This window comes from Ammospiza caudacuta, chromosome 14, assembly GCF_027887145.1.
Source record: "Ammospiza caudacuta isolate bAmmCau1 chromosome 14, bAmmCau1.pri, whole genome shotgun sequence".
Lineage (NCBI taxonomy): Eukaryota > Metazoa > Chordata > Aves > Passeriformes > Passerellidae > Ammospiza > Ammospiza caudacuta.
The window spans coordinates 1516096-1654846 of NC_080606.1; the positions used below are offsets into that span (position 1 = coordinate 1516096).

A 138751-nucleotide genomic window follows, 5' to 3' on the forward strand; every position below is an offset into this window, starting at 1 on the left:
TTACCTCCAGCTTGGAATACTCAGGGCCTGGCTGGACACTTCAGCTGCTCCTACCACACGTCCCAAGCCACAGCTTTAACTGTCCCCACAGGTGCTCATTTTAAGAGCTCCTGGCACGGAGGCTGTGTGAACACTCTGCCCACCTGGAGCAAAATGCAGCTTTTAAAAGCCAGGCTCAGCTTCTGAGAGCTTCTTCCATGGCTGTGACCAGCTGGAATAGACTTCTCCAGGCTCCTGAAGGAGAAATCCAGGACCTGGAGTCTCTCACTGCCTAAAAGCGTCTCCTGAGTTGTTATTCTGAGATAACAACCCAGAGCCAGCCCTGTGTCACAATGTTTTTGCAGGGAAATCTTGCGTTTTATTGGAGTTGAAGACACAACTTGAACTCCTGGAACTGAGGGCACCAAGTGCCTTGCAGCAATGGCAACCGAATGCAAACTGGGGTGATTGGTGAATTAACTTTTTCCATGGAGGAATATCAGTAAGCCTGATGTCACTGACTCTCCTGAAAGAAGGAATTCCACCAGAGAAAGCAATCTGAAATTCCCTGGGAACACCCCTTAAGCCAGGAACCATCCTGTGCTTTACCTGCCAGGCGCAGCCAGGTCCAGGCTGCCCAGAAGGCAGCGTAGCAGAAGGGGAGCACGGACCCAAACCTCTTCCCACCCTGCACCTGGATCCGGCACACGAACAGCTGCCCCAGGGCTCCTGGGATGAGCACGGAGGGGATGGAGAGCTGCTGCCTGCCGAGGGCACCCATGCTGCCCTGCACGGCGGCGACCGCGGCCAGGCCGTTGCAGATGTAGAACAGCGAGTCTGGCACGGCAGCGCTGGTGCCGCTGGGGATGTCCTTGGAGCTCGAGAGCCAGCTCTGCACAGCCCCCAGCATGGCCTGGAGAGCTGAGCTGGGCACGGCCTGGGTGCCCACGGGAATCAGAGCCTTCTCCCCGATGGAGTTGATGAGGCTGGCGAAGGTGGCATACAGGGAGAGCGCGGTGCAGAGGCTGCAGGCAGCCCCCAGGAAGGGCCGGGCGCCGGGCAGCGGGATCTGGTGGATGAAGGCCAAGGTGAGGAGGATGAAGGAGGCATTCTGCAGCATCTCCAGGGTGTCTTTGTGGATCGACATCAGAAACAGCAGGCAGGCAGTGGCCAGGAAGAACCACGCCCCAAACATTCCCAGCCTGCTGTCCTGAGCTGCAGGCAGCCCGAGGAAGGTGGTGAGCACAAACTCCTCCCAGGACATCACCAGCCAGAGCAGGCTGTGGACACCAAACTTGGTGGTGTGGTAGCTGTCCCCTCTGAGGTAGCTGTAGAAGCTGGAGAGCAGCTGGCAGCTGGAGATGATGGAAATCCACGCTGCCCCCACACAGAATGTCTTCATGTACCCAAAGAAGTAAAAGGCAAATATAAAGGGTGACACGGTGTCGCAGATGTTCCCCAGGGCCATCGGCTCCGCGTACTTGGTGTTCTTCTTCTTTTCTTCCCCAAGGGCCTTGGAGGAGCTTTTCTGTGCCGATCCCAGCAGCAGGACATTGAAGAGGGGGTGCCCAAAGCCGGGCAGGACGTACCTCTGGGTGATGCCCTTCAGGAGCAGAGCCACAGCCCCATACAGCCCACACAGGACGATGCCCAGCTCCAGGACCCCGGACACCACCAGGGCCCAATCCCCAAAGAGCGCGACCGCCTCGAAGCCCAAGGCCAGCGCGATGGCCCCGAAGATGAAGGGCATGATGTAGTTGACGGTGGCCGAGCAGAAGGACAGGATGAAGGAGATGGCAATGTAGGCCACCAGCCCAGCCACAGAGCTCTGGCTGGCTGAGAGCAGGGCCGTGCCGGCAGCTGGGAGCTGGCTGGCGTTCCCAGAGGGGAGCGTTGTGTTCTCTGGGGAGGGATACGCAGCAGACAGGACCTTCGTGGCCCCATAGCTGCTCCACAGAGCAGAGAAGGTGAGGAAGGCCGCGCCTCCAAGGTGATCATATTTGCGGAAGGCGAGAAATCCGGCCAGGAGCTGGACAAAGCCTCCAATCAGGATGAGGTGGACACCTGAGGGATGCAGGAAGGGGTCAGGTGTGAAGCCAAGCACAAAAAGGCTAGAGCTGTAGGAGGTTCTAGAGCACACCCCACAGCAGGTCCCATGGCCTTCCTGTGAGCAGCCCTGTGGCCTCTGCCTGCCCCTCTTCCCACCTTTATGGGAAATTTCTCTGCATGGCCCCTAAGCTCCTTGGCTCAATGTGCTGAGCAGGCCCCAAAACCAGTTTGAATCTAGCAGGGAATGACACCTGGAATACTTGGCCCAGTGGCTGGGGAAGGAAGAGCAGCCATCCCCAGGAGCAGACCAACCTGCACAATGGAGACAGCCCACATTTCCCACCAGTGGTGCCCACTGGCCCATGGGGATGACCCTCAAAGAGCTCAGGGGACACTCACACCCACCCACCCCACCCTGAGCAGCAGCACCCACCTGCCAGGATCTGCTCTGCTGCGCGAGGCCCGAGGCCGGTGGCAGCCATGGTGAAGTTCTGCAGGCACAGGAGGAAGGCACTGACCACATTGCCGAGCAGCCCCAGCACCCCTGGCTCGCTGTAGAAGACGGCAGCGAAGCCCTCAGTGCTCGCCATGGCCCTTGCAGAAAAAACAGCAGAGTTTGCCCTTGCAGACAAAACAGCAGAGTTGGACCTTACCCCCACAGCCTCCCCAGCCAGGCCCTCTGCACCAGGCCCAGGCACCTGTCCTGGGCTGACTATATGATGCTTTTATCCCCAATTTTCTTGTTGTGTTTATGCTGAATAATAAGTTTTGTGCCTTTGAGACTTGTTGCAGAGAGTGAAGGGGGGAGAGAAGAAGCAGCAGTTTGTTTTCAGACACTGCACTCACTCCTCCACATTCCTGCTCCTGGACTGTGTTGTCTGTGGATGGACAGACAGCAGGACAGAATTCTCCTTTATTTTAGTTAATTTAGCTAGCTGAGGCAAAGAAGTTCTCTGGACTGTGTTTTTTTCCCTTTTCTTTGGACCTGTTTAAACCTGCTCTGGACTGAACATCCAGCAGAGCACCAGTAGCTGCACCTGTGGCCCACTGGGCCGGGCCTGGCCTGCGACATTTCCAGCACCAGAGGGACTGATCAGAGACTGAGTGAGCTGAGCTGCAACCCAGGGAGGGACTTTCTCAGTTTGTCATCTCTTTTGGAGCAGCAAGGGGTTTTATTGTTTAATATTGTTTAGGTTTTATTGTTTAATAAACAGGTTTTTTCCACTTTTTTCCAAGGAGCTATTTTCTCCCAGACCAGTTGCGGGGAGGGACCAATTGAATCTGCTTTCCTAGAGGAGCCCTTTGGGGTTTCTCTCCAAAATTTGCTCTGAACCAGGACAGCACCCGGCCAGCCTGCAGAGCCGTGCCCCTGCCACGAGCAGGGACAGGCTGGTGACAGGCTCAGGTGTTTCCATGTTCCTCCCCGCTCCTCGCTGCAGACAAAGGCTCCATTCAAAGCACCACTTGAGGTGCCTACTTTCCGCAGCCCCATCCAGAAAAAACACACACAACCTATTTAGGCGACCAGGATTCCTGGCAAAAACATGTTTAGGTGCCCCAAAGCGCTGCAGGTGGTGGTGATGGTTGCTGTCCCCTCTTCTCCAGGCTGCTGGAGATGGAGAGGCATGAATAGCCCAACACAAACCAACAAACATCCAGACAAAACCCACAAGGTATTTTTGAGCCGTTCCAGGATGTTTCTTATCCACTGTTGCAGACAAACAGGACAGGCATGGTGCACACACACACACAGTCTCCCTTCCAGCTGGAATTTTCCAGCTCCATCCCTTTCTTAAAACCCCAGTGACTAAATAGGCTATTTTCAAACCCTTCATATTTCTCCCATGAACTCGTCTGTTTGCAGGCAGCCCCCACGTTTCCACTCCTCAGCACTCCTGGGTACCAGGAGCCGAAGTTTTCTCTCTGGAGGGTTTTGTTGGGAAACAAAGATGAAAATAAAACAGCAATGTTCTTGTTATTTGGGTATTTTTAGAATATTTGGTGAGCTAAAAAAGCTGGAAAGGGAGAAGGTGATGTATTCTGTCCTCAGCCATTCCAAAGAACCCTTTGGAAAGGGAGGAAAGCTCCACTATTGTTAGGGGAAATGAGGAGGAGGGAAGGAGCACCACCCAAAGAAAAATAATATAGGAGTAATAACAAACCTAAATCCCAGGATCACACAAATTGTCAGCCCAAATTTACATTTTGCAAACGTCGGTACCCTCTGGACTCTCTTGTTCTGCTAAAACCCCTGTGTTTTCCTCTTTCCATTTGTTCTAAAGGATGTCACTTCCCCAAAGGAAGAAGGATGAAGGATAAATCGACTCCAACAGCTCCAAACTGCTTTGGCAACATCAGTTCTCATCAAATAAGGAAGAGCTAAACACCTCCAAGCAAAGCTTAGGGAGCAATGAATTATTCAATTACTTTGTTATGCTAAAGGCTGGGATTTTGGGTTCAGAGAGGGAGATGCACCAAATCCCAGTTCCCAGAGAGGAATTCTCCCTTTTCCCATCAAGGCACTGCCTTTCAGGAGGTCCCAAGGAATGCTGTGCCCTTGGGCAGAGCTGAGCCTGCGGATTCCATGATTTAGTCTCTATAATTGTTTTAAATGACACTTCTATATAAAGAAGCAGTTTGGTTTAAATGGTTGTACTTGGAAATGAGCCACAAAATTAAGCTTCTCCAGTTGTTTTGCCCTGAAACAGCCCAGGCAGTGGCTCAAAAGCACACTCAGAGCCCCTGCTTGGAGTGGGTCCCACGAAGAGGGAGGGAGCTGGGCTGGCAAGGTGACTCCTTGGCTCCCACCAGTGGATTTTAATTTGCCAAAGTTCATTTTGTTGGTGTTTTCTGCATAACAGACCTGCAACAAAGAGCTGAGGTTGGGGAGGGAGGGAGAGACACAACTCACAGGGATGTTTTCCTCTTCTTCCAGTGCAGACATGGGGGAAGGAAGACAAGCACCAGAATATGCTGTCAGGCTAAGGAGGTGTAAAAGGGAAGGATGTGAGAGGATCCAGCCCAAAATGTGGAAAAGGAGAAACCCACTGCTCGCACCCACGCCTCACACACCAACCCAGACTCGTGGTCCCTGCCCTGAGACATTGGGCACGATGTCCCTGGGCATTGTCCCTGCCTCAGGTTCCCGCAAGGTCAGGATACATCAAACCAGGAAAATCCTCCTGGTGCTGTCTCAGGAGCAGCAGCACCAGGACGCTGAGGGCTGCACTGAGCTGGAAAAACAAGGCCCAGCAGGGGAACCCCCAGGGAGGTTTTCTGATCAAATATGCCCAGGTTTGGCCCTGGGATAGCCCCACCCATGGGTGCTGTCACTGTCCTTAATGCTGTCATTTCTCCACACACACCACAGAACCCTGGTGGTGAGACAGGATAACGTGAGGCTGTGCAGGAGGCAGATGGAAAATCCCTCTGTGCCAGGTGGGATTAGAGGCTGTCTGCACACCCAGGGCACCAGCAGCACAGCCACTGTCCAGGGAACCACGGGATGGAGATGTCCCCGTGCTGAGGAGGCAGCTGGACACCTGGGGTGCTGCCTGAGAGCTGCATCTCCCAGAGGGATGGGGCAGCCCTGGACGATCCTTCCCTTGCCCAAATCCCTTGTGCAGCGAGGGCAAAGCCAAAGCCACACCCTCCCTCCTCCTGCCCCCTCCACCCTCTTTCCTCTCCCTGCTTGCCCCGACATCCCTCACCCTGGGGGCTGCAGGAATGCTCTGTGATGTCCTCCCTCCCTCCTGGCTCCTGTCCCTGCTGACCTCGGAGCTGCGTGGGACAGGCTCTGGACACCACTTCCTTCACTCCCTGCTGTCCTCACAGCAACCTCACCCCCCTGCCAGGAAAGGTCATTCCCATCTCATCCCAATTCCATGGGGCTGTCAGGTTTGCAGGAATCTCTCTGTGCATCTCACAGACGCTGCTGCTTCTCCATGACCAGTATTAACAAAAATATTCCAGGGCACAGGAATATTCCATCCCCAGGAAGCTGGAGTAAGGCTCCCCATGCCATGGGACACATCTGCAAGCACCAGACCATTCCATTTTCACTCATCCCCAGGGGCACCTTGCCATTAGTTTTCCATCCCACCTTGTTAGTGATAACAAACATTTACAGAGCTCTGAGGAAATGCTGCTTCTCTCCAGATAAACATGGAAAGAGAACAAAATTCATTTTGGATAAACACACAGCAAGATGAACAGTGCACAGCCACAACACACAGCTGGATTTCACATCACAACCCTGCCTCTCCTCTGGTGCAAACCACAACGGAATTGCCAGGGATGCATTGCTACAACAAAGGTCTGCATGGGGGTTAGTAAAAAATCCAATTTTAAGTAAAGGTATGTCCCTCCAGGCTGTTACTCTGCCCAAAATAATAAATGTCCCCAGGTTCCACTGCTGAACAAAGCAAAGAGCTGTGGCACTCCCCCAAAATCCAAACATTGCTTTGGGAATGAAGGCTCCCGGTGTTGCCTGGAAGCTCCAGGGTGCACTCCCAGTTCAGTGACCCAGCAGAGCTGGAGATGAAGAAGAAGGAGAGCTGAGAAACACTCAGCCAAACACCCAAACACTGAAGGTATTCAAGAAAAGCATCCAAGAAAACCACCACTGCCTCACTTCTGCCTCTGCAGCTGGGATTTACCTGCTTTGGTGACACTTCAGCTCAATGGGAGGATGCTCTTGTCCCTCTCATTTCCTGGTGAATCTCACTTTTATAGTCCTCCTTGGGAGGAGGAGCCTGGAGCCAGTTGCTTCACCCATTGGCACCTGTGGCACTTTGGAGACAGGAGTTTCCTTGAACCTTGTCAGTTATTGTCTGAAATCTTTATTTATTTCCTGAAACCGGGGGTGTGTGTGTGGGGAGGAGGGTTTCCCTTCTGTCCAGCAGGGACAAACCACCCCTCCTCATGGATTCCCCCCCACCCTCTGGCTCCCCAGGGACTGATGTCATCCCCCTGGAAATTCAGTTGCACAAAACAGAAAGCAAATTGCCTTTTGGACGCAGATATAAACCCTGCCACCAGCACCTTCAGCCACACACCTCTGCCATCCCTCGCGCCGAGCACACCGAGCCGGGAAGGACACTGGAAAAAGCAGCCACCAGCATGGTCTACTCCACCTTCCAGGTAAAACTCCTCCATGCAAACCCTCCCCATCCCTGAGCTCGCCTTTTGCACTTTAAGGAGGAAATGTCGCTTTCCGGGCGGTTCCTCAGCTGGTCCAGCTGATCGTGGCACTAAACGGGAGCCTGCCCCAAAATTAACAAATTCCAATGGTTTTCACAGTCACTTAATTCAGCTACTGACCTTTTCCTGCCATCCTGCTCCTTTCATGAGTCCCAGACATCCCCTGGACTGTGCCACCTGGGCGTTGTTGTTGTTGAGATGTGGTCCGTGGGTTCTGCTCCCTGTGCCCGCTCCGAGCTGGTCCCACTCGCTGCAGGATCTCATGGCAGGGCTGCACAGGCTCTGCTGCCCCTTCAGCTCTGTGGCTTTATTTCCCTGGATGTTCTTGGCATCCCTGCTGGACGCAGCTCCGGAAAATATTTTTTTCCCTCCTTTAAATATGTCGCTACTTTTATGTGCTCGTTTGATCTGTGAGTGTCTCACGATGAGAGGCACAACCAGGAAAACTACTCCAAAAATCATTCCAGCAGCTCCAGTGACAAACTCCCTCTCTGTGTCTCTCCTCTAGAAATCCCAGAAGTTCTTGGCAAGCTCTCGGCAAGTCCACAAAACTGCTACCCATGGTTTGTACCTCTCAACATTCCCCATCCTTTCCTAGCGGGCATCCCTAAATAATTGCTGGAAAAGAAGGTGCTGGGTTGAGCACACCCAGAGAAATCCTCAAATTCTTGGAAGGAAAAGCTTCCAAATGTTTGGGGGTCCTGTGGTTCTTCTTGCCCTCGGGGATAAAGGACCAGGAGAAAAGCAGCAAGGAGTAAACATGTGGATTGTTAGTCCTGTGCTAAACCAGATCTTTAACTGGTTTAGAACCAGACTTTCCAAATACTTTGACCACAGCAGTAAGGTGTTCAAAGGGTGGCTCAGATCCTTAACTCCTCCACTTGTCACTGCTCCCTACTTACACCTGATCCTGCTCTGGGCATTGCCTGCAGACATTCCTGGCTCTCCTTCTGTGGCTCCAGCACTGCCCACCTTTGATAAATTAACCACAACTTGGCCATGTAGACACTTGGTCTGTTTTATCTCTTAACTTGATCTAAGATTGGCTATCAGTTAATAACTGATCTTAAAATATGTTTTTGATCTATTATGTTTATTAACTTCTTTCTAAAATTTTCTTGGTTTAGTATAAGTTTATTACCTTTTTTTTAAAAGGGGCTCTTGGTTAATTGTAAGTTTTATTCTAGGTTTATTAACTCATTTAAAAATATATTCTTAGTCTATTGTCTCAATTTATTTTAAAATGAGTTATTAATACAATAAATGCAAGGAATGTTGCTTAATGAAACCTGAGGACAAAAGAAATAATAATCCACAGAGATTTATTTGATCTTGTATCAAATTTAATTTTTTTATTAAGTCCTGCCATACCAGAAGGAAAATCCCCGAGTCATGGAGTGCTTTTAGCTGAAGGGTTAAAACACCCCCGCTGCCTGCTGAGGTGACAAAGAGCATTTGATGCCGGGGAGGAACCAATCCAGCTTTTCTGGGTGCTGGGTGATGGGAGCAGATTTTCCTGCAGCCTCTCCAAGCCCTGACATCACCGCTCCCGGTTCGGGAGGGTGCGGGGGGACCCGGGGATGCTCCGGGGGGACCCGGGCTGGGCTGGATCCGGGGTGCTGAGTGCCGGGATTCCTATAGGAACGCCGGGATTCCTATGGGAACGCGGTGCCGGGAGGGGGATGTTCTTTCTCCCGGTGAGTCAGGCGGTGATGGCATTCCCAGCTGTGTTTACAGGAGCCTCAGACTGGGCTCGAGGTGAGCCCGAGCATGAGCCAGCGCTCCGTGAGTCACTGATGTGACATTTCGGGATGGATCCAAACAAGCGATACTGGGGAATGGTCATTTCATTAATTGCCATGTTTGCTGCTCCAACACCAAAGCCTCCTGTGTACCTGCCGATCTGGATGAGCTTGGCTTTTTTTCTCACCTGTGATTCAGTAAATTTAGGCATTAATTCATCTTTTATCTCCATCAATGTGTGCGCCCCCTCATCCACCCATGAGTAAATTTATGGATTTGCCATCCTGCAAATGTTGTCCAGGTGGAATTTTATTTTTCCTGCTCTCCTGTGCACTCTCAAATTAACAGTATAAATTGTAATGGGCCATATCAATTTTAATTCTATGAGTTATAAATATAATTATATTAATAATATTCTGTATTCTTATTATAGAATTATGAATATTTTTATAAATTATAAATTAATATTTAGATTATTAATATATATAAACAATATAAAATAATGAGATATATATATATAATCTAAACAAGGCAATTTGTCACTGAAATTAAAATATACAATAGACACAAACGGGGTATTTTCCATAGACTTTTAACTTACTTTTAATGATTAGCATCCTTTGGAGTACATAGGGCTTAAGAGCTTTGGTGGCTGAGTCGAGACACTTCTGTGTCTTTTAGGATTAAACACCTGGATAAATCCAGGCTTTGGGTCTAGTCCTGCTTTCCAAAAAATTATGGAAGTGTTGGATTGCTGTGGTACATTTGTGTTAGGCTTTCCTCTGGATAAAGCGATCATTTGTGTTGATCCCTCCCAAAAAGTGGTTGCTGGAACTCCAAGGTGAGGAGATGGGGCTGAGCTCTGAAGTTTCTTCACCTGAACCTTCTGGAAGCCACCCCATCTGTGGAATATGTTATGTATAGAACCCATGGAATCAGAGAATACGCCAAGTGAGAAGGGAGCCATGGGGATGATGAATTCCAGCTCCCTGCCCTTGCAGGCTCCCCAGATTGACCCACCTGCCTTGGGCAGGTGCAGCTCCCTGGCCTGGTGACACCAGTGCAGGGCTCACGGCTGTCCTTGTCCTCTCCTGGTGTCGTGGCACTGCAGTGGCGGCCAGGAGCGCTCCCGAGGACACGGTGACCAGCAGCTTCGCCTCGTTCATCCGCGCGGCGCGGCCCGAGCACCTGTCCCCGACCGTGCGGCAGCGGAGCAAGAGGATGATCCTGGACAGCATCGGCGTGGGGCTCGTGGGCAGCACCACACGCGTCTTCGACATCGCCCTGCGCTACTGCCGGGTAGGGACAGCCCCGCAAATGCCATTGCCAATCCCACCGCCATTGCCACTGCCAGTGCCACTGCCACTGCCATTGCCACTGCCAGTGCCACTGCCACTGCCACCACCCTCACCACCACCACTGCTGCCTCTGGGGCTGATCCCGGTGGCTGCTGTGGCCAGCACCATCCCCACTCCCTCTGATGCCTTGTGAAGGCTGCCCTAGAACAGAGATTAGATGGAGCTAAAGAATAAAGTAGGAATTTATTAAAAGGCCTCAATGGATCCACCTTGGGCAGCACAAGAGCCCAGCCAGGGCTGCACCCAAGTGAACACAAAATGGTCACAAAAATCCCAGCCAGTCACAGGAGTCCCACACCTCTCTAAGCCTTGGTCCACCAGCACACTGGAGTCAATTGCCCAACTACAGCCCCAGCCTATGAAGTCCCACCTTTCCTGCTTTTCTCTCTTCAGTCTACCATTGTCCATGCTCTTGGGCCTGAAATTTGGATCATTTGTCCTTGGTCCCCAGCTAGAGCAGGAATTGTTTTGTCTCCCTGCTCTGTGCACAGAGCTCCCCATCCCCTAGTATGAAGCCCAGACCCGCACACTAAAGCAGCACAGAATCTGAAAAATACAAAAGCTAAAACCAGAGGCATCACCTCCAGGGCTCTCCTGACATTCCCTCCTTCCCACAGGAGCTGTACTCCTCCGTGGCCGTGAGCTCAGTCTATGGAAAGCCAGGAGTGAAGCTGTCCCCGACGCTGGCTGCCTTCACCAACGGCGTGGCGGTGAGGCTGGATCTTCCCAGGGGATTTGTGCTCCTGGATTTTCCAAGGGGGATCTGTGCTCCTGACTTTTCCAAGGGGGGTTTGTGTTCCTGGATCTTCCAAGGGGAATTTGTGCTCCTGGATCTTCCAAGGGGGATTTGTGCACCTGGCTTTTCCAAGGGGGATTTGTGTTCCAGGTCCTTCCAGGGGAATCTGTGCTCCCAGCCCTTCCTGGGGAATCTGTTCTCCTGCTTTTTCCAGGGGGAATCTGTGTTCCTGGCTCTCCCAGGGGAATCTGTGGTGCCAGGAATTAGCATTCCAGGAAACAGAGTGGTCACTGATGGGGGACAAAAGCTGGGAATCTCCTGGCTCTTAGACGAGCTGAACAACCCCATGGGGACACTGAGTGGAGGCTTTGGCAGAATTTCCTCAGGAATATCAACAGGGAGCCCTCATTCCCTCAGCATCCAGCCAGCACATTCCCATCTCTGTTTCTCTGGCAGACTCATTCCATGGATTTTGATGACACCTGGCACCCTGCCACTCACCCCTCCGGGGCCATCCTGCCAGCACTCCTGGCAGCTTCCCAGATGCTCCCTCCCAACACCAAACCCAATGGCCTGGATTTCCTGCTGGCCTTCAACGTAGGCCTGGAAGTGCAAGGGAGGCTCATGCACTTCTCCACTGAGGCTCATGACATTCCCAAAAGGTAAAGCTCCTGCTCTTTGCCAAGGATGAAGAGGGTTGGTAAGTCTGGGTTTTAAAATGCTCATTTAGGTTAAGCCAAGTTTAAGTCCAGTTTGATATTGCTTTACCCCAGGGTGAAGCCTTACTGAGGGCCAAATGCCAAAGGTGATTGCACCATGCACTTACTTGGTGATTTCTAGGGATTTTGCCTCAAAAATAACCCTCAGGAGGACTCACAGGGAGTCTGCAGTGCCATCATCTGACTCAGCCAGGGCAGGATCCCAGATGGTTGTGGTGGTGGGTACAGCCCCATGGCGAACTTCTGTTTCCAGCAGTGCCCTGGTGTGATCCAAGCAATGGAATAAACCAGGAACTGTTCCCTTGGGTGTAGTTGAGGCTGAATTATTTATCTGAGGGATAGAAAGTTTGGCTGTGTGGACACAAACCATGGCACCTCCTGGGGAAAGTTCAAATTGCTCTTTGGAGATGCTGAGCTCACCCTGGTGTTTCTGAGGAGGTTTCAAGGAGAAATTCCATTTTTAGACTAAATTTATGTCCATTAACTCTAAATTTCGAGTTAAACTAAAATACAGTAAAACACTGATTTTAAAGATAATTTATTAACTAAAATTTATGGTTAAATTCTGAGTCAGGTGAATCCCACCCACACCAAAGCCATGAGGGAGTTCTGCTGGCTGATGGGCTGCTCACTTCCCATTAATTTTTCTGTGGGAAGGCTCCTGTGGTGTTCCCTGTGCCAGGCAGCCAGGGCTGCTCATTCCTGCCGTCCCCCTGCAGGTTCCACCCTCCCTCGGTGGTGGGCACGCTGGGCAGTGCCGCGGCCACGGCCAAGCTGCTGTCCCTGAGCTCGGCGCAGTGCTGCCACGCCCTGGGCATCGCCGCCTCGCTGGCCGGGGCGCCCATGGCCAACGCCGCCACCCAGGCCAAGCCTCTGCACGTGGGCAACGCCACCCGCCTGGGCCTGGAGGCCGCTCTGCTGGCGGGCCGAGGCATGGAGGCCAACCCCCTGATCCTGGATGACATCCCAGGCTGCTCGGGCTTCAGCGCCTTCTACAGCGTCTACCAGCCCAAGCCGCTGTCCGCGCCCGGCGAGCACCACGAGTTCCTGCTGGAGAAGCAGGACATTGCCTTCAAGCGATTCCCAGCCCACCTGGGCATGCACTGGGTGGTGGATGCTGCCTTGTCCGTCCGGAACCTCTTCATCAACTACGCGGGCTCCTTCTCGCCATCCCTGATCCGCACCATTTTGCTGAAGATCCCGGTGTCCAAGTACATCAACCGGCCTTTTCCCAGCTCGGAGCACCAGGCCAGGCACTCCTTCCAGTTCAATGCCTGTGCTGCCCTTCTGGACGGTGAGGTGGGCCTGGGCTCCTTCTCTGAGAGCAGCATCCACCGTCAGGAGCTCAGGGAGCTGCTGGACAAGGTGGTGGTGGAGCACCCTGAAGACAACGTGGCCAACTTTGACAAGATGTACGGAGAGGTGGCCCTGCTCCTGCACAGCGGGGACATCCTGACGGGCAAATGTGACACTTTCTATGGGCACTGGAGGAAGCCCCTGAGCAAAGAGTCACTCCTGAAGAAGTTTCGATCCAATGCCTCCCACGTGCTTCCAGAAGAAAAAATAGAAGCCATCATCACTCTGGTGGACAACCTGGAGAACCTGTCAGACAGCTCCCAGCTGGCCTGCAGCCTGTGAGGGGACAGCATGGGGGCTTGGTGAGGGGCTTGTCCTGGGGAAGCTGCAATTCCTTTCTTCATTGGTGCTTTCCTACTGATTCCCAAGGACAGGCAAGTTCCCACCCCTTCTACTAGATAATTCCAAAGGAACCCATGAGGCAGGAGGTGTCTGGGTTAACACATGAAGTAAACTTCAACTCCTCGTTGGTGCTGGCTGAGGAGCTGAAAAGCCACCATAAGTATAAAAATATTCCCATGGAAATCTCTGAGAATCCTGGGGTATCATCCAGTTCTCCAGAAGGAATGGTGCCTGTGCATTTCTTACAGCTGGATTCTGAACTTTTCCTGTGCAGAATGCCTGACTGCCCAGGCTGGGAAGAGGAGGAAGTTCAGCTGCAGAGCCCCTGTGCTTTTCTCAATGCTCCTCTGGGCACTTTTGGGATCAGGGTCAGGCAGTCCCACAGGCACAGGAGAAATCCATCATTGCTGCAAACAGCCCTGCCTGCAGAACTCTCCAGCAGAGCAGGATTCTTTTCCTTCCCAGTGAAAGGCTCCCATTTCTCCAGCCCATGGGCAATGTTTGCCACTTCTTTGTGTACAAAGGATGGTTTGAGGACCATTGAGACCTGGGTGTCTTTTCTGAAGGGGAGAGAGGTGAGGAGTCCTACATCAGTTCTACACCATGAGGGTGATCCCTGCCCATCCCAGGGCTGTCCCACACCATCCCTCCTGGCTTTCCCAGGCACCTGTTCTGAGCTGGCCCACCAGGTGGCCCATGGGCTTCTCTGGGAAGTGACTTGGGCACATGCACTGTGACTCCCATTGGGAAACTCCCGTTTCCCTCCTGTGAGAGGAGGGGAAGCTCCTTGAGATTTGGCTCTTAACTCATCTTTCCATGAAAATGGATGAAATCTGGAATCAGTGCTCCTAAACAGAAAGCCCTGAAAGGCTCCTTACCCCGCGCCCTCCCTGAGTAGAGAGATGGAGAACTCAACACTTCTCCACATTAAACACTGGGATTGCTGATCCAAAGAGCTCCTTTCCAATGTGATTGTGATAAAATTGTGGAATCTACTGTGGGAATCAGTATTCAAGAGGGATGAGCTGGGAGCAGACAAGAAGGAAGATTATTTTCTCTTGCTGGTCGTGGTTTGTGCAGGGAATGAACCATCCAGAAGAAAACTGTTTTCCCACCTCTGTTCACCCACTCTCTCCCACTGTCCAATATTCACAATGAATCTTGCTGAATAAAGAATGGAATTAAATTTTCTCCATAAAGATTTAATGCTGTGTTGTGTAAACCATCAGTTTGATTTGGAAGACTCACAATACAGAGGCTTTTCCAATAGATGGAGAGCCCAGCAGAGGTGGGGACAGGGACAACTGCAATGCTGGCCTGTGGCCAGTGATTCCTCCAGGGAAAAACCTTGAGCCCCACAGGTTCTTTCTCCCAGAGATAACCACAACCATCAGCCAGCAAAGCCTCTGGTGCTCCAACACCATCACTCCAAGAGAAGTTCCTCCATCAGCAGCACATTCCAAATACTTGATATATTTCCATTACAAGTTTTGAGTTTCCCATGGTTTGGGTCAGGTGTGAGATGCCCAAAAGTGTCATTCCATGTTTCACCCTGCGGTGAACGGGAAAGCCCCGAAACCAGGCAGGTCCTCCAGGCCTTAAAGGGATTGATGTGTGGGACAGAACCAAGATGGGCTCTAGTGGAGGGAACAAAATTCTCTCCCATGGGCTTTGACCCTCTCCTATGGGTTTTGACTCATCCCATGGGCTTTGACTCTCTCCCATGGGCTTTGACCCTCTCCCATGGGCTTTGGCTCCCTCCAATAGGCTTTGACCCTCTTCCATGGGCTTTGACCCCCTCCCATGAGCTTGGATCCCCTCCCATGGGCTTTTACCCTCTCCCATGGCCTTTCACCCTCTCCTGCGGGAACCAACCCTGTTCCATGGGGATTAACCCCTTCCCATGGCTTTGACCCTGTCCTGCGGAGATTAACCCTCTCCCATGGCCTTTGACCTCTCCTGTAGGGATTGACCTTTTTCCGTGGGAATCAATCCTGTCCCACGGGTACCGACCCTCCCCCATGGGCTCTGACCCTCTCCCGTGGGCAGGACGCCCCGAGGGGTCCCTCCGTATCCGGACAGGATACATCAGCACCCTGGAGAGCACCGCCGGAGGCTCCGCGGGCGCCGGGGGCACTCCGCTCCGGGAATCCTTCCCTGGGATCCTTCCCTGGGATCCCTTCCCAGATCTCCATCCGAGGAGATGCCCGTGGCTTTCTCTCATGGCATTCCTGTCTTTACTTCCCACAAAGGACCCAATGGAAACCAGCTCATCCCTGCTGATCATCCAAAGCACTGAATATTTTGTGACCTTGCCTTTTTTCGCACCATGAAGAATTTTGGATTTCCCACGAAATTCCAGCAAAGGAAAAATGAGTACGATTCAGAGATTGTTTCAATTTTATAGAGGATTTGCACTGTAGAGGTCAGAAGAGTCCTCGCTCCTTTCCAGCGTTGTTCCCGTGAGGATACCGATGCTACCTCAGTGTGGCCAGCCTCGGAACTGCTCTGCTTGAGAATCCCCAGGTCCTTCATGGTTTTATACTTTTTAGATAACTTTGAAATGGCTTTTTAAATAATTAAAGGAAGAAGAAAACTCAGGACAGTCCCACAAGTAACCAGGAGCCATCAGAGTCAGACTCCTCTGCATCAGACCATCCTCAATCTCTGCATAAATCCAGGTGAACTCCTGGACTTCTGACACTTTGTCCTTCATGTAGGCTCCTCATCCCTGCTTTTTCCATTCCTGAATGACAGAAACCCCACAATTATTGATACAGAGCTGAGGATGAAACTTGGATCTTCAGTTTCAGGAGTGTTTGAGTGTCACACCGAGGCCAAATTCCCAAACCCCAGGAGAGGAATGTGTTTGGACAGCCACAGCTGGATTTAAACCTCTGGCATGGTGGGAGAGCCACCAGCACCAGGCAGCGTGAGATAAGAAGCAGGAGGATGAGAGGAAGGGAGACAGAAATTTCCAACTGTGGAAAAGTGACTCTGGAGAGGAGAGGAGTGACAGGTGGGCAGTGTAGCAAAAGGGAAAGCAGGAATTAGGGAAGATGTCCCAGCAATTGCAGTGCAGCAGCAGCAGGACAGATCTTCCCAGAAGGCCATGAAATCTCCATGATGGAGATGTATAAAAGCAGGATTCACACCCAGAGCAGGGCAGAGCAGAGCAGGCTGCCTTGGGAAATCTCCCAAAGTAGGTCCTTGCAGCCCTACTTTGCGGGTATGATTTGAGGCTTGTCCAAGATTTACACAAAGCTTGGACCTTTAAATGGGCCAGCCAAACATGGCCTCTGTCCCCCATCTCCTGCTGGGACCCAGGCAGAGCATGGGCCGTGGTCAGGGCTGCCCCTCAGTGCCTGCAGCCACATCCGTGCAGTACCTGGATACCTCAACCAGGTTCTCGTCGGGGTCTCGGAAGTAGATGGAGGTTATTGGACCCACAGCACCAGTTCTGGCCACGGGACCTTCTTCAATGGCCACCCCACAGGCCTGGAGGACACAGGAGAGCAGGGGTTTGATGGTCATATCATCACTGTGCCCTCCTCCCCCAGCCTTGACAACATGAACTGTTGGATGAGACAACCCCAACATTCCCAGAAAAGGGTCACTTAGAGTCCCTGGATGTGTGTCTCCTGGGTGACACTGCCCTGGGGACACTCTGGGCCTGCCTCACCTGCAGATGCTCCAGCAGCCGCTCCAGGGGCTCTGCTGTGATCAGGCAGAAATCCGCAGAGCCGGGCACGGGGCACCGAGCCTTGGGCTCAAACTCCTGCCCAGCCTGGTGCAGGCTGAACTTCTGCTGGCCAAAGCGCAAAGCTTTGCGATTGCCCTGCTCCCAGAGGAAAAGGCAGAGTCAGGGAGACCTCCTGGGCTGGATTCCTTCAGCATCCATTGTGAAACCCTGACCTGAGTTAGCAGGACCCCACCAGGCCTCCCACCATTGCACCCTTTGTGAAAGCAATACTATTAATGCCCAAGATGTGTGTCTAGACACTGAACAGAGTATTTGCCACTGCGAAGTTCATCCAGACACTGACCAGAAAACTGTGCTCGTATATACTGGAAAAGGGTGTGTGTGCCTGACAACTGCCTGTGCTGCTGTAAAAATTTATAGCAATGATGTTATTTTGTCTAGTAGAAATAATTCTAATTTTTGTATTTGTAATTTTGTTAACATTATCAAGCGTGATTTTTCGTACTTGGCCCCATTGACATCCCACCAGTTGATAAAACCAATTATACAATATATATCACGTACCCCTACACCCTCAGCACCCATTTCACCCTGGGGGCCTGGTGGGGTCCTGCTAACTCAGGTCAGGGTTACCTTGAAAGTCACCACCTCCATGCCCAGGACTTTGGAATAAAAGGCCACAGTGTCCTCGATGCTCTTCACAGTCAGCACAAGGTGGTCCAGGCGCTGGATGAAACACGAGGGTGGGCTTGTGCCCCCTTCCTTCCAAGCCATGCTCTCAGGGCTGGGAACTGGCACGGGAAACCAGAGAATATGGAAGTTAGGAGCACCCAGCTGTGCAGGGAAATGGAAAATGGTCCAGGGAGCTGAGGGCTGAGAGGGATCGCCCAGGTTCTCCTCTGTCCTGCAGGTGGCAGAAGTACAGAAGCAATAAATCCTCCTCCCTGCAAGAGCCTCGGACTCTGGTCTGCATCTGGTGGCACCCGAGGCTCAGAGCCCCTGGCTGGCCCCGGTGTGGGGACCAGCAGGGTGACATCGCCGAGGGCTGATGTCACCGAGATGCCAAGCTCCAACACACAAACCCCGTGTGCACCAAGGATGGGACTGTGTGTGTGATCCTTCCTCCAGCCCCCTCTGGGGTCCTCCCAGGTGTGGACACTCATCCAGGTGGAGCCAAGCCAGACACTGGAGACAAACTGGGGCCTGGCACAGCAGCAGGAAACATCTGGGAACGCTTCTTGTCCTTTGTCTTTGAGCTGCCAGATGTCACCACCAGGCAGAGGGTGAGGCCAGGGGCTCAGGGTGACACAGCACCAGAGTGTGGGGACTCACCAGACTGGGGTCACAGGTTCCTGGGGCTTAGGTTGGGTTCAGACCCTCTGGAACTGCCCTTGGCTTTTAGGGGCATGGGTTAGGGTGTTGGCAGGCCAGGGGGAATGGCTGGACTCAATGAGCTCAGAGGGCTCTTCCAGCCTAAATGATTCCATGATTCTGCATGGGAAGTGGTTGGTGAGGGGAGATCCTCCAGCCCCACTGCCACGGGAGCAGGGTCAGTGTAAAGCCAGGTGCAGTTTCACTGGGATTTCAGAGGACCCTGTTTGGAGCAAGATCCCATTATCCCCTTCCATGGCTGTGCCCAGTGACTGCACTGGTTATGGGGGAGCCACCACCAGAGCCAGAGGGATCCCTGCCCCTCCTGGCTGTGTTTGGGGCTCAGCAACCTCGGAGCCATTTGGCTCAACCCCTCTGTGAATCCCTTCACCCCGGGTGTCCTCTCAGGTGCTCCCAAATTGCAGCACCTCCATCTCCCAGCCTACAGCCCCCACTCCTGCCCTCCCCTCCCAGGGGAGCCCCCTGAGGCAGAACCTGGAAGGAAACGGGGCTGCAAAATTCCTGTTACCTGCAGAGGGACGAGGAGCTGGGAAGGCAGCGCTGAATGGTTTCCTGTGACCGTCCTCTTCCTGCTGGGAGCAGCCACATCATGGGACAAAGGGAGGGAAGGATGAGGTTGGAAACAGGAGCTCTAAACATTGCTCCCTGCAGAGGTGGACCTTCACCCAAAGGCCAACTGCTTGAAAAACCCCAGAAAAATTATCTAGATTTTTCCCTTTACAAGTGAAAGTTGGGTTTATGTGCTGGCTTAAAGCTCCCACTGAAGAGTCCAGGATATCCCTGGAGAAGAGGGGCTGTCCAAGCAGCCACAGCAGCCTCCCACCTCTCTGGCAATGCACAGGGAATCTTGCCTCCAAGATCATTTTCTAACATGCAAAATAAATAAAATAATCTTTGCCCTGTGGGGCAAATATCAAGGAGTTCAAACTCTTCAGTTGTTTAGGAAGAAGGTTGTGACACACAACATGTGAGTCCCATGATCACCCCACGAAACAGAGACAACATTTACAGAATGACAATATATTGGTGAGTTGCTGTAGGAAAATTCCTACAAAAACGGGTTAAAAGCAGGCAATTCCCTGCAGGATCAGTTTGGATCTCTAGAACTGCACATTTCTCCACTCCACTTAAGATGTGAGTAAATCTGAGCTAAAAGCAATAAATCCATTAATATTTACAGCTCTGGACTTTCATCTGCTGGGTGACTTTCAGTGCAGAGCCGAGGAGCAGCGCTGCCTGTTGGGATACCTGGATGTGGGAACACCTCTCACTCACAGTGTTTCCATGTGGTTTGACCTCTGGTTTAGCTCAGGCTCACTGAAATTCGAGCACAGAAAAGGAGAAAGTCCCTGGAGAGAAGACACTTTTCCATTGTGAACATTTTGCTGAGGATTTGTGGCACTAGTGCTCACTTAGGGGGAAATCTGAGGCTTGGAGTGTCATTTTCTGGTGGCAAAATGGTTTCCTGGAGCAGGGAAGTTGTAGTTTGGGTCTGACACCTCCACTTCCCCATGAGAGATTTAGTCTAGGACCAACAGGTTGGAAATTGGGATTAAGTTCTGAGTAGAAACCCAAATATCCAACTTGGGAATGGTTTTGTGTTCATCTCCTCGCAGTTGTGGCTGCAGACAAGGGTTCCTGAGCTGCTCCTGACATCCAGAGAGGGATTTCTCTACATGTTGGCCATGGTGATGGAGTTGAAGTAGCTCAGCAAGTCCTCCATGGTGAAATCCAGGGCAATTCCTGCTCCTGCATAGCAGCGTTGGATGAGCTCCTCAAACTCTTGGTACTGCCGGATGAATCCCTGCTCCATGGCCTGCCACACCATCTGGAAAAGCAAAAACCTGCTCCATGGCCTGCCACATCACCTGGAAAAGCAAAACCCCTGCTCCTTGGCCTGCCATACCACCTGGAAAAGCAAAACCCCTGCTCCTTGGCCTGCCATACCACCTGGAAAAGCAAACCTCAGCTCCTTCCCCTGCCCCTGCAGCCACCCAACCTGAATCCCAACCATCCCAGTGTCACACCCATCCCACTCCAGTTACCGGCAGCAGATTTCCCTCAGGGGACAGATGTTTGTGCATTGTCCTGTAGAGGCTCTCCAGGGCCCTTTTGACTTCCTTGCCAGGATATTTTTCGATGACTTTCCGCAGTTCCTGCTTGCTATAGGCCAGCTGGAAACTGAGCTCCTCTTCCTTCACCCCCTGAGCCAGGCGGGCCTTGACACCCTCGAAGAAATGCTGGGAAGGGAAAGGAAGGTTTGGGAAGGGAAGGTTTGGAAAGGGGAAGGGGAAGGGAACATGGACATCCCATGAGGAGCCATCCCGAGGTGGATTCCTGCACCAGGGCTGACACCTGAGCGCTGCCCTCAGTTCCCATGTCTAATTCAGTTGAAATGAAGAATTTAAGGATGTTTAATGGAGTGCTGGAGATTTTTATCCTCCAGGAAAGCAGAACATTGGGAATTTCACGGTTCTCTCCTCTCCCTGCTCAACAAGGGTTGCAGGCCCATGGAGCAATGGGACTGCTGGAAAATCCCTCCGGTTCCTTGGTTCTCTCCCCAGTTTTCTCCCCACAGAGGGTCTGGAGCCAGAGGTGGGGAAAGGGGATCCCAGAACCTGCAGAGGTGTAAAGCAAAACCTGAATTTTCTCAGTTCTCCTGACATCTCTGCCAGAGCTGGACAGGAAACTCCACATCTGCTGTGAAACAAGGGAATAATCCCTTCCTTCATCCTCCTGCCTCTTCATACACCCAAAGAATCTGTTTGGCTATTCCTGCTGCAATTTGGCTGTGAAGAAATACCCTAAATCCCAAGGACTTTGAGTTCCCAAATGTAAGAATTGTTTCCAAGAACCAGGAATTTGCCTCTATATTACTTACATTGTCACAGACATCTTTTATGAAAAATCCTTTCCTTAGGATTTTTCCTCCTGAGTAGCTGAGAGGCCTCAGGGACAAAATGCAAACAATGGTTATCTGCTGCTGTGGAATGCAACAGGTGCATCTGTGATTGGTCTCGTGTGGTTGTTTCTAATTAATCACAGTCAGCTGGCTCGGACTCTGTCCCAGCCACAAGCTTTTGTTATAATTTAATTCTTTTTCTATTCTCAGCTAGCCTTGTGATGAAATCCTTTCTTCTATTCTTTCAGTATAGTTTTAATATAATATATATCATAAAATAATAAATCAGCCTTCTGAAACATGGTGTCAGATCCTCATCTCTTCCCTCATCCTAAGACCCCTGTGAACACGGTCACACTTACACCTCTTTGCACCTCCTCTTGCTGAAGAGAAACTGGGAGAGCTGGAGAAGGCCATGCCAGGATTTTCAAGTGCTGTCATACCCCTTTGTTGTGAGCAATGAAATTATCTTTTCCCTTGGAAAAGGGAGGATTTGAAGCCATAGCAGAGCTCAGGTAGCACAAGACACAGAACTGATTTTCCAGCCAAGCCAACAAATGTTTGACAGCAAGGACTGGAAACAAATTGGAAGTAACAGGTCCCATAAATAATTCCAGCTGAGCTCCATCTGCGAGACATTTTCGGGAGAGGAAGGAGCGGAAGAGCTGCAGCCTCGGGAAGGGGGGAATGTCTGTTTGAGTTAGCAGAGCCAGATGCTCTTAGCTCAGTTAACAAAGCAGCCACTGGGGAAGGCTTGGATGGATCAGCCCAGGCAGCTGTGAAAAAAGAGCTGGGATCTGCCAGATGCAGGCACGCAACCGGAGTGGGGATGGGAGCAAACTGGGAGCAAACTGGGAACAAACTGGGAGCAAGCTGGGAGAAAACTGGGAGCAAACTGGGAACAAAGTGCAAACAAACTGGGACCAAACTGGGAACAAACTGGGAGCAAACTTGGAAAAACCTGGGAACAAACTGGGAGCAAACAGGGAACAAAGTGGGAGCAAATTGGGAGCAAACTGGGAACAAACTGGGAGCAAACTGGGAACAAACTGGGAGCAAACTGGGAGAAAACTGGGAGCAAACCGGGAGCAAACTGGGAGCAAACTGGGAGCAAACTGGGAGCAAACCGGGAGCAAACTGGGAGCAAACCGGGAGCAAACAGAGCAAACTGGGAAAAACCTGGGAGCAAACTGGGAACAAACCTGGGAGCAAATTGGGAGCAAACTGGGACCAAGCTCCCCAGCAATGCTTTGGAATTCTGCCCCCCGTGTCTTGGTTCACCATTTGGAAATGGGCACAAGGACAAGGCAGCGGGAGAAGGAAAAACCCACACATGGTTTGGATTGTCAGAAGAGGGACTGGGAAAGACTTCCCTGGAGGAAAGGAGGGCTGAGCACATTGTCTGGATATCAGGAACTTTTTCCAGTGAGAACAGGCTGGGATGGCAAATCAAACCTGCCCAGGGATGTGATAGAGTCCCAGCACTGGACAGGGAGCTACAGAGTCTCATCCAAGCAGTGAAGTTTGCCCTGGGTGATCCTTGGGGATCCCTTCCAGCCTGGGATTCTGTGGTGCTGCTGAGGTGGGACTGCACAGCCAGACCCAGCAGTGGTCAGGGAAGGGAGCACTGGAGAGGACATTCCACATCTGCTGTGAAACAAGGGAATAATCCCTTCCTTCATCCTCCTGTCCCTTCATACAGCCCAAGAATCTGTTTGGCTATTTCTGCTGCAATTTGGCTGTGGAAAAATACCCTAAATCCTAAGGATTTAGAGTTCCTAAATGTACAGACTGTTTCCAAGGAACAGGAATGGACTCCTGCACTATTCACACCCCTTTGTGTCTGTGCTCAGACTGGCAGAGCTAGAGGAGGCAATGCCAGGATTTTGGGAACCCCTGAGCAGAATGAAATTCAGGGGCTCTCATATCCTGTGACAACAAAATAATATAATCCCAGACTGGATTCAGGGCAGGGAGATTTGCACACCAGTTAATGCAGAGCTTTGGGAAGAGCCCTTGGGGTCCTGTGCTCACCTTGAGCCTCTCTAGGGGCTGGCCCACGTACGTGGAGATGTATTTCTCCATGTGCTCCCTGCACCTTTGCTTGGCCTCTCTCTTCTTGCCCTCCAGGCAGGGGATGTTCCTTTGGCACAGGAAGTTGTGGATGTGGTGGAAGTTTTCCATCATCACCATATCCGTGTTCACCTTCAGGTTGGCTGAGGAGAGGCTGCTGACTGGGAAGGAAGGAGGGAGTCAGGGGTGGAGAGAAGCCCCTGCAAGGCTCTCAGGAGGGATGTGCCCTTGGGATGGCTCATTTGAACCCTCTGACTTCAGAGGGAGTCATCATAACACAAATCCACGATTCCCTGCCTGACCTGCTCCCCTGCCAACATTCCTGAACCCTGGCATGGTCCATGGATTGTTGTCCACCTCCATGGATTTATCAGTGGGTCACCCCAGGCTCACCCACAGGTGGGAGCTGCCCCTCTGCACCACCTCCTGATCTGTGGTCAGAGCTGGGAATTCTGCAGCCCCTCAGATCCTCTCCAGGCAGGAAAACAGGATATTTCCACTGACAGGAAGCTGAGGGCTCCAGCTGGGACAACACAGGGATGTACTGGAAGCTCCCCACCCCACTCTCCCAACCCCTCTCTCCCTACCAACACCCCTTGGTAGTTTTGGGGGAATTTTGGAATTTTTCTGGCTCCCAAGACCTTGTAAGATGAGATTGATCCATGAGGAGCTCTCCCTCCACAGCGGGGCAGGAGATGTTGGAACTGGATCCAAAGCTGAGCCCTGTCACCCTGGGGCCATCCCCCTGTGACAGAGCACCCAGAATGTGCCTAGTGCTCCAGGACCTTGCTCAGGGAAAGGGGTTTGAGGAGCAGGCTCAGGGGACAGGCAGCTCCCACCCTGCCACACCTGGGATGTGCAGAGAGATTTCAGTGCCAGGGACAGGCAGCTCTCCCACCCTGCCCTGGTGGCCCAGCTGGTCACTCCTGCAGCTGCAGGGGGACATTTCCTGCCCAGCACACCCAGCCCTGGCACTCACTGCTGCTGAGGACGCTGCTGGCCAGCCTGAGCTGGGCCCTGTCGAGCTCCCCCCGGCGCTGGCACGTCTGGAACATCTCCTCAGAGAGGGCCACCAGCTCCTGGAAGCGGCTGACACAGGGCAGGATCCCCCCTCTGGTCCTGCTGGCAGGCTTGGCCTCCTCCATCTCCTTGCACAAGGTCCCCTGAGAATGACACAGAGGTGGCACCCTCAGATCTGGCCTTGTTTGGAGGAGCACAGGCCAGGAAACAAGGCAAGGAACTTGGGAGGGCTTTGCCATTTACAATGCCCTCTGCAACCCCAAGGGGTGTGACGCTCCCTGTTTGAGGCTGACACGGAGCTGTGCCATTGCCCAGGGAGCTTTGGGGTCCCCATCCCTGCAAGGTGTCCAAGGAACACCTGCATGGGCACTCAGAGCTCCGGCTGGGGACAAGCTGGGCATCAGGCACAGCTTGGACTCGGTGATTGGGGAGGTCTTCTCCAGCCTCCATGGCTGTGTTTGGAAGGTTCTGGAAGAGTCAAACACCCCTCAGGTGTGTTGGGCTCCCTCCCACCACGGACACTCACGATGCATTTGTTGAGGTTGCCCTTGGCCAGGAGCAGCACGTTGCCCAGGAGGGAGTGCAGGAAGGACGAGGAGGGAGATGAGGAAAGGCCCCGGGTGCCCAGCACGGAGTCACTCAGGGCCACCAGGACCTGCAGGCAGCCCAGGGGCTGAGCCTTGCCGCAGACATCCAGAAATGCCCTCAGCTCCGGCTCCAGGCAGCTGAAGATGTCGCTCAGCATTTGAGTTGTGGCTTCTTCTGCCCTTAAAAACCAAACCAAACCATGGGAAAGGTCAGGAATTAGCTGGGAGGGGACACTCCAGCCTGTGTCCTGTCTGTATCCCATCCCTCACGTACTGGCTCTGGCTCTTGGAGCAAGGAGGGTCCTCTGGAGCTGCTGTGGGCTCTCCTGCCTTGGTGGCAGATCCCTGAAAAAAGATTAGAGTGGAAATCATCAAAGGATCCCAGAGTGGTTTGGGATGGGCCCCAAACTCCTGGGCAGGGACACCTCCCACTGTCCCAGGTGCTCCAAGCTCTGTCCAACCTGGTCTGGGACACTTCCAGGGATGGAGCAGCCACAGCTGCTCTGGGAATTCTATCCCAGCACCTCCCCCCTCACAGGGAGGAATTCCTCCCCAATATCCCAGCTAAACCCACCAAATGATGATTTATCTGCTCTCCCTCAGCCAGGAAAATGAGCTGCGGATTTATTTCTGCTGCCTCTTGTTCAATGCTTGCAGAGCCCTGATTTTCCTGGAGCTGTGAATTAAATTCCATTTCGTCCTCCTCTGAAGCTTCCCCACGGCTGGTTCCTGGAGGATGGGAGCCCAGGAGAGCCCAGGTACCCCATGGAGAATGGAGAATGGAGAATGGAGAATGGAGAATGGAGAATGGAGAATGGAGAATGGAGAATGGAGAATGGAGAATGGGCCTGGAGAGAGCACGGTGCTCACCCTCACCTCCAGCTCCACGGAGCCACAGCCGAGGCAGAAGAATTCCTGCAGGAATTGCTGCTCTGAGGTGCAGAGGGACTGCAACTGGCTCAGCACCTGCTCCAACACCTGCTGAGAAACCACCTTTGGTCTGGGAGCCCTCTGGGACTCACTGGGGACACCAGAGCACCCCTGTGCCCACCTGAGGGGATGTGGGGAGCACAGGGAGCCCCTCAGCCCTGCCCAGGGAGGGACAGGAGCCCCTGAGGAGCCCCTGAGGAGCCCTGAGCCCCTTACCCTGCTCATGCTCCCCCTGGCCAGGGCGTCCTCCTGGCTGTCGCTGCTCCTGGGGAGTCTCCACCACGGCTGCCTGCTCCCTGCTGGCTTCTGCCACGTCTCCTGCAGACCTGCACAGGGTGTGGGATGTCACAAACCTCCTCCCTCTGGCATTCTCCAGCGCCTGAACTCCTGGAGAGTCAAACTCTTAAATGCCTCTTTTTATGTCTGACCTCATAAATTGGTCTTTTCCTGTTGCGTTCAGATAAATGGGGAATTCAGAAAAAAATCCCTTTTTTTTTTCCCTGCCTCCTCACTTGTTTCTCCCTCCTTTTCATTGTTTTTGTTTCATTAAACTGCCTTTTGATTTCACTGACTGGGGTGTTTATCCCTTTGCTGCCTTGTGCTCACTCCTGACAGCTGGGTTGTGGAAAATCCCAGGGGATAAGAGAAGAGATCAACACAAAAACCGGCAAAAGCCTCAGGAAAATTGTTTGGTGCTTAATTTCGATTGTAAATTGCCATAAAAAAATATCCAGAGGAGGTGGGAATGGCTTTTTTCTCAAAAAATTCCCTTTTAAAATAAAAATATTTCACCTGGAAATAAATACATTTCTCCAACACTGGCAGTTTTAGCACTGGGGGCTTGCCCTGAGTGGAAAAGTTGAAAAAAATCCTTTGAAAGATGTGTTTAAAAACATTCTTCTACTCTCTGAAAGGAATCAGTGGGGAAACATCCAGATTATTTCCTAATTATTTCCAGAAATGGGAATCATTCCCTTATTCCAAAGGTTCTGGGGCAGTCAGGTCACCTCTCCATCAATCATAGTATCTCAAATATCTTTATTTGAGCCACTCTTGAAGGGTTTTCCCTTTGGGAAGGATTTGTGAGCTCCGTGCTCAGCAGGGATGAGGGATGAGCCAGCCCTGCTCACGACCTCAGCCTTGCTAAAACCAGGACTAAATTAAGGAGCTGCTGTCTGGCCTTTTTCTCACCATTTCATTATAATTTCACCAGCTGGGAAGTGGCAAAACCGGGAAAAAATAAATCTTCCAACAGCAAATGGGAAAGAATTTAACAAGCCTACAGAAAATGGAATGGCAAAATGAGAAAGGACTTAATTACTGGCCCCTAATTAATTATAAACAGCTCGAGGTTGCCTTCTAAACTCACTCTCCCATCACATAAGGCAAGAAATCAGCAGGTGGTGCCATAAATAGAATCCTTTATGGGGGCAGGGAATCAACCCAAAAAATTTACTGGGATAATCAGGAGAAAGGAAATGGCCTGGAGACCTGGACTGGAATATTATCCAGCAGGGATGAGGGGTGTTTGACAGCAGGGTGAGGGATATTTTCCAGCAGGGATGAGAGAAGTTTTGGGGCAGGGATGAGGGAAGTTTGACAGCAGGGATGAGGGATGCTTTGGGGCAGGCATGTGGCATGTTTTGGGGCAGGGATAAGGGATTTTTGACAGCAGGATGAGCGATTTTTTCCAGCAGGGATGAGGGATGTTTTGGGGCAGGGATGAGGGATTTTTGATGGCAGGGATAGGGGATATTTTCCAGCAGGGATAAAGGGTGTTTTGGGGCAGGGATAAGAGATTTTTTTTCCAGCAGGGATGAGGGGTGTTTGACATCAGGGATGAGGGATGTTTTGAGGCAGGGATAAGGGATTTTTGACAGCAGGATGAGGAAAGTTTTGGGGCAAGGATGAGCGAAGTTTTGGGGCAGGGATAAGGGATATTTTCCAGCAGGATGAGGGGTGTTTTCCAGCAGGGATGAGGGGTGTTTTGGGGCAGGGATGAATGAAGTTTGACAGCAGGATGAGGGATATTTTCCAGCAAGAATGAGGGATGTTTTGGGGCCGGGATGGGGAATCTTTCCATCAGGGATGAGGGGTGTTTTGGGGTAGGGATGAAGGGTGTTTTGGGGCAGGGATGAGAATGTTTTGGGGCAAGGATGAGGGATGTTTTGGGGCAGGGATAAGGGAGTTTTGACAGCAGGATGAGGGATATTTTCCATCAGGGATGAGGGGTGTTTTGGGGCAGGGATAAGGGATATTTTCCATCAGGGATGAGGGGTGTTTTGGGGCAGGGATGAGGGATGTTTTGGGGCAGGATTCCTCCCAGCCCAGGCTCCATCCATGAGCAGGAAGGCCCTTGGCTGAGGTTCCTGCAGAAGTTCAGCAGAGCCATTCCTGCCCTGCCAACCATCCCCGGTGGCTCAGCCATCTCTGCAGGAATGCTGCTGCAGCAGGAGGATCTGGGAGCAGGGACAGCCCTGGGACAGCGTGAGCAGCACCCTTAGAGCCAGAACAGGAATTCTGGCCTGTCCTGGGGCTGGGCAGGGTCACCTTCCCCTGCTGTCCCCCTGCTCTGCTGCAGCGATAGCACTGAGAGACAACGCCTGCCCCAGGGAAGGTGCCGCTGCCTCTGTGGCACAAACTGCTAAAAACTCCCCCTTTTCTCACGAACTGTGAGGTTGTTCCAACGCTCTGCTCGCATCAAGGATGGGCTGAACAGCCCCTGGGGCTTCCTGCCTGTCCCAGACCTGTCCTCACCCTCTGGAGCAGAGCAGGGACATCCCAGGACAACAGAATTCACCCTGTCCTGCCCGTGGAGCAGCCCCAGCGCTGGGCAGACACTTTGGGATGATTTCTACTGGAGCAGGAACTCCTTGTAGCCTTCCAAGGGTTTTCTCCTGGGGTTTAATCCCTCCTGGGGTTTATAGATTCGTGTAGGATTTAAAGATTGGTAAAATACTGTTTTACAGTTTAATGTTCATGTAAGGGGCTGGAAGTGCTGACTCTGATGGACAAAACAAACCAGCCTGACCTTCAAACTGGGCCAAACTGGCCTGGAAATTTCCATTACAGCCCTTTGTTTTGCTGAGGGAAAATGTGACTTGTGGGCCATAAAATATTTCCAGAGGAGACAGATCAGTTTCTCTTTTTATCTTCAGAAACACCTGACTGGAATATTTTGAGTCAGACCCAGCGATTTGGGTGGAAATGAGCATCTTGGGACAGCAGGGCCTGGCAGTCAGCTCGCTGTGAAATCACTCCATAAATATTGCTGTGAATTCCCTCTGTCTCCTGGGACAGGCTTCCCTGTGCAGGGGAAAGTGTCTGGGGAATCCTGCATGAAAGATGGACCAGGCTTTAGAGAATCCTGAAATCCAGGAATGCTTTGGGCTGGGGGTAACCAGAAAATCACCTCATGCTATCTGTGCTATGGGCAGGAACACCTTCCACTCACTATCCCAGGTTGCTCCAAGCCTGTCTGACATGGTCTGGAACATTTCCAGGGATGGGGGAATTACAGGGTGTTCCTGGAGCCTCCTCCAGGCTGAACAACCCCAGACCCCTCAGGTCCTCATGGGAGAGGAGCTCCAGCCCTTGGAGCAGGGGCAGGCAAGGGAAGAGAAAACGTGGTGGGGTTTTTTCAGGAGATAATGGTGAAATGGGAATCTTTGAGAGCCTGGGTTTTGTTTTTCAGGCTTTTCTACATCCCTTCTCTCTCCCGTGGCTGCTTGGAACAGGATCCCAGCCACCACTGTGTCATTCCTGAGCCCTGCACAGGGAAGGACAGAAAAGCTCCAGCTCTGAGGAGCAGCCAAACAAAAGTGGGGAGTTCATGGAGCTGAGGCTCTCCCCAGCACTGCCTGGAGTGGAGCAGAGCTGGATTTTCCCACTGCCACCTGCAGAGCCAGGACACAAAATGCTGGAGCACACCTGGGGATGACACCTGTGCTGGAGGGGACTGTCCCCATCCCTGGGTGCCCAACCCTGCCCAGCAGCACCGAGGGCACATTTTGAACCACTCACTTCCTTTTCTTCTTCCTGACAGGGAGATCTTGGCCTGCTCGAAAAGGGCTCTGATTTCCCGCTCGTAGAGCCTGCCAAAGTTCTGGGAGTACACCTGGAATGGGCAGGAAAGGCCAGGTAAGAGCAAAAAGTGAAGATTTGGGCATTTCAGATCATTCACTTCAGCACTATCCTGGCACCCCTCTGTTGCAGAAATCTTTTATGGAAAACCTTTTCCTTAGGATTTTTTCTCCTGAGAAGATGAGGCCTCAGGAACAAAATGTAACCAATGGTTATCTGCTGCTGTGGAATGCAACAGGTGCATCTGGGATTGGCCCATGTTGGTTGTTTCTATTTAATGGCAATCACAGCCCAGCTGGCTCGGACAGAGAGCTGAGCCACAAACCTTTGTTATCATTCTTTGCTATTCTATTCTTAGCCAGCCTTCTGATGAAATCCTTTCTTTTATTCTTTTAGTATAGTTTTAATGTAATATATATAATAAAACAATAAATCAAGCCTTCTGAAACATGGAGTCAGATCCTCATCTCTTCCCTCACCCTCAGACCCCTGTGCACACCATCACACCCCCAGGTTCCTGTTGGGCACAGAGCCCCAGGCTGGCCAGACATCCCCAGAAGCTCTGGAATCTCAGGTGTCTCACGGCTCAGGTCCCACCAGGAGCTCCCCACTGGACCTGCTGCTCCCGGGGAAGGTCTGCAGTGCCTGCTGAGGGTCTCAGCCCTACCTTGGGGAGGTCCCAGAACAGAGCAGGGTTGGAGCTCCTCAGCCAGGCCATCAGGGGGGTGAAGGGCAGCAGCTCCTCGTGGTGGGGTCTGTGCCCTGGGGCAGCCACGGTGCCACCAAGAGCAGGGACCTGGGAATTGCCCTGAAGGGAGAGAAATGAGAGAATAAATTCACATCAAACAGCCTGGAAAACCTGCTGGGACACTGCACCCGCAGGGTTGTGCAGGTGGGGTGGGAGTGGGGCAGGTTCAGAGCAGATCCAGATGGAAAAGTTGGCTCAGGGATGTGCCCAGCCAAGGCCTGCAAATCTCCAAGGATGGAAACCCCACAGCTCCTTCCCAGCTCCCTTCTCAGAACCACTGCCTGAAACCAAACACCAAGGATTTGAGGAAGTAAGGATTTGGGAATTGCTCCTTTCCACAGAAGGAAATCTCTGGAATTCCTGCCCACAGGGATCTTGTCCATCAAATCTTTCAAACTGCCACATCAGCGCTGGAAGATGTTAATCAAAGGATCACAGGGTTGGGGTTTACCTTGGGATTTTAGGTTACAAACAGATCAACATGCCTGAGAATAAAATAAGAAAAGCCAACAAAAAATCCCCAGGCCTGAGGATTTAAGGAATGTCACCAGAGGGATTTTGGGAACATGGATTGCTCATACATCCCTGGAAAATTAATCTGAGGACTGAGGGACAATGGCAAGGAGAAGGTATGTGGGGAGATCTCTTTGGAGAGACAATTTGGGACAATCCTGTCACAGCAGCATCTCCTGCACCACTGGCCCCACCTCCCCAGAATATTCCAATTTCCCAGGATTTTAGGGAAGAGTGGAGCCCACCTGCAGCTCGAAGATGTTGGTGATGTGGCTGATGAAGGAGCTCTCGAAGTTCTGCTTGAGGGTTTCAAACAGGATCAGCTGCTCAGCCACTGCCTGCAGCTTCCGGTAACCTCGGGGGAAAAAAGGATATTTTGGGGTTTGGGGGGATCTGGGGGAGCTGCAGACCCACACCCTTCAGAAAACTGGGAACTCAGATAGAAGTCTTGAGATAAATCCACCCGAAAGCTGATGAAGGAGCAAAAGCTTTCCTGTGGTACCAAGTGTGACAATGTTCACAAGGGTTTTCAGATAAGGGAAGAGATGAGAATGTTGACTCCATATTTCAGAAGGCTTGATTTATTATTTTATAATATATATTACATTAAAACTATACTAAAAGAATAGAAGAAAAAGTTCTCATCAGAAGGCTGGCTAAGAATAGAAAAGAATGAATAGCAAAGGTTTGTGGCTTGGACAGAGAGATAGCCAGCTGTGCTGTGATTGGCCATTAATCAGAAACACCCACATGAGACCAATCCCAGATGCACCTGTTGCATTCCACAGCAGCAGATAATCAATGTTTGCATTTTGTTCCTGAGGCCTCACAGCTTCTCAGGAGGAAAAATCCTAAGGAAGGTTTTTTAATGAAAATATGTCTGCGACACCCAAGGAAATACAGACAAGGAGTGGAAAATAAAATTAAAAAAATAAAAATCATCCATGAGTCCAGCCTCAGCCAAGGAGACACACCCAGTCTCACCACAAGGAAAACCTGGGATTTCCTGCCAGGATCAAGTCCCTGCACACTTCCAGGGATCCAAACCTCCCCCATCCTGCCACAATGAGCTGCTGTTTTCCACAGACAGCCCTGACCAGGATTTCCAGCCACGGCTTCCCCAGCTCCTTCCCCAGCTCCAGGAGGTGCCCACCCCTGTCAGGGGATCCCGTGGGAGGAATCCCAGCTCCTACTCACAGGGCTGGATGGGGAGCTCCATGCAGGAGGACAGAGCCTGGGCTGCGGCCGTGCAGGCCTCAATGGCCGCAGGGCTGGACAGGTCTGCCCTGCTCAGGGCAGCACAGTGCTCCCTGCTCAGCTGCAGCTGGGTCTGAAACACAGCCAAACACACATAGACACAGCCAGAGCACGGCTAAACACAGCTAAACACAGCCAGAGCATGGCTAAACACAGCCAGAGCACAGCTAAACACAGCCAGAGCATGGCTAAACACAGCCAAACACAGCCAGAGCACAGCCAAACACAGCTAAACACAGCCAGAGCATGGCTAAACACAGCTAAATACAGAGCACAACTCACTGCCAGAGAGCACTGCTAAACACAGCTAAACACAACTAAACACAGCCAAACATAGCCAAACACAGCCAGACATGGCTAAACACAGCCAGAGCATGGCTAAACACAGCCAAACACAGCCAGAGCATGGCTAAACACAACCAGAGCATGGCTAAACACAGATAAACACAGCTAAACACAGCCAAACACAGCTAAACACAGCCAGAGCACAGATAAACACAGCTAGAGCACAGCTCACACACAGCCAGAGCACAGCTAAACACAGCCAGAGCACAGATAAACACAGCTAAATACAGAGCACAACTCATATACTGCCAGAGAGCACTGCTAAACACAGCTAAACACAACTAAACACAGCCAAACACAGCCAAACACAGCCAGAGCATGGCTAAACACAGCTAAACACAGCCAAACACAGCTAAACACAGCCAAACACAGCCAGAGCACAGCTAAACACAGCCAGCCCCTCATCCCTGCCATTGCATCCCCTCCCATCCCTTCTCATCCCTTCCCCTCCCATCCCATCCCATCCCATCCCATCCCATCCCATCCCATCCCATCCCATCCCACTGGGAATGCTGCTGGCTGGAACAGCCCAGTGCTGCCCTCAGCAGCAGCTCCTGTGTCCATCAGGAAATCCATGGAAGTCCCCCATGAAAACCAATGTTCTGCTCAGGAACAGCTGCAGTGGTGGCCGAGGAAGGCCTGGTGTTGCAAGCTCTGCTTCTAATTAATTAATTAGTTTGTTAATTGTTGGGTTTGTATTCCCAGGTCAGGATTATTTATTCAGCTTTGTCATTCCAATCCTGCCCTGGAAAAGGCCTTTCAGAGCCCCCTCTGGGCCATGGTGAGGGTCCTGCTCATCCCAGCCTTTCTCTGGGCTTGCAGCACCATCCCCATTTCCCAGTGCCCTTGCAGACAATCAGAGCTCTCAGTGTTTAAAATTCCCTGGAAGTGTTTCCCAGCCGATTCACCGGCTGAAGATTAATGTCCCTGCGAGCCCACGCACCGTGAGGAGCAGGATCTCATCCATCAGCCTGCTCCTGTTGGAGGCCAGGCGCTGCAGCAGGGAGCTCTCCTGGTGGATGTGGTCCATCCTGTGCCTCACAGCGCCCAGCAGCTCCTCACACACCTGCAGGCTCTGCTCCAGCCTGCCCACCTCGGCCAGGGCCTCGTCCAGGGCGCCCATCAGCTGCGCCAGCTGCTGCTCCGAGGAGAGGATGGCCTGCAGGTTGGCCTGTGGGAAATGGGAGCACAGGGATTCAGAGCTGGGCAGGGATGTGTCACCATGCTGGGGTCAATTGTTCTGTCTCTCACCCTCCTGAGGCACAGCAGGGATGGTGTCGCTGTAACCTGCAGGGTGTTGGTGGGAGTGCCACTGTCCCACCCTGGCCAAATGCCACCTGCGTGTCCCCAGGGCACACAGAGCCCTGCCCTGGGCAAGGTGTCCCCTCAGGGCACCTCCAGCTGCCCCAGCAAGCAAATTCCTGGGCAGTGTCCAGGAAAATCTGGCCATGAGCACAAAAATCTCCATGGTTCTGGAGAGGCCGCCAAGCCCTGCTGGATGTGTGTCCTGGGAGTGTTACTGAGGGAGTGTCCAACCCTCCCCTCCACGAGTGGTGGAGTGTCCTGAGGACCTGAGTGTCCATCCCATGAGATTTCAGAGAATCCCAGTCTGGTTTAGGCTGGGAAGGGACCTTAAAGCTCTTCCCATTCAACCCCATTCTTAATTTCAAATTGCCCAAATGACGGAGCTGTCAGTTCAGCTAATCGGTCCTGGAAAGACAAGCCTCTCTGTGATCCAGTGACAATCTCCAATGTCTGGCATCTCTTCACTGAGCGGAGCAGATACTGTCCCTTATTAATGCCAGGAGACTGGCACCTGGGTTCACTTTCACAGAGAAAATTTTTGTAAGTAAATGGAATGCCAAGGAAATTGCTAATGTGGCTGTCCCATGGCAGGGACACCTCCCACTGTCCCAGGGTGTCCCAGTGTCCAGCCTGGCCTTGGGCACTGCCAGGGATCCAGGGTGGGCACCTGTGCCAGGGCCTGCCCACCCTGCCAGGGAACAATTCCCAATTCCCAATATCCCATCCATCCCTGCCCTGTGTCAGTGGGAGCCATTCCCTGTGTCCTGTCCCTCCATCCTTGTCCCCAGTCCCTCTCCAGCTCTGCTGGAGCCCTTTCAGGCCCTGGCAGGGCTCTGAGCTCTCCTCTCCAGGTGGACACTCCCAGCTCTCCCAGCCTCTCTAACCCTGGACACTCATCTCCAAAAGCAGCAGCTCCACATTCTGCTTCCCTGCCACACGCAGGGACCCCATCGCATCCCATCCCATCCCATCCCATCCCATCCCATCCCATCCCATCCCATCCCATCCCATCCCATCAGCTCTGCCCAGAGCTTCCCATTTATTAATTGCTCTTTAATTAGAGCCAGAAGCCTCCCCCACGCCTGTCCCTGCCACTCCTTCAGGCTGTCACCCCGAGGAGCATCCCTGGTGACATTGATGGGACAGGGCTGTGGGAAGGGGCTCTCCAGAGGCTCCAGGAACAGGAATAACATCCAGCCCCAGCACAGAGCTGCTGGGAGCTGCCTGCAGCTCCACATGTGCTGGGATCCTGGAATTCTGCAGGAATATCAATGTCCAAATCAGAGCCTTTGGCCTCCCGGTGTCCCAGCCATGCCGTCCTTCCCTTTGCAGAAATCAGCTTTTCCTTGCTGCCAGTGCAGGGATTTCTGTGACTCCCAGAACAGCTGGGTGAGAGGAGGGTGATTAATATGGGAGAGAAAGCCCAAGGTGCTATCACTGGGATGTGGGGAAAATATTGAAATAGATGCATGTGCTGGTCCAACTTGCTGGGATTAATAACATTTAATATTGGAGATTAAGGCTCGGAAATGGAAATGCTCATTAATTAATTTGTATTAGAGGGAAGTCACATTTATTCATTAGAAGGCATTAAAATAATGTATTCAACGGTGCCTTTCATCTCAAAAAAACTTAATAAAGATGTATTTGTTGCTCTCCCAGGGTGTTTTACAGCTGGGAACAGTCACAAAGTGCCTAAATTCCTTGCCAGGAGCTGGCAGGAACAAACCTCAGGAGTTTGGGCTTCCAGATTAACTTCCAAGTGTAATAAATCATATATGGGAATACAGCAGACTCTGCAGCTAAAGGAGGTTCGATTTAGGGTTTGTGGTTTCTTGTATGACTTAAGATATTTCCTTTGGCTTATTTTCCCCCTGTTTTTCCTTGGCTACCAACCATAAAATCCCAGATATTTTAGCAGAAGATAAGTGCTCAAAGCAGCTTTCATAGTTTTTTTGTTCCAGCACTTAAAGGAGAAATTTCCTCTGCAGAAATGCAATAAATGACAGCAACCCCAATGGAGTCAGTAAAGCTCAGTAGTCAAAAGCCATGGAATGGTTGGGGTTGGAAAGGACCTTAAAGCCCATCCAGTTCCAGCCACCCAGGGATGGGAGCCAGGGATACTGAAGGATCCTTTTCCAGGGGACTCTTGAGCTCCTTGGTTTCATTTCCTCCCTTTCCCTTCCAAATCCATGGAAAACCACAGAATCCTGGAACGGTTTGGGATGGAAGGAACCTTAAAGCCCATTTTGTCCCAACACCTTCCACCATCCCAGGCTGCCCCAAGCCCCATCCAGCCTGGCCTTGGACATTTCCAGGGATCCAGGGGCAGCCCAGCTTCTCTGGGCACCTGTGCCAGGGCCTGCCCACCCTCACAAGAAATTCTGGAAATATCCTGTGCCTTTTCCACTGGCCCTTCCTGCTGGTTTATATTTTCCTTTTCAATCCCCTTCCAGCTCTGTTTTATTTTTCTCCCCTTTTCACTCTCCCTGGATCCTGCTGTTCCTTCTGTAGGGACCTCTTTTGTCCTTTCCCTTCCTCAGGCAGCCCCAGAGCACCCCACAGTCAGACCCTTCCCTTCCCTTCCCTTCCCTTCCCTTCCCTTCCCTTCCCTTCCCTTCCCTTCCCTTCCCTTCCCTTCCCTTCCCAAACCTTCCCAAACCTTCCCAAACCTTCCCAAACCTTCCCTTCCCAAACCTTCCCTTCCCAAACCTTCCCTTCCCAAACCTTCCCAAACCTTCCCTTCCCAAACCTTCCCTTCCCTTCCCAAACCTTCCCAAACCTTCCCAAACCTTCCCACACCTTCCCTTCCCACACCTTTCCAAACCTTCCTTTCCCAAACCTTCCCAGAATGTTCCTGGAACCTTCCCTTCCCGGAAGCTTCCTTTCCCTGAACCTTCCCTTCTCTGAACTTCCCTGAACTTCCCTTCTCTAAACCTTCCCAAACCTTCCTTTCTGTAACCTTCCCAGAACATTCCTGGAACCTTCCCTTCCTGGAACCTTCCTTTCCCGGAACCTTCCTGGAGCCTTCTTGGAACCTTCCCTTCCCAAACCTTCCCAAACCTTCCTAAACCTTCCCTTCTGCAACCTTCCCTGAACCTTCCCTGAACCTTCATTTCCCTGAAGCTTTCCGGAACCTTCCCTGAACCTTCCTGGAACATTCCCTTCCCTGAACCTTCCCTGAACCTCCTTTCCCTTCCCAGAACTTCTCTTCCCAGAACTTCCCCTTCCCTTTCCCTTTCCTCCCAGCATTTCTCCCCCAGCAAAGGGCAGAGCAGCTGATGCCCAGAGCCTCATCCCCTCCTTCCAGGCACCTCCATGGCTCCGTTACCTCCTCCAGCTCCCGCAGCTCCCGTTCCAGGTGCTCGGCAAAGGCCACGGAGTGGCTCAGCAGGGCCTCCTCGTGCTCCTCCAGCAGCGCCAGCACAGCCACGGCCTCAGCAGGGCTCAGCCCTGGGAAGGTGCCCAGCCCCTCCTGCAGCCCATCCTCAGCCCGTTCCTGCCTGTCCTGATGCATCCTCAGGGCTGCTCTCCTCACAGACTGCAGCAGGCACAGCTCTCTCTCAGGATCTTCCCTGGGCAAACCAGGAATCCTCTCTCTCAGGGTTTTTCCTGGGCAAGCCAGTGAGAAGCACGGAGAGAAAAAGTGTGTGGTGGTGTTTGAGGGTCCCCAGGATGAGGAAAGAGATGAGAATCTTGACTCAGAAGAATGTTTCAGAAGGCTGATTTATTATTTTACTGTATATATTATATTAAAAGAAAATTATATACTAAAACTATACTAAAGAAAAGAGAAAAGAGACATCAGAAGGCTAGCAAAGAATTGTGACGGTGTTCGCAGGGGTCTGAGGATGAGGGAAGAGATGAGGATCTGACTCCATGTTTAGAAGGCTTGATTTATTATTTTATTATATATATTATATTAAAACTATACTAAAAGAATAGAAGAAAGGATTTCATCACAAGGCTAGCTAAGAATAGAAAAAAAAAAGAATGATAACAAAAGCTTGTGACTCAGACTCTCTGTCTGATCCAGCTGACTGTGATTGGCCATTAATTAGAAACAACCACATGAGACCAATCCCAGATGCACCTGTTGCATCCCACAGCAGCAGATAATCATTGTTTACATTTTGTTCCTGAGGCCTCACAGCTTCTCAGGAGAAAAAATCCTAAAGAAAGGATTTTTCATAAAAGATGTCTGCGACAAAGAATGAATAATAAAAACCTGTGACTACTCACAGCCTCGACACAGCTGGACCATCATTGATCATCAAGTAAAACAAAGCACATGAGACCAATCAAAGATGCACCTGTTGGTAAACCATCTCCAGACCACATCCCACAGTCATCAGATAGTTATTGTTTACATTTCTTTTCTTAGTCTTCTCAGCTCCTCTGGAGAAAAATCTTATTGAAAGGATTATCACAAAGTATCACAGTGACAGAAGAGAAAACAATTCTTATCTCTACTTGCTGCTCCTGTTGCTTTGGCACATGTGGAATGTGTTATGGAGATTGTTTGCCCAAAGGGATTTGTTAATTGGACACCAGTGAGGGGTGTTTGGCTTCTTTGGCCAGTTAGGTCAAAACTGTGTCCTGCCTGTCTCTGACAGTCACGGGTTTTTCTTTAGTACCTTAGTAGTATAGTATCTTTTTAGCAGGGTATAGTATCTCTTTAGTATTCAATTTAGTGTAGTATTAGTGTAATATAGTATAGCTCAATAAAGCATTGGTTTGGTCTTCTGGAATCATGGAGTCAGAGCACATTATTCCCTGCTTGGGGGCACTCTACTCTGATACATCCCTGTGCGGTGGGGATGGCCAGAGCCCTTTGCTGAGGCCGTTTCAGCAGCCCTGCTCAAATCAGGGCCCTCTGAGGCCAAAGGGGGAGCCCAACAGGTGGAATGAGATCATGGAATGGGGCAGAGAAAGATGGGTGTGGGACAAAACAGACACTGGGGCTGGGCTGGGATTTTCCTAGCTCAGGTCTCCAGGATTGTGTGCTGAGCCATCCTGATGTGTCACACAAAGCTGGGACAAATTCCAAAGGTGAAGAAACTCCTCGATTTAAATTAGAAATTGCTCTGATTTAAATTAGACGTGAGGAAGAAGGGTTTGATAATGAGGGTGGGGATGCCCTGGCACACATTCCCATAGAAACTGTGGCTGATCCCAGATCCCTGGCAGTGCCCAAGGCCAGGGTGGACACTGGGGCTCGGAGCAGCCGGGGACAGTGGGATGTGTCCCTGTCCATGGTCCTTAAGGTCCCTGCCAACCAGAACCCATGTTTTTCTATGGAATGGACTGAAAGTCATCTGCTGTGGAGTTAAATACACATACAAATAATGCATATATAAAACATTTTATATTCACAGATGTATTTACTCCTTCATGAGGGGATATCACCAGGCTCCTGCTCTAGTGTTACCAACCCTCATCTCCCCAGGCCAGAGACACATGGAATTGAGATAAATTGTTTTTATTCCCAGCCTGGCTCTGTGTATCCATGAGCAGTGGATCAATTGACGGCTGCGCCCCAGGCACCCAAACCCAGCTCCTGCTGCTCCAGACACCACCTCACCCTGTCCCACCACCCTCATTCACTGCCTGAATTTATTCACCTTTCACTGACAGGGACACTGCAAAAAGCTCAGAGTGCTCTGAGTGGGACAAGGCCATTAATCAATTAATTAATTCATTAATTACCTTCCACTGCACCGACGGGACGTTCACAAAGCACCGGTTCAGCTTCCACAAGCACTGAGGAAGGTCTCCTTCTCCTCCAAGCTGCTGGAGATCCACTTGTAAAACTTCTCCAAGGGAAGCTCACAGTCCAGGCTTACCTAGATATCCACAGGTAATTAACACATAAATTAACGATGTTCAACCAGTCCTGGTGCAGCACTGCTCATTGAATTCCACATTACAGAACCCCTTCACCTTTTCCTGCAGTTTTGGGGGATGAGTTTTGACAGTGGCCAGTGGCAGATGCTTGGGATCAAAAGCAAGCCCTTGGAGTTCTGGTGCCAAACCCAGGAGTTCTGGTGCCTTCAGGATTCCCTGGCAGCTCCAGGATCCCATGATCCAGCAGCTCCAGGAGCTGCAGGCTGGATGCACAGCCCTGTGTTTAACAGCCTTTGAAGGAGCTGCTGTCCCTGCTCTCCTCTAATGGCTTTGGGATTATTCAGAGCGTTGGCACTTCCAGCACCCTGCAGGAATGAGCTGGAAATGCTGAGTGGGAAAGGGTGAGCAATTGGAGGTAAGGATTTGGGATAAATCCAGCACCCACCCCACCCCCAGTGCAAATATTCCCTCTGCAATCCCCATCCTGCTGGGATCTCAAAGCTCTCCTCACTCCAGACTGGGAATGCTCAGAGAAACCCCAGAAAGGCTTCCCAAAGCCCAGCCCAGAAATCCCTCTGGAGGCAGTGTGGATAATCTGGGTAACCCAGCATCCCATGTCCTGGCAGGGAAGGAAAATGGACAGGCAGGAAACACTCCTGGCATTTCCCACGTTGTTTCCATCCATACAAATGTTTCCATCATCTCCAGCCACACGAGGTGAAGTTTTGCCACTAAGCTTCATGTAAGTGCAGAGAACAATGGAGGCTGCTGAACTTGGAATATCCCACAGCTGGAAATTCCTCCCTGCACCATCCCAGCTCTGCATCACAGCCTGACCCTCCTGGAGAATTTCTAATTATGGGTACTAATCACCCTCACAGCCGTGGGGAGCTGATTGGGGTCACTGCAGTCCTCAGACAAGCTCACCCCTGGCCAGGTTGTTCCAAAATACCTTGAAGTGACTCTTCCAGCCGGGTGCCAGCCCCTGGGATGGCACAGAATTTCGTGAGGAGTTATTAAAGCAGGGACACGTTAATTAATTGCCTCATGAATATTCATGATGTTTTGGTCAAGGCAGCTGGAGCTTCAGCAGGGCTGGATCTGCTGTGTCGGCGTTTGCTGGTGCCAGGGAAAGCATGGATTGAATTCCAGCTGCTGAGAGGGTCCCATCTGAGGGGTGAGAGGGATAATTCTGGATAATTCTGCATGCAAGGAGCCAGGAAGGGGCAAGAAGGAGGCTCCAGGCCTGGTGAGGGGAAGGGACAATCAGAGAATCAAGGAATGGTTTGGGATGGAAGGCACCTTAAAGCCCATTTTGTTCCAATGCTTTCCACCATCCAGGCTGCCCTCAGCCCCATCCAGCCTGGCCTTGGGCACTGCCAGGGATCCAGGGGCAGCCACAGCTGAATTGTTTCCTCTCAGGGAACAATTCCCAATTCCCAACATCCCATCCATCCCTGCCCTCTGGCAGTGGGAGCCATTCCTGTGCCCTGGCAGCAGCAGAGGAGGATGTGGAGAGGTCACCCTGCTCATCCTGCTCATCCTGCCTGCAGGAAGGTGAAAGGAGAGGAGGCTGCAGTCTAAAAATACATCTGGGAAGGCAAAGAGCTGCTGGGCTAAAGGGCATCACAGCAAAAGGGGAGTGATGGGGGCAGGAATGCAGGCTGGGAATCACAGGAAGGAGAGCCAGGTTCTCTCTCTGCCTCCCACCAGGAGGTGGGCAAAAATACACCAATATTTAAAATCCCATGGGATGTCAAATGAGAGGAAGACGACTGAAAATCCAGGAGGTATCTCCTACTCTGAATTCCTGAGGAGCCAAAGCAGTTGCAGGAGCCAGACTCACCTGCTAAAGGAATTCTCAGGTGCGGTGGGAGCTCCTGATCTCCCCGTGTGTTGGAAATGTGAGATAATGAAGGGTCACTGCATATCTGGTATCTGCATTGGGATTTTTCCTGCCAGCCATGCAGTACTTCATTTGCTCTGGATGTAAAACTGGGAAGCTGCTCTTTCTCCCATTTATTTTCATGTTTGTGAAACCCCAGGCGTGTTGCCAAAGCCTCTGGAACATTCCCATTAATAAAAACCCTCATTATCCCAATGTTAACGATGCTCTGCCAGCCCCAGCAGCAGAAAGGGAGAACCTGATCCAAGCTGCACTTCCCCAAAACCTTAATGTCACCCTAAAGGCACAAATTCCTGCTGACTCCAGCCCTCCATAATCACTCCTTCAGTAAATCCAATCTTTAAATCCCTGATGGAGTTGTCTGTTGAGGAGCTCTGTCCCCATGGCCAGATGGGCTCTGCAGTCTCCTGGGCCTTCCCTGGGAGCTGTGTCCATGCACCTCCAGGGAATCATGGAACAGGCTTGGAAAAGGACCCCAAAATCAAGTCCAGCCACTGTGACTGCTCAGCCACGCTCAGGTATTGGCCAGGTCAGGTCTTTGGCCATCCTGGCCTCCCCAAGTCAGAGATGGATGATCCAGGAGGGAAAGAAACCCCTCAGCATCCCCTCAGCATCTGGGAAATGGGGACATCTCCCTGCCAAACACAGCCAGGATGGAGAGAGGATCCACACAAGCTCCAGCTGCCCCATCCCTGGGAGCGCTGGAGCACCCTGGGCTCTGGAAGGTTCCCTGCCCATGGCAGGGGGAATGGGATGGGCTGCAAGGTCCCTTCCAACCGAAACCACTCTGGAATTCTGGCACTCCCAGCTCTCAGGGAGATGGGTTGGAAGACACCCTAAAGATCCTCTCCTTCCCATCCCTACCATGGGGGTATTGGGGTATACAACCCCTGCCATGGGGTGTTGGGGTATACAACCCCTGCCATGGGGTGTTGGGGTATATATACCTTAGCATGGGGGCATTGGGGTATACAACCCCTGCCATGGGGGTGTTGGGGTATATAACCCCTGCCAGGGGGGCATTGGGGTATATAACCCCTGCCATGGGGTGTTGGGGTATATAACCCCTGCCATGGGGTGTTGGGGTATATAACCCCTGCCATGGGGTATTGGGGTATATAACCCCTACCATGGGGGTGTTGGGGTATATAACCCCTACCATGGGGGTGTTGGGGTATACAACCCCTGCCATGGGGTGTTGGGGTATATATACCTTAGCATGGGGTGTTGGGGTATACAACCCCTGCCATGGGGTGTTGGGTTATATAACCCCTGCCATGGGGTGTTGGGGTATATAACCCCTACCATGGGGGCATTGGGGTATACAACCCCTGCCATGGGGGTGTTGGGGTATACAACCCCTGCCATGGGGGTGTTGGGGTATATAACCCCTGCCATGGGGGTGTTGGGGTATACAACCCCTGCCATGGGGCTATTGGGGTATATAACCCCTGCCATGGGGTGTTGGGGTATATAACCCCTGCCATGGGGTATTGGGGTATATAACCCTTCCAGATGTTATTGGGGTGCTTCTCCATTCTCAGAAGACCCAGCAACATCAGGATTCCCAGCAATCCAAGGCCTGGATAAACACCTGGAGACCACCAGCCATCCTTTCACAGCCTCTGAGCTGCATGGGGAGGGGAGACATAGGGTTTTGTAAATATTTGAGAGAGAACCAGGAGTAAATAAAAATAAAGACTGCCGGAAAATAAAATAAAATAAAACAAAATAAAATAAAATAAAATAAAATAAAATAAAATAAAATAAAATAAAATAAAATAAAATAAAATAAAATATAAATTAAATAAAATAATATTTACAACAGGCACTAGGAATGTTTGGACGGAGGATTAATCCAGCACCCACCACCTTTGACAGCCTCTGAGCTGCATGGGGAGGGGAAAAACCAAGGGGCTACAACTGAAACATCGGGTTTTGCAAATATTTGAGTGAGAACCAGGGGTAAATAAAAATACAGACTGCAGGGTACTACTACTACTACTACTACTACTAATAATAATAATAATAACAGGCACTGGGAATGTTTGGGAGAAGGAATTTGTTGTTGAATTTGTGGCTCTGCAGTGAACTAAAAGCAATGAACTCCTCAACAACTCCCTCCCAGTTACTCCCTCAGCTCAGCCACACATTTAACGAGCTTAGAATCGCATCCCCAATTATTAAACATTCCTACCATGCCTGTGACCCCCCTCAAAATAAAATGTGATTGGCAGCTAAAATGATTCTGTCAGCACCACATCCCTTTGAACCTTTCTGGGCTACCCTGGCTCCTCCATTCCTGTCAGGTTTTCAGCCTCTCCAATGGCATCTCCCTCCCCACACCCATTTCCCAACACTAATTCATTTACAGCAGCACTTGAACTGCAGGGAAATGATGGAAAGGCAGAGTAATAGAGGGCTCCGTGCTGCTGGATGAGTTAATTCGGGAGGCTCCACACCTCCCGTGGCTGGAATGGAAAAGCTGCCAGCAGCAGAGCAGGAGCACAGCCCCAGCACACCCCAGCATCCAGAGACAACCTGAGAGAGCCAAAAATGCCAGGGAAAGCTCCTGAGCTTCCCCCATCACCCACCCATACCCCTGGGAAAAGGGAAACACCTTGGGGAAGGGAGGGGAGGGCAAAGATTTACCCTGAGAGGAGCAGAAACGGAGGGGATCGGCCACGGGGAGCTCAGAACAGGAAATGATTTGTGGGTGAAATGAAAGCTCCAAGAGCAAAACAGGAAGCCTGAAGGACCTGGGTGAAGCCCTGAGCTGAGGCCGGGGCAGGAAATCCTCAGGTGCCGGAGGAGCATCAGAGCTGCAGAGGGAGAGGAGCAAAACACAGTGAAATCACACCCCGTTTCCTCTTTGTTTGGTTAAAGAGTCAAAATTGGGGTTAAATCCCCCTTCATTTCCTCTTTGTTTGGTTAAAGAGTCAAAATTGGGTTAAATCCTCCTTCATTTCCTCTTCATTTAGTTAAAAACAGTCAAAATCAGGGTTAAATCACCTCCATTTCCTATTTCTCTGATAAAAAGTGTGAAATAGGGATTAAATCACCTCCATTTACTATTTTCTTGGCTAGAAAGAGTCAGGATCAGGGTTAAATTGCCTCCATTTCCTATTTCTTGGTTTAAAAGTGTCAGTCTTTCCAGAGGGAAATGGTTCCTCCATCTGAGCTCACCTGCCACCCAACCAGCACAGAACTGCAGCTCCAGGGGGGATTTGGTTGGGATTTTTCTTTCTATTTTTCTTTATCTCCCTTTTAAAGGCAGGAAAGTCTCAGATGTCCCAACCCTCCCAGCGCTGGCACTGCCTCATCCCGTGGGCTTTTCAGCACTGAGGGTTTGTGCAGCACAGGCTCCACTGATTTAGATCAGCCCAAAAAATCACAGAAAAGGGAAAACTGCATGGGACACCGTGGATTTTTTGGGGTTTCTTTTGCTAGGGTTGGGGTTAAATGCACAAGATGGTATTTTTTGTTTGGACTCCGATGTTTATTGTTTTTATCTAAATTATAATTTCGCAAGCCCTGAGTTCTACAGCACTTCACTCTAACAAACTAAAAATGGAGCCCTGTCTCTCTCTCTACAAGGCCTTTCAAGATAAAATGTCCAATTAAGAAATGGCACCTAAATTATTTTTACTTTTAACCCAATAACCAACCACCCATGGCCCGCAAGGCAGATTTTTTTATCCAGTTACACAAAACCACCCAAACCCAAGGAGAAAAAGGTGGAGAAGAAGGAGGAGAAGAAGGAGCAGCCTCCACCCTAAAACCTCCATCTTGTTTTATATATATTACTACATTCTAAACCCTTAAAAGTAATATTACTATATTATTTATATATATTACTATATTCTAAACCTTAAAAATAATATTACTATATTATCTATATATATTACTATATTCTAAACACTTTAAAATAATATTACTATATTATTTATATATATTCCTATATTCTAAACCCTTAAAAATAATATTACTATATTATTTATATATATTACTATATTCTAAACCCTTAAAAATAATAATATATTCTTTTATATATTACTATATTCCAAACCCTTAAAAATAAAATTACTATATTATTTATATATATTACTCTATTCTAAAGGCTTTAAAATAATATTACTATATTATTTATACATATTACTATATTCTAAACCCTTAAAATAATATTACTATATTATTTATACATATTACTATATTCTAAACCCTTAAAAATAATATTACTATATTATTTATATATATTGCTATATTCCAAACCCTTAAACTCTGAGTTTTCCACCCTGTGATGTCACACAGTTCTATCCAAACCCCACACCCACAATCCCAGCTCTGCCATTCCATTTTGGAGTTCTATCATTCCATTTTGGAGTTCTATCATTCCATTTTGGAATCCTCTCCACGGCCTCAGGTCAATGCAGAGTTCTCTTGGGGGTCAGTGCCTGGTAGCACAGAAACTCTGGAATTCTCAGCACCCAGGGCTCCAACAGGACATCAGGATCCAGTGGCAGTGGTGGCACAGCCAGGCCTGGCTGTCCCTGCTGTCCCTCTGTCCCTCTGTCCCTCTGTCCCCAGCAGGACGCCGCCATTCCAATGCAAACAGGGTGATTAATTAAACATAAAGCCTCGCTTTTCACCTCCGCTGCTCCCTGCTCACATTTTTCTGGCCTGCTGGGTTTCTTCATGCCCCAGATAACTCCGGGCGCTTCCTCTCCCTGCAGCCGCCTGCTCCTCGTTCATTTTTCATGAAGATTTCTCTCGCTCTGCTCGTGTGCTCTGAGCCTCGCTGCATTCAAGGGGGGCTCTTTGTCTTCAGCCCTCGATTTTCTTTCTTGCACACAGAGACAAACCCAGGCCCTGTGCTGGAGCTGCATCCCAGGAAAGCTGATTTCTCCCCTCTTCCCCGCTGGCAATGAGCAGAGTTTGGGATTGGAGGTGTTCCCGCTTCATTTTTGGGAGAGAAATTGGTAAAACCCATGGGGAGATGCAGAAATTGCCTTTTCCAGGCTCTTCTGCGTGAAACCAACTTGCAGACAGCTCTGAAAAGCTGGGAGGGTGGAAACAGATTAAATAGATGATATTCCTTCCCAAAGCCAAACCTTTCCATGATTACAAGATCCAAGAGCTCAAACTGAGGTAGTGCAGAGGCTCCCAGACATTCCCAGATTTACAGCTCTCCTGCCCATCCCTCCAGAGCCTGGATGAGGAGCAGGACTGTGGAGAAGCCACTGGTGGGGGATTCCTCACAGGCTGTGGAGCAACAGCCTGGAGGCAGCTGGAAATGGGAAATTAGGTCAGGAAGCAGCTCCCTGGCAGGAGATGGATGAGGCATGACCTGGCCTTGCTCCCATCCCAGCCCTTCTCCTGGAGATGATGGCTGCAGGCAGCAGCAGCCGAGTGGGATCTGCATGTGCACACACTGAAAAGTGAATTTTTGCCCTCTCGTCTTTGCCACACAGGAATCACACCTGGGATTATAAAAACCTCACCAATCAAATTTTTTTTCCTGGGTTTTGAGCTGCTACGTGTTAGGAAAGGATAGAGCAGCAGAATCAAGATTTATGGAGGACAAAAAATATTTTAGGAGAAGCCATTTGTTCTGTTCCATACCCCATAAAGTTCCAAGGCATTGTTTGTCCCCAAACCCAGAGCTTGGGGACAAAAGCCACTCTGCAAATGAAGAGGCAAAGCTTTAAGACACACAGAGCAGCAGCTTTTCAGGTCACATGGAATTGCCCTGGGGAAGCCACAGCCTCAGGATTCCGGTTGGAAAAATGGCTCCAACAGTTCAGGAAAACTGATTGGAGTCTTACAAAGGATCACCCAGGAGGGCTGGAATGGCTGATCCCAGCAAGGGCAGCCTCTGCTCTGCAAGATCTCTGTGGTGCTGTGAGGGTCCCCAGGATGAGGTGAGAGATGAGAATTTGACTCCATGTTCTCAGAAGGCTGATTTATTATTTTATGATATTATATAATACTAAAAGAAATTCTATACTAAAACTATACTAAAGAAAGGATACATCAGAAAGCCTCACAAGAATTAATAATAAAAACACATGACTGACTCCTCAGAGTCCAGCACAGCTGATGGTTATTGGTCATTAATTAAAACCAACTCACATGTTTGGATAAACAATCTCCAGACCTCATTCCAGAGCAGCAAAACATGGAGAAGCTGAGGCTTCTCACCTTCCCAGGAGAAGAAATCCTAGTGAAGGGATTTTTCAGAAAATATCACAGTAACAGATCTCATCCAGGTCTAGTCAGGGAAACAGGCTGTGGCTGCCCCTGCATCCCTGGCAGTGCCCAAGGCCAGGCTGGACACTGGGGCTTGGAGCAGCCTGGGGCAGTGGGAGGTGTCCCTGCCATGGCAGGGCTGGGGTGGGATGAGCTCTAAAGTCTGTCCTGGTTTGAAAAGCCAGGTGTCTGCTAAGGAAGGCAGGAGCCTCCCTTGAAATGGGAAACGTAAACCCCCTCCCTACAAACTGTTATAATTCTGAAATTAGAAAGCTCTCAGGTAAAGGTATGAGAATAGGAATAACAGTTCTTTATTAGGAAAAATAAAAATAAAAATGCAGTAATACAAACCAACCCTGGCAGGGTCAGACCAAGCCCTGCCCCCTGTGTGCCAGGGCGGTGTCCCAGCCCCATGCCATGGGGGCTCAGCCCTCCTGCAGTGCCAGCTGTGGCTCTGCTGCAGCAGGGATCCTGCACAAGGGGGGAGTTTTCCTCTGCAGCTCCAGGGCTGCTGCAGATGGGCCTGGGCTCCCTCTGGCCACGCAGGACAGCAGAAAGCTGCTCCTCTGGCAATGCAGGGGGCAAAGGCTGCTGTGCTGTGCCAGGCTCAGATTGTGCCCAGGTAGGAATGCTTGGCTCCTCCCCTGGGCGGAGCAGCTCCCCATGGGATGCTGGCATTGGATCAGCCCTGCAGGGACACTCAGTGGCCATGGACAGCAGAGATCTCCTGCAGGGAGGGTTGGTGTGGGAGAGAGAAAGGAAAAACTGCCCATGGACAGCAGAGAACTGCCCCAGCTCTGACAGATTTAGATAGAATGCACACCCCCAGCCACATCTTGCATTTCCAGCCTAAGACAAGTCCCTTCCCATCCAAACCATTCCACAATCCCATTTTCCATTTTAAAGAAATCAGGCCAAGCAGGCACTGCTTTGTTCAGGGATGAGCAGGAATGGGTTTTGCCTCATATCCTTTAATGGCAAATCCCCCCAAGCTGATTTCCCATTCCCCAGGTTTCCTGCTTTGCAGCAGGAAGGAAGCACGCCCAGGGATGCAGGGAAGCTGCAGCATTTGGGATCTCCCACCCTGGAGCCCTGGGCTGATCTCCTGTACTGCCTGGAAAACCAACCCTGGCTCCATCCCTGATTTTTGGGGGCTCTTTCATCCCAGGGCATTCCCGGGGTGCTCTGATCTGACCCCTGGCTCCACTGACCATCCCAGGGAGCAGAGGGGACAGGAGGGGACAGGAGGGAACAGGAGGGACTCAGCTCCTGGGGCACCCTGGGGCCCTGATTTTTGCAGTGTGGACAATTCCAGGGCTCTCCCTTCCTCTGGAAAAGCTCCCGATGCCACAGGGACCTTCCCCTTTCTGCCTGGGCAGCCCTGGAGTGGATCCCGAGCCACCGGTGGGTGCCAGGGCTGCACACCCCCACCCTGCCCCATGTGCCGGGTGTTTGGGATGCTCGGTGGCTCTTGGGGATGCTCCGGAGGCAGAGATCCCACTAGAGGGTGCTGGGAATCGCGGAAAGGCTCTGCCTGCTCCGGGCCACCCCTGCCGGCTCCTGCGGCCACATTCCCTCCCCTCCTCCCCTCCTTCCCTTCCCTCTCTCCTGATTTATGTCCCGCACAGGCAGAGCTGCCACAGCTTTAAACTGCCGCAGCTTTATGGCCCCGCTTTTCTTTCTTTCCTTTTTCCCCTCGAGTAAACACATCCAGCAAATGGAGAGAGCCCGAGTGAGAGGTGGGGATCACAGACTGGGATCACAGACTGGGACATTCCCAAATCCCTGAGTGAGGGATGGGGATCACAGACTGGGATCACAGACTGGGACATTCCCAAATCCCTGAGTGAGGGGTGGGGATCACAGACTGGGATCACAGACTGGGACATTCCCAAATCCCCAAAAGGAGTGGGGATCACAGACTGGGATATTCCCAAATCCCTGGGTGGGATGGGGATCACAGACTGGGATATTCCCAAATCCCTGAGAGGGATGGGGATCACAGACTGGGATGTTCCCAAATCCCTGAGTGAGGGGTGGGGATCACAGACTGGGATATTCCCAAATCCCTGAGAGGGATGGGGATCACAGACTGGGATATTCCCAAATCCCCAAAAGGAGTGGGGATCACAGACTGGGATATTCCCAAATCCCTGAGAGGGATGGGGATCACAGACTGGGATATCCCCAAATCCTTGAGAGGGATGGGGATCACAGACTGGGATATTCCCAAATCCCTGAGAGGGATGGGGATCACAGACTGGGATATTCCCAAATCCCCCAGAGGAGTGAGGATAACAGACTGGGATATTCCTGAACTCCTGAGCACCCAACGAGACCTGGCACACACTGAGATCCCTTTCCCACCTCAGCAGCCTCCAGCAGAACTGGAAAATATCCATCCCCCTCTGGACCACCTGCAGGTGACCCCACAGCCTTTTATGGCCCTTTTTTGAGGTGTGTGTGTGTGTGTGTCCCCACCTGGGTGTCACAAGGGTTGGAACTTTGTGTGACACACATCCAGATGAGATAAAGGTTTGATGAGATAAAGGTTTGCTATATGACATTCACCTTTTCTGGAAAAATCCCTTCGCCCAAGATTTTTCTCTGAGGCTTCTCAGCTTTCTTGGAGGAGAAAAATCCTGGGCGAAAGGATTTTCCCAGAAAACGTGAATGTGACAGACATAAACCTAAAAATGAGAATTTTCCTTCTTTCCCCCAATGTTTTCAGAGCTCCAGCCCAGTGAGATGGTGGTAAACGTCATGAATTCTAATTAATATCTATTAATTCATCACACTGAGCAGGCTATTAAGATTTCTTTTTCTGATAGACTGTACAGATAATCAGATTAATTGTATTTAATTACATATGGGGGGGAGGGGAGACAGAATTGGACACAGGGAAAAGTGGGACTCATCTGAGCATCCCACAGGAGCTGATCAGCTGGAATTCCATGGATTTTGCTCCTTGACTCTTTGGATAAATTGGAATGATGGCTCCAGCTCCAGCCATTGACTGTGCCAAGGCCACCCCAAGCCTGTCCCCAAGTGCCACAGGGCTGGGAAATCCCTGAAGGAATGGGGACTCCAGGGCTGGATGAGCTTTTCCATGGGGAAATCCTCCCTAACATCCAACCTGGAGCTCCTCTGGCTCAACCTGAGGCTGTTTGCTCTCATCCTGTCCCTTGTCATGGCCATTACCTGTCACTGTTGGGATGGAGGAGCACAGCCTGCCTGGGAGGTGCTGCAGATACTCCAGGAAAACTCACCCAGGGCCAGATCCCAGCTCTGTTGGGAGTGAAAGCCCTTGGAAAGGGTTTAACATCCAGCAGGGCCACCAAGACCCCAAATCCCTGCACTGCTCTTGTGCCAGGCTCCTCCTGGGCCAGAGGGAAGCAGGAGGGAGGGAATCTGGGAGACATTTCTCCAAAAATGATTCCTTGCCCCACTTCCAAATGGTCCTGAGAGGGGAACCAGGAGCCAGGCAGACTCAGGGAACTGGCAGAGAACACCCTGGGAATGCCCAGAAATGTCCCTTTGTCACTCAAGTCCCTGAGGTCCCTGACCCCTCCTGGCACTGGAGCCACTCGGGGACAGCAGCACAGCCCAGTCACTGCCCATGGCAGGCCTTGGGATGAGATGGGCTTCAAGGTCTCTTCCCATCCAGGATCTGGGGATTTCTGATCCCTCTCTCAGCCTTGAAAGGATAAATTGTCCATTCAGGAAGCTCCAGAGTTTTGTCCCTGTGCCAGGCTCAGTCCCTGCAGGACTCTGCCCTTCCAAACCACCCTCAGGGGAAGAGTTATCCCAAACTGGGCTGGGATCTGGGGAGCTGGCTCAGGGAGATGGGAGCTGTGCTGCAAACCCATCCAAGCCCAGGGAATGCTCCATTCCCAGCCCTGTGCCCCTGGAGCACTGGCACTGCTGGATCTGCCTGAGCCATCAGGCACACGGGGCACACAGCCAGGGAAATGGGCCAACAACTTCCCTGGCACAGTGCTGGGGTAGGGCTGTGCCTTCCAAAATCCACCCCTGGCTGGCACAGGGACATTGGTGCTCCTGGGCCTGTCCCTGCCCAGCTGCAGCTGCACGGCCAGCAGGGCTGGGGCCGATGTTCCCAGCACAGGGAATGTTCTCTGTCACAGACATCTTTATAAAAAATCCTTTCTTTAGGATTTTTCCTCCTGAGAAGCTGAGAAGCTTCAAGAACAAAATACAAACATTGATTATCTGCTGCTGTGGAATGCCACAGGTGCATCTGAGATTGGTCTCATGTGGTTGTTTCTAATTAATGGCCAATCACAGTCAGCTGGCTCAGACGGAGAGCCGAGCCACAAACTTTTGTTGTCATTCTTTCTTTTTCTATTCTTAGCCATCCTTCTGATGAAATCTTTTCTTCTATTCTTTTAGTATAGTTTTAATATAATATATATCACAAAATAATAAATCAGCCTTCTGAAACATGGAGTCAGATCCTCATCTCTTCCCTCACCCTCAGACCCCTGTGAACACCGTCACAGCTCTCCTGGCAGGGCTGGAGTTGATGTTCCCAGCACAGGGAATGTTCCCCTGGCTGGGGTTGATGTTCCCAGCACAGGGAATGTTCTCCTGGCTGGAGTTGATGTTCCCAGCACAGGGAATGTTCTCCTGGCTGGAGTTGATGTTCCCAGCACAGGGAATGTTCTCCTGGCTGGGCTGGCCCTCCTGGACGTGGCTCTGGACGTCTCTCTGACCCACTGGGACACTGGGAAAGCAGCTCCAGGGGACAAAGGGACAGGGACTCTGTGCTGAAGGGTGAGGGTGGCATGGGAAGGAGTGGGAAGGACAGAAGGACAAGCCCATTTGGGCTGGAGATGACAGAATCCCTGAGGCTGGAAAAGCCCTCTGGGACCATCAAACCCAGCCATTGCTCCAGCTCTGAGCCACGTCCCCAAGTGCCACATCCACAGGGCCTTTACATCCCTCCAGGGATGGGACTCCAGCACTGCCCTGGTGACTTTCCCAGTGCTGGGCAGCCCTTCCTGGGAGGAAATGAGTGGAGAGGAGAAGGATCTCAGCACTCTCCTGAGTCTGGGCCAAGCCAGGAAAGCTGGAGATGTGTGGGACTGAATCCCTCCCAGCTGCAGGAGACAGGGGAGGGCACAGCTGGGTTTGCTCTCAGGGGTTCCTTCCTGCCCAGACGGATCCCCCTGTCCCTGTTCCCTGTCCCTGCAGCATTCCAGGCTGGCCCTGGCAGCCAGCTGGCACCTGCATGCCAGGGCAGGGCCTTGGCAGAGCCTGAGGAACAGACTGTCTGCCCCGGGCCCCCCCAGGCCCCTCCTGTCACCCACCTGCCACCTCCTCCCTTCTCCTTATCCCATCTCAGCTGGGCCTTTCTGAACAGCACCGAAATAAATCCTCTGTGCGTGGAAATCCAGTGTTTGGGGGGAGTTTGGAGGCCCAGGTTGTTCCCAGCTCACCGTGGGGATGATCCACATCCCAGAAATCCCGTGGGCTTTTAACAAGTTTTTGTTTTGGTTTGGTTTGGTTTTTTTTACCCATTAATTTTTGTTTGCTGGAGCTTCCCCTGGACCCTGCAGAGGACTCAAGCACCCGTAGGGGAGTGAGAAGGCAAAGGCCACAGGACCTGCTTCAGGAAAAGGCTGGACTCACTGGGTTCTCCTGTTCTGGGAGCAGAATTCAGCCTGGAGAATTCCCTTGGAGGGAAAAGTCCTCCAGAATGCTGGCAGGGAGTGCAAGGCAGAGAAACTGGAGAAACTGGGAGGCCTTGGTGTCCCTTGTTCCTCTGGCTCCGTGCTGCTCTTCAGGAGCTGCTCCTGCTCTGGCCAGGCCATTCCTCACCCCTTCCCCTCTGAGGCTCAAATATATTCCCAACCCTGCTCCAGCTGGCAGCTCTGGCCTGAAACCCAGAGGTGTCTGTGCTCCTTAATCAGGATTTTATTTGCCCAGCTTGGAAAGTCCACAAGGAAAGGTCTGAGTGAGACATCTCTGCCTTAGGGACGAGCAGTTCCAAAGTGTCCATCCAGGGATGAGGTGGGATGGGATGGGATGGGATGGGATGGGATGGGATGGGATGGGATGGGATGGGATGGGATGGGATGGGATGGGATGGGATGGGATCAATGGGATGGGATCAATGGGATGGGATGGGATGGATGGACTCTCCTTTGTTTCTTTCAGCAAATCCAGGATGGAAGCAGGTCTCTGACACAGCATTTCCATCACCCTCGTGGTGACAATTCTGGTCCCATCAGAGCACAGCAGAAAACCCTCCTGTAGTGATGCCCCAAGCCCCGGCTCTGTCGGGAGGAGTTCCCAGCCCTGCCCTCACCTCCCTGTGCTGAGCTCCCCTAATGAGGAGCCACTTAAAGCTGAGCAGAGCCTTTTTCCTGCCCTGTCCAAGCCGATCTGTCACCAAAGAGCCGCCACAACCGCGGGGCGGGGTGGCAGCCGCTGCTGAGAGCCGCCAGACCAGACGGGCCCGTGAATTATTGAATTTATTGAATTATTGAAGGAGCCCCGTCCCGCCGGGGCCAGCGGGGATGGCCGCTGCTCCCCGGGGCTGCCGAGCACCTGAGCTCCGGGCAGGAGCAGATTAACCCTTTGTAGAGCAGCTAGGAAGAGGCAGATTGAGAAGGGGAGTCGAGCAGATCCTAGGGGGTCGAATCTGCATTCGTATGGGGATAGTTTCTATGAGTCGGGGGTTATTTGGGCGAGTCAAAAGTTTGGTGCAGTTAGGAGGACGCTTAGAGTCAGTGATAGGGCTAGTATGAATAAGATTATGTTTATTACTCTTCTCTGGATTTAAACCAGATCCTAAGGATTGGAAGTCGATTGTAATTAATATACTAGAAGAGTAAGATCCTCATCAGTAGATAGAAATGTAGAAATGTAGAAATGTAGAAATGTAGAAATGTAGAAATGTAGAAATGTAGAAATGTAGAAATGTAGAAATGTAGAAATGTAGAAATGTCCTGTAGCTGCAGCAGCTGCAGCTTCCAGGAGGTCCATGGAGGAGCAGGGAGGCACTGGGGTGGCTTGGGCACAGCCACACCAGGAACGTCGCTACTGTCACCTCTGTCACCTCTGTCACGTCTGTCACCTCTGTCACCTCTGTCACCATTGTCACCTCTGTCACTTCTGTCACCTCTGTCGCCTCTATTGCCTCTGTCAGAGCTGGCGGCTCCAGGAGGAGGGAAAGACAAAAGTACGGAGTTTGGGGATGCTGGGGGGAGTTTCCTGCACAATTTTGAGAATCTGGGAGCCTGCATGGGCCCTGTGATTTAAGGCTGAGTTTCTCCCTCAGGCCTGAGCTCTTCTCACCCCAAACCCCACAGTGGGGTTTTAATTAACCCAGAGAGGAAAACCCTGCACGGGGAGAGGATGAAGGGAATGAGGATGGGGAAGAGGAAGACAGAGCTGGGAGCACCAGGAGGAGCAGGGATGCTGCCAAGGGGGATTTTCCCACTGATGGACGTGCCGCCAGAAGACCCTGAAAGGATTAAAAATAATTCAGTGCCCCAAATGTCTTTAAAATTATTCAGTGCCCCAAACCTATAAAAATACTGCAGTGCCCCAAATGTCCTAAAAATAATTCCGTGCCCCACAGGAGTCTGGCACTCAGGGATTCTGTTGCCTTTTTAGGACTTTTTAGCTCCACTTTGTTTAAGGATGAAAGATTCCTGTCTCCAGCCCTGGCTCGTGAATCACGGCTGTGGCACTGAGGAATCTGAACCTCTGTGGGGACCCTTCTGCACCATGAATTAGGGGTTTTTTCCTCTGGTAAATATTCCTGCTTCCACAGGCAATTCCCTTTGTTATCTCTGGACAAGGAATGAATGGAGCAGCATCAGGGCTATGGAACAGCATCCTTGCAACGTGGAGGGTCATGGGACCCTGATCCCAGCATGGCTCACAATCAATTTATTGGATTTTGGACTTTTTTAGCCAAGGAAAATCAGACAATGGAAACATTTGTGTCTCACTTCCAGTTTACACTCCTCAGTCCTTTAAAATGCAAATATCAGGAGCTTTTGAGGAGTTCTGGGGCAGCACAAGGGGATTTTAGCAGTGCTGAGGAGCAGGCAGGACTCTCTGGAGGGGGATAAGGAGGATGAGGCACTGTGGGGTGAAGGGATTTGTGTCCAAGCTTGGAAAACATGGGAATAGCAGCCAGGAAGTGACTCCAGGGCCTTCCTTGCAATCACTGTGGAATCCCAGAGTGGACACAAATGAACCCTCAATAAACCCTTCCCTGCCTTCTCTTGGGATGGGGATGGATATTCTGCCACTCTTGTGGCTGATAAAAGTCTTCAGAAGGCAGAGAGGGACCCAAATTCCTGCTCCACTTTTCTTGGAAGAACTTGTAAAAGCTGCTTTATGAAACCTCCTGGCAGCTTCTCCTGAGTTTCCAGGCCCCCTGGTCACTCCCATGGTGCCAAACATCTTCCCCTTCCCTGGAGATCCCATTCCCAGTTGCCTCTGGACACATCAGCATTGGCCTGGATGGTGTCCATGATTTCCTCATCAGTTCATGGGAATATTTGCACCAATTTGGGTGCAATTTTTGCCACCCATGAGCCTCAGGCATGTGAGGAAAAAGCACAGAGGCAGCTGGGGAAAGGGGAAGGGAAACGGAAAAAATAATGGGAAGTGCCATTGTTGCTCCTGTCACTGGGCCTGTCCTGAGCTTCCATCCTGACTCTCCCAGCACAGCCTCCAGAATAAATCAGTTTAAATTTGATTTTAGGAAAGATTTCTTCATTGCCAAGCCGTGGCACAGCTGCCCAGGGTGGAGGCACAGGGCTGGAGCAGTAACCATGGCTGGGGTCACAGCATCTCCCCGAGACAGGGAGCTGTGAGCCAGGAGAGCTGAAAATTCCCTGGGAACTCTTTGATGAACTTGCAGTTACATTGGATCAGACCTCCAGAAAAGTGGGATAAAGCCATTCTGGATTTCATCTCGATCCCAAAAATTAAACAGGCCCATGGTGGGTAAATTTTCCTCCAGGCCAATTTAAAAAATGCTTCAAGTACCTTTTGAGCAAATCTCCGTCATCCATCCATCCATCCATCCATCCATCCATCCATCATCCATCCATCCGTCCGTCCGTCCGTCCATCATCCATCCATCCATCCATCCATCCATCCATCCATCCATCCATCCATCCCTCCATCCATCCATCCATCCATCCTACAAATTGGTCTGGTTTATAACTCTCCCCCATCTATAAATGCATCCCACAAAATATCTACGGGACACAGTGTCTGCAATTTATGGGAAAATAATCAAACATTCCTGGTATACAAGAAAACAACAAGGAGAGACCCAAACAGAAAAATTTCTTGGATGTGAGTGCCCAGACTCAGGGATTTGATTTGTAGGTGAAGAAAAAATCACATCTTCTGCTCTTACAAAATTTAACAGGGACAAAAATTCATGGATGAACTCAGGTCAGCTCTGCTGTCAAAGAACGTTGGGATTTAAGCTTCATAGGACTTCCAGGAAACATGTAAATATTGGGATGTTGTTTGGAGTTGTCATATTTTCCTGGATTTACATAAAGCCAGAATTTTCCAGTAAATTAAAAAGAGCTGGATACTCTTTCCTTGCTTGGTTTTTCCAGCCTGGACAAAGAGGCTGCCACAGCAGCCTAAGCTCCTTCTGATCCCACTGTGTCATTCCTACCTTGGGAAAGGGGATTTCAGTCCCTCCAGCTCAACAATATAAAATCATCCAAGGAGTAGCAAGAGTTTGGCTGCTGTAAGGTTTTTGCTGGCTGGGTTTGGAATTATGGAATCATTGAATGGTTTGTGTTGGAAGGAACCTTAAAGCTCATCCAGTTCCACCCCCTGCCATGGGCAGGGACACCTTCCACTATCCCAGATTGCTCCAAGCCCCAGTGTCCAGCCTGGCCTTGGACATTCCCAGGGATCCAGGGGCAGCTACAACTTCTCTGGGCACCCTGTGCCAGGGCCTGCCCACCCTCACAGGGGGGAATTTCTTCCCAATATCCCACCTAAATCCCCATTCTTTTAGTTTAAAACTGTTCCCCTTGCCCTGGCACCATCTGGCCGCGTCCCTCTCCCTCCTTTTTCACAATCCCTGCTGCATTCCCAGGCGATGGCGAGAGCGCCTCTGGAATTCCCCAGTCAGTCCCGCCCGGTACCAGAGCGGGGAGGATGCGGGGACGGGGGATGATGGGGGGATGCGGGAGCGGGATGGGCTCACAGGGGAGAGGGATGTGCTCACAGGGGAGAGGGATGTGCTCACAGGGGATGCGGGAGCGGGATGGGCTCACAGGGGAGAGGGAGGGCTCACAGGAGAACGGGATGTGCTCACAGGGGATGCGGGAGTGGGATGGGCTCACACGGGAGCGGGATGCGCTCTCAGGGGATGCAGGAGCGGGATGTGCTCACACGGGAGCGGGATGGGCTCACACGGGAGCGGAACGGGCTCACAGGGGAGCGGGATGCGCTCTCAGAGGATGCGGGATGTGCTCACAGGGGATGCAGGAACGGGATGTGCTCACACGGGAGTGGGATGGGCTCACAGGGGATGCGGGAGCGGGATGTGCTCACACGGGAGCGGGATGGGCTCACACAGGAGCGGGATGGGCTCACAGGGGATGCAGGAACGGGATGTGCTCACACGGGAGCGGGATGGGCTCACACGGGAGCGGGATGGGCTCACAGGGGATGCGGGAACGGGATGGGCTCACACGGGAGCGGGATGGGCTCACACAGGAGCGGGATGGGCTCACAGGGGATGCGGGAGCGGGATGGGCTCACACGGGAGCGGGATGCGCTCTCAGGGGACGCGGGGACGGTGGGGGCTGGTCGGATGGAGGCGGAGGCAGGCGGGGGAAGGCGGTCCCGGGGACAGCGGGGGACGGCGCTCGCCGCCTCCCCGGCCATAAAGCGGCGGGGCCGGGGCCGGGCGGGCGGAGAGGAGCGCGGGGAGCGGCGCGGCCGGAGCGCACGGCGGGAGCGCAGCGGAGCGGCCGGGCCGCCCTGCCGAGGTAACGGGGGCGGCGGCGTCGGGGTCCCGCGGCCGGGGAGCGCCGGGACGGCTGCGGGGCTGAGCGGGGCTGAGCCGGGCTGTCCCCGCCGCTGTCCCCGCCGCTGTCCCCGCTCAGTCCCCGCCGCTGTCACCGCCGGGTCCGCGCCTGGGGCGGGCAGAGGGGACAGCGGGGCCGCTCTGCCCGCGCCCCCCGAGCCCCCAGCCCACCATGGGCAGCCCCCCAGCCTGACAAAGGGATGCGAGCTCCGGGCACGGGCGGCTGCTGCCCGCTGGGCTGTGCCGTGGGCATGGAATGGCCAGGGAAAGGGAGCCAGAGGCACTGCGGGAGGGGACCGGGAAGCCGGGACCGCGCTGATCCTCTTTCCATCCTTCCGTCTCCTCCTTGCCCAAGTCACTCCTTGCTCAAAGACGATTCTCCCTGTGAGCCGGGAGGAGCAGTGGAAAGCGGGCTCAGCTCTGCCCCCATACCCGAAAGCGCCCACAGAGTTCTGTCTTTGTCCTTTAGTTGCTCCAGAATTTGTGTTGGGATCCTTGGGAGCAGCTCCTGGGAATCTTTGCGGCAGGACATGGGGACGGGGCGAGCCCTTGGGCTGTTCCTTGGGTGTGGGACCGGTCCTGGGAGGTCCCAACCTCCGAGCAGACCCAGGGCAGCCCTGAGATCACCCAGGGAGGGGGCAGAGCTGGAGGTCAGCTCAGGGAACCTCTTCCCTCCGTGCTCTCCCAAATGCCTGCACAGAGCACGGCATGGATCCAGGCTCCGGCTGCTGAGCCAGGTTTATGTAAGCTGCTGATTTGCAGTGTCAAGAGACATCCAAGAACCGGCTTGCCTTTGGAAAATGTACAAATCCGTGGCATCTGCCACGGAGCAATTGCTGTAGCAGCAGCCCAGGATTTGTCTTGGTCCCAGCCCCTTGGAGAGGTTCTGCCATCTCCCAGCTTGGCTGCGAGTCCGTGCTGAGCACTTTCCAGGAGCAAGGACAGAGCAGGAGTGCCAAAGGCTCTGTCCCTCTGTCCCTCTGTCCTTCAGGGAGCTGGTGCTGCTGTTCCCCAGCACCTCCGGGCTGTTCCCTGTGTGGCCCCACAGCCCCTCCAGCCCCGGCTCTGCGGGGCCCCTGCACGGAAACTCCTCCCTCGGCAGCTGCAGGATGCGGGGCTGGCGGGTCCCCAGGGTGTGACAGCCGTGCCTTTCCTGTTGTGGACAGCAGCCCCACGTCCCTGCACCTTCCTGGGCAGAGGCCGAGCCCCTCTGCTGCCTGGAGAGCTCAGGTGGAGACGGCACGGGCAGTGCGCTACGGTAGGGGAGGTGGCTGTGGATAATGCTGCTTGTTCCAGGAGCCAGGGATTGGGGGAGATGACTTCCAGACTCCTGGAGAGACAAGGATCCGGTCCTGCCCTGCCTGCTGACCCAAACCAGGCATTTAGCGGTGGCTTGGCAGTGCCGGGTTGGACTCCATGATCTTAGAGAGCTTTTCCAGTCTAAACAATTCTATGATTCCATGTGTGATCTGGCTTGGGATCGTTTCCAATCACCTGGGACTGGGGCAATGGCTTGGGATGCCCTGCAGCCAGCCGGGATCAGGGCTGTGTGCTGTGTTTACTGGCAGTTCTGACACAGTTTTGATGGTTTGTGCTGCAGGAGGGAGCAGCGGGAGCTCACCATGGCCCTGGCAGAGCCCGCGAGCTGTGCCAAAGGCGGCGAGGACAGCAGCCCCTTCCCCGAGATCATCGAGCTGAACGTGGGCGGGCAGGTGTACATCACCCGGCTGCCCACGCTGCTCAGCGTGCCCGGCTCGCGCCTCTGGCAGATGTTCACGCAGCAGAGCACGCGCTCGCTGGCCCGCGACAGCAAGGGCCGCTTCTTCGTGGACCGGGACGGGTTCCTGTTCCGCTACATCCTGGATTACATGAGGGACCAGCAGCTGGTGCTGCCCGAGCACTTCCCGGAGCGCGGCCGCCTGCAGCGCGAGGCCGAGTACTTCATGCTGCCCGAGCTGGCGAAGCTGCTGGTGCCCAAGCTCAGCGAGCAGAACTCGCTGGGGGACGATCCGTGCCAGAGCGACCCCGAGGAGCCGTCCCCGGGTGCGGAGGCCGCGCGCAGCCTGGGCTCGGCCGCTGCCACCGCTCTGCCCAGCGCGGGCACCGAGGGCCGCAGGGCAGGGTTCATCACCATCGGCTACCGCGGCTCCTACACGCTGGGCAGGGACAGCCAGACGGACGCCAAGTTCCGCAGGGTGGCCCGGATCATGGTGTGCGGCAAGACCTCGCTGGCCAAGGAGGTCTTTGGGGACACCTTGAACGAGAGCAGGGACCCGGACAGGCCCCCGGAGAGGTATACGTCCAGGTACTACCTCAAATTCACCTTCCTGGAGCAAGCCTTTGACAAACTGGCCGATGCCGGCTTCCACATGGTGGCCTGCAACTCCACGGGCACCTGTGCCTTCGCCCATGAGCAGACGGACGACAGGATCTGGACCTCCTACACCGAATATGTTTTCTATCGTGAGTGACACAAAACCAACCCTCCGCCAACCAGCTGCTGACTGTCCCTTCCCCGTCCCGTGCTGGCTGTGGCCTAGAAGGTAGAGATCGATCCATCCCCGAATCCCGGCGTCCTCCCTTTGCCTCCTTTTCAGTTGGTTCTTGGGTTTTTTCCCTCCTCCTTGCTCCATGTTGAACCTGTCCGGCTCTTCCTTGTAGCAGCTGCTGACCACCAACCTTCCTCCCTCTCCGTGACCTCTGCAGTCGCTCCCAACCCTCCCTGGATGTGTGGACTCGGACACTGCTGTGGACGTGGGCTGGGTGGGAGGGGTGGGACACACTGGACACTGCTCTGGGCTGGCATTCCTGCAGCTTGGACACTGGACTGGGCTCTGTGTCCTGTGCAGCTCCACAGGACCCTGCTGCACTCACTGGGTGCTCGGAGAGGAATCCTTGGGATAAAGACATGGGAAAGGTGGGAAGCAGAGCCGGGGAGGGGGTGGGGAAGTGGCAGCCTGGCAGCACGGCTGGATTGGCAGGAGCCCTGTAAGCAGCTTAGCCTGAGGCTGGCAGCGCCTGGCAAGGGGAGAGGCTCCCCCTGTGCTCGCAGCTCTGAGCTCAGACATCGCCGCGGCTCCGGGGTGCTCGGGAGGGATTTGGGGGGGATTTTGGGGAGGGTGGGAGGGGCAGGTGTTCTGTGAGGGAGGTGGGAGGGAGCGGGGAAGGTTTGATGTGCTCGGGGGTGTAAAATGCTTATACAGCTCTCAAGCTCCTTGGAGCCTTGTCAGACAAAAAGTCCCTTCATTTTTTCCTGGGAGCACAATGGGAATCACGGGGATGAGGCTGGAATGCTCCGGTGGTGGCCACTGCTTCACCCAGCAAAGAGAATTTTGGCCATTTGGGTGATCCCCCATGAGGTGTCTCCAATCCCAGCTCTCCAGGCCCTCCTGGGGCTGGAGCTGCTGCTGGTCTCCCCTATTAGGCAATGAGGAATAAAGGGACAGCCCGGAGTGGCCGTGTGCCCCCATGCCCAGCTGGCACAGCACAGGGGAGGTTTGGTGGGGGGCTCCAACAGGAGAAGGAAGGAAGGAACACAAAGTTATGGGAGCCTCTGTGCCCTGCTCTGCCCCTCCTGTGCCTGCTGGGCAGGACCCCAGGGCAGCACATCACCCTGGGTGAGGCCCAGCCCCAGCTCTGGCACACGGTCTCAGCCTGCAGGGGAGGTGACCCTGATGTCCCTGATGCTGCCTCTGCTGTCCTCTGGTTCTCTGCCACCCCTTCAGGGCACTCACCACCCATTCCTGACATCCACCATCCACCCAAGGCACCCATCATCCATCCCGGCACCCACCCTCCATTTCTGCTCCTCCACCCTCCATTCCTGCTCCTGCATCTTCCATCTCTGTTCCTACACTCAATCCCTGCTCCTGACACCCATTCCTGCTCCTCCACCCTCCATCCCTGTTCCCACCCTCCCTCCCTGCTCCTCCACCCTCCATTCCTCATCCTGCACCCTCCATCCCTGTCCCCATCATCTGTCCCTGTTCCCACCCTCCATCCCTGCTCCCAGCACCACCCCAGCCCCTGTGAAGCTCCTGGAGCTGCAGGATCTCCTCCCAGGCTGGAGAGCATCCAAGGGGCTATTCCAGCTTGGGATCCATGTGGGAGGAAGGTTTGCAGCTCCTTCCTGGAGAGGAAGGAGGGCTCTGGGGCCAGCAGAAGTTTCAAACCAGGTTCTTCTCCCTCTCTCCTGAAGAAGGGGAAGGCAAAAACGGTATTTTGACATTTTTCATGGTCCTGTTCCTCATTCCAACAACCTCTGGAAGAGGAAATGACAGCAGGCTTTTAAAAAGGCAAGAAAAAGGAACTTGAGCTCTGTGTGCACACAAAGAAAACCTTTAAATAAAGGGGGAGGGGACCTGCGTTCCATATTTGCTTTATCTTTTTGAACTCGAGATTCTCCTAAGTAGGATTGGGAAAAGAAAATTGCTGCCTTGTGGGAAATGGGGCTCTTTTGATGTTTTTCCCCACTGGAACTGGGCTGAAAAATTGATCTCCTGGGAGGAGGAATTTTTGCCTGAGGGAGAAACCAGAATGGCAGTCACCATTCCGGGAGTTTTGATGTGGCAGGTTCTGGGATCAGGGCTGATCCCCCACAGGAAACACGAGCAGGAGTTATTCCTGAATCCTTCCAGAACCCGATGGTTTTCCTGGAAACTGAGACTTGATGAAAAAACCCTTTTGTTGAGATCCATCTCCACAAAAATGCACCCAATTTGGGGTTGTTTCTTTTCCTTGCACGTATTTATTTACAAGAAAAGTGTCCTTGGCATGGCTGGGAGAAAAACCTGGCTCGTTGATCCCCAGGAAAGATCTTGGATCAAATAAGATCAAACTTGCAGGGAAATGGTGGCATGGAAAAGCATCTCAGGGAGGTCTCCTCCTCTGAACAATCCTGGCAAGCTGGGAAGAGCCAGGCAGGGAATGGCTGGAGTGAGCTGGGAGCTCTCAGGGAGACAGTGGAGAACCAATTCCCTGATGCTGCCTGGTTTTCCTGGGAATATTCCCATATTTCTGTGATCCCCAGACCCCAGGCTCCTGCTGGGCCATCCCTTGGGCTTGTCCCAACCACCCAGAGCTGCTCTGCTTGTCCTGTCTTTGTGCTGCCCCGAGCACCTCCCACATCCCCAGGGAAAATCCAGCCTTGTCCAGCTCCTTCCTTCCCTGCTGCCTTTGGATTTGGGGCTGGTTTTCCCTTCCCTCCAAGAGGACAGGACCCTGCTCCTCGGCTTCCTGCAGTGCAAGCCAAGCTCCAGGTGCTGCTGGGGGCGCATCCTGCTCTTTTCCAGCAGCTCCATCCCAATATCCTCCCCTTCACTGCATTTCCAGGGCTGGGCAGAGGTTTGGGATGGCCCAGCTCATGCCTGGGAATGCTGGCACCCCGAGGGGCAGAGCACAGCTGGAGCAGGGGGGGCTGGCACCTTCCAGGGGGGATTATCCACCTTGTCTGGGAACACCAGGGCCGGCAGGGATCCCTGGGATTGCTGAAATCTGCCCTGCCCTGAGGACTCAGCAGCTTCTTCATCCTGCTGGGAGCGAGAGCTGAGGGCTGGGGTGGCTTTGGGATGGCTTTGGGACAGGTTTGGGATGGCTTTGGGATGGGTTTTAAGGCAATGAGGTCCCAAGGGGTGTCCAGGCAGCAGATCCCTGTGGGTCTCTGCCCACACACACCCAGGAATGTTCCCTCAAAGAACATTCCCCAGGGCACTTCCCCAGGGGCAGCACAACCCAATCCCTCATTTCCAGCTTCCTGGAGAAGCCTCATCCCAAAATAAAGCCCCTGGACAGAGCAGGAGCTGGGGCTGGCTCTGCCCTGCCAGGCAGGCACCTGCCCACAAATTGCCGGTTGCTCCTCACAAAAACTGAGCTTAAGGAAAAGCCAGATCCCTTCTGCCAGCCCTGGAGAACATCTGGAAACACTTTGTGCTTTGTGTCCTCGGCCTGGCTCCAGCCCCGCTCCAGGGGCACCTCTGGGGGCAGAGGAGTCCCAAAGCTGAGCTCTCCCCACCCCATGGAGCAGCTCAGTCCCATGGGATGGGGACAAGGACAAGGAGGCTCCTCTGAGGGACACAAAAATCCCATTCCCAGTCCTGAAATCCCATCCTGCCACAAAAACCCAAGGGATTTGATGGGATGTTGAAATAGAAAGGATTTGGTGGTGGAGGAGAGGGGAGAAGCAGCTGGAAGCTGGAACCAGCCTCCTCCTCTCTCAGCTAACCAGGGAATGGTTTGGCTTGGAAAGGACCTTTAAGCTCATCCAGTCCAGTCCCACCCCTGCCAAAAACAGGAACAGCTCCCACCATCCCAGGCTGCTCCAAGCTCCCTCCAAAATCTTATTAAAAATAAACCCCCAAACCTCCCTTTAACAACATGGGCATCCAGCCCTGAGGAAAATCACCAGAGAGTGAGGGAATTTCCAATTCCTGGCGCAGAAACTGCAGCCTGAGTGCTTTGTTAGGAGGGGTTTAACCAAACAAGGCTTTGGGCTGGGTTTAGCAGCTGCAGATGCTGAGTTCTGGCCACAGAGAGACCTCTGGGCCTCCTCCCAGGGCTGTGGGGAGCAGCAGGGGGAAGGCAGACGAGTGTTTGGGTCCCTTGGAGATTTTGGGAGCTTTTGGATGTGCTGGAGAATTTGCCAAATAAATCTCTTCAACCTGCACTGACAGTTTGTGCTGAGCTTAAGCAGGCTGGGCCTGGGGGTGTCCAGGTGGTTTCCTTCAAAGGCTCTGGCAGTCCAAAATGTTTTCCTTCATTCCAGGCGATGGATGGCTGGGAATTATCCCCCCCTGCTCCAGGAGGGCTGGACAGGATCTGAGGGAAAGATGTCCCTGCAAATAACACAAACCAGATTCCAGATAAATCACTCTGGAGCCAAAGCACACCCTCTGCATCCCAAATGTTTGCTGTCCCTTCCTTCCCCCCTCCAGGATAAATCCCAGTGGGATAAATCCACCAGCATCCTTAAAGGATGAATCCTTCCTTCACCCCCACACCCCTAAAAACTCCTACCAGGAATAAATTTAAGGTCCCTTCCCACACAAACCAGTCTGGGGTTCCATGATCTGGAATTTTGGAGCGAGATGGAGCCTTGTCATGGTCCTGTGCCATCATCCCAAGGATCCCTGTGGGAGCAGTTTGTTCCCTGGACATGAAATCCCTGGAATATTCCTCCAGGGAACAACAGCCCCTTCCCAGCAGGAGCAGGCATGAGGGGCTGCAGATTTTGGGGCCATTTCACAAGGAAAACGGCCTGAAAAATCAGATTTTTCCCCTCAAAATTCAACTTTTGAGTTCCCATTCAGTTAGAACCATGGAATATTCCAAACTGGAATATTCCAAACTGGAATATTCCAGGACTCATCCAGTCCAGCCCTTCAGGATCAAGGTTTGTTTGGCTTTGGTTTGGGGCCCTTTCCAGGACTAGGGAGGGCCCAGCCCCGAAAACCCAAACAAAGCCCAAATGTTTAAGACACAAAGATGAAAAGAATAAATAAAGGAAATTGGGAAAAAAAAAAAAAAAAGGGAAAATCAAGTTTTCCAGCCTTGTGCTGTGGGATTGGCCAGAACAGGGAGTGTTTATTGGGGTCAGATGAGGGCACAGGAAGCTTTGGGGACCTGGAGAACCCAAAGGGACAACAAAACAACCTCAAAGTGGGGCTTGTGCCTCGCCCAGCCTGCCCTGCCTCAGTTTCTCCAGGAAATGAGCCCTTTGAGGTCCTTGTTGGGCTGTTCTGGAGAGCAGAGCTGGGCTGGGGGCCATGGAAAGGATATTCCAGGAGTTCCCTCCCCTCTGGGATGTGGGGAAATCCTTGCTCTGCTCTTCCTGCCCACACCTGGACCCCCAAGCACTGAGAGAACCATGGAATATTTTCCTGGAATCATGGAATGGTTTGGGCTGGAAAGGACCTTGGAGCAGATCCAGGTCCGTGGGCAGGGACCCCTCCACTATCCCAACATTTTCTAGCTCGTTCCAGCTGTTTTTAACCAGGCAGGATAAAAATACCCTCCGAATTTCACTGCTTGGCCCCACCTGGGCATCAGTTCCTTGGAGCTGAGACTTCCAACCAAAAAACCCCAGGATAAACCCAAATCCTTCCCCTCTCCGGCAGAACAAGGGATTAGAGCTGCTCGGTGCCGTTCCCTCTCCCGGGAATTACTCCCCGAGCACAGCCATCATTCCCATTAGTCCCTAATTTGCTGTTAATGGAGCGCTTTAATCAACTCCGAGGATTAAATGCCATTGAGGAGCTCCCATCGGGAGCGGCCTTTTCCAGCGGCAGGGATCCTGAGCAGGAATGTTTACAGGGTCTGGGGGCGAAGGAAAGGCATGACAGGCGACAGGGACAGGACACAAGTGACATTTCAGGAGCGGAGTCTGCATTTAACCGAGAAAAGAGAGAAGTAAACAGGAAATTGTTTCGCAACCTCCCGCCACCAAAGCTTCCCCTGCTCCTCTCCGCTGCCACGGACCCCAAATGCTTCCCAGGAAAGGGGTTTTTCCCTGGATCCGGGATGCCTCTGCTCCCACGGGATCCCCTTGGGGTCTGGGAGTGCAGCAGCAAAGCTGGCACCCTAAAAATCCCCTATCCAGGGAGGGGACCCGGCTGTTCCCCACGGGCTTCCATCGCTCCAAGGGATCCCAGCAGGGATTCTGGAGCAGGCACAGCCTCCCTGACGTTTGGGATTCCCGATTTTTCCTGCAGCTCTTGCACCTTTTAAAGGCCCAGCTGCTTTCCCAGCTCCTCATCCCTGTCACTGTCACTTCAGCGCCTCTATGGAGCAGCTCCAAACCCGAGGGAAGCGAGGGCGCAGCCAAGGTTTCCCATTTTATTCCCAAATTATTGTTGTCCTTTGCGGGCCTGGAGGGGATTTAACACAACCTCCAGGGGAACACAAAAAATCCCATTAACTCCGAGCCGCAGCCTTTAACGGGAATTTGGCTCCAGGGGAACTGAAATCTCCAGGTCCGGGTTTGGAAGGATTCCCGGTATTCCCGAAGGCAGCAAAAAGGGCCAGGAAAGCGCTTCCAGCAGGCTGGAAAGCTGAGCAGGCACTGAGGGTCTGCCATAAGGTGCTGATGTTAAATACTCCTCCCAATTCCTGACATTTCGGAGTGGTTTTAATCCCCCCCGCCCCTGCAAACCGCAGCCCCTGGAAAGCGCAGCTGCTTCCTTCCAATGGGATTCATTTGTATTTGGATGAGGAATGAGGTTTGGCACCGGGGATCTCCACCGTGAGCGGTTCCTCTCCCTGCGGAGCTGAGGTCATCCAGCCGTGTCATTTCATGGAAATGAAGGACAAACTGTCCTGGCTGCTGCCACCGAGCCTCGGCAGGGCCGGGAACCCTCCCCGTGCTCCCAGGTCTGTTCCTGGGTCTGTTCCCAGGTTTTTTCCCAGGTTTGCTCCCGGGTTTGTTCCTACGTCTATTCCCGTGCTTGTTCCCAGGTTTGTTCCCAGGTGTATTCTTGGGTTTGTCCCCAGCTCTGTTCCCAAGTTTACTCCCAAGTTTGCTCCCAGGTCTCTTCCCAGCTCTGTTCCCAGTTCTGTTCCTGGGTTCATTCCCAACTCTGTTCCCAGGTTTGCTCCCAGGTTCATTCCTGAGTCTGTTCCCAGGTTTGTTACCAGGTTCGTTCCCAGGTTTGTTCCCAGCTCTATTCCCAGCTCTGTTCCCAGCTCTTTTCCTGTGTTCATTCCCAGCTCTGTTCCCAGGTTTGTTCCCAGCTCTATTCCCAGCTCTGTTCCCAGCTCTTTTCCTGTGTTCATTCCCAGCTCTGTTCCCAGGTTCATTCCCAGGTTCGTCCCCAGGTTTGTTCCTGGGTTTTTTCCCAGCTCTATTCTCAGGTTTGCTCCCAGCTCTGTTCCCAGGTTGGCTGGGAGGACCTGGTTCCCCCTGGGAGAGGAACCTTCCTCCATCCCCTCCTTCCCACCCCGGGATCTGCCCCTTCCAGCTGGGGCTGGTCCCACCTGCCCTGCTCGTGTTCCCCTGGATCCTGCAGCAGCAGCAGCAGCCTGGAATTATGGAATGCTTTGGGTTGGGAGAGACCTTGAAGCCCATCCCATCCCCATTCCATCCCCATCCCATCCCAATCCTGCCATGGCAGGGACACCTCTCACTGTCCCAGGCTGCTCTAACCTGGCCATGGGCACTGCCAGGGATCCAGGGGCAGCCACAGCTGCTCTGGGAATTCTATCCCAGCCCCTCCCCGCCCTCCCAGCCAGGAATTCCTTCCCAGTATCCAGTGTCTGGGGCTCGGAGTGGTCACTGCGACCTCCGGTGCTGGTGGATGAGCTCAGCAGTTCCGTGTGCTGCAGATAATTAATTGGATCTCGGATGAAAGCGTTGGAGGGGGCTGGGAACAGCTGGAGCACCTCGGGTGTGCTCGGAGCAGCTCTTCCATGCTGATCCAGGGAAGTTCCTTCTGCTTAGTTTATTTTGTTTCTGGGGTTTCTTTTGTCTCTTTTTATTCCGAAGACCAAAATCAAATCAAACAAAAATCCCCAGTCATTATTTAAATAATAGGAGGAGCTTGGAGCCACTGATTTAAAGGGATTTAACTCCAACCCTAAAGCCCGGAGTGCTGCAATTTCCTGATTAATTCTTCCACAAAAACAAACAAGGTTAAAAGCCCTCCTGGCTTTGCCCCTGCTTTCCCTGGTTCCTTCCCTTGCCCAGGTGAACGTTCCCAGCTCTCTCCTGAGTCTCTGAAGTTGACTTAAACCCCACCAAGGTTTATGAGACATCCAGGGGACATTCCCAAGGCACATTCCTGTGTCCTGTTTGTCATTCTGTCCATCCCACTGGAAGATTCTCCATCAGAGCTGATGCCAAGGTCCTTTCCCACCAACCTCCACCACCCCGTTATTCCATTTTCCTCTTGGCTGTTTCCTTTTTCCCCCTTTCCTGGGTAATAGAAGCCCTTCATCCCGAGCTGGCCTCTTGGGAACATCCCATTTTTCCATTATTTATATATTGGGAGCAAACTCTTGATTCCATCCCTCCTTTTCTCTCCCTTAATAAACTTTTAATCCATGCTGGAAGTTCAACAATCCCCCCTTGGCTCCAGATTTTCCTTAAAAGCCTCTTGGATGGCCTGTATCCAAGAGCCCTCAGGAAAATGGAATAACTGCTCTCCATTAGCCACAAATTTGTGGACTGAGCATAAAACCAAAGGATTTTTCCCCCCCATGTTTATTAGAAGGGTTTTAATTCTGCTTTTAATTATGATTTCAGTTTAATTAATACACAGCCACATTTTCTAAATGGAATTTGCAAATGTGCTCAGGTAAACCTTTTATTCCATGGAAAAATGCACATTTGGGATTAATTATGGCTGGTGCCAAACTGATCATTAATGAAGCTTTAGGGTTAATTAGAACCAGGTGCAAATTTTTCAGGAAGGGCTGAAAACAGTGCAGAAAATCCCTTTTTTGGGTAAAAAAAAGTGTTTATTCTTTCAGCTCCCACATGGAATATCCCAATTTCCCCCTTTCCAACAATATTTCAGTATTAAAGGCAATTTTCACCTCCCTCCCCACGTTATGTTAATGGGTTTCCAGGAAAAACTCCAATAGCAACCAGCTCCAGCCAGGCAGATTTGCCTCATTCCAGCCCCCTTTGCTTCCAACAAAAGCCATGGAATTAATAAATCATTTGGGAATGACTCCAGACTTCCCCTCATCCTTGTGAGCAGAAAACAGGTTGTTGGTCTCATTTCACAGCTGAGGATTTCCGGGATGGAGAGCAGGGAATAATCCTCAGGATTCCAAGGAGCACGAGGGTGGCTCCTTCTCTTCTCCAGGGGAAAAACCTTGGGCTGTTTTGGTGCCCAGGCTTGATCTGGGGAAGGGGATGCACCAGAACATTGCTTTGGCCCTACAGGACATCTGGGATCAAAATTCCCTTTCCAACAACTCCTGGTTTTTGCTGGTGCAGGGGCAACTCTTGCTGAAATTGGGATGGGGTTGAACTGCGGAACTTCCCCATGGATTAAGGGGTTTCTCAACTTCCAAAAGGCAGGAAATGTTGGGAGGAGCCTGGATATTTTGGAAAATAAAACCTGGCTGGGCTCATGGCACATCCAAGGGGAAAATCCCAGGGAATGATTTTTCATAGGACACAACCAGAGCACTCATTTTCCTTGCATCCCTCTCCAGTGACAGTGTGGATGTGGAAGAGCAAAACTCCATGATTTTGGAGCAGGATCCACATCCAAACCTTCTCCTTTGTTCCCAGGTCCTGTTGTGCGAGGCCAACTCTCCAGGCAGCTCTCCAGGCACTGCAGCCTTCCAGGTAAATCCATGGAAAAAATGTCCTGGGAGAAACCTGGCACTGGGGGAAGGAAGAACCCCAAGCATTTGAGTTTCAGCAGTGGCTGTGACTCCTGAGGGTCCCAGAGCTGGGTGGCTCCTTGGTGCTTCCACCTCATCACCACATCCATGGAATGTCCCCAAAGCCATGGTGTTTGTAGGACAACGTGGACTTGAGGCTGGAAGTGGAGTTGAGCCAGCACTTTCCAGTGGTGGATTTGAAATATTCCCAAACCCTGGGAAGCAGCAAGTGCCCATCTGAAATCTGAAATAAAATGGGATTAATGCAGCTTTTCCAGCGGAGCAGAGCACAGGGTGGGGTTTTGTTATCCCTGGGATGAGGGAAAACCAGGACAGAGCAGCTCCTCTGCTCCCACTCTCCCAGGGATTAACCCAAAATCCCAGAGAGCCAACGGGAGGTGCTGGAAGAGGAACAAACTCCCAGAAATCTCCACCAAGGTGTGCAAAGCCTGTGGAAGGAGCAAACCCTCCCTCAGCTCCTGGCACTGCTCCAGCCCCCGCCTCCTCCTCCCAATCCTATTAGAATTAGAGGGATAGAGCTATAAGAGGAAAAGTCCATCCCCAGAGCAGCGCTGACAGCTTGGCTTTTAAATCTTTAATAAGCACAGGCTGCAGGTCAGCACGTGGGAGAGGGAATCCAGAGCCCTGGAGCTCTGCTGGAATGTTTGGGAGCACCTGGAGAAGCTCAGCTGTGCAAATGAAATGAATGAAATGAATGAAATTCAGCATTGCTCTTATTCCACAGAAAATCTTTCCCCTTCCCCTTGTATGCCAGGAATTCCATCCCAAGCCATGTCCTGTGTCCTGTCTAGGTGTTGTTCTGCCCAAAAGGCTTGGGAACGCCCCACTGGAATGGAGCTCAGCTCAGATTCCCTCCTCCTGGACTTTGGGGCTTAACTGGGTGCAAAACCAGTCACTCTGGGATATTAACTGGAATTAGGAATGGAACATTTCCAGCTGCACTGGGGTGACCACAGAGCCTCTGGATGAAGCTGGTGGTCCTGGGACATGCCAGGAATTGTCTCAGGAACCACAATTAATGGGGGAGGCCATGGGCACAGGGCGTGCTGGGGTCCTGCTGCCATCTCCTGGAGGCTGCACCTTCTTCTGGATCATAAGGGATCCTGGGGGTCCAGCTTGGCCAGGCTGTCTCTGGGCAAATTCCTGCTGTCCTGCATTCTGGCAACCACTGAACACAGAATCCTGCTCAGCTCTGGGAGTTTTGGGAGCTGGAGCGCCCAGATCCATCCCCTGCCTCCCATGGCCAGGTGGAGCAGGATTGCCTTTATCCCAAATCAGGGTGGCCTTGGTGAAAGTCTTCATCCACCTCTGGAAGAGCAAGGTTAGGTGGGATCTTGGGAAGGAATTCCTGGCTGGGAGGGTGGGCAGGCCCTGGCACAGGTGCCCAGAGAAGCTGTGGAAGTGCCCGAGGCCAGGCTGGAGCAGCCTGGGACAGTGGAAGTGTCCTGGGGGACCTTTCTGGGTGATGATTCCCTGATTCCCTGTGTGCCTGGTGGGAAGAGCTGTGGAACTGGAGCTCCCAAGGGATTTGCTGCTCTCTGTGCCAATGGGATGATCCTGCTCCAACGCTCAGCCATGGAGAGGCAAATCCCTTGGATGGGGCAGGAACTGCAGCTGGATCCAAAGGCTCATCCAGGCTGGGTGGCAAATGGAAGAGTCTGTGTGGAAATGTCGGGGAAGAAAACGATGGAAAGCTGAAGCACTAATCCCAGTGTAGGATAAACACTTTGCATTCCTCCCTGTTTGTAAATCCATGGAAATGAGGCAATAAATGGAAAGGCAGAGATAGAAAGGTTTAGGGAAAAGGCAGGAGAGTGAGACCAAAGTAAGGAACAGCAATTCCTGGTGGAAAATGTGGGATGTGGTTACAGGCACTGCCCAAATCTCAAGATGACTCTAAGAAGGGTTTGGGAGGCAATGGGAGTTTTCCTGATCATTCCTCACCTTGGGAACCCAGCATGGCGCTCTGGGAGGTGCTTTGGGTTCTATTCCCATCCACCACTCTTCCCACATTCCCTGTGCATCATTTCCCTTCTAAGATTTTCTCCTTTGGGTGTTGATTTTCAGGAAGCTCCTGGCTCAGCCTTCCCGTTCCCGAGCCTTCAGAACCAGAGCAGAACCCCAAAAAACCCATGTCCTCCTCCGAGCCCATCCTGGACATCAAGGGAGACACAGCAGAAGCACTTCCAGGTGAGAACAGCAATTCCAGGTGGGAACAGCAATTCCAGGTGGGGATCAGCACTTCCAGGTGAGAACAGCAATTCCAGGTGAGGATCAGCAATTCCAGGTGAGAACAGCAATTCCAGGTGAGGATCAGCAATTCCAGGTGAGAACAGCAATTCCAGGTGGGAACAGCAATTCCAGGTGGGGATCAGCACTTCCAGGTGAGAACAGCAATTCCAGGTGAGGATCAGCAATTCCAGGTGAGGATCAGCACTTCCAGGTGAGAACAGCAATTCCAGGTGGGAACCAGCACTTCCAGGTGAGAACAGCAATTCCAGGTGAGGATCAGCAATTCCAGGTGGGGATCAGCAATTCCAGGTGAGGATCAGCAATTCCAGGTGGGAACCAGCAATTCCAGGTGGGATCAGCAATTCCAAGTGAGGATCAGCAATTCCAGGTGGGACCAGCAATTCCAGGTGGGAACAGCAATTCCAGGTGAAAAAAGCAATTCCAGGTGGGAACCAGCAATTCCAGGTGAGGATCAGCAATTCCAGGTGGGAACAGCAATTCCAGGTGGGGATCAGCAATTCCAGGTGAGGATCAGCAATTCCAGGTGGGAACAGCAATTCCAGGTGAGAACAGCAATTCCAGGTGAGGATCAGCAATTCCAGGTGGGAACCAGCAATTCCAGGTCGGATACAGTTCAGGGTCACCAGGAGCTGCTCCTCTTGGAAGAATTCTTGGCAAAGCTTTGCCATCCACACTATGGATCACCAATCCAAATAAATTGGCAGGTCTTAGAATAATGGAATTATTTCTGTGGGAAAAGACCTCTAACACCATAGCCCAGCCATTTCCAAGTGTGGCAGTACCCAGTGTCCCCAAATGCCACATCCCCAGGGATTTTAAATCCCTCCAGGAATGGGGACTCCACCCCTGCCCTGGGCAGCTGTGCCAGGCCTGGAAAAACTTTTTGGGGAATAAAGGGTTATCCAAAGGAATTGGCTTGGTATTGGAAATGCAGGGGAGAGAATGATGCATCTGACTCCATCTTATCAGAAGGCTAATTAATTACTTTATTATACAATATTATTCTATATTATATTCCATTTAAACTGAATTTGCTAAGCACTCAGCTGCCTTTAACTGCACAGCATTTGTGACTGTCAGCTGACAATCCTGACACACACACACATGGATTGAATTGGCTAATGAATCAAAACACTCACACTAGAGTTTAATAATTAAATATTTTTAAGTATAATTTAATTTAACTAATAAGTTATTTAATTATTAATTTTTTAAGGTAAAAAATCTTTTACAATGCATTCTACTTGTGAACAACACAGGAGCAGTAAATGAGATAAGAATTGTTTTTTCTCTCTCTGAGGTTCAGAGAATGTGAATCTCAGAAATATTCTTGGGAAGTTGTGCCTTGCTTTTCTCCTGCTTGGCAAGGAGGGAAAGCTGCTTTTGCTGCCCGTGGTACCAAGGCCTCCAGCCCAGCCAGATGTTTTGCTGATGGAGAGCAGGATGGTTCTGTTGGCTCCCACCAGCCCAGGCTCTGCCCATCCCCGGGGTTTGACCTCTGGAGTCTGAATCCCTCATAATTCCCACCCCGGCCAAAAAGCTGGAATGGCTGCCCTGGAAAAGTGAGGGAACCACACAAAGGCCTGGCTGGGACAGCTGCTGTTCCTCACTCCCCTCAGCTGGCTGCACTTCCAGAGCAGCCCCACAGCTCCTCCTGCTCATCCCATCCATTATCCCAAAGGATTGGGCAAGGAGCTGCAGCATCCCAGCTCTGGGAAAAGCAAAACTTCTGCCCATGGGGAGAAGACGGTGAGAGCTGGGAGACCTTTGGAGAGGGGATTGGGAGAATCTGCAGATCCCAGAATTGTTTGGGTTGGAAGGGACCTTGAAACTCATCCTGTTCCACCTTTATGCTCTCCCAGGCTGCTCCAAGCCCCATCCAACCTGGCCTTGGACACTTCCAGGGCTGGGGCAGCCACAGCTTCTCCAAGCAGGGTGCCCAGTTCAGAATGTTCACCTCTAGACATGACAGCATTTAGGACTTTGAAGAGGAGGTAAATTTTATAGATACACCTCTAAAAATTTCTTGTAGTCAGTGTGGTCACCTTCCCTTGGAGAGGGAATTTGGGAGACCTTTGGAGGGGGGGATTTGTTGTTCTTTTTCTCTGTTTTCCTGGGAATGCCAGAACTGGAGCAGATTAAAGCAGATGTTAAATTAATCAGTGACAGGGAATATCCACTGCTGAATGTGTCTATTTTATATATATGGGCAAAAATAAGCAGGAAAAAAAATACTTGGACTGCACAGATCCACAGGAAATCGCCTAAAACCGACAGCAGAGCTCCCAAAAAAAAACAAAAAAGGGAATGTTTTGGAAGCAAGAACAGCTGCACAGGGGATGGATTGAATTGCAGGAATCAACTGTGATGAAGGCAGCCAAAATTCCAGCCCCAAACACTGCTCCACTGCTCAGCTCTTGGGTGTGGGCCCTGCCAGCTCCAGGGAGGGAGGAAATCGGGAAAATCAGGAGGAATTGGAGATGAAAGGCGCCGTGGGATGAACGGGAACAGTAATTAGGTGCTGATGGATATCGGCTCGCTCAGGGGGCGGAGTGGCCAGGGCTGATTTAGATCCCGGCGGGAGCTGGCCGGGAATTAAAGGCACAAAACCCTTGGACGGGTTTGTTCCAGCTCCAAGGGATTGAAATCCTGGATAACAAAAGGTGGCTGGAGTTAGATCTCCATCTGTCAGTCCCGACAGACACGCGGATTTAGAGGCTAAAAAGGTCGGAATCGTGCAGCATCCCATGCTCAGGAGTCATGGAACAGAATCCCAGACTGGCTCGGGTTGGAAGGGACTTTAAAGGTGACCTAATCCCCCCTGCCATGGGCAGGGACCCCTTCCACTGTCCCAGGCTGCTCCAGGCCCGTCCAGCCCGGCCTGGGACACTGCCAGGGATGAGGCAATGCAGCCTCCATTCCAGGCTGGAGGCATTCCCACATTCCAGCCGTTCCTGCAGCCTGTGGATATCCACAAGCACTCAGCAAACACTGATTTAATTTAGATGAAGGATCTCCAGGGCATTTCCTGCAATCACATTATCCCTACATGGACCGAGATCCTGCAAAGTCAAACATCCCTGTAAAAGTGGCACACATTCCCTGAGCAGCTGGGGCTGCCCCTGGATCCCTGGCAGTGCCCAAGGCCAGGCTGGACACTGGGGCTTGGAGCAGCCTGGGGCAGTGGGAGGTGTCCCTGCCATGGCAGGGGTGGAATTGGATGAGCTTTAAGGTCCCTGCCAACCCACATCATTCCAGGCCACCAAGATTCCTATAAAAGATGGAATTGTGAGCTCCTCCATACCCACAGGGTGATGTTTGTGAGCACATCTCCATAATTTATGCAATTCCCAATCCTTTTCTCACAGAGAACCTGGGAGGAACAGGGCAGCAGAGCTCCTGCCCACCACGGGACACTGCAGGGAGTGGACAATCCCTGGAACACACGGAGCCAACGCCAGCAGGTACCAGTGCCCAGCTCTGCTATAGCCCAGGGAGCTGCAGCTCCCCCTCCAAGGAACCCCAGCCCTCAGAAAAATCCCTGAAATCCCTGACCCCACCTTGCCTCCCCCTGGAAGCTCCTGTGTGATGGAAAAAAATCTGGATTATTCCAGATTTTCCTTCCCAGGAAGGCCCTTCCTTCCCAGGGCTCCAAGGTCTTTCAGGAGGTGCCTTTTGCTGTTTGGAATTTTTTTTTTTTCCCAGCTTCTTGCTGAGCTTTTCCAACAGCAGGAATGAATTACAAAAGGAGAACCCAGCGAGAGTCAAGCTGGGTTTTCTGCCGCCTGTGTCACAAGTTTGGGGCTCCAACAACTCTCTGCACCTGAGCTTGGTGCCTCCTGCCAATGGATCAGGATTCCCTGGGGATCCAGCTGGCACCACTGGCACTGCTAGGGCACTGTGCCAGGGCTGGGTACCAGAGCACATTGGCCCAGCTGCACAGGAAGCTGCCAGTGCTCTTCCCAGCTGGATTAATCCCATAAACCAGAACAATTTGTGCAGAGTCAAGCCCTGAGATTGACAGGATCCAGTTGCTGGCACAGAAGCAGCTGGTGTGGATTGGGCGCTGGGATGGTGAGGATACACCCTGGGGATGCTCTGGATGCACCCTGGTACCCCCTCCCCACACTTCCCAAACCCAACCTGCTCTTCCAGCTCATTTGGAAACTCCTATGCCTCTTTTTTTGGCCCACATCACCCAAGTTTAAGAAGCTGGAGAGAATTTTAAGATCCCTCATTTGGGATCACCCAGGAACGTCCTATTCCCCTCCATCCATGCCCCCCATCCAACATCCCTGGGGATGGAGGCAGCGTGGGAGAGCAGCAAAGCAGCTGCCCATCCCTGGCCCTGCTGCAGCCTCGGGAATAACAAAACTCTGTCCCAGAGCTGCGGGGTGGGGACAGTGTGGGGACAATGTGGGGACACTGTGTGCTCCCCCCGGGGTGGGGACAGTGTGGGGACAATGTGGGGACACTGTGTGCTCCCCCCGGGGCGGGGACAGTGTGGGGACACTGTGTGCTCCCCCCGGGGTGGGGACAGGCTGTGTGCTCCCCCCCGAGCCGCGGCAGGAGCCGGTAATTGCCCCCAGCAGGATCCCAGCGGCTCCGCGGGGCTGCTCGGAAGTGTCGCTGCTGAATTTAATTGGAGCTCTAAAGCACAAGAGGCACCGGGGAAGGAAAACCTGTGGGAGAAAAGATCAGACAGATCAACCAGGCTGGTTCCTTTTCCCAGGCCAGCAGCTGGAGGGACACTCAGGGTTGTGGGGTGTCCTTGGCTCACCCAGGGGTCACCCCCCCTTAATGCCAGAGGGGCTCAAATGTGAGGAAGGATAAACAGAGGAGGAAAATGAAATTTTCAAAGCTACAGGAAAGAGGAGACCACGGAGCTGCTGCAGGGCTTGAGCCCCTCTGGAGCCGGGCTGGGAGAGCTGGGGGTGCTCACCTGGACAGGAGAAGCTCCAGGGAGAGCTCAGAGCCCCTGGCAGGGCCTGAAGGGGCTCCAGGAGAGCTGGGGAGGGACTGGGGACAAGGATGGAGGGACAGGACACAGGGAATGGCTCCCACTGCCACAGGGCAGGGATGGATGGGATATTGGGAATTGGGAATTGTTCCCTGGCAGGGTGGGCAGGCCCTGGCACAGGGTGCCCAGAGCAGCTGGGGCTGCCCCTGGATCCCTGGCAGTGCCCAAGGCCAGGCTGGGCACTGGGACACCCTGGGACAGTGGGAGGTGTCCCTGCCAGGGCAGGGGTGGCACTGGGTGGTCGTTAAGGTCCCCTCCAAGGGAAATAATTCCAGGATTCTGAGATTAGGAGCAGGGAAACTGCAGGGATCTGAGTTTGTAGCCTGGCACCAGCCCTGCCAGACCACCCAAAGGACATCAGGCTGGTGGGATAGGAGGAATATTCAGGAGCCATTCCCTGGAAACCTGGATTTGGTCTCAGCCTGGTGACCTGAACAGTGCCTCAGACAGGAATAATGGGATGTAAAATGGAAAACTTTGGAAAATAAATGTTATCCTGAAGCAGCCACAGTCATGGGGTGCTCTGGGAGCTGAGATGCTGGAGAGGAACTGATGGATTTGAATTCATTCTCCAGCTCAGCCAGAGGCTCCTCCTGGGAATTTGGGTGCTTAAATTCCCCAGCCTCAGCTCCACGTTTCCCAAAAGCAGCTCCCAGGTTCACAGATAAGATGATTAAAGCAGCTTGGAGGCTTCATCCCATCACTCAAAGAATTTGGGGCAAAGATTCATTCCTATAACTTCCTGGAGAGATTTGCCAAAGAAAATCCATCCTTCAAGGGTTCTGCTCGCTGATAGATGACATTCCTGCTTCCACCTCCAGCAACTGCAGAGCTGGAGCTGCTCAGCAAATGTCAAAATGGGGGAAAAAATAAGAGGAAGGAAAAGGGGAGGGAAAATTCCAACTCTGTCCTTACAAAAGTCTTCAAGGAAAAAGAAGATCTCCCTTGACATTTTCTGCTTCTGTGCAGAGGTCAAAGTAGAGGGTGGGGGATTTTAAATAGGAATAGTTCATTGCTTGTTTTGTATCTCTGCCACCGGGTGTATTTTTAGAAGAATTCCCAGCAGGTCCCTCATGTCTCGCTCCTCACACTCCTCTCTGCTTTCCCTCGCAGCCCCCAAGGACGCTGCGGAGCCGAGGGAGAGCCCCGGGAGGAGGCAGGAGCCGCCTGAGCCCGGGAATGCCGCGGGATCCGAGGAGCCCGGCCGCGGTAGGGCCGCCGAGCCTGAGAGGAAGAAGCTCAGCCCGGGCAGGGCCGCCGAGCCTGAGGGGAGCGAGCCCGGCCCCGGCAGGGCCGCCCAGCCCGGGGAACACCAGCCCGGCCCCAGCGGGTCCCCGCCGTGGCCTCGAGCCCCCGAGGAAAGCCCAGCCCGGCCCAGCACCCTGGACTTGGGCAGCTCCCTGGGGAGGCTGCAGGAGCTGAAGCAGCGGCGGGGCAGTGACCGGGCCGCGCTCAGGGACAACGGCCTGGAGGCCACCATGACAACGGCCACTGCCACCACCATGGCCAACATGGCCGCCACTGCCACCACCATGGCCAACATGGCCGCCACTGCCACCATCACTGCCACCACCACAGCCAGCACCACAGCCAGCACCACAGCCACCTCCATGTCCACCACCACTGCCACCACCACAGCCACCACGGCCACCACCAGGGCCACCACTGTCACCACCACGGGCAGCAGCGAGGAGCGCCAGGCCCTGCAGTCGGAGCTGGGCAAGTGCATCGAGGAGTTCCGCAGGATCAGGATCCCGGCTGCCTTTCCCAACAAGAAGCGGCAGTGGCAGAGCGAGCTGCTGAGGAAGTACCAGCTGTGAGAGCAGAGCCTGCTCCCATCCAGGAATGATCTCTCCAGGCTGGAGGGTGGCTGGCCCAGCAGTGGCTCCCAAAGCAAGGAGCAGAGGTGGCTCGTGGAGCCCATGCCGATGTTGAAAGGGTCACAGGCCTGCCCCCACCGTGGCCATGGAGGGGATGCTCCTCGGCCTCAGGGGCACAGGCACAACTGGACGGGGTAGGACAAGGAAGGATGTCCAGGGTGGTGTTCAGCACCAGCAGAAATCCCCACATTTCTGAGACTGAGTTTCCCTGGCATTTCAAACAATAAAATCCACTTGGTGTCCGAAATGAGCTCCAGTCTCCTCATGGCTTTGGGGCAGAGGTGGGAATTTGGCTCTTCAGAACCCTGCAAGTGGCTGGGAGATTGAGTTCCCTGAATTGCTTGGGTTTTGGGGCTGTGGAAGGGGAAGACTGTGACGGTGTTCACAGGGGTCTGAGGATGAGGGAAGAGATGAGGATCTGACTCAATGTTTCAGAAGCCTTGATTTATTAATTTATGATATATATTATATTAAAACTATACTAAAAGAATAGAAGAAAGGATTTCATCAGGAAGCTAGCTAAGAATAGCAAAAAAAAGAATGATAACAAAAACTTGTGACTCTCAGAGAGTCTGAGCCAGCTGACTGTGATTGGCCATTAATTAGAAACAACCACATGAGACCAATCACAGATGCACCTGTTGCATCCCACAGCAGCAGATAACCATTGTTTACATTTTGTTCCCAGCTTCTCAGGAGGAAAAATCCTAAGGAAAGGATTTTTCATAAAAGGTGTCTGTGACAGGGGAGACCAGATCCACATTTTTATTCCTTTTATGTGGAGCCAGGTCAGTAAAGTGTTTGGGGAAATGTGTAGGGAAATGTTTAAGGAAGTGTTTGGAGAAATGTTTGGGGAAGTGTTTTTGGAAGTTTTTAGGGAAATATTTTGGGGAAATGTTTCAGGGAAGTGTTCACAGGGACATGGAGAGCCCTGCAGTGTGAGGTGACCCTGGGCAGAGCTGGCAGCCAGGAAAAGGCTCTAAACCCACACCATTCCCTGCACAGGATCCCAAATTCCCGGGAGACAGGCAGACAGGAGCTCAGGGAGCAGGGGAAGGGCTGAGCCAGGGCTGCAGTCAGAGCTGGAATCTGTCCATGGCTCTCTGGAGGCTCCTCAGCAGAACGAGCTGCAGAGGCACTGCTGGTGCCAGAAGGAGCTGGCAAACATTCCCAGCTGGATCTGGCACCTGCAGGCAGCCCTGTTCTCCTCAGGATTTGGGAATTGCAGCTTCCCCCACCCAAGGACACGCTCCAGGCTCTCCCTGCCTGCACCAGCCTCCAGCTGCAAGGGGCAGCTCTGCAGGGCAGGCTGGATTTGGGGATGGAGGAGGAGGATGCTCCTGGCAGAAGGCCCTGGAATTCCTTCTCATTCCTTCCTGGATGGTGCCCATGGTGCCTGAGGGAGACAAATGCTGCACTCAAAAGCATTTTACCATCTGAGAGCTGCACACTCTCAAAAATGCAACAAAAATTAAATTAACAAATCCTTAACTGGGCACCAGCCACCACAACTGGCACTTGGAGAGGGGCTGTGGAATAGTTTGGAATCTTTCTTGGATGATCCTCTGCTCTCCAGGAGCAGCAGGATCCCTCAGGCTGCCTCTCCTCAGGGCCCTGTGCCATTCAATCCCTACGGGTGCTGCCAGACGTGCCTGGAATGGTCACAGCCAGCACATCCAGGGCTCATCCTCAGGCAGGAGCAGCTGGGAAGTGACTCCTTCCTGTTTATCCTTCCTGTTTATCCTTCAGGTTCATCCTTCAATATTTGTCCTTCTTCGCTCAGAACAGGGCTCGGTTCCCTCTGATTTGGGGAATTTATTCTCATTTACCTTCACATCCCAGGAAATTCCTCTTTTTTCCAGCGTTCCCTTCCATAGCCAAGAGGACACAGAGCCCCATTTGACGCCAGGCTTTGATCCTGGACATCAGGAGAGGAATCCTGAGTTTAGGCAGAGCCTGACTGCCCCTGAGCACAACCCTGGAATTGCTGCTGTGTGTGGTGCTGGCAACAATGGGTGTCTTTTCCTCCTTCCCAGAGATTTCCCTTTGTGTTTCCCACTGCTGAAGGGTTGGGAGCAGCTCCTGACAGGTCTGTTCAGAGCTTCCTTCCATGAATTTGGTCCTGGGAGATCCCCAGGACACAGCTCCTCCCCAGGGGAGTGAATCCCTCACTTCCCCCTGGATTGATTCCCCACAAACACCTCGGCTTTCCTGGAGCAGCAGGAAGCCATTAATTACCCAGTGACAGTGTTCCCTTAATTGAATGTCATTATTCCTTAATTAATTAAACACCAATTAATTACCTGGAACATTGCAAGGCACGCAGCAAATGCCATCGGCTGCTGCAGACAGAATAATTTAAACATGGCCCAAATAAAATGAGCAGGAATTGTCCAGCAAAGGAAACAAGAAGGATTTTATTTCCCTTGGGATTTGTGGGGGGAAAAAAAACTCTTCCAACCAAATCCCTGCAGGAAAGCTGGAGGGGTTTTGCTTTCCAAGCATGGCCTCAGCTGCTGCCCTCTGGCATCACCCGTGGATTCCAAGCTGTGATGTCCCAGCAGCTCAGAGCTCCTGGCACAGGTTCCCACAAAGGAATTGGGATATTCCATGGGGAGAGAAGCGGTTGCCTCACTTGGCTGTGAAGTATTTGGATTTGGTGGAATTTTCATGCAAGAAAACGGAATTTTTTTTGTTTCTTCCTGATCTGAATTTGAGCTTCCCAATCTGCTGGTTTAGGAGAAATCCCCCCCAAACCCCCTCTGCTCCCTTTAGGAGCTCTTCGTTTCCAACTGGAATAAAACCCAATTTTTCCTTCTTTTTCGGGCATTTCAGGACAAAAACCCCCTGCAAGCAGCACATTTGCAGCCTCTTTGCTCATGGCAGCTCTGAGAGAGGGGACAGGACATCCTTGGGGCTCTCAGCTCTGGGCACAGCTGTTCCCGGGATGCTCCTGCCCAGCCCGGCAGGGGTTAAATCCCTGGGGATGCTCCTGCCCAGCCCGGCAGGGGTTAAATCCCTGGGGATGCTCTGCCAGCCAAGCGCGGTGATAACCGTGCTCAGGGAGCCCTAATGGCCCGCGGCGGGGATTGGGAATGGATTAGATTTTATTTTAAACCGGCAGGAAAGGCTGGAGCAGCTCCAGGGAGGGGAGGCACAGGCACATGGAATAGGAAAAGGGATTCTGATCTTGCCCAAGGATCCCCCTGGATAAATATCTCTGTTTCCAAACAGCTGCATCAGAGCCAAACCTCAGCCTGCTTCTTATCTCTTATCTCTGGTTTAGGGCTGCCTGTGGATTCCTGTCCCTTCTCCAGGCTCCAGGAATCTCCAGCTGCCAGTAGGAAAATCCATCCTCGAAAGGAAAAGTTGGGGCTGGGGCTTGGGGGGAGCAATTTTGGGTTCAGGGCGTTTTACCCCCCTCAGACTCTTCCTCAGGGATGCTTCTTCCTGGCTCCTGGAATCAGCCCAGGGCAGCAGGGTGGGAGGGGATGGAGGTGACAGAGGAACAATTGGGGTTGTTTGGGTCCAGGCTGGCGGAGCTGGGGGTGCTCACCTGGACAGGAGCAGCTCCAGGGAGAGCTCAGAGCCCTGCCAGGGCCTGAAGGGGCTCCAGGAGAGCTGGGGAGGGACTGGGGACAAGGGATGGAGGGACAGGACACAGGGAATGGCTCCGGGAATTGGGAATTGTTCCCTGGCAGGGTGGGCAGGCCCTGGCACAGGTGCCCACCCTGGATCCCTGGCAGTGCCCAAGGCCAGGCTGGACACTGGGACACCCTGGGACAGTGGGAGGTGTCCCTGCCATGGCAGGGGAGGAATGGGATGGATTTTAAGATCTGTTTCCATTCCAGGATCCCTCTCCACGGTGTCACCCGAGCCACAGAGCAGGAATGGTTTAGGAGGGAATCCCTGGAATGTTCCAGCACCTTGGAACTGTTTATTCTCATGTCCAGAGAGAGAATGGGATCAGCCAGGAGGAGGAAAGGATCCCTGCTCTGCTTTAACACATCCGGGGGTTTCATTGATCCCATTGCTCTCCCAGAGGGAGGCTGCAGCCTGAGCTACAGCAAACAAAGCCATTTTTAACTCCTCTGCAATTAGTTTGATTTATGTCTCTTTTCCAATTACTGGGAGATGAACATCAGGGTCAATGGATTTTTCTGGGAACTCTAAATCAGGGCAGAACTTTGTGGTAAAGGGAGAAACCTGGATGTGATCCAGATGGGCAGGAAAAGGCTCCGAGGTGGGGAAGGAGAACCCACTGAGCCCAAACTGGGCCATGGAAATGGACAGGGAACAGAAATTTGCAGAATATTCCCAAGTTCTCAGCAGCACCTGCAGCAGGAGGGGAAGCCCAGCAGGAGCAGGGTCCCTGTGGCTCCAGCAGCCCTGGGAATGATGGATGGAGCTCATCAGGGCAGGGGAGAGAGGGATTTGTTGTCTGCATGGAAGGGGCTGGATCACTTCATTCCTGCTTTATTAACACCCTGAAAATCCACTGGGGCTTTGCCTACATAAGGAAAACTTATTATGGGCTATAATGAACCCCCATCAGCTCCCTGCTGAAATCTGCAGGGAAATGAAGCTGTTTTGGTGGCTTTTCCAAGGTTTTTCATTAGTGCTCAGCAGCCCTGTTTTCCTGGGATTTGCCTCTCCAGGCCAAGGCCAAAGCTTCCCTTTGCTGCCCCAGAGGGTTTCCTGCTCTTCCCTCATTCCTGCTCCTTGCTGTCCCCATTTCCCCGTGGGAAAGGCTTCACTGGGGCACCAGCCTTGGAGCCACATCCCAAAGCTTCCCAGGGCTGCTCCTCAGGGGTTTCCTTGCTGGAAAAATCCCTGCAGAGGAAATACAGAGACCCCAGATCCTGGTTAGACCTGGTTGTTTTCCTGCTCATTGCTGTGTAATTCTGCAGCAATTCCACATCTCCCACAGGAAAAAAACCAGGAAAATCAGGATGAGGAGGTGCAGAGGGATCTGGCTGCCATTAAAATGCAGGAACAGCCCCACTGCAGAGTAATTAAATAACGCTTGCTCAGAAGATGAGGAAGCATTTCTGGAGCAGCCATGGAAAACTTGCCAGGAAGTTTTCAGCACCAGAAATCAGCTCAGAGGGAAGCTCCCAAGGAGGAAACTCATCCCACAAGCCAAAAAAAATCAAAATCCAGGCAAAAGTGATAAAGAACTCTCTGTTTGGCAGGAAAACTGGGACCAGGAGTCTGGAGCAGCTCCCAAAATATCCCATCAAACTCTGGATTATCCCTGAAACCACGGGACTCGAAGGGGAAGGAAAGAGGGAATTTCAGTCTCCTGGGAAATGAAAATAATTTTATTGGGGTTTTTTTTTGGTTTTGGGTTTTTTGGGGTTTGTTTTTTTTTTTTTTTTTTTTTGTTTGTTTTTGGGGTTTGTTTTGTTTTGTTTTTTGGGTTTTTTTGTGTTTTGGGGGTTTTTTTTAAAGATAAATGAGGAAATATCCCAACATTAACATTTTGCAAAACAAACACTGATGGAAAATGTAGGACCAGGGAATGTCTGAGCTGGGGTTCTGAAGCAGGAGCCCTGAGTGTGCCAGGGAAGGATCCAGAGCCAGGATCCAGCAGGAAGCTGCCCTGGCAAGGGCACAGAGCAGATGGTGGGAGCAGGAACAGGAGAGGAGCCCCACAGAGAATCCTCTGGGCAGGAGGGAAAAGGCACAGAGGGGGTTTTCAGGAGAAAAAAAGGTCGGGGTTTATTTCAGGAGCGACCCAGACAGAGACAAAACTGACAGGGTGGGGACAAAGCTGATATTCCAGAGATTGGGATGGACCTGGCAGATGGAACCAGAGTCCCAGCCCCTTGGGAGCACAGCTGGGAGGGTGGATTTGGGATTGGGGTGTCTGGAGGTGTGGGGCAGCAATGGGGCCGCGTGGGCCATGCCACCATCCAGGGCAGTGGGACAGGGCACAAGAATTTGGGATGAAAAAGCCAAAAGTGTCACCACCAAAAGGTTTTTGGGAAAGTCACAGTGTGGGAAGGACACAAGGAATTGCCAGAACGTTGAGCCCAGCTGGGAACTTTATCAGGAGAGATAAAATTCCTCTATTAAATCCTTTATCAGCTCCATAGGTCCCCTTCAGAGCAGACAAACCTCGGGGACATTCATCATCCATGGGAAGCATTCCCTGCAAGTATTCCAGAGCTCTGCTGTGCCCTGGGAGCTGCCCTGGTTTGTCACATTGGGGACAGTGGAAGGATCTGCAGGGGGCACTGGGAATATTTGGGCTCCAAAAGACAGGATCCATCTCCCCATGGGGCACAGGTGGGATGTCATGGGGTCAGGGAATGGTTTGGGCTGGGAGGGGCTTTGGAGCTCATCCCTTTCCCACCCCTGCCCTGGCAGGGACACCTCCCACTGTCCCAGTGCCCAGCCTGGCCTTGGGCACTGCCAGGGATCCCGGGGCAGCCACAGCTGCTCTGGGCACCTGTGCCAGGGCCTGCCCACCCTGCCAGGGAACAATTCCCAATTCCCAATATCCCATCCATTCCTGCCCTCTGGCAGTGGGAGCCATTCCCTGTGTCCTGTCCCTCCATCCTTGTCCCCAATCCCTCTGCAGCTCTCCTGGAGCCCCTTCAGGCCCGGGCAGGGCTCTGGGGTCCTGTGGAGACAGAACCAGAGTGCTGAGATTGTTCAGCCTGGAGAAGAGGAGGATCCAGGGACCTACAGGAAAAACCCACAACAGCCCGGGAAAAACCTAAACCTCCCGTGGCTGCTGCTCTGCATCCTTGTTCCTAAGGAGGGCTTGAAGAGGGGAGATGCCACATTCACATTCTCTGAAATAATCCCTTCCCCCAGGATTCTTCTCCTGGGAAGCTGAAAAGCCTCAGGGGAGGGGAAGGGAAGGGAAGGGAAGGGAAGGGAAGGGAAGGGAAGGGAAGGGAAGGGAAGGGAAGGGAAGGGAAGGGAAGGGAAGGGAAGGGAAGGGAAGGGAAGGGAAGGGAAGGGAAGGGAAGGGAAGGGAAGGGAAGGGAAGGGAAGGGAAGGGAAGGGAAGGGAAGGGAAGGGAAGGGAAGGGAAGGGAAGGGAAGGGAAGGGAAGGGAAGGGAAGGGAAGGCGGCCATTCTCTCCTGCTGCTCCGTGTCCAGCTGCCATCTCAGATTTCACGGTTCCCGGAGCCGCAAACAGCTCCCGGCAGCAGCTGGGACAGGAGCTGCACATCCCCGAGTTCCTGAGCAGCATTCCCGGCTCCGTGCTGGCTGAGCAGGGCAGCAGGGGTGGCACACGGATGTCCCTCACCCTCTGCCCATCCCAGAGAGCCCCAGGTGCTGACGGATGGGGAGATGTGGGAGAAGATCCGTGGGTGACTCCTCTGCACCCTGAGCAGGGGGGTGGGGAAGGTGTGGGAGCAGCCTGGAATCTCTGCCTTTCCCTAATGAACACGAGTTAGGGATGAAGTGTTGACACAATCCCACATCCCAGAGATCCTGTCCCTGCTTCCCTGCTCACAGCTGTGCCCGAGGCAGAATTCCCATTCCAGCCACGGGAGGAGGCTCTGGCTGTATTCAGGAATAGCTCTGCTGTCCCCAGGCTGCCCAAACCCTCCCTTTCCATCCCCTGAGAGAAGCCCCTGAGGGAGCTGGGGGTGCTCAGCCTGCAGAAAAGGAGACTCAGGGCTGCCCCCATCGCTCTGCACAGCTCCTGAAAGGTGCCTGTGCTCAGCTGGGGCTGGGCTCTGTCTGCAGGAACTGACACAGCCAGAGCACACAGCCCCGAGCTGTGCCAAGGGAAATGCAGGCTGGATAGCAGGAAAAGGTTTTTACAGAAAGGTGATAAAGTTGTGGAATGGCTGCCCAGGGAGGTGGTGCAGTCCCCATCCCTGGGTGTGTTTAACAAGGCCTGGATGTGGCACTGGGTGCCGGGGGTTGGGTGAGGGGTTGGGGCTGGGATGGACTCGATGATCTTGAAGGTCTCTCCCAACCCGGTGGTTCTGTGATTTCTGTGATTCTGTGAGGGCCCAGAGAGTGCTGGCAGCAGGACAGGGCTCCCTGGAGGGGTTCCCTGGGGGATGTGTCCAGCTCAGACCTCGGGATCCCTGCAGACTCTGCACAGCTCCATCCACCCCAGAAGATGCTCCAAGGTCCCTGGGCCTTCCCAGCACCTCTTCCACTTTATCCTGGTGGAAGAAGTGGTCAGGCACCTGGAATAGTTTGTGTGTGAGCAGGGAGGGATTTCCCAGTGCCTCTGGAGCTGGCTGAGAGCAGCTCCATGTTCCCCAGGAGGATAGAGTGTGTTCCCATGGAATCCTGCTGCTCCTGTCCAGCCCCTGTGATTGCTGTTCCCAAATTAACAGATCCAGACCCATCATTTTCCCTCCCTTTTTTGGGTGTTGAGCCATCACTCCTGGAAAGGTTTTTGCACAAGGAGCAGTTCTGGGTGCAGAGGAGCTTCCCAAGCAGAGCAAAGCCTGGATAACACTCCTGCCTTGATGGATGGGCTCTGCCTGCCCAGGGAATGCATCATCCTGGGAACAGTTCCTGACCTTCTTTGGGATCGTGGAACAGGAACATTCCTTTCTGGGGCCGTGCCAAGTGTCAGTGAACAAAGGAGCTCAAGTGCAGGGATTTCCATCTCCCTGCTCAGAGCCAGCCCCGCTGATTCCAGGGGGGATCAGGGACATTCTGCTCTTCTCCATCTCCTTCCACACTGGGATTTGTTTCCATTTTCCCAGACCCAGCTCCCTGCACAGCCTGGGGGTGAGCAGGGAATGAGCTGGCTGCTCCTGCAGGGTGGAGCCCAGTTTTTGGGAGGTGTGGCCTCCTGCACATCCCAAATTCCAGATGGAACTCCCACAGCTGGGCAGCAAAGAGGCTCCTCGTGCTCTGGCTGTCTCCAGGCAGGAGCCATCCCAGGATTGCACAGGATGATCGTTCCCTGCTGCTCTGGGAGGGAGCAGACTCTGATTTTCCAGGCAGGAATGGTGGCACTGAAAGATTGATGGGATGGATTCAATCATTTGCTCCATTGGACACTGTGGGATCCATGTTCAAATCCATCCTGGAGCTGCTCCTCCCCACACTCCAGGGCTCCAGCACCCCCCAGCCCATCCATAAACCAGCAGCTCATCCAAAATGCATCTGCAGCTGGATCAGGAGCATCCCTGACTGCCAGAGCTTCATTTTACCCTTCCCAATGTTCTCCTGTCTGCTGCTCCTCTCTTTCCCTGGGAGGGGACTGTGCTCCAAGGAATGCACTGGGAGCCCCAAAACGATGGATTTGTGTGTGGGGAGCACTCACTGTGCCCAGACATCCCACAAAACAGTAAAACCTCCCTGTTCTGGATGTGCAAAAAGTCCCAAAAACCCAATTTCTGCTGTGGAAACACTGACAGACTTTTTTCCCCTCTGTCTGGCTCTGAGGATCTTTTTGGAGGATGGAAAATGGGGTGGGTTTGTTGAAGGATGAGGATGAGTTCCTGCAGGAAGTGGCTCAGGCTGCCCTGTCCTTCAGCCTGGGACACCCCCAGACCCTGGTGATCCCAAAATCCCAGAATCCCAGGATGTGAAGGCTGGGAGAGCCCCTAAAGCCCCCATGGGCAGGGACCTTCCCTTCCACACCCACAGTCCTGGATGGCTCCATCCTGAGGGGGAATCTGGGCAGGGTCCCTTTAACCCAGAGGGAAAACTCTGGGATTTATCAGTCCACAAATGCCTGACACATCCCTGGCCCCTAAAAATGGGCAGCTCTAATCACAGGCCAGCTGCCAACAGGGATTTCTGTGGATTTAACAGCTCCAGGAAACACCAATTAACCCCAGGCTGTGCCCACACCTCTCCTGGGTTTCTGACAGCTTTGGGCACATTCCAAGCCTTTCCCTCAGCAAATATTGCCTCATTTATCCCGGGATCACCTTTCCCACAGCCAATATTTCTCTAATTCATAATCCTATCTCCCACACCCTGCTCAAATCAGCACTGTGCCCAGCAGAGCTGGTTGGGAATTCCCAAATTCCCTTCGGGAGCCATCCACGGGGGTGAGGGCACAGCCAGGGGTGTGGTGGGGTTTGAGTGTTAGAGGGTCCCCAGGATGAGGTGAGAGATGAGAATCTTGATTCCATGTTTTAGAAGGATATTATGTTATATTATATTATATTATATTATATTATATTATATTAATAGTTATATCATATTATATATCATATTATATCATATCATATTTACATTATATTATATTGAAAATTATATACTAAAACTACACTAAAGAAATAGAAAGGAGACATCAGAAGGCTACCAAAGAAGGGAATGAATAATAAAATCTTGTGGCTGCTCACAGCCTCAACACACCTGGACCATGATTGGGCATCAAGCAAAACAATGCACATGGAACCAATCAAAGATGCTCCTGTTGGTGAGCAACCTCCAGACCAGAGCCATCAGATAATGGCAGGGCGGTGTCTGGTGCGATGCCCGCGGAGCTGCAGTGCAGAGGGGCACAGAGACCCCCGGGCTGCAGAGGCTCTGCTCCCTGTGTGCTCCCTGTGTGCTCCCTGCCCACTCCCGTGTCTTGGTTTGGAAAGCCAGGAGTCTGCTAAGGAAGGCAGGAGCCTCCCCTGAAATGGGGAATGTAAACCCTCCCCACCCCTCTGAATTGCTGTAAATTTTAAATTAAGGGGCTCTCAGGCAAAAAATATGGGAGCAGGAATAACAGTTCTTTAATAGGGAAAGGAAAAATAAGAGGATAAAATAAACAATGCAGTACTAGAACAACACTGACAGAGTCAGAACCCAACCTGACACCCTGTGGGTCAGGGTGTTGGTGGCAGTCCCATTGGAATTGTGGCTCAGCCCTCCTGCAGTGTCAGGGGTGGTTCTGCTGGAGCAGGGATCCTGGAGAGAAGGATGGATTCTTCCTCTGAAGATCCAGTGGAAGGAGAGGCAGCTGCTGTTCCTCTGGGGAATCCAGTGGAGAAGCCGTGCTGGTGTCTCAAAACCTCTGGATTATATCTGGGTAGGAATGCTTGGCTCCTCCCTCTGGGCTCCCATCTCCCAGTGGGATGCTGTAGTTCTTATCAGCCATGCAGGGACATTCAATAGCTGTTATCAGCAATGTCCCCTCCCAGGGAGGTGTGAATGTGGTCACTCAAAGAGAGAGATAAGGCAAACTGCCCACTTGACAAAAGATAATCTGCCATACAGATGGTAATAGAATATATCTTGCCTTGTGATCTCAACATCCCACTTCCCTCCAGCCAGCATGGGGTGGGGAGCATTTCCCGGTTTTTTCCCTGCACTCTGCAGATTGCGGGTGATGAATGCCCGGGGAGTGTGACAAGGCTGGGACTCAGTGGCAGGAGAGGGGAGGTTCCAATGCTCTGGGGAGCTGCACCAGGGCTGGGCTGGAGCCAGGAGCCTCTGGGGCTGGATTCTGGAATGGTTTGTGTGGGAAGGGAAGGAAAGCTCATCCCATCCCACCCCTGCCATGGCAGGGACACCTTCTCGTACTCCAGGTTGCTCCCAGCCCCAATGTCCAGCCTGGCCTTGGGCACTGCCAGGGATGCAGGGGCAGCCACAGCTGCTCTGGGCACCTGTGCCAGGGCCTGCCCACCCTGCCAGGGAACAATTCCCAATTCCCAATATCCCATCCATCCCTGCCCTCTGGCTCTGGCAGGGCTCTGATCTATCCCTGGAGCTTCTCCTCTCCAGGTGAGCACCCCCAGCTCTCCCAGCCTGGCTCCAGCCCTGCAGCAGCTCTGTGGCTTCTCCTGGATTTATTCCAGCAGCTCCATAAAATTTTTATGCTTTATTCCAGACTGGTTTAGGTTTGAAGGGACCTTAAAGCTCATCCAGTCCCACCCCCTGCCATGGTCAGGGACCCCTCCCACTGTCCCAGGCTTCTCCAAGCCCCATCCAAGCCGGCCTTGGGCACTGCCAGGGGTGTGGATCCCTCTCCATCTCCAGAGCTCCCACCCAGCCAGCCCAGGGGTGTCTGGGATCAGCAGGACAGGAGGAAGGAGGGGCTGGCTCTGCCCCCACAGCTCCTGCTCCTGGGCTGGGCAGGGAGTGATGGATGGGCTGGAGAGGGAGAAGCAGGAGGAGCAGGAAGGATGGAGCTGATTTCCATCCCACTGTGGAGCTGGCAGGAGCTGGGGGTGGGAGGTGATTTATTGATTGATTGATGTGCTTATTTATTTATTTATTTATTTATTGCTCTCTGCCTCTGCACAAATGCAAAAATAAATGAAAACCATGGCAAGATTGGGATCAGGTCAAGGCTGGGGGAGCAGCAGGAGCCAGGGAAGGCTGGGATGGAAACCTTCCTGTGGGGCTGGCACAGGGAAAATTGGGATGGAAACCCTCGTGTGGGGCTGGCACAGGGAAAATTGGGATGGAAACCCTCCTGTTGGGGCTGGCATTTCCCTGCCCAGGATGCAAAGGTCACCCCAGCTGCTGCTGCTGCTCCCTGTGCCCTCCCTGCTCCCCCTCCTGCAGGGATGAAGGTTTGGGAAGGCTTTGATGTCTCACCCTGCAGCCTCCAGGGCCTCCTCTCCTGGGAAAATCTGGAGCTGCTCAGAGCTTCTCAGGCACCTCATAAATCCATGGCACAACTGAAGCTGGAAAAGGCCTCTGGGATCATCAAGTGCAGCCTCTCCTCCAGCTCTGCCAAGGCCACCATGTCCCCATCCATGCTCATTAAGTTCCCAGGGTCCTGCCAATTGTGGGAACAGGACAGCTCTGTCCTCACACTGAGAGAAAAACTTCCTGGGAATTCCAGCCCTACACCCCAAAAAACCCAACCCCAAACCACCCTGGGGGCTGCAGAGAGTTTGCAGGCAGCAGAGCAAATCCTGGGAAGAGGCAGCCTCTGTTCCAGCTGCTGGAGCTGCCCTTGGAGGCAGGAAAGGAGAGCACTGGGGCTGTGCTGCCTCTGGAATCTGGCGATGGATTTCCAGAGTGGAGAATGTTTTAGGCTGGTGCTGGTGGGAGATTTTCTGGCTTGGAGCAGCCCCAGCCCCTTCCCAGGAATGCTGAGAGCTCCTCCAGAGCCGGGGCTGGAGCTCTGCCCCTCTCTGGTTGTGCTAATTAATAGCAGCAAGGAGGGAGAACACAGATATTAGCACTTAATGGTGATTAATGGGGCTAATAGGATTCTGTCAGGTTTGTTTGTCGCTGGAGCTTCCCGAGCCTGACAAATCCAATAAAAATTCCCAAATAAAAACCAGATTGCTTTAATATTTCAGTGTTAGTGAAAACCAGCAGGGGAGAGTTCCTGCCACTGGGAATTTGTTGGAGCTCATCCCCTGCACTCCGGGGATTGGCGTTTTTTATTATCCATCCAAGAATAAAACAATGGCTTGGTGGGAGCAGAGTTTGTGTCCTTGGGGTGGGAAGGATGAGGGGCACCTGTAAACCTGTCTCCAAAATTTCCTCCTTCCTTAAAAACTGGGAAGGTCAGAGATTGGTTTGGGATGGGAGGGATTAAGGATCATCCCGTTCCACATCCCTGCTCTGAATCCGGGATGGTGGTGCTGGCACAGGGGGGTGACAAACCCTCCCTCCTCACCCCGGAGATCTTCTCCAAGGAAAATCGGGATCCATTCCCCTGCCAGGGAACGGGGAAAGGTCTGAGAGCTGCCCCAGCTCGGATTATGGATTATCCCGGGCTCGGTGCCAGTGAATGCGGTGCTGCTTTCAGCGGGGACAGCCGGAGGAGCAGCGCCACGGAACGGCGCATCCCGAGGGATCCTGTCCCTGTTCCGCACGGATCGGGGCAGGCTCCTCCCAGCGCTGAGCGAGCACACAAATCCTTCTCGCCCAAAATCCCCGAGCCACGAGCGCCAGAAGAGCCACAGCGGCCACACGCGGCCCTGGCACGGCAATCCCGGGATGTTCGAACTGCGGGGAACCGGGACAGCTCCCGGGAATCTGGGGCTGATAAACTCCTGATAACGGCGGGGGAGAGCCAAAATTCAGCTGGGATGGGATGCGATGGGATGCGATGGGATGGGGCTGGGAAAGACGGGATGGTGTCACAGACATCTTTTATGAAAAATCCTTTCCTTAGGATTTTTCCTCCTGAGAAGCTGGGAGGCCTCAGGAACAAAATGCAAACAATGATTATCTGCTGCTGTGGAATGCAACAGGTGCATCTGGGATTGGCTCATGTGGTTGTTTCTAATTAATGGCCAATCACAGTCAGCTGGCTCAGACTCTCTGTCCCAGACACAAACCTTTGTTATTCATTCTTTCTTTTTCTATTCTTAGCCAGCCTTCTGATGAAATCCTTTCTTCTATTCTTTTAGTATAGTTTTAATATAATATAGATCATAAAATCATAAATCAGCCTTCTGAAACATGGAGTCAGATCCTCATCTCTTCCCTCATCCTCAGACCCCTGTGAACACCGTCACAGAGATGGAGCTGGGATGGGATGGGATGGGATGGGATGGGGCTGGGAGAGTCATGAGATTGAGCCATAGGAGTTCTGGGACAGCACAGGATCCGGGTGAAGGTCTGGCTCACCCCTGCACTGGATGGAGCTGTGGGAAGGAGGAATTGTCCCCCCTCGGATGCTTCAGCTCCCCCTGAGCCATCAGACAGTCACGGAATCGCTTTTTGGAGAAAATCGTTTGACGAATCCCGGATTTTGAGGGTTGGAAGCGACCTCAAAAAGGCCATGGGCAAGGACACGTCCCACTACACTGGGGTGCTCTGAGCCTCTGTCCTAGGTGAAGGAGGTGACATCCCCAGGAACAGCCGTGCTCCCAGAGATCACGGCCCTGGGATGGGGATGGTCCTGGAGCAGGAATGGTCCTGGAACAGGGATGTCCCTGGAGTGGGGGCTGTCCTGAAGCAGGGGTGTCCCTGGAGCGGGATGTCCCTGCATCAGGGATGCCCCTGGGGCAGGGATGGTCCTGGAGCAGGGGTGTCCCTTGACCGAGGATGTCCCTGGACAGAGATGTCCACGGAGCAGAGATGTCCCTGGAGTGAGGGCTGTCCTGAAGCAGGGGTGTCCCAGAAGTGGGGATGTCCCCGGCTCACGGATGTCCCCGGAGCGGGATGTCCCCGCATTCCCGGTGTCCCCAGCCACGCTCGGGGTGGGCAGGACGATTCCCGGGGGCTGCGGGAGGGACGGACACGGACACGGACACGGACACGGATCGGCGCAGCGCTGGAAAAATCCCATTGACCCCCCCGAGCCGTGAGTCACTCGGTCCCGGCCGGACCGGAGGGCACTGGGAGGCGATGGGAGCCTCCACGGACACCCCCAAAGCGCCCCAGAGCCCCGAGCTCTGCTCCAGGAGATCTCCAGGGAGCAGGGAGGATGATCCCGGCGGGAATTCAGCCTTTCCCACAGAAACCCTTTGCTCTCCTCACCTTCCCACTCACGCTGTGCTCAGAGGGTGACCAGGGTGACACGAGTGCTTGGACTGTCCCCTGCCGGCCCCGCAGGGACCCTCGGTGACCATCCAGGTCTCCACATTCCCCTCCAGGTGTTTGTAGGAACACCAACATCCCCCACTCCCATGTCCTGTGCCTTCTGATCCCCCCCAGCTCGGGATTTGTCCCCGTTTTTGTGGGGCCTGGCACAGATTTGAGCCGCACTGGGACAATTCTCCATCTGCCTTAGAGCCCTCATGCTCTCCCTGCTGCCAGAAAGGGAATTTTTCATGGAAATTTTACCCACTTTGCTTGTGCCCATCCCTCCCATGTCTCCAACCCATGCACGGTGGGCTCGGGGCAGAGCAGCCACACCCCAGTGTCCCCCAGCAGCAGTTTGGGGTCCCCATTGTCCCCAAATGTGCCCTCGGGGGTGGGGGTGCTCGGGGAGGCAGGGATGGGTAAATCCCAGAGGGGCAGAGATGGATAAGTCCCAGGGAGCAGGGTGTCAAAAGCGAAGGAAAGCCAACCCACCTTGTCGTTGATCAGCATTGACTTCGATTTATTGATCAATCAGCCACTTTATATAACAGTGTTAATTAACTTCATGCATATTGCAAAATCCAAGCTCATGATAGGTTAACAGAGAAAACTCTAACCCCTCCTTTTGTTTTACCATACCTATGATTGTTTATTGAAAACAGGACCAGCGTTCTCACTGTGATATGAAAGGTTCCCAAAACTTCCATATCTGTTCCCAGAGCAGCTATCTTTTCCCAGAGAGCCCAAGAACAGAGTGTTTTGCCTGTTATGGGAAGACTGTCTGAGAACCTTATTGTTTATAAAGTGGTGCTTGAAAGAGCCTAATTGTTTATAGAATCAAGCCTGGGAATTGCTTTACAACTACCTTTTACTTTTCTCTCAACTGTATGCCTTCATGGCCTCTTTCTTTAAGCCATGCTTGAACCAGACTCCCCACAGCAGGGATGGGTAAATCCCAGGGGTCTCCGATGCCTGAACTGGGGGAACTGGGGCAGGAATGTGTCAAGGAGGGAGTTCCCTGCTGCACTGCGCAGCCCTGGAGCACCGGAATGAGCCAAAAGGGAGCTGGGATGAGCCCAAAGGGACCTGGGATGAGCCCAAAGGGGCCTGGGATGAGCCAAAAGGGGCCTGGGATGAGCCAAAAGGGGCCTGAGATGAGCCCAAAGGGACCTGGCACGGTAGGGATTCAGCTCTCCCTCGCGGGGCCCCTCTGCTCACACGGGCCAGGTAAGGCTGGGTCTCCTTGGTGACGGATTAGGGGATTAAGGGCTCAGGTGAGGCTCAGGTGAGCCCTCGGCACGCGATCCGGGGCTCCGGGAACGGCTCCGGGCTCGATTCCTGCCTGGCCTGCTCTGGGAATGCCCTGAGCCCAGGGGGGACCAGGCACCACCGGGAGGGGAAGGGTTTGTCCCAGAGCTGGGGGCACCTTTGGGCTCAGATCCTGGTGCTGAAAAGCTTTGGGGTGTCCCTGCCTTTCCCCACCTCCAGGGAGAGGAATGAAATTCTGGGAGTGAGAAAAAAGGAGTTTTACTGTGGGACAGTGTGGAGGAGGGCTGGGATTTGGGATCCCTCTGCCCTGGAGCTGCAGGTGGGTGAGGCCCCTCCAGGAGGCAGGGAAGGGTCTGGATGGGGAGATTCTCTGTCCTGGCTGCCACTGCTGCCTCTGCAGATGCAGCAGGAACAGGGCAGGGTGGGGATACAGCAGGGCTGGAGATAGAGAGTGGGAAAGTCATCGGGAAAAGGAGGATTTATCCCCAAAGGTGAGAAAAAACAAACAAACAAACAAAAAAACAGGGAAAGCTTGAACAGATCTTTGGCAGGAGACAAAGCCCTCTAAGGGCTGGGGGCACCGAAAATCCCCATGACAGAGGGAGTCTGCCCTTGGGATTGGAATGATGAGTGTCCCCAAAAAATGGGAATGCTGAGTGTCTCCAAAGAATGGGAATGCTCAATGTCCCCATGGAATGGGAATGCTGAGTGTCTCCAAGGAATGGGAATGGTGAATGTCCCCATGGAATGGGAATGGTGAATGTCCCCAAAAAATGGGAATGCTGAGTGTGTCCAAGGGATGGGAATGCTCAATGCCCCCATGGAATGGGAATGCTGAGTGTCCCTAAAAAATGGGAATCCTGAATGTCTCCATGGGCTGAGAATGATGGGTGTCCCCAAGGAACAGGAATGCCGAGTGTCCCCAAGGACCAGGAATGCTGACTGTCCCCATGGAATGGGAATGCCGGCTGTCCCGGTGTCCGGAGCTCTCCCGGCCGCGCTGTTTACCGTGTGTTATTTGAGCATTTATCTTGTTCAAGCACCACTTGAGCGCCGCAGGACGGGCTCTATCTGGCAGAAAAGAGCCGAGAGCCTTCCTGCCCCCGTCCCTCACTTTCCCCCGGGCTGGATTATCCCAAATAAACACTCGCTTTGGGTAATGGTTAACTTTAATGGCTCGGCTGCAGCGGGAGGGAGGCTCGAGGGTTGATGGTCCTCGGGGTACGGGAGATAAGGGCAGGGTTTGAAGGGCGGCGCTCGTGGCCGCTGTCACGGAACATTCTGTGCCACCTTCCCCAAAATCCGCCCTGCTGGGGCGCTCCCGGGCTTTCCGGAGGGTGTTGGGAGCCGGGATTTGTCCCGCAGGTGGCAGCCGGGGGTGGCTTTGCCGCAGCCACGCTGGTGTGGTGTGTCCCGATGCCAGCACCATCCTCTGCCGAAACCCGCCCGGCCGCTCCTTCCCGCTGGAATTGTGTTTTCTCCAGTCAATAAATAACTTTACAGCCCGGGCACATCAAACAGAACAGCCCACAGCTGCCAGGGGAGATGTCGGGACAGCAAAGTTCATCATTAAAGCCACCCTCAAAGTCACGGCCAGGCTGGAGGGGCATTTCCAGGGCCCTTCCAGCTCCCCAGGGCCGCTGAGCTGGGTTTTGTCCCCCCAGCAGACCTTGGGGACAGGGTGGCACTGAGCAGGACCTTGGACCCTCCAGCTTCTCCCTCTGGGATCACCGGGGAGCAGAGGAGGGACAGAGCCTCCCCCAGGGGGTTTTCATCCCCACCCTCCTTCCCTGTGTTTTCCATGCCCTGGGCACGGTGTGGTGCCATCAGCATCAATTCCTTCTGCATTCCAAGGAGGAAGCCGGGAGGAGCCTCCCGTTGGTGCTGTCACCTCCCGGCCGTGCCCCGTGTGGCCTCCTCCAGGCTTCCCCCAGGATTGTACCCATCCCTGCTCCCCTTCCTGTCCTTGACCAGCGGGATTTGGCGTTCCTGGAGCTTTAACAGCCCGGCAGGAACAGCCTGTGCACAGCCCAGCCCTTACAGCCCCTGCTGCACCATCACACAAACACGGCCGGGAAGGGGACGGGGATAGGGGACACTGCAGGGACAGCCATGGGGTGGGGAAGGGAGCAGGGATTTTAGGGATCCTGCTCTGGGGGACAGCCATGGGGTGGGGAAGGGAGCAGGGATTTTAGGGATCCTGCTCTGGGGGACAGCCATGGGGTGGGGAAGGGAACAGGGCTGTTTGGGATCCTGCTCTGCTGAGACCCAAACTGAGCCTGAACTTCCATCTGAGCCCTGTCCCAGGTTTGGCACCGCTCAAAGAGGAGGCTCCAGGGAGGAGCTGGCCCAGAGGGACCTCAGCCAGGTGTGACACCTCTGCATGGGGCCCTCTCTGGGGATTCCCCACTTTGGGAGGACCCTTCAGGCTCTCAAGCAATCAGCCACCCTCTAAACATCCCTGACACCCCCGATATTCACTGTCCTGGTGACTTCTCCAGGAACGGCCTGGGGCACAGTAAGGACAGGAGGGGGTCACGGAATGTTCAGGTGCCTTGTCCCTGGCTTGTCCCTCGCTTGTCCCTGGCTTGTCCCTCGCTTGTCCCTCGCTTGTCCCTGGCTTGTCCCTCTCCCCCTCCTGGCTCCGCTCCAACCCCTTCCAGGATCTGTGGATGCCCCATTTCCCTCCTCAGGATAAAGAATGGGAGCACATAAAGGTGAGGGGATCAAACACAAGGTTGTGTCCCCCCTGTCCCTTCTCATGACACTGGGACAGGGACAACTCCAGGCTCACACCCTTCCCTGCCTGGACACCCATTATCCCAGTAAAAAAGCTTTATTCCCCCTTTCCTTATGCCTGGAAAGGCAAGAAAAGCTCTTGGAGCAGGAAGGACCAGAAGCCAGACCAGGTCTGCAGGTGATAAAATTTTATTACAAAATAGGAACTGGATCAATATTCCTGGGGGATTTCTGTGGGGGAGAGGGGTTCTGTAACCAACACAGCATCCCAGGAAAAGAAATCTTCCCCCCCACATTTTCCAGGTCCCAATTTCTTCCCCATTGTGTTCATCTTGGATAATAAAGGATCACCTGGGAGAACCCATGAAGTCACACAGCATTTTTGGCCTATTTACAGCGATTTTCTCCCCATTATCAAACAGATATAAGGCACCCACATTCCAGCATTTGATCCACTCCTTGCAAAGTGGTGGACATTTCCAAAATGTCCCAGGGGACTGGGGATGGAGGGATCTTCATTTGTCACAGCCACGTGGCTCCACCACTCCCTTTCCCCAGCTTTCTCCCCAAAAACAGCTGCCCTTGGCCATTCACACAAACCCAGAGCTGTCCACTCTGTCCACAGAAGAATAAAGGAACAGGAGCTGAGGATTTGCTGTGGTTTTCATTTTTAAAAACAAAAAATCGTTGCATAGAGAAGCATTTGCATGTGAGGAGTTTGCATACAGAGCAGTGCGTGGGTGCTAAAACACTTCTGCTCCTCATCAGATAGAAAAAAAAAGAATATTTATATATTTATATATTTACACACACAGAGTCCAGGGGAGGACAAGCAGAGGCTGTAGGGAAAAAGATTCCCAAGATTAGCAGGAAAATTATGTCCAATTCCCCTCGGATTTCAAGCTGCCTGTTGGTGGGTTTGGCTTTGTATTGGGTTTTAGCAAACTGGTTTTGGGCTCCATCAGCATCACAGGGTGGGGAAGGTGGGGAATTAGGGATGGGAAGAGGAGGTTTCCTTCTCCAAAGGCAGAGGGAGTGAAGAGAGGGCCACAAGGGGCTGACACACGTGGGGACCCTGTGCCCTGGGGCTTGGCTCCTGCACTGGAGAGGTCCAACCACAAGAGATGCCCCAAAAAACCATCCTGGAGTGTGGAGGTTGGTGCTGAGGGCTGGAAAACTGTTCCCACTGTTGGGAAAGCCATCCAGCAATTCCATGGCCTTTCCCCAGTGCATTCCCACCCCCCTGGCTGAGGAGCCACAGGGAGGAGTCACCACAGAGCTGGAGCAGCTTCCATCCCAAAGCCAACACACACCATGGACCCCAAATCCTTCCTGCCCTCCTCTGCTGTCAAACAGAGCCATGGGATTGCTCCTGTTTAGCCAAGGAAAAGGCCAAGCAGGACAGTGGCTCTGGCAGCAGCAGAGAGGAGTGGCCTCCAAATTCCAGCTGATTCCATGCCATGGAGTGACCTCCAGGTTCCAACTGACCATGCCATGGAGTGGCCTCCCAATTCCAACTGATTCCATGCCATGGTCCAGCCTGGCCCTCATCCCACACATCAATCCATGAGTCACCCAAATTTATCCATGGAGAAACAAGAGAGGAGGAGGGTGGGGAACAAATCAATGTTCTGCTGGACACAGCAGACCCATTATTTGGTCCTGATTCATTTACAATGCTCATAGTTGGTCTTGGAACTGGCTCTTGTTGTGCCCAAATTTAACCCCTGGAAGGCTTTGGAGAACAGGGATGTTCATCCCATGGGAAGGGGGAAGGAGCTTAGGGAGCCAGAGGAGGTGAACCTGTGAGGTAGTCATGTGATTCCACTCTGAACAGCAGGATTTATTGGAATTTGTTTCCAAGATGCTTTTTTCCCTGTTTTTTTTTTCCCCATCTGCTGGAATGGCAACAGCACAGGCCTGGTGGGACCAGCAGCCACCAAGTCCTTGTGAGATTTTGGAGAAGGGCACCACTGGTGGATTCTGGGACACCAGACCTTCAGCAGTGGCTCTGCTGCTGTCCCCTGGGTGGCTTCAAACCCACGCTGGTCCTCCCAGAGACACCCAAAGTTTAAATTCCTCTTGGAAGCAGAAATGCTAAGGACACAACCACAAAAACCTGGCCAGGCAGGGCAGGTGCTCACAGTCCCAAGCTGGCTGCCAGGAATGGCTCAGTGGGACACGGGTGACACTTCTGTCACCTGCTTTTGTGCTGCCCCTTGTTTGAAGGGTGAGTTAGTCACAGGTCTGTTCTTCTGTGCCCCCACAGAGACTGGGATTGTCACAGCCAACAGTCCTGGGCACGGCTCCTGTTCTGGTGCCACATCCATGGTCACACCATGGGGGACAGGGTCACATCCATGGTCACACCATGGGGGACAGGTGCCACATCCATGGTCACACCTCAGAATCAGTGCCACATCCATGGTCACACCATGGGGGACAGTGTCACATCCCTGGTCACACCATGTGGGACAGTGCCATATCCATGGTCACACCATGGGGACAGCATCACATCCACAGCTATGCCATGGGACACATGCCACATCCATGACCACACCATGGCACCAGTGCCACACCCATGGTCACACCATGGGACAAGGTGCCACGTCCGTGGTCACACAGTGTCACATCCATGGCTATGCCATGGGACAGTCCTAGAGAGTCCAAGTGAAAGCTGTCACAGCCAAGCTGTCACATCCTCCTGGGCCTCACCAAAGGGGCAAAACCCATCCCAAAGGGCCTTGAGACAAGAAGTTGCTCCTGAGTGATGAGCAGATAGCAGGACTGCCAGAAGAAAGCCCTTGGGCATCCGTGCTCCAGCACCCCAGTGCCAGCAGGAGCCTCATCAGGAGCTCAGTCTGCAGTCAGGGCTGGTTTGAGATGAGCTGGGGGTTCCAGTCTCTGGTAAGGCCAGACACGTCGGGGCCGGGCTGGCAGGGCTCTGCTGCCGCCCGGGCCATGGCGGCACGGGGCCGTTCCTATGTACAGATCCTTCCCTGGGAGAAGGGAAGAGTTGGAGCTGCTCTCGGAGAAGTGGGAAGGGAGGCAGCTCCTAATTCTGGTGCCTCTTCATGTGCAGGGCCAGGTGGTCGGAGCGGGAGAAGCAGCGGCCGCACGCCATGCACTTGAAGGGCTTGGCGCCCGTGTGCTTGCGGTAGTGCCGGGTGAGCTCGTCCGAGCGGGCGAAGCGCCAGTCACAGCCCTCCCACGTGCACTTGTAGGGCTTCTCACCTGCCCGGGGACAGCCACAGGTCACACGTGTGCCCAGCCCCCCAAACACCCCCCCGGCCTCGGGAGATCCCCCTTCAGTGGCACTGCCAGGGCTGCCCAGCGTGCACAGCCCCGCTGAGGGAGCGTGGGTTGAGCTGCACCACACAGGGCTTGTCCCTCTCCACCCCCTGCCCAGCCTCCCAAAAACACCCCCAAGCCCCTGGGGGACATCCAATTTCCTTGGCACTGCCAGGGCTGCACCAGCACCACCAACCAGGTCCTGCCCCTCTTCACCCCCTCCCACTTCGCCTTCTGGTGCTATTCAAGTCCCTGCTGGATTTTGGAGCATTTCTGGCGAAAAATAACTTGTGAATTAGGTTGTCTTTTTTTTTTTAAATAAAAAGCCAGAAAATCCTAAGGAAGCTGTGAGTGGTGGGAGGCACCAGGAGGAAGACGGGGCTGTAAATCTAAATTTCAATCTGAAAAATCTAAATTTTTTGAAACCGCCATCCAATGTTGGTGGGTGCACAATCCCTGGAGGTGCTCAAGGCCTGGTTGGATGGGGTTTGGAGCAACCTGGTCTAGTGGAAGACACCCCTAATGGATCAGACAGCCTTTAAAGACCCCTCCCAAAGCCAAACCATTCCAGGATTCCATGACCTAATGCTCCACACCTCCGAGTTCCCCTGCCAGCAGCTCTGTACACAACCCATTGTGTTTCCCTCAGCACATTCAGGTGATGTCATCCCCGTGCCCTCTCCCCCTCCCTCCCAAACACACCCATTCCCAACCGAAATCCACTCAAGCACGAACCTTTTCCCAGCCAGCTGGGAACTGCGCTGGAAAAGCCGCGGCCGCTTCCAGCCGGGCCACGGGGCTGAGCCCTGGCTGCAGCCCTGTCCCCACGCAGGGCGTGGTGCTCTCAAATATTAGTGCTGCTCTTAACAGCCTCAACAGGCAGGCAGAGTTCAGGGAATGTGCTGACATTCCCGACCTCAAATATTTACCCTTCCCGGGGCCAAGTGCCGGGCGCAGCGGCGGCGGGAGCGCACGTCCGCACGCAGCACGCGTGCATGGGCATGTGTGCCCTGCCCTGCCGTGCTTCCAGGGATTCCTGCCTCCCCAGCCTTCCAGGGAGACCTTCCCGTGCTTCCAGGGAGCCCTTCCTCCCACAGGCTGCTCCATGGAACCCGGGAATCCTGGAACAGCTCAGCTTGGGAAGGATCGTAAAGCCCTTCGTGTTCCACCCTGCCCAGACCAGGTTCCGCCAACTTCCAGGGATTCCTGCAGTAACTTCTAGGGATTTCTTCCTCTCCACGCTCCCAGGGAGCTCTTCCTCCCTCAGGCTGCTCCACAGAGCCAGGGAATCTTGGAATGCCTTGTCTTGGAATGGACCTTAAAGCCCATCTTCCCCAGACCAGGTTCTACTAGACCACGTTCCACCTTCCACTACATCCAAGCCCTATCCAACCTGGCCTTGAACAATTCCAGGGCTGGGAATGCCACGTTTGGCCAGGGAAGTGAAATCAGCCACAGCAAGGTCTCCATGCCCTGCCTGCAGTGGCTAAAACACAAAACCATGGATACATGGACCTGGAGGAGGCAGAGCAGCACGAGCACATCCTGCTCCTCCAAAAACCCCTGGATGCTGCTCCACGGGAAAGGGAGAGGGATTTTTATGGCTCAGGTAAACACAGCATTTGCAGAGGATTTACAAGGAGTTGGTGGGGGTTTTATGGGACTTGGGACATGCCAAGACAAAGGTAAGATTTTCCCAAAGGCAAGATTTGCCCAAAGGCAGGATTTGCCCCAAAATAGCAGAATTTTCCCAAAGGCAGGGTTATCCTGAAGGCAGGATTTGCCCCAAGGTAGGATTTTCCCAAAAGCAGGATTTGCCCCAAGGCAGGATTTTCCCAAAAGCAGGATTTTCCCAAAAGCAGGATTTTCCCAAAGTTAGGATTTGCCCCAAAATGGCAGGATTTTCCCAAAGGCAGGATTTTCCCAAAGGCAGGATTTGCCCCAAGGTAGGATTTTCTAAAGGCAGGATTTGCCCCAAAGTAGGATTTTCCCAAAAACAGGATTTGCCCCAAGGCAGGATTTTCCCAAAAGCAGGATTTTCCCAAAAGCAGGATTTTCCCAAAGTTAGGATTTGCCCCAAAATGGCAAGATTTTCCCAAAGGCAGGATTTGCCCCAAGGTAGGATTTTCCCAAAAGCAGGATTTGCCCAAAAGCAGGATTTTCTCAAAAGCAGGATTTTCCCAAAGTTAGGATTTTCCCAAACGCAGGATTTGCCCCAAGATAGGATTTTCCAAAGGCAGGATTTTCCCCAAAGCAGGACTTTCCCAAAAGCAGGATTTGCCCCAAAATGGCAAGATTTTCCCAAAAGCAGGATTTTCCCAAAAGAAGGATTTGCCCCAAGGCAGGATTTGTCCCTTGCAGCCCAGACCTTGTCCCCTGCAGGTCACCTGGCTGGGTCAAGCCCTTTGCTTTCAAACAATGCCAGGTGGATGTCCAGGACAGAATCCCAAGGCTCCCCATTGTCCCCGGAGCTGGCTGCCTCTCCCGGGACAGCACGGCAGGGCGGGCTCAAACAAAGGATCCGGGGTGGCATTCCCGCCCCGGGGGTTGATGTTTAACCTCACAATGGCACCCAGGAAACGAATGGTGGCTCCAGCAGAGGAAAACAGCCTGGCCATGGCAACGGAAACCACAAGGAAAGAGCTCCCAGACCAGCTTGTCAGGCAGGGAATAGGAGAAGGGACGTTTTTAACCCTTTGGGTGGTGGAGCTGAGGCAGGATTTGGGGTGAGCCTTGCTCTTGCAGCTCTGGTGAGCACCTCAGCAAGGATAGGGCTTCCAAAGCAAAACACAAGGCTTAAAAACATTGGATACAGAGATCTGGGCCAGGATTGTAGGATGTTCTGGATTGGATTGCCTGCTTTTTGCTCATCCCATAGCACCACCAGTGGTCCTGACTCCTCAGCTCACACCCTCCCCCACCTCTCCAGCCTTCCCTCTAACAGCAGGAGAAGGAAAGGAGGCAAAGCCACCTGGATTTCCTGCCTGATTACTGGGAAACCTGGAAAACCACAGAGTTTTCCTGGATTTCAAACCCACCCAGGTTTTCCTGGGTACGTCTTTGTATGTGATAGGTAAGGAGGCACCCAACTCATGGATCCTGTCCTGGGCACAGAGCTCCCAAGAGAAGGGGCAAGAGACATTTAATTTCATTTAATTTTAAAGGCCTGATTCCAGACTGTGATAAACCCCTATCAGCACCCATCTCTGGGACAACATCCTTCCTGTTCATTTTTTTCCAGCCTTTCCGTGCTGTTTTCCAGCCCCTTGTGCCCAGCCCCTGCCAAAGAACCACCGTGGCTCAGGCACAAGATGAAATTCTTTGTTTGAAGGGCTGATAAGGGGGAAAAGGAACAGAGCCAAGAGCAAGGAGCAATTCCCAGCCACAGAACAGGCTTTGGTCGTTGTTCATAAAAACCAGAAGTGAACTCTGGGCCTGGCTTAATTGCTCTCAGTAAAGATCAGCCCTCCTATAAAAGAGATTTATGAGGGCACTGATGGTTCCTGGAGTACCTGGGGATCTGATAATGTTTCAGGTATAATAAATGCCTTAATGAGGGCACCAGGGCTTGAATGCAGAGTGTCACGGAGCTGGGATCAGCCCAGGGAGCTGTGCTGGGAGCTGCTCCCAGCTGGGCTCCCTGGGGCACCCTCAGCCCATCCCCTGTGCACTGGGAGCCCTTCCCTAGGTGGTTCAGAGGCAGTGGAACTCAGGGAGACACGAGGGGCTCCTCCCTCTCCCTGGGAGCCCTGGGGTGGGGGTTTGACAGAAGAGATGCCCTGGTCTCCTCAGAGATCCTAAAGGTGCAGCACAAGCCTTATGGAGCCTTCCTGTAGGATCAGCAGCATCAGCCCCGGGTAGGATTTGGGACATCTCAGGGGAAGAGCTCAGAGTGAGAAAAAAAAATCAAAGATTCAAAGAACAGATCAGGTTGGGAGGGACCTTAGAGCCCATCTTGCACCATGGTAACTTCCACCATCCCAGGCTGCTCCAAGCCCCAGTGTCCAGCCTGGCCTTGGGCACTGCCAGGGATCCAGGGGCAGCCACAGCTGCTCTGGGCACCTGTGCCAGGGCCTGCCCATCCTCCCAGCCAGGAATTCCTAATTCCCAATATCCCACCTAACCTTGCCCTTTTAGGGGGCTTTGGTACCTGAGGCTGGCAACATTTCCTGGAGCTGCTCTTACCTGTGTGAGTCCTCTGATGTGCCTTCAGGTGGGAGCTCTTGGTGTAAACCTTTGAGCAACCTGCAAGGACAGAAAAAAGCACAATTCCCCTGTGAGAAAGGGGCTCTTGCTCAAACAAACTGATATTTGAGGGGAGGGACAGAACTGGGCCATGCAAACAAGCCTGGCTTGGGCTCAGCACTAACTAAGGAGCATTTTCTCTTAGGCAGAGAGACTTTAACACCTTCTCCCAAGGGAATTGTGCTGGGAATTAGGGGGGCACAGCCAAGCACAGAGGTTCAAACCCCCCTTCCAGCACCAGGATGAAAAGCCCTGATTCCCCCACGCTCCTGGCTCTGTGCTGCCCTGTCTCTCTGGGCCCCACTCAGAGCTGACAGGACTGTGCAGGGCCGGGTTTTGTAACAGTCCTGGCCCAGCAGACGTGGTATCAATGTTCCAGGAAGCAGGAAACAGCCAGGGACAGGCACAGCTTGGCTTCCAGGTCCCAGAGCAGAGCCAGGGGAAAGTGTTTTCACAAGACCAGCATGAACAGGTTTCATCAAGACAGTGTTTAACAGAAACACCACAACCGGGGAACAGTTCCAACAGCAGGTATCTCAAAAGGAGTCAGTTTAACTCCTCTGATGTTTAAGATGGAAAAAGCTTAAGGAAGCCTCTGCTGCCTTTTCTGACCCTGCTGCTTTGTGTTTTGATGAGGACATTCAAATATGAATTTGCATTTTTATGACCTGCACAAGCAGCACAGGGATATTTTTCATCCCAGGGTTTCCACCCAGCCCAGAGGAGCCTCCTGCTCAGGATGAGCCCCTGGTCCTGTCCTGCTCAGGATGAGCCCCTGGTCCTGTCCTGCTCAGGTGGGCCAGGAGCTGCTTTTCTCCTCCTTGGCAGGAGGGACACAGGGTGGTGACCCCATTCAGTTTGTTTCTGGGGCTCTGAAGCTTTGGCAGCCCCTCACATTTGGTAGAGAGATCAAGGAATGAAGGAATGGTTTGGGTTGGAAGGGAGCTCAAAGCTTTTCCCATTCCATGGGTGTGGACACCTCCCACCATCCCAGGCTGCTCCAGCCCCAGTGTCCAGCCTGGCCTTGGGCACTGCCAGGGATCCAGGGGCAGCCACAGCTGCTCTGGGCACCCTGTGCCAGGGCCTGCCCACCCTCACAGGGAACAATTCCCAATTCCCAATATCCCATCCAGCCCTGCCCTCTGGCAGTGGGAGCCATTCCCTGTGTCCTGTCCCTCCATCCTTGTCCCCAGTCCCTCCCCAGCTCTCCTGGAGCCCCTTCAGGCCCTGGAAGGTTCTGGATGGGGCTTGACCAACAGCTCTCCCACATCCATCTGGTACCAGGTGTGAAGTCTCCAAGCCCCCCTCATTCCTCACAGAGGCCAGGTTGGTGAGAATCCCTCACCATTTTTCCTGACTGGAGTCACCTCCAGCTGAACCTTTGAGGGATCACATGGATCTCTGCTCCATCTCTGCATGTACAGACCCAGGATTTATTCAGCATAGATTGGGGTATTTTTATTTTTTTTCTGGCACCACAGACCAAAATCCTGCTAAAAGCAGCTTTGCCTTGGTGCAAATCCTGCAGGATGAGCTCTGAGCAGTCAGACACGAGGAGTGTGTCTGATACCAGCAGAAGATAAAAAATTCAGCACAAACCATCAACCACTGGCAGCTTGTGGCTCAGAAAGTCCCTGATCCACAGGGTGCCAGAGAGTGGGAAGGTGTAAGCACAGAGAGTGGGAAGGTGTAAGCACAGAAAGATCTCTCTCAACCTCTCCTGTTCCTATGCAGCTCCTGGCACCGTGGCTGGAGATGGGATCTGGAGCAGGCAAAGCCTCTGGGCTGCCTCAGCCACTCCCATGCCAGGGAAAGGGTCAGTAAATCTCCCTGAGGCAGTTAGGAAGTGACTTTCCTCATTCACACACCCCCACGGGAAAGCTGTTTGCTAATCCACAGCTGCTCAGCCCTGGGGATCAGCCCAGGAAATGGGAGGTGTCTCCTGGCCCCGGGAGTGGCTCTCAATGGGATTTGCTTCCCTGGTGTGTGCCATGGAATCCCAGACTGGCTTGGGTTGGAAGGAAAGCTCACCCAAGTTCCACCCCCTGCCCTGGGCAGGGACACCTCCCACTGTCCCAGGGTGCTCCAAGCCCTGTCCAGCCTGGCCTGGGACACTTCCAGGGATCCAGGGGCAGCCACAGCTGCTCTGGGCTGATCCCCAGCTGGAGGGCTTGGAGCAAACTGGGACAGGAAGGTGTCCCTGTCCATGATGGGATGACATGGCCTTTAAACATCCCTTCCAACCCAAAGCACTCCATGAATGCCCTTGCACAGCTCCTGCTGCATCACGTGGAGCCATGGAAGGAAGGCACAGGGATGTTCAGTTCATTGCCTCTTTGCAAGATCAGAACTCTCAGAGAGTCCAGCACAGCTCCTGGTGGGAATTCCTTGCTGGTTTTCCACCCACTGTTAGAGAGAGGGAGAGGAAGGGGGAATGGGAATTGCAGAGTGGCTTCAGTGGTTGCTCGGGGTTGGGAAGGACCAGAGAGAAGCAAAAGCTCAGGAACAGATTCCCAACTGCAGATTCCCAGGAGCATTCTCCCAAATCCAGATTCCCAAGTGCAGATTCCCAGGAGCATCCCTGCCTTAGGAGCTTTGCTGAATCACATTTGCCTGAGTGTAAAGGGAGAGGGAAGGGGACACAACAGGAACCACACCGTGCTGGTGGGATCAACCTCTTCTACTCCCTCCCAATTCCTTGGGGCTCCATCCCCAGCTTCACCCCAAAAGGATCTCAGATTATCCTCCCTGGAGGCTCCCACCCATCCTTGGGGTGCCCAGAGCCCCCAGAGGCCCCGTGAGCACACCTGGGTAGTCACAGTGGTGGATCCTCCTCTTCTCCAGCTCGGGGTTGTTGCGCCGGTTGTACTTGGGGGGCTGCATCACCACGTGGCCCTGGGAGAGGCCCCCGACGCCGTTGGGCCCTGGGGGCATCGGGGCCGACTGCACCAGCTTCAGTCCGAAGGTGGCCTCGTAGGAGGGCGGCGGAGAGATGGTGTTGATGAGCTCGGGCTGGTTCTCAGGGCTGCCAGGCTGCGAGTTGGGGGGCGAGGGCGGCAGAGTCACCCCCGGGGCAGGGTAGAACTGCCCGGAGATGTTCCCAAAGCTGCCCTGTCCCTGGGCCACGTGCGGGTACTGCTTGAGGGGCCCCGCTGGCTGCACGGGCCTGTGCGCCACGCTGGCCACCGAGCCCGTGGACATGGTGACCCCGCTGAGGCAGCTGATGGCCGTGGTGCTGCTGGAGGAGGAGGCCAGGGTGGGAATGTCAGCATTGGCAGCACCCAGGGGCAGCTGGAAGAGCTGGGGTTGCTGCGGGTGGGCCGACAGCGGGATCTCAGCAGGCATCTCCTGCTTGATGAAGATGTTGTTGACCGCCACCGACTGGGGCATGCTGAACACGCTGGTGAAGTCGGGCAGGGTCTGCGTGGGGCCGGAGGAGGACGAGCAGGGCTGGGAGAAGGCGGTGCCGGGCTCGGATTTGATCTGTGGGAAGGGGGCCACGGGCTTGGGGGGCCGGTAGAGCCCCGTGCGCAGGTGGGTGGTGTCGGGCAGGATGACGTTGATGTTCACGCTGTAGGGAGCTGAGCTGGGTTTCTCTGTGGAGAAGAACTCGTCCACCACCGAGGCGCTCTCCCGGCGATACTTCTTGTCCGGGAGCATGGGCACGGGCGGCACCTCGCTGGACAGGTACTTGTCCATCTCCGAGCGTGCCTGCGGCAAAAACACCAACACGGGGCTGGGAAAGCTGGGAACACAGACCCTGACAGCCAGTGGGGAGGAGGAAACGTCCCGAGGGGGTTTGAGCCAGCAGGAAATGGAGGGAGCAGCCCAGGAACCCAAGCTGAGGTGATTTAGCTCCGGGTCTGACTCAGCCAGACTCCCCAGGGCTGAATCAGCGTCCTCTGCCCCACTTCCCCCCTCCCTATCTCCCTGATAACACCGGGCAGCCGGGAGAGGATGCAGGTAGGACAGAAATCAAACCTGATAAAGGGAAGCGAGCTTTGGGTACAAAGCTTTGGCCACGCAAGCAGCAGGAGCGAACACTAGGAATGGGATGAAGCCAGGATCACACCTCAGGCATGTTGGATCTGCAGCCCAGCCTGGACATGCTGGCTCTGGTCTCCTTTAAACTCAGCAGCCTGAGGAGTGTTTTATTTTGGGGGCAGTCTCTCTAATGAACTGAGGAATTCTAGGACAATACCTTTAATTAATTGGGAATAATTCAGGCTTAGAAATCTAAGTGATGTTGCCACTAATTCAGCATGTTCTGAGCCTGAGACGGGAACAGTTCCTGCCTTCCTGCCTCACTTGGGCAGTGACTCGGCCATGGCCTAACCTTTGTGTTAGTTCTGGTTTTACAGAGCTGTTTTTACAAGCCTGGCTCCTCCAAGCTACCAGAACCTCTGGGCTCCTTCCCCTCCTGGTTCCTGCCTGCTGGGGCATCCCACTGGATCCAGGCCCAACAACCCAGGACCCTGATGGAGCAATCCTCAAGGAAATCCATCCTCTGGCACTGGCTGACTCGGGTTCTGCCCGCTATGGCTGCAGAGCCCAGCACTAAGGCTCTTGTGCAGATCTCCAGCCCTTCACTGCGTGGTTCCCAAGTGACACAGCCCTCATTCCCATGGAGAGCAGCTGGAAAAGGACCAGGTTTCCCTGGCAGAGCCCAGAGTGCACTCCAGGAGCGGGAGCTGAGCTCAGCCACTTCCAGCCCTGAACTGTGTCACCACGGTGCCATGGGCCAAAGTCAGCCCTGCTGCCACCTCAGGGCTCTTAACAAAGCTGGGTGGGAGCCAAGAGATTTCCTGGCCCTTTGCAGGGAAAGAGCTCAGTCAGAGCCTTTGCACCTCTGGGAGCCCTGCTGGCAGCACATGGCTGAGTTGGCTGTCACCCAGGCAGGGACAGCCACCAATGCACCCTGGGCACTCGGGGAGGCCGGGCAGGGCAGGGCAGGGTGCTGTGTGTACACAGCCTGCTGGGAATCCTGCAGGACCAGGGAATTGTCACGTGTGGAAAACACCTCTAAGGGCATCAACCATGACATGGCTGTCCTCATCAAACATGGAGGTGCTGCAAGTTCCTGTCCTGGTTAAAGGAATCTCCAAAGCCCCTCTGGAGAAGGAACCCTAAAGCTGCTTGTGGACTCATGGGACATCCCAAGTTGGAAGGGGACCACAAGGATCATCCAGTCCAGCCCCTGGTCCTGCATAGGGCACCCCAACAACCTCACCCTGATTGACCAAACATTCCAGGAGCTCCATTCCCTGGGGAGCCTGGTCAGTGTCCAGCACCCTCTGGATAAGAAACCTTTCCCTGATATCCACCTGGCTCAGCTCTAGCCATTCCCTGGGCCCTGACCCTGGTGCCTGCCCTCTCTCTTTACCCCGAGGCATGGGAAGGGAAGGGAAGGGAAGGGAAGGGAAGGGAAGGGAAGGGAAGGGAAGGGAAGGGAAGGGAAGGGAAGGGAAGGGAAGGGAAGGGAAGGGAAGGGAAGGGAAGGGAAGGGAAGGGAAGGGAAGGGAAGGGAAGGGAAGGGAAGGGAAGGGAAGGGAAGGGAAGGGAAGGGAAGGGAAGGGAAGGGAAGGGAAGGGAAGGGAAGGGAAGGGAAGGGAAGGGAAGGGACTGGGAGAGCTGCAGCTCCACTCCATACCAATGGAGAGCTCCAACCCCTCCCTGCTGGGGCTGGGCGGGTTCCTCCCACAGTAGAACCACGGCCCAGCGCTGGAGCCCAGCCCTGGGCACTCCTGGCACTCGGGCTGGCACGGGCCAGGTTCCCTTGGGAATCAGCTCGCCCGGGGCAGCTCGGGATGCCACACATTCCTGAGCCATGAACGGCCCCACTTGGCAGGAGCAGGGCAGGCTGAGTGCTGGCTGCCATTTCCTTCACACTTCCCTTATCTCTGGCATTTCACTTACTCACCTCCAGTTCCCAAGGGAAGGTCCTTCTGCCCAGGTGACCAGGCAGGAGAGAAATGGGGAAAAGTGTGGAGCTCAAAAGGTCTTTCCAAACTAAAGGAGGGGCCAAATTTCCATGGAGGGTGATGCCTCAGGGTTTAGCTTTTCTATTTTTCAGATTCTGTGCTGCTTTATAGTGTGGATCAGGGCTTCACACGAGGGGATGGTGAGCTCTGTGCACAGAGCAGGGAGACAAAACAATTCCTGCTTCAGCTGGGGACCAAGGACAAATGATCCAAATCTCAGCCCAAGAGCACAAACACCGTGGGCTGAGAGAGAAAAACAAGGATGGGACTGCAGGGGCTAAAGCTGGAATGGGACAATGAACTCCAATGTGCAAATGGAGCAGAACTGATCAAAGTGAGAGACCCCGTGAGCAGTCAGGGATTTTTGTGACCATTTTGGTTCATCTTGGGTGCAGCCCTGGCTGGTCTCTTGTGCTGCCCAAGGTGGATCCATTGAGGCCTTTTTATAAATCCCTGCTTTATTCTTTAGGTCCTCCTAGCCTCTGTTCTAGGGCAGCCTTCACCAGGCATCAAGGGCCTGAATTGGAAGGGCCCTTGTGTGGTGTCACCCAACCTCTCTTCCTCCAGAACCACCCCTCCCTGCAGAGAACTGTCATTTCCTGGTCTTTCCATTCAAAAAACCACTGCAATTTACTTTCAGGCTCCGGAGAAAGGGGTGGTAAGGGACAGCAGTGGTTGTCACCAGCCAGGGGGACACCATCCCTGCCCCAGTGCTCTGTGAGTGTGCAGCACCTGGACAACAACAACCCCCCCATGGAATGCCCCAGCGTGGCACAGCTCTGCAGGAACCCCCAGCACCAGCGTCCCTCCCACAGGGACACACGGGAACCTTTGCTTTGTGCAATCACCTGGAAAACTCTGCCCGGCCGGGGGCTGGCACCTCCCAGCCCAAAGCACTTCCCAGGCAGGGCCGCAGGGCAGGGCTGAGGGAGCTGGGAAGGGGCTGAGGCTGGAGAGGAGCTGGGAAGGGGCTGAGCCTGGAGCAAAGGAGGCTCAGGGGGCCCTTGTGGCTCTGCACAGCTCCTGACAGGAGGGCACAGCCGGGGGGTCGGGCTGTGCTCCAGGGAACAGGGACAGGAGAGGGAACGGCCTCAGACTGGGCCAGGGGAGGGCAGGGTGGATATTGGGAAAATCTTCCCTCAGAAAGGCTGTCCAGCCCTGGCAGGAGTCCCCATTGCTGGAGGGATTTAACAGCCATGTGGATGTGACACCTGGGGACATGGGTCAGTGGTGGCCTTGGCAGTGCTGGGGAATGGTTGGAGCTGATGGTCTGAGAGGGCTTCTCCAAATAAAACAATTCCATGATCCTACAAAGTCCTCAGCTCAGACCAGCACAACTGAGGTGACCAAGTGCCACTCAAGCACTCAGGTGCTCCTGGCTGTCACTCCTGTGTCCCACAGCCCGTGCAGATGACAGTGACACACACACAGGGGACTGGCAGAGAGGGAGGGATGTGTCCCAGCTGGAAGTGGGGATGGAAGGAGGGAGTGGGAACAGGGAGTGGGGAATGTCCCAGCTCAGTCTCTTGGGGACTCCTGTGATTGCTCTTCCCAGCAGGAGCAGGAGGATGCAGGGGAAGGGATGAGGGAAGGTGCTGCTCACCTCCAGGATGAGCGGTGGCATCCGCTGGTCCATCCTCATGGGGTGCAGCTGTGGGAGGCAGGGCTGGGTTAGTGGGGTGTCCTCCTTCCCTTGGCCACCCCAAAGACTCCCCAAATCCCCTGGCCAAGGAGGCCAGCACCCCCCAGAGCCTCCCAGAGCCCCCCAGGTCTCCAGGTATCCCCCATGCCAATGGTGTCTCCTCCCACCCCACATCCCACACCATGGAAGCAGCTGGTGGTTGCCCACCATGTGTTGATGTTTACCCACCATGGTTGGAGCCTGTCCAAGGAGGAACAGGGAAGACTCTTTGGAAAGAAGAGACAAATGGGAAGTACCAAGCTCTCCAAGGAGACTGAGGCACGGCACTTAGATCCCTTTATCACCCCCACTCAGATGACAGTGAGCTCACAAATGTCCTGCACCTCTCCCTTCTCCTGCCTCTGCCTCTCCCAGATCCCTCAGACCCAGATCCTTCCTCCAAGGTCAGTGTCCCAAACAGGCCACAGCCCTCCAGCACCAAGAAGAGGGGAAGAGATCTGGGATTCCTCCAAATCCCAAACCAGTATTTGCCAGGCTCCTGTGGGCTCCTTCTCATCCCACACCATTTTCCTGCTCACTATCAGGAGAGTTCCAGATCTCAGAGCTGGAGCCCCCACCTCCTGTGCCTGTCCCCTCCTATGGACAGCAGTGACCTGGGATGCTCAGCCCAGCCCCATGCAGGAAGGAGCCATTTCCTGGCTCTTTTTGGGCAGGATTGAATTTATCCCACACACAGGGTGCTCAGCTCATCCCAAGAGTGATGTGGGCTCATGGGGAAAGGCCTCAGAGCCTTGCAGATGAAGAGCCAGCAGGTTCTCAGTGGGGTCACGGGCCCAGTGTCCCTCACAGTCATGGCCATCCCTGGGGACCAGGATGAGGGCAGGAGGCACCAGACAGCCCTGACTGCATGGCCACAGCTCCAGCAGCACCACGAGTCAGGGACTCGCAGCTCAGGGAAAGGGGAAACACCAACAAACCTTCTGGGAGGCCAGAGGGACTGGGATCCATCACAGAGCCCCACAATGGCTTGACCTGGAAGCGACCTCAAGGCTCGTCCCATTCCACTGTCCCAGGCTGCTCCAAGCCCTGTCCAGCCTGGCCTTGGGCACTACCAGGGATCCAGGGCCTGCCCACCCTCCCAGCCAGGAATTCCTTCCCAAAACCCCACCTAAACCCACCCTCTTTGATTTGCAGCTGTTCAGGAAGGCAAAGCCAACAAGAAACTCTTCTCACAGCCAAAGCACTGAATTCCAGGGGGATTTTCCCCCCAAAGTCACCCAAGTTTGACCCTGGAGAAGCATCTCCTCAACTTGGCAGAGAAAGAAAACCGAAATAAAAATGAGGAGAAGGCGCAAAGCAGCACTTCGTCCACACCAGAAAGGCGCAAAGCAGCACTCTGTCCACACAGAAAGTCTGTGTCTCTGGACCAGCAGTGTTACACTCAGCACACCCAAACCTGGAGACCAAAATTCCCTGGAGGATGGGATAACCTCAGGGTTACCCCTGGGAGAGCTGCAGGGTGTGAATCCCCCAGCCCCAGTAACACCAGTGGCTCAGTGAAGAGAGCAGTGCCATCCCACCTCTCCAGAGGGGATTTTCCAGTGGTTCACAGGGGTGGACATGAGCCCCTCCAGCCCTGGCAGTTCCCATAAATCCTGCAGGAGCCTGGGATTTATCCCTGGATCAGGTGTCCCAGCCTGGGGGAGCTGTTATCAGCACAGAGATCGATTCAAGCAGAGTCCAACACAAACACTTCTTGGCAGGCCCCAGATAAACCCGGATTAACCACGAGCACGCACGGAGAGCTGGGCTGGGGCTGGGGTGGGACAGGCTGTCCCCTGATCAAACACCTCCTAATCTGCAGGTGATAAATGACAAACGGCCCCGGGAGGAACATCAGGTGTTGTCACCTCCCGGCAGCACCAGGGGACCAGGGGGGGAATCGGTGTTTGCTAAACAGGCACCAGAGCTCTGAGGGTGGCACAGGGGGGACATGGGGGTGTTTCACAGCCCTGCGCCCACTCCTGCCTGGGCACAGCTCCCAGCCCTTCTCCCAGGTGGGAGATTCCCTCTCAGCTGGATCCAGGCTCCTGCTCACAGCCAGACCCCAGCGTGGGGGCTGCAAAGAGCTCTGGGGACAGGGAAAAGGTAAATGTCACCTGTGTCCATGCTGGGCAGGCAACAGCATCCAGCCCTGAGGCCCAGCATCACAGGGATGTGGAACTGCTGGAGGAAATCCAGAGGAGGCCAAGGAGCTGCTGCAGGGCTGGAGCCCCTCTGGAGCCGGGCTGGGAGAGCTGGGGGTGCTCACCTGGAGAGCAGCAGCTCCAGGGAGAGCTCAGAGCCCTGGCAGGGCCTGAAGGGGCTCCAGGAGAGCTGGGGAGGGACTGGGGACAAGGGATGGAGGGACAGGACACAGGGAATGGCTCCCACTGCCAGAGGGCAGGGATGGATGGGATATTAGGAATTGGGAATTGTTCCCTGGCAGGGTGGGCAGGCCCTGGCACAGGTGCCCAGAGCAGCTGTGGCTGCCCCTGGATCCCTGGCAGTGCCCAAGGCCAGGCTGGACACTGGGATTTGGAGCAGCCTGGGGCAGTGGGAGGTGTCGGGCTGGGTGATCTCCAATGTCCCCCAGCACAAACCAGTCCCTGACTGGATGATTCCCTGACGTGGGGGTTCCAGGAATGGGGGAGCAGCAGGAGGTGGCTCCTGCAGGAAGGGGGGCTGTCCCAGCATGAGGGACCTGGGCACAGGTGTGGCACAACGGCCGTGGTGCCACCACCCAGCCCCGGCTCCTTCTCTCCGTGCACCTGCACGAAACTGCAGCCTCCAAGGGAATCAGCAAACAATGGGCAGGATAATCATCAATCAACCCCCTGGCACGGCCCTGGCAGTGCCCCTTTGCAGGCTCACTTTATAAATAGCCTGTATTTATATCCAGATTTGGTTCAATATCAGCATTTATTGTCTCCTGGTTAAATATTGACCTGGGTAAATATTTGATCCTCTGATCATTTGGGTTTGATACCGACCTGCATCGACGTTATTTTCTGTTTGTTCCTCACGTCTCCTGGAACTCTCTGTAAAACGGGATTAGCAAAGAAAGCCCCGGGACTCTTCCTTTCAAGTGCCCAACGTTTGGCTGCTGTAAACAACAAAGCCTGTCCCAGATGGAATTTGAGCTCCCATGGGAATGTGCTGGGCCCAGGGAGGCCCTGGATGGGCTCTGAGCGCTCCAGGGTGAGGGGCTGCCCTCGAGGCATTTGTGGATTATTTGGGTTGGAAAACACCTCCAAGGTGACCAAGCCCAAGGTTGACATCATCCACCCCAAACATTCCCCCTCTTCCTGTCCCTGCCAGACAAAGATGTCAGACCCCATCCTGCCCCAAGCTGGGTGTTCAGAACACTCCTGATGAGGTGTTGCTCCCAAACCATTCATGGAATTTCATGCATTCTCCAGGTTTGTGCCCATGGCTGGCCCAGGAGATGGGCAGGGTTATCCCAGTGCTCTTTCCTGCCCTCGTGTTGGAACTCCCTGAGCAGATGATGAGTTCCCAGAGCCAGGGAAGCTGGGAATCTCCATGCAGACAGCCTCACTCCCAGAGCTGCTGGCTGTGTTTGCAGTTCCTTCCCTCCAGCAGCTGATAAAGGCTCCCTCAAAGACAATCCAGCTCAGGAATTTATCACCGGGATCATGCCACAATCCCAAAGGCCAAGGGAGCCAGGGAAAACAGCCTCATCCAACTCCAAGGTCAAGGGGCTGCAGGAGGAGCAGCTGGGAACAGCCAGGCTCCAGCAGCAAGCAGAAACCTTCCCAAAAACAGAGCCATAAATGGAGTGAAAAATAACAAACCCTTGGAGACAGGGAGTGGGCAGGGAATGAAACAGGAGCATCTCCAGATGTGAGGGTGGAGGGGGTTCCATGGGGGTCCCATGGTGACTTTGGGGTGGATCCACATTTTCGGGGTAGATCCCACTTCTGCAGGACCACCAAAGCCACCTCAGCCCTGGATGGAGCTGGAAGGGAGGTGGGAATCAGGGATGGCCTCTCCCTCTCCCATTGCTGTACACGGTGTGAGGACAACTCTCAAAGGGTGGGAGGGGAGGACATGAGGGTTTAAGGGAGCTGGACCTCCACAGCTTTCAGGATATTCCCATTCCATGATTTCTGAGCTGCTCCTGCTCAGCAAAGGCTGAGGTGAAGCCCCTGAAGGCAATGGAGGTTTTCCATCAAAGCTCCTGGAGGTCACTCTGGGCTGATTCCTGGTGTGAGCTGCTACAGCCCCTTGGAGGGGTTTTTGGGAAAAATGAAATGATTTAATGTCATTTCAACTCCTGGAAGATCGAGAGGCTTGGAGCTGCTCCAGCCTCAGCCAAAACACTCAAGGAACCCTGGGCTACACAGGCACAAATCAGCTCTGGATTTGGAATTAGCCAGGAGCAGGGGCCCCCCGCAGCTCTGCTGCTCCTTCTGGACTCAGGTCCATCCCAGAACTGCCTCTCCTGGAGGCCACAACCCCCAGGATTACCCGGGCAGATTTATCCACCTGTTCCTGCACACAGGACACTGGGTTTGTCTTTGACCTTCCAGTGCCCCCAGTTCCACATCCCTGCCCCGGGTCCTGAAGGTGCTGTGGGAGAGGTTTGGGGCTCCAGGATCATCCCCAACTGGTGGGGTTGACTCTGCCTGTCCCAGCCCCTGAGGCAGCTCCCAGGGGCTGACAATGGAATGAGTCACTGGCTGCTTGCTGGGGCTTGTGGAGCCCTCCTGGCACCCAGATCCCATCAAAGAGGCCACAAATCCTGTTCTTCCCAGGCAAACCACGGGGCAGACCCCAGGCAAGGTCAGGTTTCACGTGCAGACAGCAAATCCCCCCCATCCCTGCAGCCCCAATTTCCTCCCAGAGCAGTTGGGAAAACAAAACAGAGCCCGAGGCTGCCTTGGGTTGGGCCAACCCTTCCTCCAAGCCAAGATCTGCCAGAACAGGGACTGAGGGGACACTGGAGCACATCCACTCCTGCCACGTGCCCTGTGCTGAGTATTTCATGGAATCATGGAATGGTTTTGCTTGGAAGGGACCTCAACCATCACCTCACTGACCTCCTGCCATGAGCAGGGCCCTCTGTGCTTCTGGTGTGGTGCTGGCAGCAGAAATCTGGAGTTTCCTCCAGATCCAGGGCACTCCACCCAAACTCTCCCTTTCCACACTTTCTCTGTATAATGGAATCCCCAGTTGCTGTTAATTAAGGGAAGCTCATTATGGCACAGGCCAGTAACAGCTCCCAGGGGAAGCTCTGAGCCCTGGAGAAACCCCAGTGGGAGCATTTGGGAGCCTGGGCACGGCCAGCCCTGGGAAACACAAGGACTGAGGGGATGGCAAACCCCAAATTAATGGAGCTGAGCTCCTCCCACACCGCAGAACCACAAAAACCCCAAATATTGGAAGCTGCCCAGAACAAAGCATTCAGAAATGTTTTGGATGAGCAGCTGGGGAGTCACCCTAATTTTCCCAACAAATTTGGGGCTTTTCCACAGTTTAGAGAAGATCAAACCTGCTCATTGTGGGGAATTGTAATATATCCAGCCATTCCTGTGTTTAGCTCCCTGAAATGTCCCTGAGGAGCAGCAAAATTACAATTTTGTAGAGACAACATCAAAATATTTGGGGTAAATAAATACACAACAAAAAACCCCATGGCTGGATGGGCTGGAGAACATCCACATCCCCTGGCCTCTCCACAAAGGGTTCAGATCCATAAGATAAATCACCTCAGGTGTGAGGGATCTGATAAGGGATGGATAAAACCCTGCTTTTTGGGATAAACCTGTGTTTTTAGAGCAGCTACACTGCAATGAATTCCTTGCCGTTCCCTTCTCCTGCTTGCACTGAAAATCCTACCAGGAGCGAGGTCCTGAAATGCATTTTAATACTCACAAATCCTGCTCTGGGTGGGAACTTAAGGTCCCTCCCCATCACGCTGAGAAAACAATAATTTTCCAAGAATTCTCGCAGCATTTCTGAACTCAATGAAAGAATCTTTGTTTGAGTTTCAAGCCGAGCTTGAACGGGGCTGAAGCTCTTTGATGTGGTAAACAGCCCACGGGGGTTTTTTTGGAGGGTTTTCATGCTAGCTCAAGTTCTGAGAACATCTGAATTGTAAACACGAGCTCTCCAATCCCCGGAGCCCGGCCGGGCCCTGTGACTGCGGGAATTCGCCAATGGAGCACGAGCAAAGCAAACACTGTAATCGAGCTCGCAAGACGCTCGTAAGTGCGATTATTTGCAGTGGATGGGTTGGATAAAAGAACTCACTGGAGCAGGGAAGGAGAACAAAACAGCGCCGGGAGGTGACCGAACAGGTTTGAGAGGGGGAAAGCTCCCGGGCGGTGATGCACGGGCCAGAAATGCATTCCCCAGAGCCGGGCAGCGGGTTCGGCTGACGGGATTTGCCTCCCGCACAACGCTCAGGAGGAGCTGGAGGGAAATCCGGAGCGCCCCGCTCCTTCCCTCCTTTCCCAGCTTTCCAAAAATGACAAAACACCAACCACCAGGCGCTTTCCCTGCTAATCGGAGCGAATGGCAGGTTGCAGGGAGGAGGACGAACCTGGAATCCTCATCCCCCTCCCAAGCAGAACACTCAGCCTTTGTCCCACCGGGACAGAGCCGCAGCTCCGCGGCTCAGAGTTGGGCTCAGCTGCTCCGTGGAGCCGCTCCTTCCATCCTGTTCCTTCCATCCTGCTGCTCCTTCCATCCTTCCCCTCCTTCCATCCTGTTCCTCCATCCTGCTGTGTCGGTTTCTCGGCTGTTTAGGTGACCTGGAAAGGCCCGGGGTGGCCTTGGGCAGCCCGCGCTTCAAAGGACGAGAAGAGGCTTCAGATCTTGTCTCGGTCTCGGTGTTTATTAATTGTTTATCTAAAAGATTTTCTCTTGGCCCGACAGAGGTCTGCACAGCAGCCAGCCATGAGCACACACTGCGAGCCCCCGGGGCGGTCACCTATCTTTATACTCAAAATTATGTATACAATATTTATCAATTTTCCCCAATGCCTTTTACCCTTATTAACCAGTGCACTTTTAGTAATAACCAATCCCAAAGTGCCAACATCACCACAGAAGATGGAGGCCAAGAAGAAGAAGAAGACGAACAGGACACGCCCCAATTCCTCCATCTTACTTCTTTAGACCCCCCTGTACAGAAATTCTAAACCCTGTGTTTCACACTCCAATTAACTTATCCCTTCACCATTTATCCCAGTGAAATCCTCCCATCCTCATACAGGTGTCGTCTCCCGTGCAGGATCAAAGTCCAGCCACCAGACACTTCTGGCAACATTCCAGGACTCCTGAGCCCCCCAAGGGTGGTCTCGGCCACTCTGCACATCAGTCCTGAGGTGCTGAGATCCCACACTGCTGCTCCTTCCATCCTGCCCCTCCTTCCATCCTGTTCCTTCCATCCTGCTGCTCCTTCCATCCTGCCCCTCCTTCCATCCTGCCCCTCCTTCCATCCCGCTGCCCTTTCCATCCTTCTTCTCCTTCCATCCTGCTGCTCCTTCCATCCTGCCCCTCCTCTCCTGCTCCTCCCTCCATCCTTCCCTTCCTTCCATCCTGCTCCCTCCATCCTGGTGCTCCTCCTGCCCCTCTTTCCATCCTGTTCCTTCCATCCTGCCCCTCTCTCCCTCCTGCCCCTGCCCAGGGAGCTCAGAGGGGTCTGGGGCCTCCAGAGAACTCCAGTAATGAACATTGTGGATGAAGCCCAGGCATGTGCTGGGTTTGGGCTCACTGGTTTTACCCAGGGCTTCCTGCAGAGCTGCTCTGCTATGAGACCAACCCCTGGCACACCCTGGGCTGGGGATTCTCCTGAGGGTCTTCCAGCAAAATCAGAGGGATAAATGGATCATTTCTGGGAATCTGTCCCAGCTCCCTGTGGCCCTGCAGACACCTGCCAGGCACAAAGCCAAGCAGACTTGCAAATCCATGGGCTGGTCCCAAAAACATTGGGATCAGCTGATCCCGAAGCAAAACAGAGGGAAGGATCTCTCCCTCTGGAGATCCCTCATGCAAGGCTCCACCAGCTCCCAAACCTATCCTCGTGCCACAGGGATCAGGTGTTCCCATTCCTCCTTGGCAAGATTTACCTTCCCATCTCTCCCACTCCATTCCTGCACTCCCTGGAGCCAGCACCCTTTGGAAATGGATTTTGCATGGAATTTCTGAACTCTTCTCCAAAGCCAGGAGGATCCCCAAGGGAGGGAATTCCCCCCAGGCATCTCATTCCAGGTCCACAGCAAAATTCCAAAGCAGCCATCTCCCCTTTCCCTGCAGAAAAGCCAAATTTATTCCCTGCCTGCAGCTCCTGAGATTCCAAGGCAATGAATCATCCCCTGGGAGCTGTGCTGGGCACTCCAACATCTCTCCTAAAAAGTAAAGGAGCTTTATTTATGGGAGGCAGGACTCTCCTGGCTCTGACCAGGACCCACCACCCTGGTTCCCAGGCACTGGAAAAGCCACCCGTGCTCCAAGGGACAGCCACCCTCAAGCCACCACAGCCACACTCACGACAAGGGACAGGGACACAGGGACAGGGCAGGATTAAAACAGCTCCTGAAAGCTGGAACATTCCTAAAAATGCTGGATCCAGCTTCTCCTGTGATCCAGGAGCAAAATCCCTGCCAAGATGAAGCCAGAGGAGCAGCACAGCACTGGCACCCTGTTCCACAGTTGATCCACGCTGCTGGAAGGGTCTGGCAGTGCCATCCCAGCACTGAGGAGGTGAAGTGCCAGCAAAAGCTCTGGGAACAGCACTTTCCTCATCCCATCTCATGTGTCCAAGCACCCCCAGATGCTGGAGATGTTTTATTCCTCCTGAGCCCCCCCCCAGCCCAGAGAGAGCCAAGGACAGGGTGGGGAAGTGCTATGGGGCAGGAACTGGGATCAGGGCACACAAAGGGAGCCCTTTGCTGCTGTTCCTCAGCCTGCAGCCAAGGAAAATCCCTTTCCACACTCCTCAGCATCTCCCTTGTTTCCCACCACAGCCTCAACCCCACCGGGAGCTCACCAGCCCCAGCACAATTGCCCTGGGGCCTGGCACAGGCAGGAAGGGGTTAAACCGAGGGACAGGGTCAGGGGTTTGTCCTTCTGTCTCTTCCCAGCAGATCCTGCCCTCTCTCAACAGCTCTGGATCCTCCAACAGCAGAATTCCCAGCTGGAGCCAGGGACACAGGGACTGCCTTCCCAAACCCTCAAGGACAGCGGGTGGCAGAGCCACCTCCCCACAGCCACAGGGGAGCCTGGAGGAGTCAATTCCTGTCCTGGGTGATCCCGGGATGCTTCTGCAGCCCCAGGGGCCCAGGAATACTGTGGCAGCCAGGTGGGAGCAAGGATAAATCCCCCAAGACCCTCACTCATCCAGGGCACCCAATAGCCACACAAAGGGATGAGCTCGTCCTCTCCTGAAATGTTCCCTGGACATCACTTTTGCTTTACTATTATTATTATTATTATTATTATTATTATTATTATTATTATTATCCTTACTTTTATTATTAATTATTGTTATTATTCCCTCCAGCATCAGCCACTGGAGATTTAAAGAAGAAAATGCTTTTTCTGGCTGATGTGACCCAAATCAGGAATGAACAATCCTTTACTCTCACTAGCCCTTTTCCTTCCTCTTTTCTCTGGGTTTTTTTTTTTTTTTTTTTTTTTGTTTTTTTTTTGTTTTTTTTGGAAAAACCAATGAAAAGGAAAATTTGATTGGAAATTCCACAAAGTATCTGTTTCCACCTAAGACCGATCCAATAAAATTTTCGACAGCAAAGAGCTCTCACCTGTAAAGCAATTTGAGGGGGATATATGGCAATGGAACTTTGAAATCACAGGGATAATTTGCTCCTGCCTCTTCCCAAGCTCAGGCAGCCAGAGCACGGGAACTGCCCCGAGCTGGAGCCTGACAGGTCACAGCCTTTGGCACCTGCCTTGTCAAGCTGATAAAAACCCTCTGGAGCAAAGGCTCCCCAGCCCTGCGGCTTCCAGCTCCTCCTGCCTCCAGGCAGGGCTCCCACAGCACCACAGCCTCTGGGAGAAAGGGACCAGGCCCCGGAATCTCCTGCCTGGGGCTGTGGGGTCCAGCCTGGGGCTCTCGGGGTGTCCCAGCACAGCTCTGCTCCCTGCGTGGCTTTGGGGATCCATGGCATCCATGGGACCTGCCCAGCTCCACAGCTGCTGTGCCAGGATCCCACTGCCCAAGAGGGACACAGGAGGGTCAGTGGCAAAGGGTGACACCTCCAAGGCCACCCCTGAGCTGCCACTGCCCCAGAGCAATCTGGGACCAAACTGGGAGGCGAAATTTCACCTTTCCGCTGGAAGCACAGCAGGGATAGCGTAGAGTGAAGGTGTCCCCAGCCATGGGTGGCCCCATGAGGGGAACAAGAGGTGGCTCATGGCCAGCCATAGTCACACTGCCTCATCCCACCCAGACAGAAAAAGGCAAGAAGCCAAGCTCACCCTCTCAAAACCCATTTTGAGGGGGTTCGGAGGGAGCTGTCAGCTTTTACCCCCAGGACAGGCCCTGGGCACAATCCCAGTTTTCCAAGAGCCACCACCCGGCTCTGATCCAGATGATCCCCAAACCCCACAGGGGAGGGAGGAATGGCTCCCCGTTTGACCCCACACCCACAAGCACCACTGACAGCCCCTGTGGATCCCAGAGCTCCAGGAAATCCAGGGATGGAGCCACGGCCTTCACCTCCCTGTGCGGGACACAGCCCCAAAATGGCCCTGGGCACTCCGGTGACGTGGGGAGCAGAGCAGGGGCACTGGGGACATGGCCCCGAGCCTGCCTGGTGCCACCCAGGCTGGGGTGGCCTCCCGGGGGTCTCTGCAGGAGCAGCAGCGGGTTGGGGGACCCTGCGTGGCCCCGGAGCCGGGCCCGGAGCGCCCCCGCCCCGCTCAAAATGGCGCTGGGGCCGTGGGGTTGGGGTTAATCATTACCCCGGGCACCCCGCGCCCCACGGAGCAGGAAAAGGGGAAACCTCGGCTCCAGGGTGGGGCCCGGCCTGCCGCACCCGCCCTGCAGCAGGAAGGGAGGCCGGAGCTCTGGGGGTAGCACACGGAGCCCGGTCCCCCACATGGGGTGGGCAGCAGGGCCCAGGAGAGGGGTGGGCCTGCGGGAACACCCGAAAGCCTCATCCCGGCCTTTATCTGGGGGGAATGCTGCCAGGGAATTTCGAGGAGCATTCCTTCCCCACGGCGGAGGTGGAAAAGTACAGAGAATCAAATAAAATCGAAAATAAGGTCCCGTGTCCCGTCCGGCACACGCAGGCACAGCAATCCCGATCCCAAAACCTTTCCGGGTGGGAGAGCTCCTGGACACCCCTGGCCTGCCAAGCCCAGGGCACAGGGACTGAACCCTGGAGCGGGAGCAAAGCCCACACGGACTTTGCCGGGGAGTTTTGAAGGCAAAAAAACCCAAACCAAAATTCCCGAACGAAACGCAACACGCCCAGGAGAAAAGCCAGCGCAGGGGGAAGCGGGAGCCCACAGAGGCACGGAGGTGTCGCAGCCACGACGGGAGAAACAAAGCAGAATTGAGCCCAAAGCCGGCGGCACCTAAGCGGGGGGGGAGCGGCCCCTTCCCTCCCAGCGCTTACCTGCGCCAGCTCGGGAGGGGTCTCCAGGGGCCGTGAGGGGCCTTTGATGTCCTCGAAGACCGGGGTGTCCTCGCTGGGCTCCCCGGACATGCTGACGGGTTTGAGCGGTGCCAACACCGCCGCGTCCACCAGCCCGCTGCTCATCCCCCCGCGCCCCGCACGGGACAGGGAACCAGGCCCGGGAAACGGGGAAAGGGGGAAAAAAGGGGGAGAAACAAGGGAGGGGAAGGGAAAGAACCCCCTGAGGCGAGGCGGAGCGAGCTGCGCGGGTGGGAGGCCGGGAAGGCTGTACCTGGCCGCGGGAAGGCTCTACCTGGCCGCGGGAGGAGGAAGCGGCCCCGGAGCGGGCGGTGATGCGGAGCCAATCAGGCTCCCGGCGCCGGCCCCGCCGGGACAGCGCTCATAAAAGGGCGAGGGAGCCCCGGCAGCGAGCCCGGGCAGCTGCAGCACCCCGAACACAGCCCAGGAGTTCTGGCACCGGGTGGGCTCCGGCAGGGAGCTCAGGAAGATCCCACACACCGGGATTCAGTCCCGATCCTAACCCTGAACGAGTGGCCGGGAGCTCTGTCACCAGCCGTGACACCACACAGAGCTCAGGAAGATCCCGCACACCGGGATTCAGTCCCGATCCTAACCCTGAACGGGTGGCCGGGAGCTCTGTCACCAGCCGTGACCCCACAACGTGCTTGGGAAGCTACAGCACACCAGGACTCAAACCTCAAGCTCTGTCACCAGCCGGGCTCCGACAGGGAGCTCAGGACAATCCCATACCCCAGGATTCAATCCCAGCTGCAAGTGGGTGGCCAGGAGCTCTGTCACCAGCCATGATCCCAAGACGGAGCTCAGGACGATCCCACACCCCAGGATTGGATCCCCAATCCCAAACTCTGGCACCAGCCCTGCTCCCACAGAGAGCCCAGGAAGTTCCAGGACTTCAGGATTCAATCCCAAACCCAATCCCTGAGCCCTTCCAGGGTCTCATCAGCCACAGGCCCCAGCCAGCTCCAGCACCACCAGGGAAGGGATCAGCCCCAACCCCAAGGCTTGGAACACCCCCAGCTGGGCCATTGTCCCCAAACTGAGTCCCCTGCACTGAAACAAGGGGGATATTCCAGTTTTTTACAGACATGGGTACTTTTCAATGAGAAAGTGCCATTTTTGCATGAATGGGTCAATTTTTCATCAAAACTACTTTTGAGAGGATAATCCTGTTTGCTCACACTTCTCATTCCCAGGGAGAAAAAGTGAAGGATCAAAAATAAAGGGGAAGGTTCAAAAATAAAAGGGACAAACCCTGAAGGAAAATAAAAGCAACAGTTGGAAAAGCACAGACAGGTAGGAGGGCACAGGGTTCTATGGAGACACCGGGCAACTGTGTTTGGGTTTCACTTCTGGAAAGGAAGGAGAGTAAAGATCCAGAGATAAAGGGAATAGAAATTACCTTTCTGGCAAAGAACTGGGAGAAAAAAAAAAAAAAAAAAAAAAAAAAAAAAAAAAAAAAAAAAAAAAAAAAAAAAGCCATTCTGCTCCAGATAATCCAGCTCTGATGGTCCTGAGCCCCTCCCCAAGGAAGAGCCTGGATCCTCCCCTCTCTGTGTTCACCCATCCCAAATCAGCCCCAGATTCCCCTGTGTGTCCCAGGCAGGATCCCACCCAGGCAGGGATGTTGCTGTCACCACCTTGGGGACACCCCAGCAGCTCCAGGGGACCACAGGAGCAGGGAAGGAACTGGGGGGGCCGAGGCTGCTCTGCCCCCCTGGGCAAAGGGAGAGCAGCTGCAGTGCTGCCAGGGCAGGGCAGTGCCTGATCCATGGCGTTCCTGCCACTCCAGGGCCCTCACAAGGGACCTGTGACCGCTCAGAGCAGGACCCACAGCAGAGGTTTGGTGTCACAGCTGCCACCCCACACCAGGGACCAAAACCATCAGCTGGGGAGGCTGAGCATCCCAGAGATCAGAACTTGTGAGCCCTTGGGAGAGCAAACACAGGAACAGCCCCAGCCTTGCAGGGTTTTGTTTTCCAGGGATGCTGTGTTGCTGCTGGAACTCTCACCAGGGCTCCCAGGGACAGGGGAATGTGTCACCAGCACTTCAGGACCACACAGGGACAGGAGGAAGTTTGTAGTGAGGGTGATGAGGGTGCCCAGAGCAGCTGTGGCTGCCCCTGCATCCCTGGCAGCGCCCAAGGCCAGGCTGGACATTGAGGTTTGGAGCAGGAAGATTATGAGGGATGTTAAAATTAGGGCTCATTTGTGTCCTTTTTTTGTCTAGGGGTAATATTAATTGTTTTGTGACTAGGTTGATAAATCATAGCTGGAGGGTTGAGAGTTGGTAAGTAATTCATCGATTGTCTAGGGAGGGTGGTAAGAGAGCTGGGAATGTTATTGAGATGAGGATTAGTGGGATTCCTAGTAATGATGGGCTTGAAAATTGGTCGAAGAAGATTAAGTGGGACAGTGGAAGGTGTCCCTGCCGTGGAGGGGTGGGATGGGATGAGCTTTAAGGTCCTGTCAGCCCAAACCATTCCATGATTCCATTATAAAACCAAAGTGTTCCCTTTCTCTCCATCCCACGCGCAGCCGGGTGAATCCCAGGAGCAGGGTTCACTGCAGGCTGCCCCTGCCCAGGAGCAATCCCCGATTTCCCCAGGCGGAGCTGCCCCTCCTTGCAGGGACGGGCCCAAGGCAGGCAGAGCCCTTATGTGCCCCGGGAGAGCGGCCTTGGGTCCCTCTGTGCCCCGGCCCTTTGCCCGGGGCGCCGCCGGTCCCGTTGTGTCCCCACGTGCCGCCCGCGATGGCGCAGAGATAAGGGCGGCTCCCCGTGACCAACGCGCTCCCTCCCCACCTTGCTCACGTTTCCTCCCTCATCGCACGCAGAATTCCCCTCTGAAAAGCCGACACCGAGAGGCTGGAGGGGGTTTGGGAAGGGAGATCCTGTGCAGGGAGGGATGGAGCTGAGAGGGGGTCCCAACCCAGGGGAGAACTGGGAGCCAGCCCCGGACCCGGCACTCGGGGTCCATGGGAATAGAGAGGAAGGACAGCCAGGCCCTCCCTCCTCTCACAAGAGATCGGGAGGCAGGTGAAGCCCCGGATTACAGGGACTTGAGCTAAAAGGCAAGAAAAGCACCGAATTTTGAGGAAACCCAGATGAGGCTGGGAAGCAAACCTCAGCTCCCACTCCCCAAATGAGCCCAGGCAGAGGCCGCTCCAGCCTGTCCCCAGCATCCCCACAGCCACCCTCACACCTCAGCACTGGGCTGGCTCCCAGGGGACCCCCGAGTACCCCACTCAGGTCCCACCCTCACACCTCAGCACTGGGCTGGCTCCCCAGGGACCCCTCAGAGCCCCCACTCTCACACCTCAGTACTGGGCTCTGGCTTCCAGGGGACCCCCGGGAGCCCCATTCAGGTCCCACTCAGGAAGGGGAGCTGGGGAAGGGTCCCGGCCCTGCCTGGGGGTCCCTGGCCCATTTTCCCTCTTGGAGCAGCTCTTCCCTCCCTGCTGTGCCCCGAGCCCCCCCAGGCACCCCGGAGCACCCACCTGTGTCGGGGCCGTGCTGGACATCCCCAGGCCACTCTGGCTGTGCCTCCCTGGGCCAAGGCCACCGCGGGCTCCCGTGGCCAGGCCCCGCTCTCCTGTCCCCACGGCCGGCACACAAAGCTCTGCAGAGCTGCCGGAACAGCCCCGCGCCTCCCCCGCTCCCCCAGCGAAACCCAAAACCACCTATTTTTGTCTTTTCCTTTCTCCTCCTCGGGAGGTTTGCAGCCATCAAATGCTTCCCGGGAGCCCTTCAAAGGAAAAGCGGCCGCCCCGTCCCATCCACTTGCTAAACCAGTCTGAGCAGTGCTGGGCGGGCGGGCGGAGAGGCCCCGGCACCCCCGACAGGGACAGGGACAGGGACACGGAACCGTCCGCAGGGATCCCAGAGCCAGGGCACCGCCACCCCACTGTCACACGGGGGGCCACCAGCCGGCAGGACCCCCCTGAGGGCTGCAGAGCCCTCCCAGTCACTGCTCCTTCGGCAGGGAAGCAGTTGGGGATTGCTAAATTCTTCTGCCAGCCATGGAAAAATGCAGGCAGGGGATGGGAAAGAGCTCAGAGGAGATGGGGAGGCCCCCAGTACCCCCAGTCAGGCAGTGGGGGGCACTGGGAGATGGAGCAGCTCCTCCAGGCGTTCCTGAGAGAGGAGAAGGGAGGTGAGGAAGAAGGGCCTGAGGCTGAGCTGAGTTTCCAGGACAAAAATTCAGAGTGCAAGGAAGATGATATTGGCCTTTTTTCCCCCCAAAACCCAGCCTTGGACCTTTGCCAAGCCTGGAAAACGACCAGGAGGGTTTTCTGGGCTCCCACCAGGCACAACCCCAGGCACTGGAGAATTCCCAGGGAATGTGGAGCTGGATGTGCCCCTCATGCCACAGGTCTTTGCTGAGGCTCAGGGACCATCTGTGCCCAGACAGGGGTGGCACAGCCCTCCCTGGGGGTCACCCTGCCCTGGGCATGCGCTGCAGGATAGGCCCAGGTGACAGGGATGAGGCAGGTCAAGGTGACAGCCAGGGAGGAAAGTGGCTGTGAACAGGGCTCAGACAGCTCCAGCACAGCACAGGGAGCAGCTGGAGGCCCCTGTTAAGGCTGAGCTTAAACGGGCCCAGGGATGTGGGTGGGGATCTCAAGGGGGGCTGCTCAGAGCAATTAAAATCCCTCAGGGCCTCACCCAGGAGAGGAAGCTGGGAGGAAGCACAGCCTGGACCCCGGGGATGGCAAGGCCAGGCCCTGGAGAGTGGGTGGCACCTGCTCTTGTGTGGCAGGACCCACACACCGCTGTCCCTTTGTGACCCCCAAACCTCTGCAGCTCCTCCCGGGATCTGGGGGCTGTCCCCCATTCCCCTGTGCCAGCATCCCTGCCAAGGCGCTCGGAGCAGGGGAGCTGCAGGCCGAGCACGGGAAGCGTTTGATGTCCCCGTGCTTGCACAACTCCGAGGCGCAGCGTTCCCACGGCATTTTTGGGGCTCCTCACCCGTGCCGGGGAAGCACCGGGGGCTCATCGGTGCCACGGCGGCCCCGGGCGCTCGGGGAAGCTCCCGCAGCACGGGGATCCCTCGGCTCCTCCTCCGGCCGTGGCTCAGCGCGGGCCTCTGGCGCCACCGGGTGCCCGAGCGCTGCCAGCGGGTGCCAGCAGCGCCCGGCCGGGTTTGGGGTGCGAGCAGCGCCCACCGGGACAGCCCCAGCAGCCCCAGGCACCGCCGGGGTCCCAGCCCCACACACGGACTGCGGGGCGCTGGGGGTGCTCAGGAGGGGGGGGGGCACCCCAGGACCAACCTGGGCAATGAACGACAGGAGGGTCCCTCCGAGCATGGCTTTGCCTACCAGCACCCCAAAAAGGGCGAGCACAGAGCCTAATGTCCCAAAGTGCTACCCTGAACCTTAACATAGGGTGACAGCACCCCCAAAGAGCGCCCTGTCCCCCTAAAGAGCACCCTGTCCCCCAAAGGGCACCTCCCGAGAGCCCCCCCGTGCCCCCAGAGGAAACCCTGACACACACTGCCAGCACCCTGTGCCCCCAAGGGACCCCCAGGCTCTGGCTGAGGGTGCCCACAGCACCCCCAGTGACACCCCCAGGGTGCCCACAGGGGAGCCCCGGGGGTGACAAGGAGCCGGTTTGGGCAGGGGGTCCCCGTGGCACCTCATGCCGGGGGCCCCACGCGTGTCCCGGGTGGGGTTGGGGTTCCCGTTTGTCCCCCGCTGTCCCTCGGTCCCGCTGGCCGTGCTGTGGGTGGGGCCGGGCCGGGCCCTTTCAGAAGCTCCACCCTCGGCCGAGCCCAGGTGGCGCCACGAGGCTCTTCAAAAGGTGACAGAATTCCCAAATCCTCCAAAAGTAGGGTTTTTTCATTTCTGTAAGGAGTATTTTTTATCTTTTCTTTGTAATTTTTCTCCCTGGAAGGGGACATCTTTCATACAAAATCCCCAAAAAGCTTCAGTTGAAGAATTTAGAGATTTTTTCCTTAGTACTCCTTAGAGTCCTGTATCTGGGTTGTTCATCAGGACAATGAAGAGAACTGGGATGGGGCTGGAGCCCTGTGGCACCCCAGTAATGACAGGTGCCAGGCTGGTGTCACCCCACTGTGCCATCCTCGGTGCCCAACCCAGGAGCCCATCCCATGTGTTTATCCATCTGCAGCCTGGACATTTTGTCCAGAAGGACCCTGGGTGAGTCAGGATCAAAAGCTTTGCTGGAGTCCAAGAAGATTCCATCTCCTGGCTGTCCTTGCTCAGCCAGGTGGGACAGACACCCTGTTGTGGCAGGAAATCAGGCTGGACAAGCAGCACTTTCCCCTCATGGAGCTGAACCAATGACTGTGTTTTCTTCCAATACTTCCCAGAATCATCTTTTCCATGATTTTTCTGGGCACTGAAGTGACACTGACAGCCCTGGGGGTTCCAGGGTCCTCCTTCTTGCCCTTCTGGAAAATCAGGACAACAGTCCCAGTTTCCAGCCAGCTGGGACCCCTTGGAGTCCCAAACCATTCAAAATCATCAAGAGAGGCTTTGTGATGGCATCAGCAACTCTTGGAGCATTCTCAGATGAATCCCACCAGGTCCCAAAGGGATATGGAGGGATCCAGCTGGAGCAGGAGATCCTGCACAAGTTCATTCAAGATCATTCCTGCAGTCCTGCTCGTCCAGCTCAGGACACTGGGACCCCCTTGGTCCATCCTCTGCACACAGAGTGCCTTGAACAGCTCTGCCTTGTCGCTGTCCCCTGTGGGAGGTGACATCCCCACCCCAACCAGGCCAATCCATGCTATTCCTACAGTGCCTCTTGCCATCAGTAGGTTTGAACAGGCATTGGCCAGCTGGCAGCTGTGCAGCCCAGCCCTGCAGGGTGGGTGGCTGTGCCAGGGGCAGTGCCAGCACTTCACCTGTGCCAGGGGCAGTGCCAGCACTTCACCTGTGCCCAGGGGCAGTGCCAGCACTTCACCTGTGCCAGGGGCAGTCCCAGCACTTCACCTGTGCCCAGGGGCAGTGCCAGCACTTCACCTGTGCCCAGGGGCAGTCCCAGCACTTCACCTGTGCCCAGGGGCAGTCCCAGCACTTCACCTGTGCCCAGCCAGACTGTCCCTCAGGCCATGGCATCAGGGACCACCTCAGGCCAGGGACAAGCTCTGCCCAGGCCACACCTGGCTGGTGGATGGCAAAGAGGAAAAGCACTTTCCCAAGCAGCTGTGAGCTGTTTTCAGGGGCCACAGGTCCCTGAAGTGCCCCCCAGCCTTTCCTCACACCAGTTCCCCCGTCCCCACACAGCCAGGGCAAAGCACCAGCTCAGAGGGAGTCTGGGAGCTGAGCATGGGAGGTGTCATGGTCCCCACCACCCAACAGCTCAGAGCATCCAACCCCAAATCCTGACACCCTCCCAGCAACCAGGGGGGTTGGCTGGGGTGGGGGATGAAGAAACACTCCTCAAAAACCATTATTAAAAAGCAAAGCGTGTGGCCACAGACGCTGGTTTAACTTAGAAACACTTCAAGTGGCCCAGAGTCTTCCAAAAAACCCGAGAGCTGCTGGCCCTCGTCCCCCCCACCCTGTCCCACCCCCTTGTAGAATTCCATAAAAGAAAAGTTCCATGTTCCACAAAGTTTCCGTTTGTGTGGTGCTGATGGTCTTGTTTGTGGGTCACTGTTGGGTTGTTTCCCCCTTTCTTGATTCCGCTTTTCCTCCTGGCTCTCTGCACACCCAGCACTTCCCATGAAGCCCAGCACGTGCTGAGGGGCACACAGAGAGGTGATGTCCCTTCTCCTGCTGGGACAGCCTGGGGATGGAGCAGGAATGGCCATCAGCTCCTCCACGAGGGCCCATCAACCCCTGCCCCCGTCCTTGCCACGGCTCCCAGGGAGTGGCAGGGGACAGGGAGCACACGGAGGGGGACAACAACGGGCAGGAGGCTGAAGAGCCAGAGGCAGCTGCTGGGTGAATTCCAGGTGAGGAGTCAAGGAGCCTCCAGGCGAGGACAAACCCAGGAATAAAAACAGCTGGGGACAAGAGAGAAGGGGCAGCAGTCCAGGATCCATTGTTTGCCGTCCCGTGCCGTGCCGGCGGGGCTCCTGCAGCGGGCGCGGCCCGGCCCCGGCGCTCCGCAGTCCCCACCCCGCCCCTCCGGAGCCGCGGGGTGCGGAGGATGGAGGGAGGGAGGCGCTGCCGGCTCCCAGCGCGGCGGGCACCGCTCACATCATGACGTGCCGCCGGCGGTGCAGGGCCAGGTGGTCGGAGCGGGAGAAGCTGCGGTCGCAGTCCGAGCAGCGGAAGGGTTTGATGCCCGTGTGCTTGCGGAAGTGCCGGGTGAGCTCGTCCGAGCGGGCGAACTTCCAGGTGCAGCCTTCCCACGTGCATTTGTAGGGTTTCTCGCCTGTGCAGGGGAGCACCGAGGGGTCAGCGCCGCCACAACAACGGGCTCCCAGAGCCCTCACAGAGATTCCAAACGGGGAATCCCTCTGCACTTCCACCCAGCACCCCCAAAGGGCCACAGCACCATCCCACGGGGAATGCAGGGACACCACTCCCAGCCCTACCTGTGTGTATCCTCCGGTGGGCTTTGAGGTGGGAGCTTTTGGTGTAGACCTTATTGCAGCCCTCGAAGTCGCACTGGTGGATGCGCCGCTTCTTCAGGTCCGGAGAATCGGCCCTGGGCCCCCGCGCCGCCGGCCTGCCGGGAGCAGGGAGAGCTGGAGCCACGGCCCTGCCGCCCACGGGGGCTCAGGGGGGCTCAGGGGATAAAGGGCGGGGAGGCACACGCAGGAGGACACTCACTCTCTCGGCAGGTCCTGGAAGGGCACTGGGCCGCTCTCGGAGGCGCTGTCCTCGCTGTCGCTGTTCATGTCCATGGGGTACACAGAGCCAGGGTCCATTTTCACTGGAGGGGTCCGGGAAAGAAAAGCTTTAGGGCACAGAGAGGTGAGGGGTGAGGACAGAACAGAGACTTCCCCAAAGCACCCACCCTACATCAGGGTGCAGCCTTCCCCTTGCTCCTGCAGTGCTCCTGGCACAGCCTGTCCCTACAGAGAATAAAAATCCAACTGGGTTGATGTAGAACCCCCAAAGGGAGGAAACAATTTGGGGGCATTACTTTTGGCTGCCTGCTCCTGCCCAGAGCAGGGCAGATCCAGGTCCCCCATCCTGGATAAGGTGGGAAGCTGGGAATGTCCTAGGAAAGGGGATTGTGGGGGGCACAGAGAGCAGCTGAGCTGAAACCAGAGCTGCTGGCAGCAGGCAGCCAGTGGGAAGGGCAGGGCAGGCTGCCAGCAGCAGGATGGGTGGAGAACAGGCAGTGCCATGCCCTGTGTGTCCCTGCCCTCCCCATGTCCCCTGGGGGGCACAGGCTGGGGGCTGAGAGGCTTTGTATGAGAGTGGCACACGGCAGTGGCAGGGACACTCCATGGTGAAAAATTAATCCCCCTCAAGGCTGCCCCTCCACGAGGCAGGACAGACACCCTCCACCCCCCAGATTCCAGCATTCCCCCCAGGTGCCCTTACCAGACCCAGCGTTCTTGCCGTCCCCCCCGATGAGGGGCACGGTAATGGCGGTGACGCCGTCCGTGGGCACGGTGGTGTAGACGACGGGGAGGGACTGCACCACCACGGGGATGGTCTGCAGGTTGCCCATCTTGCTGGGCAGGTTGACGGAGGGGATGGTGTGGATGACGTGGAGGATCTGCTGCCCGCCGCTGCCCTGCGTGGAGGCCAGGATGGAGCCGGGCGAGAGGACAGCCGGGATGGCCGAGGTGGAGCTGAGACCGGAGGGCGGGATGGACACGGTGCTGGGAGCGGGAACCGGGGGAGCCACGAGCATGGGGGAAGACTGGACCGAGGTGGTAGGCGGTGGCGGTGGGGCCGAGGCCGGAGCCACTTTGGATTTATTGAGGGAGAGATCGACGGGCTCGGCCTGGGGCTGGCTGCAGTCGCTGGCCAGCAGCTCCTCGGGCGGCTCCGTCTTGATGTCGGCCAGCAGCACCGGGGGGTCGAGGGGGCCCTCAGCCAGCAGCGCCGACGAGCTCATGGCGGGCGTCGCCTTCTCCTGGCCCTGCAAGAGACCCGCAGTCCGTGAGGAACCAGGGAAACTGAGGCACGGGGCGGGGGCGAAGGGGTTTTTTTAACGGGCTCTCACCAACCAACCGACCGGGGCGGCGCCTCGGGGCGGCTCCGGCGGGGCGTGGGGCCACCCGGGGGTCGCCGGGCCGGGCATGGCGGGGCCCGCCCGTCCCCTGAGGCGGGGCCGGGCCCGCCGGGCCCGCCCGTCCCTCACGGACCCGCCCGGCCCCTCACGGCGGCGGCCGCGCGCGCCGAGGGCGGGAACCGCAGGTCCCGCCCCCCCGCCCGCGCCTTTGTGCCGGCCCGGGCCCGCCCCCCGCGGGCGGGGCGTGGCGGGGGCGTGTCCCGCGCGCGGGGCGGTGGCGGCCCCGCCCCGCTCCTTCCCCCCGCGTCTTAAAGGGGCCGCGCCCCCCCGGCCCGCGCGCCCCCGCCCGGGGTCACTCACGCACTGACCCGCGGGGCTCCCACGCGTGTCCGCCGCGGCCGCAGCTCCCCCCCGCCGCCCGCGGCACCATCTCCCGGGCCGCGCCGCCCGAGGTGCGAACGGCCCCGCGGCTCCACCTGGGCTCGGCCGCGGGTGGAGCTTCTTAAAGGGCCCGGCCCGGCCCCCGCGGGAGGCACCGGGCACGGCCCCACCCGCGGCACGGCCGGCACTGCGCCCCCGCGGGACCGCGACACGAGCGAGGGACGAGCGGGACCCCCGGCCCCACCTCACCCCGTTCTGAGTCCCGGGGCACGCGTGGGGACGAGCGGTACGGGGGAACCCCCGGCCCAACGAGCTCCCCGTCACCCCCCGCGCTGCCCCGGGACACCCCGGCGCTGCCCCCGGCCCCCCGCACGTACCTGCCCACGCAGGGACCGTCCCCGCCCGCGGAGCCCCCACGCACCGGCCTCGCGCGGCGGCCCCGCCCCGCCACACCCAGCGCCGCGCCCCGCGCACACGGCCCGGCCCCGCCCGGGGGGGCGGCGGCTACAGCGCACCCCCGGCACCGGCACCGAGCCCAAAGCACCGGCACCGAGCCCTGCCGATACCGGCACTGAACCCCCGGCACCGGCACCGAACCCTCCCGGCACCGGCACAGGGTAGTCGGAACGGGCACCGAACCCTCTCGATACCGGCACCGAACCCAAGGAACCGAACCCTCCCGATACCGGCACCGAGCCCAGAGCACCGGCACTGAATCCCCTCGGCACCAGCACGGAGCCCCCGCTCACACAGCGAACCCCGAATTCACCGTCCCCATAAAACCGGGTTCCCCCAAAGCGCCTCCACACTCAGGGCAGGGATCCCCCGAACCCCGCACCCAGCTAGGGATCCCCCAACAGAGGCACAGAGCCCCGGAACCCCCAAACAGAGCCCCCCACGAATAACCCCGAGGTACAGCCGGGAGCCCCCAAACACACCGCAAAAAGAGGCAGAGACACCGGGAGCCCCCCAAACACACCCCCAAAAGAGCCAGAGACACCGGGAGCCCCCCAAATACACCCCAAAAAGAGCCAGACACATCCCCCTCTCCCCAGAACCCTCCTCTTCACCTGGGGACCCCCTGGCGCTCAGAGCCCCCT

At 54.3% G+C, this 138751-nt stretch overlaps 6 protein-coding genes across 7 annotated transcripts; 2 read left to right on the forward strand and 4 right to left on the reverse strand.

Annotated features, from left to right (window-relative positions):
- The first annotated feature begins 8942 nt into the window (after nt 1-8942).
- LOC131564095 (cis-aconitate decarboxylase-like) lies at nt 8943-13424 on the forward strand. The gene is made up of 5 exons (XM_058814355.1): nt 8943-8988; nt 10085-10272; nt 10949-11041; nt 11524-11729; nt 12506-13424. Exons 1-5 carry the CDS (start codon nt 8943-8945, stop codon nt 13422-13424), a joined length of 1452 nt encoding a protein of 483 aa, XP_058670338.1.
- A 3405-nt stretch (nt 13425-16829) lies between these two features.
- Nucleotides 16830-18223, reverse strand: GLOD5 (glyoxalase domain containing 5). Its single transcript, XM_058814356.1, has 4 exons — nt 18149-18223; nt 17821-18021; nt 17167-17322; nt 16830-16982 (listed from the first exon to the last, which is right to left on the reverse strand). The coding sequence occupies exons 1-4, from the start codon at nt 18221-18223 to the stop codon at nt 16830-16832; spliced, it is 585 nt and encodes a 194-aa protein (XP_058670339.1).
- A 2028-nt stretch (nt 18224-20251) lies between these two features.
- Nucleotides 20252-37859, reverse strand: LOC131564014 (exocyst complex component 1-like). Its single transcript, XM_058814273.1, has 14 exons — nt 37674-37859; nt 33981-34208; nt 32633-32765; nt 31681-31790; nt 30842-30982; nt 30115-30208; nt 26308-26417; nt 26032-26139; nt 25436-25506; nt 25101-25341; nt 24534-24717; nt 23516-23715; nt 20625-20819; nt 20252-20407 (listed from the first exon to the last, which is right to left on the reverse strand). Exons 1-14 carry the CDS (start codon nt 37857-37859, stop codon nt 20252-20254), a joined length of 2157 nt encoding a protein of 718 aa, XP_058670256.1.
- A 21439-nt stretch (nt 37860-59298) lies between these two features.
- Nucleotides 59299-74008, forward strand: LOC131563947 (BTB/POZ domain-containing protein KCTD12-like). The gene is made up of 4 exons (XM_058814182.1): nt 59299-59365; nt 61004-62320; nt 71639-71695; nt 73822-74008. Exon 2 carries the CDS (start codon nt 61026-61028, stop codon nt 61872-61874), a length of 849 nt encoding a protein of 282 aa, XP_058670165.1. The 5' UTR covers nt 59299-59365; nt 61004-61025; the 3' UTR covers nt 61875-62320; nt 71639-71695; nt 73822-74008.
- A 29351-nt stretch (nt 74009-103359) lies between these two features.
- LOC131563885 (Krueppel-like factor 5) lies at nt 103360-127258 on the reverse strand. The gene is made up of 5 exons (XM_058814084.1): nt 127115-127258; nt 115425-115472; nt 110648-111551; nt 107781-107840; nt 103360-103538 (listed from the first exon to the last, which is right to left on the reverse strand). Exons 1-5 carry the CDS (start codon nt 127256-127258, stop codon nt 103360-103362), a joined length of 1335 nt encoding a protein of 444 aa, XP_058670067.1.
- A 7446-nt stretch (nt 127259-134704) lies between these two features.
- KLF8 (KLF transcription factor 8) lies at nt 134705-138071 on the reverse strand. Of its 2 annotated transcripts, none has more exons than XM_058814086.1 (5): nt 138029-138071; nt 136631-137177; nt 135908-136010; nt 135670-135803; nt 134705-135506 (listed from the first exon to the last, which is right to left on the reverse strand). In XM_058814086.1, exons 2-5 carry the CDS (start codon nt 137151-137153, stop codon nt 135325-135327), a joined length of 942 nt encoding a protein of 313 aa, XP_058670069.1. In that variant the 5' UTR covers nt 137154-137177; nt 138029-138071; the 3' UTR covers nt 134705-135324. The 2 variants fall into 2 exon arrangements, with proteins under 2 accessions (XP_058670069.1, XP_058670068.1); XM_058814085.1 differs by having other exon boundaries at nt 135908-136034.
- Between the last annotated feature and the right edge of the window lie 680 nt (nt 138072-138751).

Coding starts and splice junctions, on each gene's coding strand:
- LOC131563885 (XM_058814084.1), bottom strand. CDS start 127,258: ATGAGCAGCGGGCTGGTGGACGCGGCGGTGTTGGCACCGCTCAAACCC. Junction 111,552..115,424: donor TGCCACCGCTCATCCTGGAG/GTGAGCAGCACC, acceptor TTTTTGCCGCAG/GCACGCTCGGAGATGGACAA. Junction 107,841..110,647: donor CCACCACTGTGACTACCCAG/GTGTGCTCACGG, acceptor CTGTCCTTGCAG/GTTGCTCAAAGGTTTACACC.
- LOC131564095 (XM_058814355.1), top strand. CDS start 8,943: ATGGCATTCCCAGCTGTGTTTACAGGAGCCTCAGACTGGGCTCGAG. Junction 8,989..10,084: donor AGCCTCAGACTGGGCTCGAG/GTGAGCCCGAGC, acceptor GTGGCACTGCAG/TGGCGGCCAGGAGCGCTCCC. Junction 11,042..11,523: donor CCTTCACCAACGGCGTGGCG/GTGAGGCTGGAT, acceptor TTTCTCTGGCAG/ACTCATTCCATGGATTTTGA.
- LOC131564014 (XM_058814273.1), bottom strand. CDS start 37,859: ATGCATCAGGACAGGCAGGAACGGGCTGAGGATGGGCTGCAGGAGGGG. Junction 26,418..30,114: donor GTCAGGAAGAAGAAAAGGAA/GTGAGTGGTTCA, acceptor CACCCTGTGCAG/GTCTGCAGGAGACGTGGCAG. Junction 20,820..23,515: donor AGCCCCTAGAGAGGCTCAAG/GTGAGCACAGGA, acceptor TTCCCTTCCCAG/CATTTCTTCGAGGGTGTCAA.
- GLOD5 (XM_058814356.1), bottom strand. CDS start 18,223: ATGTCACCCTGCTGGTCCCCACACCGGGGCCAGCCAGGGGCTCTGAGC. Junction 18,022..18,148: donor GCCACCAGATGCAGACCAGA/GTCCGAGGCTCT, acceptor TTCCCTGCACAG/CTGGGTGCTCCTAACTTCCA. Junction 16,983..17,166: donor GGCTGCTGGAGCATCTGCAG/GTGAGGCAGGCC, acceptor TGTGTCCTCCAG/GCCTGTGGGGTGGCCATTGA.
- KLF8 (XM_058814085.1), bottom strand. CDS start 137,153: ATGAGCTCGTCGGCGCTGCTGGCTGAGGGCCCCCTCGACCCCCCGGTG. Junction 136,035..136,630: donor CGGCAAGAACGCTGGGTCTG/GTAAGGGCACCT, acceptor TGTGCCCTAAAG/CTTTTCTTTCCCGGACCCCT. Junction 135,507..135,669: donor CCACCGGAGGATACACACAG/GTAGGGCTGGGA, acceptor TCCCCTGCACAG/GCGAGAAACCCTACAAATGC.
- LOC131563947 (XM_058814182.1), top strand. CDS start 61,026: ATGGCCCTGGCAGAGCCCGCGAGCTGTGCCAAAGGCGGCGAGGACAGC.